The sequence below is a fragment of the Telopea speciosissima genome, chromosome 2 (assembly GCF_018873765.1).
Source record: "Telopea speciosissima isolate NSW1024214 ecotype Mountain lineage chromosome 2, Tspe_v1, whole genome shotgun sequence".
NCBI lineage: Eukaryota > Viridiplantae > Streptophyta > Magnoliopsida > Proteales > Proteaceae > Telopea > Telopea speciosissima.
The window spans coordinates 75,871,651-76,015,191 of NC_057917.1; the positions used below are offsets into that span (position 1 = coordinate 75,871,651).

A 143,541-nucleotide genomic window follows, 5' to 3' on the forward strand; every position below is an offset into this window, starting at 1 on the left:
ATGCTGATACCTTGTTGGTATCAAATTGATTTTGTAGGTAATCGATACCCGATTTTGATACCATGCACTACAACCATGGTGGGCCCATGCTCTTTCTAAATTTCCGTCCTTCTGTAGGTTTGAAAAAATCAGACAGAATCAGCCATGGTTCTAAGTATCGGTATCGTATCGCCCGTATCGGGCAATACATACCCATTTTTCTAGTCATCGATACCGATACCGTACCGATACAATATCGGTAGCACGGTAAGGACAAGGGGTAAAATGCTTAGAAAACTCATTTTTGAAGGAAATTCAAGGGTACTTTTGTTCAATACGACCGATCCAAATCGATATCATATCGGTATTGTATCGGTTTTAAGTGTTGCTAATACCCGTTCCAATACCATGCACTAAAACCATGGTATCAGCCGAGCCAATCCAGACCGGAAGCCAATCCCAATTTTGATTGATCTAAATCAAATCGATCTTATACAAAAATGAAGGTTAAAGTTTTTTTTTTGGTTTATTTGTCACATATTGTAGTCCGATTCTGATATGAGTCGGTCGAAAGCAATCCGAATCCCGATTAATTAAATCCTGCCTTTCTCCGTTATCAACATGGAAGGTGGGAGGAACTAGGAAGTAGGAAGCTAGGAAGGGTCACTTTCCTTCAAACCCTCGCTCCACTTCTTAATTTGACACTTCACTCGTGCCGATCTAGAATCTATCAGTGTGGAAGTCATTTTCACACGTTAACCACGTGGATACACCTACGCCATAAAGGCACGAGCTAATTTTTTATACTTTCCAATAGTTTTGCTGATTTCCCAACAAGGAGGGTTTTGTTCGTTAGTACTCCTTTCATCTTCTAATTTTTATCGCGAAGAAGAGTCACAGAATGCTTGCTCATCTGTAAGGGTTGGCAACTATGAGTGAGTTGTAATCTAATCATAAGGAGGCCGGGTGTTTTTGCTAAAGGTCAGTAAGATTTTAAATTAAGATATATAAAAAAAAAAATACAAACGTTTTACGACGAGGCGTACCCATAAGAATACAAAGGATATAGATACACAACCTCTACAAAAACCCTTGTAAAGAAGGGGTGGTTATGGTACTCTAGGTCGTGATCACTTTCGCAGGGTACCTTCCACTCTTGGGTGCCTCCTCTTTGTGATTGGATTGCCATTAATTGTGATGGTTCGGTGTGACAAGGAAGGGGTGGTTATGGTACTCTAGGTCGTGATCACTTGAGGAGGCCTTTGTTTGCAGTTGCGGGTGGAGCTAATGATGTGAGTGGTGCGCATGGAGTTGCAGGCCATCAAGTGTGGTCTTGCCAGGGCACGGTTACTCAACCTTCCTCAGGTGCAGGTGAGATTTGACTCTATGGTCGCAATTCAGATGATTGTTGGGACATTTCAGATTTCATGGGATGTTAGGTGGCTTGTAGAGGAAATTTGGGAGTTACGTGATTCGTTCACAAGTTGTGTATTCGCCCACCATGTTCGAGAAATCAATAGTTGTGTAGGTTTCTTGGCGAATTTGTTGCATTCCTCCTAGGAGGTCTCTCTTTGTATAGAATCTATCCCCACAACACTCTCTTTTAATGCAGAATGATGCTATGGGGAAGAAATACTTACGACTGTAATTACATTATGGTAATCTATAATATATAAGCTCCCTTTTTAACCAAAAAACAAAAAAATAAAATACACACTAATTGAATCGATATCTTCACCCACCCCATAAAATCATCCAATAATGCCTCCTTAACATACTGGGGGAAACTACAAACCATTGTTTTAATAGATCACATGTTAAATTTCCAGTCGCCAAACCAATCATGTTACATGCTCATCACATATTTTAAACCTTTAAACTTGTTTGCACTTTTTCATTCTTATTTTGATTTCTTAGAGCTTTGGTTAAGAATCTATATATTTGTATTGAAATTTTGCACATGGACAGAGAGAGGTTAGTGGATCCTACTAATTGATACAGAAATTTAAGCACCAAATATGCTGAAATCGGCAATTATTAATTAGCATGCCCTGTATTGTCTGCTCTTGGCCTCTTGCAGAACGAGCATTAATTTTGTCACACAATCTTTTTGCTAGGGCTCGCTCCCAAGCAACATGGGCTGCTCTAATTTAATTAGCCATGCATGCATGTGAATTGTCCATGTGGCTTAAATTAACTGTTCATTTGATAGATCAATTACCTACATATCTACTGTTTTTTCAACTAATAGAAAGATTATAGAAATAATTAAGAGAGAATTTTAAGAAGATGCATGGAAGAAGTTAGAGGACAAAATCTGTTCGAAACTTGGAATTTGCTCCTTCAAGTTTTAACAGAAAAATGGAATGAGATTGTGGTAGCTCCGCAATCCCTATTTAGATTTAGACTTGGTCCTCCAGGCCTCTTTTTGTTTTATTTTTTTGGTAAATAACCTAGAAGGGTTTTCCTTTTCCCCATCTTCTTATCCAGATGAAGGTTCTTCATGCCTTCCTCGTCATTAATTATTAACCTCCAAAGACCTCCATCAATACTAATATGGGCAAATCTGAGAAAGCCACTCTGCCCTAACTCTACATAGGACCCATCAGTTAAATGCCGTTATCAATCTAACTGACCTTACCATTTATTGAATATAGACTCCCTAACAATGTTTGTTCATTTAATTTGGTGGCTTAGTCCCTTTCACCCTTCTCTATATATAAAGGTATCACAGGCATGCATTTCTCACAGAACCCCATCTCTTTCTCTCTCAGCATCTCTTCAACATTGAAACCCTTATCCTCATTCTCACCCAAAATTTCAAAAAAAAAAAAAAACCAATAATTGAGGTACTCATCCTCCTCATTGATACAAATAATGGTAAGAGAATCCGGAGTTTTGCAGCCATGGATGGAAGTTGCACCACCCATCTTCATCTCTCCCCAGAAATCATCTAATTCTCCCAAGCTAGAGACGATCACCGAGGAAGACATACCAGATGAGAAAAGAAGATTCTTAAAACCCACTGTTTCCTACTCTTCTTTTGTTACGTCTTTTCTTTTCATCTCTGTTCTTTGCGTTTACATTAAAATCAGTTTGGTGTAAAAGTTTTCAATTGAGGGTAGCCCTTGCACCTTAGTCCCATTCACCCTCTCCCTATATATAAAGACATCATTACATGCATGCATTCTCAGAGGCCCCCGTATCTCTCATCATCTCCCCAGACTATCATTGAGATGGACATACGGATGAAAGAAGAAGATTTACAAGGGGCACTACTTTATTCAGACGATAACTCGAGAGCAAGTTCTTTCACAAGTGGGATGGACTGATGTGGAGATCTCGATCTGAAGAATTTCTGGATCGATTGTACCGATATAAGTCCACCTGATTAGGTCCGGAAGTACTAATTTGCCATTGCAACTTCTTGGAGTCGTAACTTTTGACTCGGGTGGAGTTACGTGAACCATAATACCTTTTTGAAATCGTCAACCAGTGCTCTACAAGTGGTCCAATGAATAACCAAAGGTTTTGGGGTCAAATTCCATCATTTAAGGGGTCTACTGTTTTGTTTAGGTTTCCTTTTCCCTTTGTAATTCGACCTTATATAAGGGAATTGTTTTAGAAGAAATAAAATATCTTCAAATTTGTGAACGAAATTGTTTTGTGAGCTTTTCCTTCCCGTTGAAATTAGGATTTTCTTTACCTTAAGGATTCGAGGGTTGTGAGTGTTAGAACGAAATCTAGCCTTTGCATGTCTCAATCAATAATTCAAGTTAGACTTCCATAATCCATCTTCTCTTCGGAGAATCCACTTCAACTATTTGTATCAAATAAAGTGTGGAGTTGAAGGAAATTATCCTTAAATATACATAAATTATTATTTTCAATAATCCATATTAGTAACAAATATTGAACAAACGGGATGATCCATTTATTTACGATACTTAGTTGACATTCATAAAATGGTTGATATTCTCTATGTCGCAGTGCAGCCTGCGCCCAGACATTTGGGCCAGACACTTAGTAACAACTTATTCTCCTTTTATCACCCCCTGTTGTAAACATTTTTTTTTTTTTTAATATTCCACGCAAAAAGAAATCAGGAGCAGCAGAAGAAACACAACGAAAACACAGAGCACAAACTAACAGGGGAACAGCACAACAAAATCAAAAGGAAAATACAGAACAAACACACCTATGCTCCTGCACCAATGCATGTCGATTCAACTTATAGATCAGCACCAAAGTAGCAAGAATAACGGAAATTACGGCTAAGGAAAAAACAGACAGAGAGAACGGAGAGTGGGGCGATGATACTTGATGAAGAACCCAGGGAACCTTTCCCTTAATGGCCAAAGACACCCTCATCGCAAATCCGAACTGTCTTCTTTTTAACTGAGGTGGGATGAGAGTCAATCTCTGTAGTCATCTCGCATACCATGGCATGCATCCAATCAGAACCAACCTTGGGGTCACGAGCATAAGCAAACAACTCCCATGATTGAAGAACTCAGCTGAAACTGGCAATTTTGACTGGGGAATCTCGATTTCACAAGAAAGCGAGACAAAACCAAGGGTCGAAACCCGGCCTCTGCCGTAAACCTGTAACAGCGAACAAACAAACAAGCAAACAAAAACACTCAACTTCCACAGCAAAGGACTTCTCCCTTCGACTCTCATTTCCATCCAATTACTTGACCCCAAACCAGATAGCCTCTTCAATTTTCACTGAAAATCACCCCACCCATTTGATTTTTTTTTAAAGAAAAAAAACCACTGTCGATTCCCAACAAAAACGCCCATCACCCTTTTTTTTTCCTCGAAAACTTCGATTAACCCCTTCTATGCTGCGACCCATAAAAAAAAGAGCAAAGAGCAAGAGAGCAAGAGAGCAAGAGAGCAAGAGATAAAACCAAGAGAAAGATACGGAAGAAGAAGAACAATCAGACATCGCCTTGCAGTTCTCCTCGTCAGCCTTCTCCTTCAAAGTCCAAACGATAGATGAGCTAATCCAGACAAAAAAATAGTTGCAGAGAACGAAACAAAGGAAGAAGGAAGTTGTTTCGGTTTTTTTTTTTTTTTTTTTTTTAATTATTGTATTTTTTAACACTAATTTTAGTAACGGTCAGATTAAAGGGATTTGATTTTGAGAGAAGGGATTGGAGGGGTAAAATTGAAATTAAAATAACTTAAGGGTAATTTGGGGTTTTAGATAAATTAGACCTATCCACGTCATCAGTTAATGGTCGTTTTTAACGATTAGGGTACCATTGATATAATCTTTATAAAGTAGGGAAGGGGGTAGATATTTTTCAAAACTTGGGTACTGGATTGATATTAGGCAAACTTAGAGGGGAGGGGGATGATATTTTCCCTTTTTTTTTTTTGGGGTAAAGAGAAATTTCATTGATTGAAAGAGTCAATACAACCAATGGCTTTAGCTTCACACAGACTTAGAAGCCAAGGAGAGTCGAGAAGCCAAATTTTCGGGGACTCAACTGAAAGGGCCGACCTGGCCAAGGAATCAGCCACAAAATTGGCAGACCTTGGAACAAAGGAGAAAGAAAAATGTTTTATATTTGGGGGAGGGTTTTCTGTGGAGGAGCACTGGGGCCACACGCACACACAACAGCCAATGAAAGTGCATGCACTAGTGTCTTAGGGGCGGGATTTTCACTTTTCATGGGGGTAGGGTGATCATTTGATTCTTTATTGTGTCTGAGCATAGTATGCAGCCCCCTCCCCCCTTAGAGAACATTTTCCCTTTATATTTTTAGTAAGAATTTGGATGAGTTATACAGTGAATTTACCCTACCAAAACTCTCATGGATTGGATTGAACACTTCATGTCCTATTTTGAACAATTGATCTCGCTTTGATCATATCCTATTTCATAGCCAACGGATTCCAACGAAATTGATGTTAAAACATCACATTGACAACGTCCAATGGTATCCAAAATACCTTCACATGGCTAAAACTGTAGTATTCTTGCAACAAATGATAGGCAAATAAGCTCACTTTCAACAAAATATTTAATAATAAAACTTACCCAATCATAAAGTTTAGACTTATTTTAAAATCTTACGACCCAACTTAATTTGATCCGGTCAACCTTTTAGCGGTATTTTGGTTATTTTACAAGCTTACTTCTTTCAACCATTTTAAGATATCACAAACATTAATCGGGAGTTACACAAGATCGACTTCTAAAGTCATAAAAAAGACTTTGCACTATTCAAGGACATCAAATCATCATCTCTGTGCACCCCTTGAAGTGACAAAGTGAGAAATTCCTAAATTTTAGACCCTCATCTAAGTGGTGATTAATTCACAAAAAAAAAAAAATAAATAAATAAAAATTTGATGACTCATCATTGCTTCTAGTATGAGTAGATGACCCAATGGTACCTCTCTCTCTCTCTCTCTTTCTTAGAAAAGACCACAGCGTAAATCCCCCAAAACCCCTGCCTTTGTACTTCTATCAAGGTGTGCTAGGAAAGTTCCTACAATGGGGGTGTGTAGGAACTCTTTTTCTTAGTGATGATTTCACCTTTTAATAATATTGGCAAAAGGTTTATGCACGGTTGTATATATACACAGTTGCACCACCTGGCTTCATCTCTCCCCAAAAATCATCTAATTCTCCCAAGCTACAGACGATCACCGAGGAAGACATACCAGATGAGAGAAGAAGAAGATTCACAAGATCCAGTTTATCCTACTCTTATTTTGTTTCTTTTTATCTCTGTACTTTGCGTTTACATTAAAACCAGTTTGGTGTAATTAAAACTTTTCAATTGAGGGTATCCCGTGCATCTAATTAGCCCCATTCACCCTCTCCCTGTACATAAAGGCATCTCATCAACATTGAAACCCTTCTTCTCACTCTCATCCCAAGTTCAATACCAACTCTGAGTTAGAAAGGAGTGGAAATTGCAATTCTATGTTCTGTAATGAGTCTCTTTTCTTCTTTATTGCCAGCATTGATTTCACGGACAAATTCTTAAACGTCATGAAAATAAATGCCTTGCTCCATGGGATTTCTGCCTTTTCATGGGGATAAGGCGGACATTTTCAAGGTGGTTACTATGTCTAGGCGTTGGAGCCACACCTAGACCGCAACCGGTTAGTGTTCTTAAACCCTTAATTATCTCATCTCAATAGCTCATAGATGTAGGCAATTTCCCCAAAGATATAAAATAGAGTTGCATAGAAATAATAAAATGGAAAAGTTATGAAATATTTAAACAGGTTATTGTGTCACTAATGAAATGCAAATCAACCACACCACGCACCTGGAAAGGAGAACAATGGTAGGCAGAGATGAATGGTAAGCATTGTCAGGAGTCAAGACTACTAGCAATTATTGAACTAGCAATTCCAGAATCGTAAGAGGGTCCCGCTGCATCGGTACCATCGTTATGAACACTACCGGCCAGTTAATGAACCATTGGTACTCCCAGAATGGAAAGTGAGTCCTGTTGCATCACCAGGGTAGTGAAACGAATCTTCTTCATAGCTCAAGCACCTGTGTTCCTTGGTTGTACATTGGACCAATAGATGATGTTCCTCAAAGCTTCTTCTTAATCCTTCAAGAGCTGCAGCCACCTCTTTCATGGCTGGTCTTTTCTTTCCATTTACTTTCAGACATTTCTTTGCAATTTTTGAGATTGCCAAAAGCTGATCTCTGTTTCCTTCATTTATGATTCGGGTCTCCAGAACTTCAAATAAACGATTTTCCTTTAGTGATGATATGAAATGCATAGCGAGACCTTTTTCTTCTTGGAAATCATTAAAGAAGACAGCCTTTTGTCCAGTCAAAAGCTCCACAAGAACTACTCCAAAGCTATAAACATCACTTTTCTCTGTAAATTGGCTTGAATGGAAATACTCTGGGTCCAAGTAGCCAAAGGTCCCCTGCACCAGTGTGGTTAAGTGAGTTCTGTCGATGGGTACAGTTCTTGAAATTCCAAAGTCTGCTACTATAGCTTTATAATTTGCATCCAAGAGAATATTGCTAGACTTGATGTCTCGATGAAAGATTGGGTTGGTTGCAGCAGAGTGTAAGTATGCAACTGCTCCAGCAATTTCAGTAGCAATTCTTAAGCGCTTTTCCCATGACAGTGATGACACTTGACCCTCTCCATGGAGAAGGTAGGAGAGGGTTCCATTTAAGACAAACTCATAAACTAATAAGGGTACTTGGGTCTCTAGGCAACAACCTAACAATTTCACTATGTTTCTATGGTTAATTTGTGCAAGAATGACAACTTCATTAATGAATTGGCCAATTTGGCTTTCATCCACTGTTTTGGACTTTTTAATGGCTACTGTTCTCCCATCTGATAGGATTCCTTTGTAAACTGCTCCAGATCCACCATTACCAAGGATTCGACTTCCATTGAAGTTATCTGTTGCCTTTTCTAGTTCTTCAATAGCAAAGATTTTGATCTTTTCAACACTATGGTCTTGAGAAGAGACTTGCTGCTGTAATAGCAAACCACCATTTTTCTTGAAAAACTTTTTCTTTAGTTTGATTTGCTGTCTTTTGACATATCGGAAATTCAACCAGAGACCGACAGCGATTAGAATTATCAAAGCCATTGCTATTCCAATACCTGCAATATGAGTCACAAAGTTTAAGTAAATACAACATCCAGCAAGCACTGACTTGTTTTAGATTCAACAAGACTGAAAAAGGATTTTTGAATTGAGAGGTGTAGGTGGCCAAGTTAATAAGCCTAATTTGTGGCTGCACTAGGCATCATAAGATTGCATCTGGTTCATATATTTCACAGTAGCAATATATGTTGTATATGATTGTATATGCTTAATGAGTAAAATCCAGATCTTCTGCTACATCAAACTGATAAATTACTTAAAAATGATCACAGAAAAATGAAACTCATTTGCAGCTTAAAAGAATGGATTACCTCCAGCGGGAACAAATGATGGAGTTGGAGACACTGGTGGTGGTGGTGGTGGTGGAGGAAGTTCATTTATTTTCATTGTAGGCTCGGTTTTAAGCGGAACTAAAATGGGTGTAAAGGGATATAAAAGACTATTAAAGGACAAATTGTTCGCATTGTTTATGCTCTGTTGGTCGACACCAAATGTCTCACCAATTGAAGAAACAGAATCACCCCGGTTAACCAGGTAAGTCAGCAAGAATCTCACACCACTACCAGTCTGGTTCGTAGTAGGGCAAGCACATCTTAATGGGGCTAACAGTTGTGATCCCACCATCAGATTCTGACTTTCATACGGATTCTGTTGCATCAGAGCTGTGCAAGTGGTGAGGCCCTGGTAAATGTCCTTGGCAACTGTAAAATATGTGTCGCTGGCTTTGAAGGTGTAGGAGGACGTGATATGCTGATAGAAGTTTCCAAAACATGAACAATTTACAGGAACTATGACTAGGGCACCTGTGGGGATCCTGTCTGTCTCAAAAATGTTGTTGCCTTGGGCAATCTGGGAAGCTTCGGACGCCAAGAGGGAGCTGATACTGACCGGAGTATCGTAAGGATTTGTTGATCGGAAGGTGAGATAGGAGCTGCAAGATGTTTGAGGCCCATTGCAGAGATACCCATAATTTGCAGAGTTGTTACTGGTGCAATCCGACTGCTGGATACCAGGGTAACTCTGTTGAGCTCCAGAGAAAAGAAACAGGGATAAAAATGACAAGAAGAGGAGGTAGAGGTGCAAGAAAGAAGACGGTGACGGGAACTCCATGGAATTGGAACTAGAGCCTCTCTGGACTTGGACAAGACGATCGAATACTCTGTTCATCAAATTCAAACCAGATTTCCAGAAATTGTTGTGAATCATGCATGATGTTGGCCAGTGGGCTATTGAACATGGAGGGATTCAAAGCTTCTCAGTTTTTATCGAAAAAATAAAAAAATCAAGGCGTCTCTGTAAGCTGCCTGGTAAACGTTTGACCCAAATGAATGCGTTTGAAAGCCTCCTTCACTCTGTTTTCTTTTTTCTATTTTTGGTTTTTTTTGTTTTTTGAGAAATTAACAGCGCCACTAACGTCTCTTTCTCCGTTTGGCTATATTTTAAAGCACACCGACTAGCTAACTATCATAATATCATAAGCATCCCTTGTTTTACCAAACTAATTGCATACAGACCTCCTATCACTAGTTAAGAGCTGTTAAGTGGTGATGTCAGCAGTTTAATATTTTTTTAAATGTAATTTTACCCTTCTTAGTGGGCGAAGTACCTAATTTATCTTTTCAATTAAAACACCCACAAACCCTTCTTCTTCCTCACACTCAGCTGACTACCTTGGAGAACATCCACTGCAACCTATGATCTTCTGAAGAAGAGACCTACTCTGGTGATCATAGCAGCCCGGCATCAATCGACGAAGCTCTATAAGGCACCGGCGACCATCTTCCTCACTTTGGCAAGTACAATAGACGTCCCCAATCAAGTGCATGTATCTCGAGAAAACCATTAGTAGAAGAACCAAACCATCTAATCACCGTACTCAAGTCCACCTTCTCAATGGTGCTCACCCACTTAGGGAGAGGGTGATCTCCATGTTCTAAAACAAAGGAATGTGGGAAAACTGGCATCACTAAATATCTTACCTGATTTTGAAGCTGATAAGCTCATATTGGATCCTATCAACGGAGCAGCTCTAAAGTTGTATGTAACTCCACCGGCAGAAGGTGCATAAAATATATTAAGCTATAGGATGGTGGTATAGATGATACATGGTATTCCTCAGTTACAGTTTTATTTCTGGCCTTCTTATGAGAAATAGATGAAGGCTGAAGATTAAAGGCTTCATTTTTCATCTGAACCTATTCTCAAAACCTTAAGCACATTTCTTGATTTTCAGAGACCACTCTTTGTTCCTCATTCCATTAATCTTTAATCGATCTCCAATATATTGATCTTCCAAATCTTATTTCCTTCAAATGACTAAATACTTTCAATTCTCGTGTTGTCCTGTTCAAAACATTAAATTCGACACCAAATAATTTTTTAAACTGGTTCAGTTGAATCCTTGGAGTTGTCTTGAACTTCATGGGAATCACAGAATAATTAAATTTTATCCTGTAAAGTCTAGTCTAGTGCCTTACGATCACAAGGGGTGGGGGTGAGTGTGTGTTCAGGTGTAGGGAAAATAATCCTTTCCAATTCCCTAAATGTGTGCAGTGTGACAGTGCTAGATGCAGATGTCGACATCTGGCAGCTCGGACATCCAACGGTCTGAGCTCATTGAGTTCCGTTAAGCACGGATCGTTGGATGTCCAAGTTGCCAGGTGTCGACATCTTCACTTAGCACTGACGCACTGCACACTTTTAAGAATTAGAGAGGATTACCGTCCCAGGTGTAGGGGCAGAGCAAGGGTGGAGGTATGAGTGTGTGTGTGTATAGCCACAAATTGGTCATTCTACCCTATCATGGGCAGAATGGTCTAACCATGTTAAAAAATACCAGAAGTTAGAACATAACGTCCCAGACTAATGGAGAGGACTAGAGTGTTACATAGTTTAGAAAGTAAGGGTGCATTTGAAATTAATGAAAGTTCAGGAGGCATTTGTATGTTTGGACAATTTGAGGGGGGCATTTGAAAAAAAACCCTAATAATAATAATAAGTTAAAAAGAACGCTAGTCAATTCTGCATTGATCAATTCGTGCGAGACTGTGAGGCACAACATCGGTTAGCAACTTAGCATTCTTTCATTTTATTTAACTCAAGGAGTGTCGTGGACGAAATGGTTTGTGTGAAACGTTCCCATTGATTTGGACTTCATTATATACGAGTGTTTCTACCCAAAAAAAATTAGATATGACAGATCAGAGTCATCAGATCCATATATCTATTACCTTGTCAATGTTCTTTTTAGTTTCACCACTTTGAAGAGACAAAATTCTCATCCATTAATTTAAGCTTGAGCAAGACATTTTGTCCTACTGGTTATAACTTGGTATTCGGCCTTGGTTAATTCTGACTCTATTACCGGGTGCAATGGGTGGTACCCAAGTCACACACGTCTCCCATATTTTTTTCCTTCTGTTTCTCTAAAGTTTCTTTATACGATTGTATCTCCTACTTTCCTTGTTCATGTATATTTCTTCTTCTCACGATCCCTATGTCAATGGGTTTTGTGCTTTGTAGGAAAAATATTCATCTTCTGAAATACAATCAATACACTGGAATTTATTCCTCACGTATGACTTTTACAGACTCCATTGCTTGTGAATGATAAACATCAAAATACTGATTAAGATTGAGCCAACACTGATGGAACTTATATTCCACAATCCCAAGGGCTTTTTTTTTTTTTTAATATATTTTTTAAAATCAACGCCACCCCCTGTGATGTGCTTTAATATTTATGCAACCACACTAAGAATGCAAACCTTAACCCAGATTCTAATGGGTTAAGTTTGTGAAATGCAATTGACTAAAATACCCACTACATTAAAACATAAATGATAAATTACAACTGAGGTGCCCATTATTTAAGGTACCTTATGAACTATTTTTCTACAAATATTCTATTTTACCCTCTCCATCTCATCCTCTACCTCTACCTTCACTTCAACTTCCGTCCTGACCTCATTTTCAGTCACTGAGGCCCTGCCGCGCAACCTTAGATTGAAAATGGTGTCTGTGATCGGTTTTTAGGGTAGTTTGTAAGTACCACCCATTCAAAGATGTTTGTTCGTTGGGTTTTTAAAACCTCCCTATTATTTTTTCGTAACTCAATGGCGAAATCTTAATGGACTTTCGTATTCGACACCGAAACTTGGCTTTCTTATTGCACATTTTGTTACAACAACAATAGCCCACCCTATATACAATGAAACTTTTATATGATGATGCGTTCAAGCTAGGGATGTAAACGGATCGGATTTGGATCAGATACGGATCAAATGTGATCGGAGTCGGATATTTCCTGGCTGAATACGAATACCTCTAAACGGATTCAGAAGCAGATTGGATTCGGATTTTTGACCACATCTCTGCCTTGTGTAACCTGGACCTTCCTCCCCCTAGCGCCCCCTAGCGAATACAATTCACTCTCAGTCCATATCTCTTAAATCATGATTCTCTTTTCATCATATTCTAGAACCTCTTGAATCTTCAAAAACCCTCAAAATCATTATTTACTTAATTTTTTATTATTAAGTATTCAGATTTTTTTTTGAATGGATTTAATTGAAGTATTTGGATTATTTTCTGGATATCTTTACATGAATACGGATACCCCTAAACAAATACGGATGCGAATTCAAATTCGGATTCGAATTTCAGTTATCCATTTATATCCCTAGTTCAAATTAGTGATGGTTCACAAGACTATTACGACAAAAACGGAAACAGATTCAGAGAGTTCTCTTGGAGAAACTAATCTCCTCCTCTCATTTCCATTTTGAACGTCACTATAGACAAGGACTTCAAAGTTTTTTAAACTTTTTTTTAAAAAAATTCAAATGGCTATTTTCCATTGCACTTCTTTTAAAAAATTTTATTGTCTTATGTGTTTTCTTTAAATAATTATTTATTTTTACCATTACAGATTTATTAATTATTTATTGTTACCATTAATATCTAATTATTGTCATTATATATTATTAATATTTGTTTCCATTTAAATGGTTTATCATCGATTTAAACTCTTTAATTAAATGGTTACAATTTTAAAACTGAAATCAAACCATTTATTAAACGGTTTCATAGTTTCAATGTAAACGACTTGATTCGATTTCAATAAATGGTTTCGATTTGATTTTGACACCCTTATGTGAGGCACAGGAGGTAGGGGTGCAAGTTTGACCTTGATGGCCCGAGCTCACCTTGAGCCTTAACCAGGCCTCAATTGAGATACCTTGGCCCTGAGGACGAGTTAGGATTGGAATTTTCGGCCCTGGGTCAGGGCCGGACCAGATCAGAGTTGAAGTCTCTGGCTGAGCCCGACTTGGCCCAACCCAACCCTATCTTCTTCTTTTACTTGTTTTTTTCTTCTTCCTCTTCTTTCTTTCTTTTTTCTACTTTTTCTTTTATCTTTCCTTCTTTCTACTTGTTTTACTTCTTCTTCCCAGACATCTCCCTTCCCCATGGTCAGGGTCAATCAGGATCAGTCCAGGCCGAACGTAAGAACGGGTCAGGGTCAGATTTATCTGGCCCTGAGCCAGGCCGAACCGTGCAACTTGAAGACAGTGTTTGGTATGCATTTCCGAGCTTCCTGAGAACCACCTGCAACTCTAGGGCCGAGAAGAAGCTGTCGCCGACAAGTCAGATCTGCCTCCTCCTGCGAGACGATGACCCAGGGCTACTGGAGCGTCACTGCGAATGCAATTTGATGATTGATTAGCGGATTTCGTCGAATTACTGTGGCTGTAGTGCTTCTTCTTTGTCCTACCGTTCTTCTCCCCTTTTTAATCTCAAATCATCTCCACCTTCTGTTAATCAGGGGATTCAAGCTTTTTCAAATGGGGCCTTCGATGTTCGTCGTCCAAGATTTGAAAGCTCCCAAAGTCAAGCACGTAATGCTTGAATTCAAGACGGTAAAGAAGAAAATGTGGACGTTTTACCATTGATATTACTCCCCACTAGAAGGTATGAGAAGCATAACATGGGGACTTCTTTTGGCTTACTCCTACGAATCGTCTACCTGGTTCTGTGTTGTTTGCATTCATGTGATGCTTCTGCCACTTATTTTTTTGAGATTATTTGATCAGTTATAGTGGTGATGGATATGAAGGACGGTACGAACAGAGATGCAGAGGTGGTGGTCACCGTAATGGTGGTGGTGCAGATATGCAGCAGGGGCAGCGAGGTGCACAATAGTGAAGCTCACGGACTACTAGATGTTTCTCTGCTTCCACAGAGGTACGTCTTTTTTCTTTCAGCTACCTGAAGTTCCATTGTAGGGTGGAGAGCAAGCGAAAGTTCAATAAATTTGTGAACATTGATTTCTCACATTACATGTTCGATATTTGTCCTCTTTAAGGCATTATACTTTTCAGTGATTTTTTTCACTGTACCTCTTGAAAATAAACATGGGAAAATTCTCACTTTTCACATGTAAAATTTTACACTGAAACAAACAGAACCTTAAGGGAAAAGTACTACAAAATCCAACAAAGTATGAAGTTCAAAGCCACAAAAATTATTAACCAAAATGATCAGTTGGTGAGCCAGATCAGAAAGAGAGGAAGAGAGGAGGAGATGCAGGGCCTTAGTACGTGCTTTTACAATTATGTTTGAAAACCTTGACTGTTCTTGCTACCAGTAACATTAAAAGATAAGCCAACTACACAATTGTAGATCACACCCAATGAACTACTCTCTTCCAATTCTCATGACCGCTACCCTTCTGTTTCTACACTTCTCTCCACTTTATGGGTATGATGCCCTCTGTGTGTGAAAAGGATGCAAAATGCTAGACAAGACCTAGGATACAGAGAATCCCTGCTTGCTGGAGTTGCAGATCTTGTAGATCTATGGATGGTTCAGCTACAGTGTTTTGCAGATTTGTAGATCAATTGCCAAGCGATCTAGTTCTACCAGAGATTGTCAGCAGGGGATGCCCCAACATACATGTTTCACTGATCGAAAGCCTACCAAGTCTCTTCTGCGGCAAGCTCTCATCTTCAGACTTGAAAGGGAAAACGATGGTTTCCATGGGAAGTTCGGAACAAAAGAGTCGAAATTGAATGGTCAAGCAAGAATGAGAATGTGGAATGGGTCAGATAGCCCATTCCAGAATGGGCCACGCTCTTTATTGCATTCCAAGGCCCAATAAAGAGAATGCATACCAAACACTGTTTTTATCATTTCAGAATGCATTTATAGACTTGAGTCGGGGGTTTCAAGACTATGTCTTGGTGTGCCTGTGATGCCATGAGCAATCCCCAGATGGATACATTAGCTTGAGTCTTCTTTAACTGCTTTATTACTTCATTCTCTGGCTCTGGTGGTGAACTACTTCTGACACCTTGGTCTTGACCGCTCCTCCAGCCCTTCATGCCACCTATCGTTCGTCATTCAGCCTAGAATGCATACCAACACAGCCTTCAGTATTTCTTTGTAGTTGCGGAGAAGGACAAGCTGAGACAAAGTATGTAACAAAACTGAATGAGTTACTATATAGAGTTGCATAGAAATAATAAGTTCAAGTTATGAAATATTTCATCAAGTTATCGTGTCAGTAATGAATTGCAAATCAACCACACCACGCACCTGGAAAGGAGAAGAGTGATAGGTAGAGAAGAATGATAAGGAATGTCATGAGTAATGACTACTAGCAATTATTGAACTAGCACTTCCAAAATCATAAGAGGGTCCTGTTGCATCGGTACTATCGTTGTGAACACTACCAGTTATTGGACTCTTGGTACTCCAGAATCGAAAGTGAGTCCTGTTGCATCACCAGAGTAGTGAAACGAATCTTCTTCGTAGCTCAAGCACCTGTGTTCGTTGGTTGTACATGGGACCAATGGATGATGTTCCTCATAGCTTCTTAATCATTCAAGAGCTGCAGCTACCTCTTTCACGGGTGGCCTTTTCTTTCCATTCACTTTCAGACATTTCTTTGCAAGTTTTGATATTGCCAAAAGCTGATCTCTGTTTCCTTCATTTATGACTCGGGTCTCCAGAACTTCAAATAAACGATTCTCCTTTAGTGATGATATGAAATGCATAACTAGACCTTTCTGTTCTTGGAAATCATTAAAAAAGACGGTCTTTTGTCCAGTCAAAAGCTCCACCAGAACTACTCCAAAGCTATAAACATCACTTTTCTCTGTAAATTTGCTTGACTGGAAATACTCTGGGTCCAAGTAGCCAAAGGTCCCCTGCACCAGTGTGGTTAAGTGAGTTTGCTGAATGGGTACTGTTCTTGAAATTCCAAAGTCTGCTACTTTAGCTTTATAATTTTCATCCAAGAGAATATTGCTAGACTTGATGTCTCAATGAAAGATTGGGTTGGTTGCAGCAGAGTGTAAGTAGGCAACCGCTCCAGCAATTTCTGTAGCAATTCTTAAGCGATTTTTCCATGACAGTGATGACACTTGACCCTCTCCATGGAGAAGGTAGGGGAGGGTTCCGTTTAAGACAAACTCATAAACTAATAAGGGTACTTGGGCCTCTAGGCAACAACCTAACAATTTCACTATGTTTCTATGGTTAATTTGTGCAAGAATGACAACTTCATATAAATGAAGTGGCCAATTTGGCTTTCATCCACTGTTTTGGACTTTTTAATGGCTACTATTCTCCCATCTGATAGCATTCCTTTGTAAACTGTTCCAGATCCACCATTACCAAGGATTCTACTTCCATTGAAGTTATCTGTTGCATTCTCTAGTTCAATAGAAAAGGTTTTGATCTTCTCAGCACTATGGTCTTGAGACGAGATTTGCAGCTGTAATAGCAAACCACCATTTTTCTTGAAAAACTTCTGCTTTAGTTTGATTTGTTGTCTTTTGACATATTAGGATACAACCAGAGACTGACAGAGGCTAGAATTATCAAAGCCATTGCTATTCCAATACCTGCAACAAGAATCACAAAATCAAGTGAAAACTACTGCTGCAAGACACTAAAGGAACAGTTAAAAGTTGAAACTTTAATTGCGTCTCTTGTGGTTGACAACACATGGTAAAATTAGAGGACTGAATTGTTTTAGATTCAACAAGACTGAAAAAGGATTGTGAACCTATCAAAAAAAAAAAAGGATTGTGAATTGAGAGGTGTAGTTGGCCAGTTAATAAGCCTAATTTGTGGCCACACTGGGCATCAGAAGGTTACACATCTGGTTCATATTTCACAGTAGCAATACACGTATATGATCGTATATACTTAACAGGTAAAATCCAGATCCTAGTTAATTGGATTCATTCAGGAGAGGTGGATGGGCTCGAGTAGGAGAACAATTATGGCATTGGTTTGGACTTCCAACTCAAATCCTCTCACTGAACAGGCAAGGTAGATTAAATCACCCAATTTTTATAGAAGCCAGTGTGTGTGTGTGTTCTTTGTATCAGCAAAACCTTCTGAAGCTTACAATGGATACTTACGCAAATGTTTAAAATTGTAGAAGTATCAGCACAATCTTCTGATGCCTACAATGGATACCTATGCAAATGTTTTAAAATTGTAGAATCCATACCTAGAGAGACTATCACAACCATAGGAGTTCTTGCTTTACTTCCTTCTCCTCTGCATCCAGAAGGCAATTATGGATTCCCTTGAACGCCTTCCGAGCAACTACAGCGGTATCCGGGGCCATTATCAGAGTCAATGCAGTGATTATTCTTGCCACAAGCATAACCTTGCACGCTACTTACTTTGCGAGCTTCTTCGCATATGCTGTTCACTATCACTCAATCCAGCACTACCGGAATACGGTAGTTAGTAGAATTGAGTTCATTCTTAATACTGGAGAGATCAAACTGCTTGTACTCTGAAAAATTTCTATCCGTTAGAAAGGCTACGCCGCAGGAATTGGATGCCCCAGACAAACAAGTTATAGACCTTCACAGTAAACAACTGAACATTGCTTGGAATGGGTGTTTTGCAGCAACCATTACCTGAACAAGAAGAAATGATAGAGCTTATGGTAGGCATGGTATTGTTGGTACCAACTGACATACACCCCGTTTGCAACTTTTCCACCATTGACACGAGTGAAGGCGACAGAAATATCACATCCAATGGCAGTGAAATTGTTGTGGGTAACAGAGAAGGTGAAGGGGAAATCTATGGCTTCTGATAACTCTGTGTTACTTCTCTGGTGACAGGTTGAAGCAACCGAAGTATAGACCACATACACAGTATAATCCGGCAAGAATTCTAGAACTTCTACATCTAGGTTTTGCAGGAAGGGCACCGAAGGATTAGAATTGGAGTCATTGCAAAGGATCTCAAACCATTTGTTGAAGTAGCATTCGTTCCCAATGCCAAATGGGTATGGAATGCTGATGTTCCCACATTTCTCCTTGCAACCATCCTTTGCCATTGGTGTTCCTGCTACATCAAACTGATAAATTAATTAAAAATGATCACAGAAAAATGAAATTTATTTACAGCTTAAAAGGTTGAATTACCTCCAGCAGGAACAAATGATGGAGTTGGAGACACTGGTGGTGGTGGAGGAATTTCATTTTTTCTCATTGTAGGCTTGGTTTTAAGCGGAACTAAAATGGGTGTAAATGGATATATAACACTATCAAAGGACAAATCGTTCACATTGTTTATGCTCTGTTCATCGACACCAAATATCTCACCAATTGAAGATACAGAATCACCCCATGTAACCAGGTAAGTCAGCAAGAATCGCACACCACTACCAGTCTGGTTCCTAGTACTGCAAGCACATCTTAATGGGGCCAACAGTTGTGATCCCACCAACAGATTCTGATTCATCAGGGCTTTGCAAGTGGTGAGACCCTGGTAAGTGTTGTTGGCAACTGTAAAATATGTGTCGCCGGCTTTCAAGGTGTAGAAGGTGTTGTGCTGATAGAATTTTTCAAAACATGAACAATTTACCGGAACTGATCAGGGTGCCTGTGGGGAACCTGTCTATCTCAGAAATGTTGTTGACTTGGGCAATCTGGGAAGCTTCAGATGCCAAGAGGTAGCTGATACTGAGCGGTGGGAAGGTGAGATAGGAGCTGCAAGATCTTTGAGGCCCATTGCAGAGATACCCAGAAGTTACAGAGTTGTTACTGTAACAATCCAACTGGTGGATGCCAGGGTAACTCTGTTGAGCTCCAGAGAGAAGAAACAGGGACAAAAATGAGAAGAGGAGGTAAAGGTGCAAGAAAGAAGACGGTGAAGGTTAACTCCATGGAATTGGAATTAGAGCCTCTGGACATGGAAAAGACGATCACGTAGCCTTGTTCATCAAATTCAAACAAGATTTCCAGATGTTTGTTTTTGAATCAAGATGTTAGGCAGTCGGCCATTTGACTATGTCCGAGGATGGTTCTTGGATTGCTTAGGGTTCAAGATGTCTCTGTATGCTGACTATATATGAGTTTGAAATTTCATCCCCTACCGTTGGTTGGTATCCTCACAAAATTAAAGAAAGGGACCCACATTATCATAAAAAAGAGTTAGGCAGTGAAGAAAGTTTGACTCTCTCACTTCATCTTTAATTTGTACACTCATGGACTTGGAGTTATAGTGTCCAATAAACTTTCACGGTCCTAAAAGTCGATTAACCTTTTGGGATTGGTGTGTGGTTTGTGTGATTATACTTTCATCAAAAAAACAAAAAAAAAAAAATATCCAATAAACTAAACCCGATCTAGTCTTTAATCTTGCAAATTCACATTCCAAATAGAAGGAAGTCATCTATTCCTCAATTGTCCATACTCTTCTCAGTTTTGGACCCAAGTGGGATTATCAGCCACTCCTCAGATGGAGAGTATTACCTCGGTTATACTTTCATTTCTTTCATCCTATTCCCAAAATCATGAAGCGCTGGAAAGGGGAACATTGACTGCCAGTGTCTTGTGGCATATCTGGGTTAGCTATATGGATCGTATATACATGCACCTTCATGTTAACTCAATAACTCTGCTCCGACTGGCAAGGCGATTTGCTCAAGATTATCAAAAGAATTTTCAAAGTTCTATGGTTCAGAATGGCACTATCAACATTAAATGGATCCCTCCTCCATACCAATTGGTATGGTAAAAATCAATGTGAGTGGTACTAGTTTGGGCAATCCTGGTTGTGCAGGCATTGGGGGTGTTTGTAGAGATCATCAGAGGCATGTCATGTTTGGTTTTGCTGCTCAGGATGTGGATTGAATAATTCATCAGTAGCAGAAGCCTTGGCAGTTAGAAAAGCCTTAATGTAAACACAGGAATATGCATTTCAATGCATTTACATTGAAAGTGATAATCTTATGGTGATCAATATCTTACAAGGAAATGAACATGCTGTTCCCTGGAGACTGAAGGCACATTATTGATGATTGTCTCTCACTTAGTCGCTCTTTTCGGTCAATCCAATTTATCCACTTGTTTCGAGAAGCAAACTTCGTCTCTGACTCCCTGTCCTCTGTTGCGGCTCATCAACAGCAATGCCTTTTCTGGCCTTCTACCCCTCCCCACTTTCTTAGTTTCATGGGCCGGAGATATCTCTAGAAGAGAGAGAGAGAGAGAGAGAGAGAGAGAGAGATGAATCTCTGCTACAGGTTCTTGATGATATAGAAGAAGACGAGCTGAATCAAAACATTGAGACTTTGGATAAGGTTGTAACACTAGTCTGGTTGCACCTTGATTCCGGGAATTTCATAACTGGACGTCAATTGCAAAGCTAGCCAAACTACAAGTTTTTCTCCTTTCAATGCTCTCTAAAAGTGTTCACATGCAGTCTCTTAGAAGGGCAAACAAAATTGAGAGCTGGGTTGGGATTCTTGCGCCTAATAATTGTGGGTTTGGGCCTCTACCACTGGCTCGTATTTATCAAATCAACTAATGGCTGCTGCATCATATTTTTGCAAGTTTTGGGGGAAGAAAGAAATGGATGTATGCATGCATACTTAAGGATTTAATTAGTATAAAAATAGGGTTCATAAGCTTGAGGAAGGAATTGGCAAATGAAGAAGAGATATAAATTCTTGGAATTTAATATCTTCACAGGAAGGGTACGTGTAGCTCGATCAGTTGGCAAGCACCAACACCTCACAATTAAAATGTCAAAAGACCAACTCCTCAAATAAGAGGTCATGAGTTCAAACCACCTTGGGGCCTATCCCCATCCCCTAATTCCCCCCCCCCCCACCCTATTATACAAGCTCTTAATCCAAAAAATAAATAAATAAATAAAATGTCAAAAGAAATGCTTATATTTTCAAATAACTTTCCTGATATTTCGCCGTTACCAAACTCATCGCTTGGTGGTTTGGGCTTTTTCTGCCGTGACTCAAATGGTTCTCCCCTAAGTGCTGTCTCCATCCCATCTTCTTTTTCAGAGATCGCAACTAGGGAGGTCTTAGCTATTCGATCATCTTTGTTGGAGGCTATTTCCGAAGGTTATGAGAAGATAGTTCTTGAGTCGGGCAATAGAAAGGTTATGTCTTTTTTACAGAAAGGGATTTCTTCTTCACCCCTTGTTTTGAGGGTTGTCTTGGAGGATATTCTACAGCTCTCAAGCTACTTGGTGTCTTGTTCTTTTAACTTTGTGCCAAAGAAGATTAACAACGTAGCTGACTCCTTAGCAAGAAGGGCCCTATCGGTGTCGTATACGATGGTATGACCCATTTCTGTTCCATGGCTTTGTGATCTTTGTATTCTTGAGCTATGAGCTCTCACGTAAATCTATAATATACTCTACTTACCAAAAGAAGAAAAAAAAGTTGTTGAAAAAAAGTTTTTGGCTCCACCAAGACATATTGGCCTTATGTGTTAAAGTTTCCCAATCTACTTTCAACTATTAAATCAACCTGTCCGACTCTTAAACCATATTCAAAACTTTATACCACACTTAGCAACAAGTTAGTGAATTTTGTTGGGTGTGGGGATTTCAGATTTTAAAAACCCTACGATTTGCAAAAGCTCTCTAATTGTAAGAGAGAGAGAGAGAGAGAGAGAGAGAGAGGCATGCTTCACAACACTGTTTTATAGCGCAATCTTAGGCGTCACGATTAGATCAGCACCCTTGACACCCTAAAATATTTGGATTGTATGTTTCATACACTGATCTAAAGCAATGTTCTTGTCACAAGAGTATGGCTTCAAGCTTTGGTTTTCTTTATTTATTGATTTGATTTGTTTGATATAGCACTCTAATTATACTACAACTTTTTTCTAAGTTTTGTGTTTTGATTTCATACATTTCAATTACCATCTCTGTCCTTTTAACCTTAACTTTGGAAACTGAATGGAATTGGGTTCAATTAAGATCAGTTTTGAGTTTTTTTTTTTTTTTTTAAATTTATCTTTACTGATAATTAAAAGGAGATATGATTGAATCACATCAAACAAACCCAAGCGCCCCCGTAAGGTTTGGCCTTAATCTGGTTTTAGTATTATCTTCGAGGTCTCTCCAATTTCTTTTATTTTCTTTTTGACTTTTTTTTTTTTGTTATTATTACATAAATTTGTAAATTTTTAATATATTATATAATTATATTTTAGTAGAAAAGGCAAAAACTTGTGAGGCTTAAGCTATACACATTGTGTCATGTTGTAGCATTTGAGAGCATTGTTTGACACATAAATTAGAGTGACCAAAAAGCATATACGAATATACCATTAATGTGTCAAAAATCTAAGACATTAGGAGAAAAAAAAATTAGTTGAACCCCAAACTCTGCACTAGGGGCTACCTTGCAATAAACACGACTGTCAAATATGATCTGATTATGGCATATTCAGATTTATTATTACTTAGATATATTTAAGCTCCATGAGGAGGACGTATATCGGTACAATGGTAAGATTGTTTAATTGCAACGTAGTGGCAGCGGGTTCAAATTGGAAATCCGATCTGGTGGACTTCTGTCAATCCAACTGATCCAAGAATTCTTTAGAAACCTTCTCTACATAAGAAACAACCTCTCCGTGATACAAGAGTAAAATAGTGTACATTATGACTCTCCACAGACCCTGTGATGGTGGGAGCCTCGTGCACTAGGTACACCAATTTTTATATTATACATTTAAGCTCCACTTCTTTCCTAAAAAAACATATATAGAACATATTTCAAGTAAAATTCTATTTTTTTCCTAATATTATCAAAGGATTTTTCTTTCACATTATTTTTACTGCGATATCCAATGAATTACCTGACTAGCAAGGAATTTTGTTTAATTTTGGGAGATACTCCCAGCAGGATGTTATAGTTTTTGTTGAATATTACACATTGGAATAGAAATATGGCTTAATTTAGGAATTAGAAGTTAGTCATAAAAGAATCATATAAGCAAATGGATTTCGCATACGGATCTAGGTAGACCCACCACTACGTATCTTATTCTGACCCGCCCACAACCCTACCCTTCTAGAGCTCATCCTTCGAGAACATTTTTAAGATATTTGGGAAATCTTTGAGAATGTCACTCTTTTGGCCTCTTCCCAGTATCCACCGCTAAAATACGAAACAACGGCGTGTGCAGCTTTCAGGTAGCTTGGGGTGGCTTGGCCTTTCTCTTTCTGCTTCTACTTTAAATAAAAAAAAAATTACCACCACTAATAATATGGGCCAAATAGTTCAGGGCCCACAATCCAAATTATTGATTTCCTAAAGTCCAATCAATTGAGAAAAGCCGTTTTCCATGTCGCCTATGTGGATTTATCTCACACCGTGAATTGGTCTTGAGTGTCACACTTGACTACCCAACAACCTTGTGAGTCATGAGATATTTTTTCCCCTTTGCGTAACACTCTTTCTCTTCTCGGTTCTGAATTCCTATAAATGGTCCATCTCCTCAGCTTACCTATTTCTCGTCCAGTTCTGAAATCTGTGACCCTTCAAGCTTGCTTTAGCAGCAAACCCATATCTCCTCCATTCTCTTTTGGAGTTAGGAGAAAATGGAAGCAATCATGGTGAGAAGTGAAGAAGAAATCAGCAGGATGGTACCGCCATGCGTGGAGGTTGCACCAGCTCCTTTCATCTCTCGACAGAAATCTTCTCTTTTTCCAAAGTTGGAGACCATCGCCGAGGAGGATCAGGTGCCTGATGATAATGAAGAAGATGCACAGTACTAAATGGGTATTTCCAGTTCCTTCTTGATCTCAATATTATTTATAGAGATTAAGAGATATGGTTTGTGTGAAACGTTCCCATTGAGGATGGCCTGCCTTGTTCTTCTTGATCGATAATAATGGAGATGGAAAAAAAAAAAATCATATAATATGTAATTCATAAGTACAATTAAATCATAATTGATTTTTCTTTTTAGGTTTTTAATATCTCTCTCTCTCTCTCCCCGTGTGTGTGTGTTTGTCAGTCCAATGCCTCAGGTCTTGAAGGACCCGAAAAATAACCTATGAGGACTTGGCTCTCCTCCAGCGGTGGCGGGAGCTGGAGGATCCAGTGGAAAATTATTTTCTCCAGTTCTCTATTCGGTCCAGTTTCCCAGCACCTCTAATAAGGGTGGGGGAGTGGACCCCACTCAGGCAGGGGCAGGGTGGTCATTATGTCTCCCCCTTGTTAGAGGCACTGGGAAAGTGACCCGGGCAGAGACCTAGAGGGGATAAAGATTTGGATTTAGCCCAACAAAAACAAGGGGTTTTTGGTCATTTCATAGGAGGGATCTGCTTGTGAAATGACCAAAAACCCCCCTGTTTTTGCTGGGCTGGATCCCCAAGCTCCCGCCGTGGCTGGAGGAGAGCCAAATACAAACAAAAAAGGCAAACATGTACACTGCATCGAGCTACAATTCTTTAATTTCAAGAGGAGTTATTGCATTGAGACTTTATGGAACTTCATACTACCGTAGGTTCACAATTTTCGGTGGTGAATAGATAATTGGGAGAGGGTTGGGCTTGCCCTTGGGCCTCAGGTTTCGAAAAGTTAGTCGCTTACATCAATCACAAGACTAGACACAAGAGGGCATGAGAGTGTTTTAAAAAAGGAGAGGAGAGAGCATGACACATGCTATGCATCTTGGCAGTGTGCTCAAGCCTTTTCCCAAAATAAATATATTCAACGAATCACAATAAACAAGGAATCCACCCAATAGGGAAAAAAGAAAAGGAAAGAAATGACCCACCACCAACTAAGATAATCCAATACGTAAAAGGCCCAAATGAAGGAATGATTTTTTGTTTTTTTTGGTAAATCGAAATTCATTCATTCGAACAAGGAGAATGCATAGTTGTAAGGCCATCTGAGTCTTCCCATCATGGAGTGGAATTTAGTCATATTGTCTTCCATATGGCCTTCTTAACATTTGTTAAGGAGTTAGCAATATAATTGACCTCCATGGGAATACAATGAAGAGACCATGCTTTAAAATACGATGACAAATGTAAAAATCTTTCACAATTGGTTGGGCCACTAAAGGAATGTTTGATGATGCTCTTAAAAGGTACTGAACGAGCTAACGAAAATCCTATTCCACTAGAAGTTCCTCAATACACTTAGAAATTATTGCTAATAAGCCACTTCTGACTGCCATTGCTTCTCCCACTAGAATGGAGCTGAATATATGTTGTCTTCTCAGACTTTGCAAGACAAACTAGACCATGAGTGTTTTGAATACATCTCGGACACTCGCTACGCTACAATGATCATTTCCCTAAGAGACATCTGTGTTGAATTACAAAATGAGGAAGGAGGAGGTTCTTTCTCCCACATTTGATTGAGCGGATGGAAGTTCTCTTGAACGCTGCTGGCCGGGAATGGAGGAAGAAGGTTGTTCCAAGGTTGAACAATGAACCTGTTTCTACTAGCACTAGTACTAGGGACAGTAGTAGGACAGTAGATGTTTGATGTTGTCCAAAATAGATCTCAAATATGGAGGGGAAACAACAACTCCATTCTGCGGGTAAATAACCACACCCTTGCTATCCGATTCAAGAACCACCATTTCATAATCTCCCATGCCCTCCTTTTAATCCTTCTTAAAAGGAGTTAAGTTTTACCGAAAATAAGGAGTTAATTTGCTAGCCTTGACGCCCATGTGGTGGGGTCATAATATATTAGTTAATTAGAAATCGGTGTATTTTGGTTATAAGTCGTTAAGGAAAGGGTGTTCGTAACTTAAGAGAAATGTTCTCTTTGGGAAAGTGTATCTCCTACGTCCAGACATATGGGGATAAAATGATCGCCCCAACCCCATTAAAGGTGGTAATGATCGCCCTATGGTTGCTAAGATTGAAAACTTAGAATCAGGCATGAGATCATGGATCAAGTTTCCCTCCACCTACAGTGAATGAGACCCATTCACTATGGGATGGGAGAGGGCGGGAGGGTAGTGGAAGAGTATTTTGAAACACAATAAAACCCTACGATGGCTGATGAACCGTCCTCCACGGTTGGAAGGAAATTTAATCCTTAAAATTTAAATTGGCCGACTTGGTCTAAGTCCGATGGAGCACGTCTTTAAGAATCGGGGTTATTTGGTTTTGGGGTAGAACGATTCCAATTCGAACCCGCTCACTTGGAAATTCTGCCAAGTCGATACAATATTTAAGACATTGCTAGATTTAAACAGTGTGTGTGATATATCATGTACCCATCCATAATGGTATTATCACTAGCCCAAGCCCAGCCACCGAACCGCCTCCCAACAAAAAAGCAAAATTGTGCATAACATACCAAATGTTTCAATTCTTAAAGATGGGCCCATCCTTGGGTAGGTCTCGATCGATGTTTTTTTTCATTAACATCAAGAATACATTTCAAGAATGCAAAATCAAACTAGAATACATTTCAAGAATAATGTATATCAAATATAGTCTAAAAAGTAAAAAGAACGCTGCCTAATCGTGTGGCCCTTGTGGCCAAACTTCGTACTTCTCCACCCCAAACTGACTGCCCTGCCTCCCTACGAAATAAAAAATCTCTTTTAATTGATTTCCCTGCATATGTTCGCTCATTGGTCCCATGCTGATGCAAGGGTCACATGGCCAGGCAACGTTCTTCTTCCTATTTTTAAAATAAGATTTTTTCTTTTAAAAAGAAAAAATTTAAGGTGTGAAGAGAAGGGGTTGTCATTTGTCAACCCTGTTTAATACAAAAGGAATGTCAAATAAATGTAATTGAATTTCAGTACTATAGAATTGTATGCATGACTTGTCGGTCCAATGCTGATAATTTCTTAGAAATCCAAAATTAGTATGTGATAAATCCAAATTTCAGTACTATAGAATTGTATGGATGACTTGTCGGTCCAATGCTGATAATTTCTTAGAAATCCAAAATTAGTATATGATAAATCCAAGTGTGCTTAATAAATTCAACAACTCCCATTTTGAATTCTCTATCATTTCCCAAATTTTGATGTCCATCTTTTTTTATTTTTTTTTCCATCAAATATGATGGAATCATTACACTAAAAGACAACTTAGCAATAAATAAAAGAAGTTGGACATCATCTTTGCTATCTATTGAGCGGATTTGGAGCACCAATACTTTTGAGATTAGAAATAAAATCCAACACAATCGTGCATTATGCCCAAAATCTAACAGATATAGGCATCTTATCCTTTCTTAGAATCTCCCTTTTATTTCTCCTCTTAGTTTTGATGTATCATCTTTGTTCTTTGTTCTTCCCTCCCCTCCCTTATTTGTTTTATTGTATCCCCTCTTTTCGATGTCCCCCCTACCCCTCCCCCTCCCCCCGGATTTTGCTGTATCCCTTTTTTATTTATGTTTGTTTTCAGGATAATTTATTAAGGTCTCCTTCCTTGGATAGCCATTGTGGCTTGTGATTTGCTTTCATTTATTTTCTTAATGTATTGTCTATATTGACCAAAAAAATAAAAAATTTCCTTACCAAACAATAAAAAATACACCTCAACAATCGAAAATTTTAATTAACTAAATTCAAATTTCTATTACTGATTATTTTTATAAGAAGGAACATAATAAAACTAATTAAAATAATACACTATTACAATTAATATATCACTGGAGTTGAATCCAAATCCCCTCACTAGGTATATCTTGATGAACCAGAAATAAAAGATAATACCCAGAAGGTGCCAGGAAATTTGAATTTGGAATCGTCACTGCCACGGTATACAATAAGTTCCTCAAGGCAATCACATTATTGCTATCCAACACCAACAACCTCTGACTCATAGAGAACGAGTGTGTCGTAAAAGATGGAGCCACCATTGTCACCTCTATCATGCTTTCGTTCACCTGATTCGTCACCGAGAACTGTAGCAGAAATTGTTGCCCATATGTTACGCGAGTATATGACAACGGGGTGATGATCGTTGGCCGTAATCCCAAAAATTCCGAACCTAAATAAGCAGGTGAGAATGCCTCTAAGCTTAATTCCGTCGGATAAAGAACGCCGGTGAAGTTGTAATACTGATGGGGATTGCTTCCTCCCACTAGAACTCGACCGTCACATAGTAAGATTGCAGTTGAATGGTACATACGTGGAATGGTAGTTGGGTTTAGTACTTGGAACCGAGACCCGTTTTGGTTATCGGGTTGGTACAGAACCGGATAGAAGACCGGATCTCTACCATATTCCCACCCGGCAAGCCCCCTTGCAGCACCGTTGATGATCAAGACTTGGCCATTGGGGAGTAAGGTCATATCTCCCATCACTCTAGCAAGCGGCATTGTCTCCATGGTCCATGTCGGATTCGGGTCAGTAATTCGGATTCTCGCACATGTGTTTAAGGCATCGGTGAAGTTCCCTGAAGCGGCTTGGCTGGCTGACTCCCATGGAGCTCCACCACAGATGAGGACCTCAGCTTCCACTGAAGATTGTTGTAAGTTTCTCAATGGGAGAAGAACTGAGGAACCCGTGAATGGATAGGTCCGAGACTGATAATCTGGAATTGCTGGAAAAGTTTTGACGACAGTGTTGCTGGTGTAGTTGAACAAGATTGCTACATTGTAGCCCAAGATGAATAAGTTGCCATCGACATTGAGGTGAACAAATGGGTAGAGATTACTAGATTGTTCTAGAAATGTCAAGTTGAATACAGTATCCGTGGACGTCGATTTGGGATAGAACTCGTAATTGTTCTCTTGGCCACCAATCACGATGACTCGTCCATCTGGTAGAATTTGATTGGTGGCATACCAACGTCGTTGAATGAGTCCATTTGTAATCTCTTGCCAATCACAAGTACTACACGGCTGGAAAGTTCTGACAACACGGTCACCGTCATTGAATCCACCGGTTTGGATGAGGGTTCCGTTGGGGGTGACGGCACCGGAAGAACACCAAGTATCGGTCAGGATGGTAAGGGCCCGTATAGAATTATTACTTACATCATATTCTGCGGAATGAGCAGTGCAGTCATGTTGGAGAACATAGTCGTTGGTGTCATTCCGGCACTTGCCAGCAGGCAAGGAGAGATTGGAACGGCCGAAGTCGGTGCGGTCGAAGATAATGACGCGATCGTTATAGAGTAACTGCATGTGCATTGCTGATATGCCGATACTTTTTTGGAGGAGTTCCCATTCACCAAGTGAAGTTGCTGCTGAGGATGGAACGGAATTGAAAATGAGAAAGAAGAAGGAGAAACAAAGAATGGAAGATAGAGCCATTAGTGCTACTTTGTGTTGGTGTGCAGGTGCAACTTGCAAGGAGAAGAAGAAGGATGGAGGGTTGATGAGGTGTGGATACATGGGTTGCCCCTTTTAAATACATTTAAGGCCTCAGGGGAGGGGGGGGGGGGGGGGGGAAAGAAAAACGAGGTTTGAAAATTTTTCTTTTCTTATTTATAAATGAAAAAACAAGTTTGGGAGTTGGAAGCTGTCGATTAATGATTATTGGGATCATTCCACTCTCTTTCTCGTTTGAAGAAAAACAGTTTTATTATGACACCCAACGAACTTATCCTCTAAAAAAATATATATCTTGTTCTTGTTGCATCTCGGGCTCTCATTAGCACCTAGCTCGAAGATCAAAACTGGAATGAGTTTGATGCATGGTTCAAGATATTGACATTGTATCGGCAGTATCAGCTGATATGTAATAGTTGAATATTTATACCAATACTAATGGGTTGTATCGGGCAAAAAGTGGTTCAATTTTAAATTATTTCCGATACAATTTGATATAGTTTGATTCATATCAGTATAGGCTAAGACCAATACAGACACCTATAACCATGGTTTGGTGTTGACAATAAATTGTGCATCTTATTGTCACCAAAAGGATTAAATAAGAAGTTGAAAGTTACAACATTCTTTTGATTGCCTCAATTATTCTATTCCATGGTTGGTGTATAGCCGCGTTTTTGACCGTTTGCTAAATTATTTAATATAAGGATAGAAAAAGTTTCAAAATAATTAGAAAATAATATATCATTATTAAAAGATGCATATATTTTTCGAATAAATATATAAAGTAACAAGAATCTACCTTCTTCTTTTTTTTTTTTTTTTTTGATAGGACAGGAATCTACCTTGTTCGAAAGCAAAAAAATGTATGACAAATCATTAAGATTATCGGATATCTGACACACCAAACAAAAGTGAGTAAAGTTATGATTTTTTTCACAAACTTTCATTACAGTTGGACTTTGCCTTTAACTGGTACAAATTTATTTCCTTCATTTTTATATAAAAAAGAAAAAATTATGGTGAAATGTTTTCTATGGTGGAGTATATTCTAACATTACATGGGGTGAAATGATCGCCCCGCCCCCATGAAATTCATAATGATCCCTGTAGATGGTTTTGCATGTGCTCCTATTGGTCTCCATGTAGACGTACGAGTTGCACTGCTAGTCAGAGTACACTTCTCCTAAAATTATTTGGCCGAAATATCCCTCCTAAGAATCTCAACTATTCTTATTTTTTACTTTGACGACTAGAGAATCTCAATCCAAAGTATTTTGGGTTAAATACACATACCCCTAAAATGGACCTAATATTCTGCATGCACCCATAAGGTTCTGACATTGAAAAATGTAATGTACAGTTATACCCTTGCTATGACATAATTATCAAAATACCCTTATGAGTAGATGTTCCCGGACCAGGATTTTTTTCCTCTAAGGTTCCCTCATCCATACGGTTGTGAGGTGAAATACACTTCACGGTGGTTCCTAAACAACGAGTGACTCTCTCTCTTTCTCTCTCCTCTCTCCACTCTTTCATCAAAACCACTCTCTTCTCTCTCCTCTCTCCACTCTCCACTCTATCCTCAAAACCACTTTTGTACATCTTTAATAAAGTACCCAAAAGTAAATCGTAAAACCAGAAACGAAAAATGGAAAACTCATTTTAGGGTTTCAACAACTCCACTGCCGCATCTTGCGACAGCCAAACCAGAGGGCCGACGAACTCATTCCCTGCCTAAGAAGCCACCGTCACATTAAGGGGAAGGTTGGGGTCGGATATGGCCACGGTAAGTGGAAGGGACACGGCAGCGGCGATGGCAGAGGCCAAAGTGTAAGTGGGATGGGATAGTTCATTGAATGTATCATACAAGTTTCTACTTCCTACTTTCTAGTGCTTTCTTTCTATGTATTAAGATAATGAGAGAGAGAGAGAGAGAGAGAGAGAGGAACTCAGAATCAGGGTTGATGAAGAGTGCAACAAGAATATTGAGATTCCATACATCTAACGTTTTAGAGATAAGGAGCAGAATAGTAAATACATGATGATGTATGTTATCCAGGATCTTTGGGCCTGGAGATTCAACCTTTCTGATCTGAAAACAAAGATTAAATCATTTTAAGCCAATCAAAAGAAAAGATGGAGATAATTTTGAAAATCTTTTTGATCTTCTTTTTCAAGTCGGTCTCAAAGCAAAAAAAAGAAAATGCTTAGAACGCAGAGTTGCATGGACAGTTGCAATATTTACTATCCCATCCCACTTACACTTGAACTATTCCCTTCTCTACACCTACGCCACCGCCTACCATGGTTTCGCCGCCTCCCTCGACACTGACCAAGCCAAATCCATTCGCCTATCCTATTCTGTTCTTGGTGTGTGCGAGGACCAAAATACCAGGATTCAAGAGTGTTGCTGCAGATTGATGTGTATAACAACGGCAGCCATGGTCATGGTTCACAGATTCTTCATAGAGGAGACGTGAGAGTTGCAGTTTCATTGAGAAACTGCAAACGTGGAGAGAGGAGAGAGAAGAGAGTGGTTTTGAGGATAGAGTGGAGAGAGGAGAGAGAAGGGGGTGGTTTTGAGGAAAGAGTGGAGAGAGGAGAGAGAGAGAGTCACTCGTTGTTTGGGAACCACCATCGTAAAGTGTATTTCATCTCACAACCGTTGGATTTCTCTCTGACACGTGTCGAACATCTATAAAGAGAACCTCACAACCATATGGGTGAGGGAACCATAGCAGAAAAAAATCCGGTGGTGATGGTGGTGGTATTGGGTATCTACATTTGTAAAAGAAGAAAATGATTTGGGGAAGATGAGAGTTGGGCAAAAGGTCTTTTCAATTTACAAGGTGATTAGAAGAAAGGGTAAATGATTTGGGGAAGATGAGGGTTGGGCAAAAAGGTCTTTTCAAATTACAGGGTGATTAGAAGAAAGGGTAGTCTAACCAATAAAGAAAATTTCTTAACCTCTGACGCCTGATATTAACGGCGACGGCGTAGACTTAAATGGCTTTGAGTTGAAAAGTAAAAGATGTACATGGAATTTTCAAGAGGTGGTGTAGAATTGTTAATACTTTAGGGGTGCATGAGGAATATTGGGTCTCTTTTTTTTTTTTTGGGAGGGTGTATTTAATCCAATTATATTTTACAAACGGTTATAATTCACTTCACTGTTTTTTTTTTTTTTTTGGTAAATTAGTATGAATTTATTAGGATAAAACATGCAAGCTCATGGCGGGGAGAATGAACACATCTCGTGCAACCATGGAGTGAAAATGGACCAATCAGTCGTGCATGTTAACGACAGTACCGTCCTAGCCAAGGAGTCAGCTATGCTGTTAATCTCCCGTAGAATACAAGTAAAGCTACAAGATATAGAGAAAGAAGATAAATGTATGATATCTTCAACAATCACTTGAATGTGTAAGGGAGAAATTCCACCACCACTTGTAACATACGTAACCAGATTCGGATTCACTTCACCAACAACCCAAATTATTACCAACATTTATGCTTCTCCAACGATTTAAAAAAGATAAGACTTTGCCCTATGGGGTTGGCCTCCTTCCAAGCAAGGCATTTTAATAACCACATTTATCAATCATTGGGACTACGAATTTCAATGATGAAATTCATCATGGGTTGCGTCTTGAAAGAGTTTACACAAAATATATATTAATAGATATTGATTAATACACGATTATCTTCCATGTTAATTTAATGATGTACTTTGATCTTTTCTTTTCCTTTTTTTTATTATTTCCTGGATCATATGGATATGATATTATGATTGGTTGGAATTAGTATAATTTTGAGCTTCTGTTGACTTCATTGGTATGTTCGCACTTATGATCCTTATTAATCATTTAAATTATAGGCTAAATTCCTGGTCTACCGTGTATAGGAAGAATTCCTGTTCTGGCATATTGTGCCACGAGGATAAGTGGTGTATCGATTTTTTCACTTGGTTTGATGTATAATTCCTATTTCTTTTGTGTAGTCAATAAAAAGATGATTGATATATTCAGTGTCATTATCAGTTCGGAGAACTTTTACATGAGCACTAAATTGGTTAAGGATCATACTGGTAAATTCCTTAAAAATGGTCAAGGTTTCAGATTTATGTTTTAACAAATAAATTCAGGTAGCATGAGATTTATCATCTATGAAGGTAATAAAGTATTTAAATTCATTTCGTGATTCTATAGGGATGGATCCCTATAAGTCAGAATGCACTAGATCAAACTAGACATCCGATTTATGAGAGGATTGAGTAAAAGAGAGTTTGGTTTGTTTAGCAAACCGGCAAATGTTACAACTATGACAATTAAAACTATTTAAAAGAAATAAAAAGTTCAAAATTTTATCTAAAGGATGTCCAATTAGAAGATGCCAAAGCTTGCAATCTTTTTGCTCTTTTGATTTAGCGTGAAGTGCATGAGTGGGTTGTTCCAAGAGGTATAAGTCATGTTGAATGTATCATCCACCAATCTTCCTCCACGTGATCCGGTCCTGAAAAATGACCTTATTTGGAGAGAAAATAACATTGCAATTCAAGGAGTTAGTAAGTTTACTAACGGATAACAAATTTGAAAAAAGATGGTAGAAATAAAGCTTCTGTGTTAGAGGGAAAAATTTGAGTGTGCCCTTTTCGAGATAATAGATCCATTAGCCACAGTCACAGATTGTTTTGAGGCGATTTTTCAAGTGGTGAAATGCAATTAGGAGTGCCCGTCATGTGGTCTATGGCTCTTGAATCAACAACCCATGAATTAGAATTATTTGAAGTAAAATGAGCATAAGATTTACCATTCTCGCGAGCCAAGGAGGAATGAGAGGCTATGGAGGGGACATTGGTGGGAGTGCTAGCCGATGGCTGGGTAAGCTGCAGTAGTAGTTGAGTTAGAAATTCAACCAAATTTGGGATGTTACATGCTGCAGTTTGAGCCATATTTTTTTCTCCATTGATTCGCGCAGGTCAAAGATGTGGATGCAAGATCCAACATCTGTCTTAGGCATGCCCCGCTCCTTTGCAATGCTCACATTTGAAGGGAGTCAGTTCCCACGATCTCTTGAATTATTGAGATTTCTCCTCTCATCTCCTTGTTTGTGTTCGGTTACCCCAGTATTGGCAACTAGAGCACTTTTTTCATGAGTAATATCAGAGATACCAGAAGGGAGATTCATAACTTGTTTCCGAATTTCTCATTGTTGAATAATAGCACAAACATTTTCAAGAGTGGGAACCTCAGTACTCATAAGAATTTGACTGCGAAGTTGTTCATATTCTGGTTTAAGACAGGCAAGCAATTGAAAGATTTTAACCTGCTCCTCTTGAGTCTATAAAACTAAGAATATCTTTAGCGTGAGTGATCATGTTACGTGCAAGATAATCTAAAAATAAAATAAAATAAAAAGAGAGATAATAGGGAGAGAGAGAGAGAGAGAGAGAGAGAGAGAGAGAGAGAGAGATAAGAGAGAGATAAATTTGGGGTTTTACAGACGAAGCCACCGGATGTCCTGGCACAATTGTGAGGCTACCAATCCTCTTCTTAAGATAACACTTAAGAGATAATTTAGGGGATAATAATCTGCTCCTCTTTTCTATTCACAAGTACTATTAAATAGGGCTACATAGCTGTTACATAACTTATCAGTCATGACTCCTTCCACATCTAAACAACTAACCCACTAAGACAATAGTTATCATAACTAACTCACACTCAGTATTAACTCACGCACGTATAACACAATATAATAATTAATAATTGATACATATAAAATAATAACTAATACATGTAAATAATCAAATAAATACGTATGTAACAGATAAATTTTGCTGTTATACACTTCTTCAGTGGTAGATACACAACTCAACAAGGAAATCCAGCGATTTGAAGTTAACCACTCTAATAACATATAGAAATGGATCGATATAACAAAGCCAAGAGACAATAACGACTTAACGTGGTTCGATAAAACACCTACATCCACGGAAAGAACATTGGAATTTCATTCATACCTCAAAACTCACACACCCATACACTTATATACACAACTTCCCAACGGTCATACTTCCTCTCAAGGAGAAGACCCCACGGATATACCCTGGCATACAGCATTCAATAGATAATGACTGCCCTATGGATGCCAAGGTTGCAAACTTAGAATCAGGCATTAGATCATGGATCAAATTTCCCTACACCTACGGTGAATGGGTTCCATTCCCATTCCCATTCCCATTCACCGCGGGGTGGGAGAGGGTGGGAAAGGGTTTTGGGAGGATATTTTGGAACATACAAAAACTCTAGGAGAAGTTTGTGAACCCTAGGATGACGGGTAAACCATCCTCAATGGGTGGGGGAAGATTTAATCCTTAGATCATTCTTCATTGATTCAGATTTAAATGGGCAGAAATTGGTCAAACTTGGTCTAACTCGGTTAGAGAATGTCTTTAAGAATCGGGGTTATTTGGTATTGGGGTCCAACGGTTCCAATTCGAACTCGCTAATTAGGAAATTCTGCCAAGTCGATACAATATTTAAGGATCACATGGCCGGACAATGTTCCTCTTCTTATTTTTAAAATATGATTTTTTTTTTAAAAAAAAAAAAATTAAGACGTGAAGAAAAGGGGCTGTCAACCCTGTTTAATAAAAAAGGAATATAAAATAAATGGAAGGATATGTAATTGAATTTTAGTTCTGTAGAATTTTAGACATGACTTAACGGTCCAATCCTGACCATTTTTTTAGAAATCCCAAAATTAGAATATGAAAAAACCAAGTATTTTGAATAATAAACTGCTTAATAAATTCAACACCTCCCATCCAATAGTTGCTCCCTATTGGGCCATTTTGAATTCTATATCATTGTTTGTTAAGTTGGTTTTTAGTGTAATGATTCATCATATTTGGTGAAAAGAAATATAAGAAGATGAACATCATCTTGGCAATCTATTGAGCGGAGATGGGGCATCGTCACTTTTGAGATTAGGAATAAAATCCTACACAACTGTGCATTATGCCCAAACTTTAACCGAAAAGAAATTAAATAGGCATCTTTGTTCTCCCCTCCCCTATTTGTTTTATTGTATCGCCCGTTTTGGATGTCTCCTCCCTTGGATAGCCATTAATTGTGGCTTGTGATTTGTTTGCATTTATTTTCTTAATGTATTGTCTATATTGACCAAAAAAAAAAATAAAAAATTTCATTATCAAACAATCACAAATACACCTCCACAACCGAAAAAATTAATTAACTAAATACAAATTTCTATGGCTGATTATGTTTAATTATAAGCAGGTAGGAACATAATGAAACCAAATTAATTAAATAAAAATAATAAAACAATGTTATAATATATCACTGGAGGTGAACCCATATCCCCTCACTAGGTATATTTTGATGAACCACGAATAAAAGATAATACCCAGGAGGTGCCTGGAAAGCTGATTTTGGAGTCGTCACCGCCATGGCATACAATGAATTCTTCATTGCAATTCCATTTCTGACACCCAACACCAACACTCTCTGATTCATGGAGAAGGAGTGCGTTGAGAAAGATGGAGCCACCATTGTCACCCCTACGCTGTTCTTCATCATCGGACCGGACACCGAGAACCGTAACACAAATCGTTGCCCATAACTTAGCTTAGTATATGACACCGGGGTGTTGATCGTTGGCCGTAATTTCAAAAATTTCGAATTCAAATAAGGTGGTGAGAATGCCTCTAACCTTAACTCCGTCGGGTAAAGAACGCCGGTGAAGTTGTAGTACTGATGGGGATTGCTTCCTGCCACTAGAACTCGACCGTCACGTAGTAAGATTGCTGTCGAATGGTACATACGTGGAATGGTAGTTGGGTTTAGTACTTGGAACCGAGACCCGTTTTGGATATCGGGTTGATACAGAACCGGATAGAAAACTGGATCTCTACCCATTTCCCACCCGGCAAGCCCCCTTGCAGCACCATTGATGATCAAGACTTGGCCATTGGGGAGTAAGGTCATGTCTCCCATCACTCTAGCAAGGGGCATTGTCTCCATGGTCCATGTCGGATTCGGGTCAGTAATTCGGATCCTCCCGCATGTGTTTAACGCTCCGGTGAAGTTCCCTGAAGTGGCTTGCTCGTATGAATCCCATGGAGCTCCACCACAGATGAGGACCTCAGCTTCCACTGAAGACTGTTGTAAGTTCCTTAGTGGGAGAAGAACTGAGGAACCCGTGAATGGGTAGGTCCGAGGCTGATAATCTGGAATTGTCGGAAAAGTTTTGACGACAGAGTTGCTGGTGTAGTTGAACAAGATTGCTTCATTGTAGGCGAAAATGAATAAGTTTCCATCCACATTGAGGTGAACAAAAGGGTAGAGATTACTAGATTGTTCTAGAAACGTTAAATTGAATACAGTATCCGTGGACGTCGATTTGGGATAGAACTCGTAATTGTTCTCTTGGCCACCGATCACAATGACTCGTCCATCTGGTAGAATTTGATTGGTGGGATACCAACGTCGTTGAATGAGTCCATTTGTAATCTCTTTCCAGTCACAAGTACTACACGGCTGGAAAGTTCTGACAACACGGGCACCGTCATTGAATCCACCGGTTTGGATGAGCGTTCCGTCGGGGGTGACGGCACCGGAAGAACACCAAGTATCGGTTAAGATGGTAAGGGCCCGTATAGAATTATTACTTACATCATATTCTGCAGAATGAGCAGTGCAGTCATGTTGGAGAACATAGTCGTTGGTGTCATTCCGGCACTTGCCAGCAGGCAAAGAGAGATTGGAACGGCCGAAGTCGGTGCGGTCGAAGATAATGACGCGATCGTTATAGAGTAACTGCATGTGCATAGATGATATGCCGATACTTTTTTGGAGGAGTTTCCATTGACCAAGTGAAGTTTTTGCTGATGATGGAACGGAATTGAGAATGAGAAAGATGAAGGAGAAACAAAGAATGGAAGATAGAGCCATTAGGATTGGCCACTTTTTGTTGGCCTGCAGGTGCAAGGAGGAGACGAAGGATGGAGGATTGATGAGGTGTGGGATACATGCATGGGTTGGCCCTTTTAAATACTGTTAAGCCCTAAAGGAAGAAAGAAAAACGGGGTTTGAAAATTTTTTATTTTCCTTATATTTAATGAAAAAATAAGGTTGGGAGTAGGAAGCTGTCGATTTGAATCCTTGTTTGGTTCCTACTTTAATGATTATTTCATTCCCCTCTTTTTCTCGTTAGAAGAAGAAACAGTCTTATTATGACACCCAACGATCTTACCCTCCAACCAAAAAAAAACACAAAACAGAGAACATGTTCTTATTGCAGCTCGTGCTCTTCATTAGGGATCTTTATACCCATTTTCTCAAATTCTTCTCATAGGAAGGTGAAAATGATCACCTTACTCCTGTCTGGGAGGAAATTGGGGAAATGGTCCAGGCAGAGAATTGCATGAGATAATTTTTCTTTCATTAGGACCTATGAATATTTAAATGTCCAGACGTACTCTAAGCCAGAGTAACCAATCCCAATCGTTGAATGCCCAGCCTCAACAATCAACTCGACTCTAGTGAGAAAAAATTTTGTTACTGCACTTGTAACAGGAATGTTCTTGCTACAAGACTGGCAGCCAAGGAATGGAATAATTCACTTCCCCTTTGGTGTTCATAATAAATTAATGGTGTGTCTTGTTGTCACCAAAATAATGAAATAAGAAGTGGTGCAACATGTTCTTGTCACATCACCTTCTTTTGATTGCCCTTTTTTCGTATTCTTAAATGTTATTTGGGAAGGATTGTCATGCAGGGCTGCATAAAAGGGTGAGGGTTATGATGCACCAAATAGGGGTCGTTTGGTCATTTTGGCTCCTCTATTATTCCATTCCATGGTTGGTGCATGGTGTATAGGCACGCATCTAACCTTTTGCCAAATTCTTTAATATAAGGATAAAAAAAATTTCAAAATTATTTGAAAATAACATGTCATTATTAAAAGATGCATATATTTTTTCGAGTTAAATCTATAAAATAACAGAATTTACCTCGTTTGAAAATGAAAAATTTGTGACAAAAATATTAGATTATCGGGATATCTGACACACACACACACACACACACACACAAAAAAAAAAAAAAGGAGAGTAAATCTATGTTTTTTCCAACTATATTCATTACAATTGGATTTGCTTTCAAGGGATACAACTTTATTTTCCTTCATTTTTTATAAACAAAAATGAACGATAAGTTACTTTTAAGCAGTGTAAAATTATGGAGAAATGTTTTTTTTGTAAGAAAGTGTATCCCCAGACACATGGGGTGAAATGACAATACCACCCCCATAAAATGTAAGTTGACCCTGTATCGATGCTTCTGCAGGCGTCGCCTATTAGCCCCCCACCGAAGAATCTCAAATGTTCTATTTTTAAACTCTGCCGACCAGAGATTCTCAACCTAAAATATATAGTACAAACAGTTATGCTTCATCAACGACCAAAAATATTAATTACCAACATTTATGCTTCTCCAACGATTCAAAAAAGGATACGACTTTGTCCTATGAAGTTGGCCTCCTTCCAAACAAGGCATTTTAATAACCATATTCATTAATCATTGGGACCACGAATGGGTTGTCTCTTCAAAGAGCTGACACAAAATCTATACTAATAGATATTGATTAATATACGATTATCTTCTATGTTAATTTAATGATGTACTTAGATCTTTGTTTTTTTGTTTTTTTCCTAGATCATATGGATATGATATTATGATTGGCTGGTATTAGTATTTGTTTTTTTTTTTGGTAGAAGGCTGGTATTAGTATAATTTTCTGCTTCTGTTGACTTCATTGATATGTTCGCACGTATGACCCATATTTATCAATTAAATTAAATGTTAAAGGTTTCCGCGTCTCCCGTGTATAAGAAGATCGAATTCCTGGTCTGGCATATTATGCTACGTGGATAAATGATATGGCAATTTTTATAATTGGATAACTAGGATATGATGTGGATGGCTTACTTGCCAACCTTATACTAAAATTCAGCTGTAGACCTTATCATATATTGGTGTTCTTCCGTTAAATTCTCAACTGTCAATTTCTTTTGATGAAGTTATATATCTCAACAAAATTTTTAATTCTTTTGTTTTGCAATGCAGGCTGCTCTATTTAGATTGAAACTTGACACATGAACAAGAAACTTTGGTATCAATTTGTTAATAAAATTCAGCCCAACCAACCTGCAAAATGGCAGATATAAGTATCAGACCAAGAATTTTCTGCATGTTTCTTCTACACTAGGAATTTCACAATCCACACCGTTTTTTTTTTTTTGGTTAAAAGAGAATCATTTATTGATATAGGCTGTGAAACAAGTTTAATACAAGGTTATTTCCACACATAAATAATAGGATTTGTAGCCTCTATATCAGTTACAAGGGAAAAATGGATCCAGATCTTCTATGGTGCGGGCTGCCCCAACGAATGTGCTGCGTAAACACAAGGCAGTGCGCAATGACAGCCTTACCCTTACTCCGGCAGAACACTCGAGAAGGGGTAAGGCAATCATTACCCCGCTCCATAGAGGATCTGGATTGGAAAAGAATTACATAAAAGAAAGTAGGGTACGTTAATCTTGATGTACATGCTTGGTTACAACACTAGGGTGAAAAAAAGTCAAACTTTATGACTTCCCCTTTGTTTCCGTGTTCAATTTCAATAGTACATCTGCATGTCAATTTAGGGCCTCTTAAGCCAGAAGATTGCTCCCAAGTCCCAAACTGTGTGGCCTTGCATCAGCGCCAGCCACCAGGCCAATGAGAACATGCGCAGGGTCATTAACATAGAAGAGAATTTTTATTTTAGAGGGGTGCAAATTGGTGGCTTCTAGTCGCTATAACAACCTTTCACTTCTGTCTACTTTTGTAGAGGGATTGGGATCCTCTCTCAAGCGGCACTGTGTGCAGCGCACATCGTGGGGCTAGGAAGGCCTCAATTGACACACCAAAACGTCAAGGTGTGCGTTGCCGTGTGGATCGGAGCTCCCAACATATGATGTGCGTTGCACGCCATGCGGCGCACAAGTGCACTGGAGAGCTGGATACAGAGTGGACGGGAGGATTCCAAGTTCGAACATCGTGATCCTTGGCATTTTTGGGCACAGTAGATCCAATTGGGATGATGGGCCAAAAGGAAAAATGAATAAAAACCTGATTTACGTTCACTTGAGTCAACAATCTACAACTCTCTTCAGTGGGAGTACTGACACTTTGTTCTGCAAATCGATCCAAGATACCTTGGCTTGATGAACCACTCTTTTACCATGTCTCTCCTCCATCAAGAAAATTTTTCAAATTACAAAACAAACAACGGAAAATCCAATTTTACCGAGAAATTTGTTTTACTGATGCCCATCAGTAAAAATTTCAGTTGTAAAATCCAATTTTTCTTGAACATTTTTACTTCAAAAAATTTCAGTTGTAAAATCATAATTGTTGAATAGTATTTCAATGTTTTTTTTTTTTTTACGAAAACAAACATTATAAAGTTTTTTTCAATACATAAAATTATACATTTACAAAATAAAATTTACCGCAGAAAAATTTTGAGGTAAAATTTTACACACAAACAATTGGAGCCAAAAGATGCCAAGGATTTTCGTGCTCTGGCAAAAAGTGTCTAATTCAGACCTAACTGTTTGTCTGAAAAGGAATCACGTCTTTCAACATTTTGCTCATAAGACAGTCTACTGATTTAAGTGTCTTTTTTGCTCTTTTGGTAAGATGCTGATTTAAGTTGAGTCCCCTCGATAAAGAAGAAAATTTTACTCGTAACTTACTGGGTTAGTAATCGTATAAGACAGTCTACTAGGTGAAGCAGAACATAAAAGAAGGTTTAGTATAACTACTCAGTTGAGTAGTCAGAGATATGCACGGTTCGTAATCTTGGTATCGTTGTATCGGATCTTTTTCCGTATCGTCCAGAGTTTGATTTGGTCTCAGCCGATACCGATTATCTGGCCAATGTTGGCCTATCCAATTCAAGATTATGAACTCTCTGACTCAGAGATCAATCCATTAATTAATGTCTCATACAGCGATAAAGTTTTAGGACCAGAATTCGACCTACCAGACTAGAATTATTCCTAGTTACGAGACCATTCAACCTCAGTCCTCCTTCTATTGACCCTGATTGCCCTAATAGGTAGAGTATGCATCCATGAATAATACTAAGTTCTGCCAATTAGAACGATAAACAATGTTCAATCCAATGTAGAAGACAGAAAAGAATTTTCCCGCTTTCACGTGAAATAAAAAATCCCCACCCCTGTCGGATGTTCTTGTGCGTGTTTTCATTGACCTCGGCACTGATGTAGAAGACCATGCAACGATCCCCTTCCCAATAATAAAATTTAATTAATAGAATAATGGAAGAGACAAACAAGATATAGAATTCTCTATAAGTAAAATTTGTGTCTTAGACTGGTTGAGTTCTCTGTCTAGATTGGTGAAAGTTTTCCCCTTTTCTCCTTTGTAAGAAGTTGGAAATATCTATAATAATATTTTCCAACCACCTGAACCCACGGAATTAAGAGATTCTCTCTTCACCTTGGGTGAAAAAAACTTGATACGTTCGAATCAGAAATGTTCAATTGGCTATTCACACATGACTTCCCATTTAATTTAGACACACTGAGCCACTTAGATGATGTCTTTATGAAAGAGACATAAATTTTCACACATGTCCAGTCCAACAATGAACCCACGGGCCAGATATTAAGCCCACAATTTTTTAGGTTTTTTAAAATCATGTTTTGATAAAACCAAGTATTTTGAATCATAAACTGCTTTATAAATCAATCACCTCCCATCTAATAGTTGATGCTCCATCTCCATGGAATTAATAGCAATGAAAATGCAAGGAATATAATACATGTAGAAAAAATTAATTAACTAAACACAACTTTTAATGGCTGCTAAATTCTTATTAGGAACATAATAAATGTAGATTAATTAAGTTGAAAACTACGATATATGATATATTACTGGAGTTGAACCCAAATCCCCTGACTAGGTATATCTTGATGAAGCAGGAATAAAAGATAATACCCAGGAGGTGCCAAGAAAGCCGAATTTGGAGTGGTCACTGCCATGGCATACAAGGAGGAGTTCGTCACTGCAACCACATTTCTACCACCCAATACCAATACTCTCTGATTCATGGAGAACGAGTGCGTTGAGAAAGATGGAGCCACCACTGTCACCCCTATCCTATTCTTCATCACTGGACTCGACACCGAGAACCGTAACACAAATCGTTGTCCATATCTTAGCTTAGTATAAGATGCCGGCGCAATGATCGTAGGCCGTAATGCCGAAAATTCTGAATCCAAATAAGCAGGTGAGAATGCCTCTAATCTTAATTCGGTTGGAAAAAGAATGCCGGTGAAGTTGTAGTACTGATGGGGATTGCTTCCTCCCACGAGAACCCGACCATCACGTAGTAAGATTGCAGTCGAATGGTACAAACGTGGAATGGTAGTTGGGTTTAGTACTTGGAACCGAGACCCGTTTTGGTTACCGGGTTGATACAGAACTGGATAGAAAACTGGATCCCTACCGAATTCCCACCCGGCAAGCCCCCTTGCGGCACCGTTGATGATCAAGACTTGGCCATTGGGGAGTAAGATCATATCTCCCATCACTCTAGCAAGCGGCATTGTCTCCATGGTCCATGTCGGATTCGTGTCTGTAATTCGGATCCTCCCACATGTATTTAAGGTTTCAATGAAGTTCCCTGAACTGGCCTCCTGGTATGAACCCCATGGAGCTCCACCACAGATGAAGACCTCAGCTTCCACCGAAGACTTTTGTAAATTCCTTAATGGGAGCAGAACTGAGGAGCCCGTGTAGGGGTAGGTCCGAGGCTGAGCATCTGGAATTACTGGGAAAGTTTTCACGACCGAGTTAGTGGTGTAGTTGAACAAGATTCCTTGGTTGTTGGCGAAGATGAATAAGTTTCCATCCACATTGAGGTGAACAAATGGGTAGAGATTACTGGATTGTTCTAGAAACGTTAAGTTGAATACAGTATTCGTCGATGCAGATTTAGGATAGAACTCGTAATTGTTCTGTTGGCCGCCGATCACGATGATTCGTCCATCCGGTAGTATATGATTGGTAGCATACCAACGTGGTTGATTGAGTCCATTTGGAAACTCTTGCCAGTCACAAGTACTACACGGCTTGAAAATCCTGACAACACGGTCACCGTCATTGAATCCACCGGTCTGGATGAGACTGCCATCGTGGGAGACAGCACCGGAAGAGCACCAAGTGTCGGTTTGGAGCATAAGGGGACGTATAGAATTGTTACGTACATTATATTCTGCGGAGTGAGCAGTGCAGTCACGTTGGAAGGCGAAGTCGTTTGGGTCATTGCGGCATATGCCAGCAGGCAAGGAGATATTAGAATAGCCGAAGTCGGTGCGATCGAAGATAACGACACGATCGTTGTTGAGCAATTGCATGTGCATGCCTGATATGCCAATACTTTGCTGGAGGAGGTCCCATTGACCAAGTGAATCCGCCAGTACTGCTGATGTAAGGGAATTGAGAATGAGAAAGAAGAAGAAGAAGAAGAAGAAGAAGAAACAAAGAATGGGAGAAAGAGACATCGAGGTTAGGTTAGGTCTGTGTTTGGTTTGCAGGCCAAAGTAGGAGAAGAATGAAGGGTTGATGAAGGGGGATGTGTGTACTTGCCTATATGGGGTTGGTTTGGCTTCGCATTTTAAATACTGTTAACGGGGAAGAAGAACAAGGTTGGGAGTTGGAAGCTGTCAATTTGAATCCTTGCTGGGTTTCTCGTGTATATTGATTAATGATTATTATTTCGTCCTCCCTCTTTCCCCAAAGTTCCAAGAAATCCAGTTTCATACTTTTATTAAGATACCCAACAAACTTATGTTTTTACACGACCCGGTCCCCAACAACAAAAAATGTTCTGGTTACATCTCTTGCTCTCATTAGTTTCTGCTTATATTTTTTTAAGTAGAATAAAATTAGGGGAAAGGTTTTGTACACGGTCGTGTAAACCGTGAATGAAACTTTTCCCCCCTTTACTGTTTTTTTTTTTTTTTTTTTTTTTTTATGAATACCCCCCCTCCTCTTTCTTCTCCGTTTCCTTCTACCATTCTTCTCCGTCACCGGCTCCCATCCCCCTCCTCCTCCGGCTCCAGCTCCCTCTTCCCTTCCCTCCCTCTCTCTCTCTCTCTCTCTTTCACATACGGTTCCTACCCTCCCGCCCCCTCATCTTCCACAACCCTCCATGCCTGGATTAGATATACGGAGCTCTGTTAACATTGGACAGAATGTAGAGGGTTCATGTTTTGCACTCGGCAAGCTCAATTGTCAATTTGAGAATCAAACAAGTGAAGCAACTATATTTGGACACCTAGATCATGTTTCCAAAGTTAGTTTGTCAGATGATATTGGCATTCAAGCAAAGAAGGATGATGCAAATATTTCTGAAAAGAATCAAACTGAGAGATTTGAGTATGAATTTGGCAAGCTTCTTCTATCCTTGCATAAACTGCATGAAAATTCATCTAGCACTGGTGGAGGAGCTTCATCTGTTCAAAAGATGAAATTAAAGGATGTTTCTGAATATGTGATCACTGCGGCACAAGACCCAGAATTTGCCCAGAAACTTCATGTTGTCTTTCTGGAGAGCGGTGCATCTCCTCTAGCAGATTTATTTTCTGATCTAACTCCCCAGTTCCTGAAAGGACGTACCTTGCTTGGTCAAAGCCAGTCTGTGGATTTGAACAAGATTGACAATGGGGAAGAATTTTGTCATGATAAGTTTTGCTTCAGCATGGACCCAGTAACTCAAGATAGACAACAAACTTCAATAGGGGAGATGATAGGAAAAAAGAAAGAGAATGCATCTGATTCAGCTAATTTTAAAGATGAGAAACCAATTCTGAATTCAATCACAGATAAACTAGGTTTTACTTTTGCCAGCTCAGATCTTCATAATGTTGTTGGCAAAACCACTATCAGCCATGGTGTTTGTTCACCTCCCATGGCTTGAGATGAGGGGTTTATGTTGGTTAATGATGAAGGTAATGACATGGCCCAGGATGGTTCCACAGTTGTAGGCTTGCTTCCTGTTCTTGTTTCATCTTTGGTTAGAACTGCATGTGAAGAAAAAATTCAGAAGTTTCCAGCACCATGTGCAGTTGGCTCTTATCCAAAGCAACTTGAAAATGTTTTTTCTAGGGGTGAGATGAGTTATCAAGGAAATGCAGGAGTCGGAAATAATGTGGAAACTGGACGAATCAATTAAGTGCCAAAGAATTAAATGAATCAACCAATGACAACCCACTTTTCATCAGTGGTTTTCAGAGAGAGAAAATTAATCCAATACTTGATGAAGTAGCAGAGATTCCATGGGAGGATCTTCAAATTGGTGAACAAATTGGTCTTGGTTAGTAAGAAGCAGTAATTTACTGGCATGGAGGGTTGTGGAAGATGAGGGGACGGGAGGGTAGGAGCCGTATGTGGAAGAGAGAGAGAGAGAGAGAGGGAGGGAAGGGAAGAGGGAGCTGGAGCCGGAGGAGGAGGGGGATGGGAGCCGGTGAAGGAGAAGAATGGTAGAAGGAAACAGAGAGGAAAGAGGGGGGTTTTCATAAAAAAAAAAGTAAAAGGAGCGGGGAAATTCGTACACGGTTGACACAACCGTGTACAAAACCTTTCCCCATAAAATTATTTGGAAAAAAATTTCTTGCTTGGGGAATAGAGGTGGTGCGGTGGGTTTAAGTTCAAGTACAAGAACGCTGCAAGCCATCCAGGTGGAATCCACTATTCCTCTGGATTCTACCTAGATGGCTTGCAAACGTACAAGAACATTCTCGTATGTGAACCTACGCCAAGTCCCAGAGGTGGTTGGTAATAATAACCACAAGTAAACTTGAGTTTGGTTCCTCTGTACGTACCAACAGGTGAACATACATGTGAGAGCAAACCACCTGTCTATTATTTGCCATTTACAAGGGGAGGAGGGATTTTTATGGAAACAAAATTAACATGTGATTGACTCTGAGATGTATGTTCACCTATTGGTTCGTGCAGATGATCCATTCTTGTATTTACTACCTCTAAAGCTTAAAAAAACAAGCTATCATATCCTTTAACAGCGGACTTTTTCTTAGTTGGAAATCCATCGTGAATTGTGAATTGTGCTAGTTGTATTAGTTACCATGCGTGTATGTTGATTTAGCAACAATAATTTTATGGCAATTAAAAAACCGTTGTTAAATGAGTTTTTTTTTTTTTTTTTTTTTTCAAAATCAAGCTACCCCAAAGGCCCAAACACGTCACCCCTAAACTTATGTTCCCAGCCTCATCTGTAGCTCTACAAGTCCCCAACCCTACCCTTGCGACTCCCCATCCACCCCCACCACTACCTTATCCCCCAAACCCGCTCGCCCCCATCCCTTGTTGCATCCAGATCCTCTACGGTGCAGCTGCCCGTCTGGCCTGTACTGCGTAGACACAGGGCCATGTGCAAAGACCGCCATACCCCCACTAGGGCAAGGGTAAGGCGGTCTTTGCGTGCAACCCTGTGTCTGCACAACACGGGCAGGATGGTCAATCACGTCGTAGAGGATCCAAATTGTCCCTTGTCGTGCACTCCCTTTCAGCTCAACCCAATTCTCCCCACTTCATCTCTCGTTCCACTACCCCCACCCCAATGCTACTCCCCTCCCCTCCCCTACTCACCCCACCCCTACTCCTACTCCTTGATATGGGTGTCAAAACCAAACCGAAACCATTTACCGAAATCGAACCAAACCGTTTAAATCGAAACCGACAGACCGTTTAGTTAAATGGTCCGGTTATGGCTTTATAAATGACACCGGTTATTTAATCGATTTGGTTATGTTTAGACCGATTAATCCAACTATTTCAAACTGTATAATCCAATTAAAATCGATTATAACCAAACTGTCTAACCGTTAAAAACCTAACCACTTTTTTTTGTTGATAAACAACAAATAAAACCTAGCAAGTAGAAACTACTAAGTAGTCACGTTTCTTCATGAATGATTTCCTTTAAAAAAAAAAAAAAAAAACTAATAACTTAGTAAATAATAAGTAATAACTATTAACTAATAACTAGTATTAGGTAATAGAGTAGTAAATGTGTATAGAACCGTCTAATCAAAACCGTGTAAAACCGTATAGAACCATTTAACCGAAACCATTTAAAAACCGTTTAACTGAAGCCGTTTATTAAATGGTCCAGGTTTTGATTATGAGACTGTTGGTTACGGTTTCTACCCTCAAGCAGTCAAAACCGAACTGAACCAAACCGTTTATCCGAAATCGAACCGTTTAACACCCTTACTCCCTGACACTCCTACCCCATCACCACTCCTTAAAATGCCCCCACCCCTCTTCACCCCCCTCCCCTCCACCACCACCTCTACACCTCCCCTCTCCTACCTACCCTGCCCCCATCACCACTTCCCACCGTCTCCCCTAACCTCCCACACCACCCTCTTTGCTACCCCTACCCTACCCGCCCCCCCCCCCCCTCCACCTTTCTGTATAACCTCTACCCCATCCCCCTTTTCTCTGGTGGCCCCACCACCTTTCCATACAACCCTAGCTCATCCCCACCTCACCACCGTACGACACCACAACTCATGCCCTGTTATACCCGCACCCCGGGAGTATAATTAATTATTAATTCTTTCCTGTGACGTGTAGTTATCACTGCCACGTATGTCGGTGAGCTGTTCACGGTGGTGGTCAAACCAAGCTACAAGATTGTTGACTTCGACACGGGTTTGCCAGTCGAAAAAAGATTCCTCAACCGGGAGTGGGGGAAATTCGTCGACGGTGACTTTGTCGACTACCCTCCAAGTACCAATCCCAAGAGTGAGGAGTATCAGACGGCACACCCCGTATTGCCCTACTTAGACACTTCACTTGGTGACGAACTTAGCGTCGCGGTGGGAAAGCTCTTCGGGATCACGGAGGTTGCACCTTGACGTGTTAAGGGTAAGTAGTTGATCAAATTTTGTTGTGTGCTTACTGCCCTCTCAAAGCCCTCGAAGTGTGGTCCAAAGGCCCTGACCTCTTATGGTGGGAACCACCTTCCTACTCACATCGGATGCAAGGTTACTGGCTACCTCTGACCCTGCATCCAATGCTGCTGACAAGGACTCTTGTGGGTGAGACCCTGTGGCTAAGGTGCTATTGGTGTCCTGCCATGTTTGACCCTACCCTTACCCCTTTTTATTAACTTGACCTTGTGTGGGCCTTGGGGCCCAAGTGAGGATTTTTAAAGCTTGTGTAGGGTTGGATGGTTGTTTGACCCTATCCAAACAGATCCTAGGTTACACTTATGAGGCCTTATCCAAATAGGCCAATAAAGGTGATTTTCTTTATGAGAGAGATGGGTAGGACTATTCCTAGTCTTTCTCTTTTTCTTTCCTAACCTAATCAAGAAAGGAGAGGAGAGCTTTGAAGAGAGGAGCCACCAAGGAGGAGAAGAAGGAGAAGAAGGTGGGATCGGCTACTTGAGCTTGGATCTACAAAGAGGACCTCCTGTGTACCTCAAATCAGGTAGGCAAAGAACCCTCTTGCCTCTCTCCCTTCTCTTTTCTCTTTTCGGTTGAGCTTGGAAGGCCCTCCATGTCCTTCTTTTTTAGCTTAGATGGCTCACCTAATTTCAATCTTGAGTTTGGGTTTCCTCTTGGAACCAAATGGTTTACCCTAAGCTATGTTTTTGGGACTACATTAATGTATTACAGTCCTATAAAGACCTCTATTTGACCTCTTGCTGAATCTATTTGATTCTAAAGCTTCAACCACCAAAGGAAACCCCAAATCTGGATTTTTGAGCTTTTGATCCTTTAAAGCCCCTTAAATCTTTGGATGTTGGGTGTTTCTAAGACCCAAATAGACTCTAAGACACCCCCTCCCTAGTCCCTTGAGGCTTAGAGAACCAAATGGGATAACCCAGGGCTTTTTAAAGACCTTGAAATCGCACCTAGGTTGCATCGGAGGCAGAGTCTGCGTGAGTCCGATGTTGCCTCCAATGTGGCCTGAGCCTGCAGGGAAGGTCGGACTCAAGGTCAGAGGCAAGCCTGCTGAGTCCGACGTTGCCTCCGATGTGGCCTGAGCCTGCAGGGAAGGTCGGACTCAAGGTCGGAGGCAAGCCTGCTGAGTCTGATGTTGCCTCCGATGTGGCCAGAGCCTGCAGTGAAGGTCGGACTCAAGGTCGGAGGCAAGCCTGCTGAGTCCGATGTTGCCTCCGATGTGGCCAGAGCCTACAGTGAAGGTCAGACTCAAGGTCGGAGGCAAGCCTGCTGAGTCTGACGTTGCCTCCGATGTGGCCAGAGCCTACAGTGAAGGTCGGACTCAAGGTCAGAGGCAGATCTCTGCTGAGTCCGACGTTGCCTCCGACGCAGTTTTTAAGGCTTATAACTTATCTAAACTGTGGGGTTTCTCTATGAGGCCTCCCCTACACTCTCTCACACTCTTATTCACTTCCATAGGCGCCAACATATATGCAATGGAGTGATTTTGAGCTGGAATCGTTGCGCTTATACAAATTCTATTTGAAGTAATTGGTGAGTGGATTTGGGTGACTGTTTGAGCTTATTTACTATTACTTATTCATGCATTTATGAATTATATTGTGACATTATCATTCAAGCATGATTGCATATTTGCATTTATTCTTATTCGATGATGATGATGATTGATTAGGATGATATGGATTTGTGTTGGGTTACGGTGCCAGGAAGTACTGGCACCGGAACCCCCGAATTACGTGAAATTGTATATTGCATCTCATTCTTGCCTGTATGCACCGTGTTGTGCTGGTACCCGGGTGTTAGATGGAATGGGACGTTGACACACCCGGATGTACCTCTCAACACGATAGGATTCATGTAGTATATCTATGGTTAGGCTTAGTTTCCTATGCTACGACCCTTACCAACAGGGGTTTAGGTGTTGGGTAGCCAGAGCACCTGCTGCCTGTGGAGAGTTAGAGAGGCCAGGCTAGGGGTAGTAATGGTTATCAGGGTCTGCCTCTGGGTGGTGATGACTACGACCGGCGCGGGCTCCATAGTAATAATTGAGGTTGCATTGTGGTGAGAATGGAAGGATCCACAGTGTCTTCCTGAGTTATTGCAGTAGCATATACCCATTGACTTAGCATTGTGTGTCAGGTGGTAAATGAATTAATAATGGCATGCACCATGGACTATTTGTGATTGTGTGATTGTGCATCCCCTTTTCTCTCTCACTAGCTCGGTGGAGCTAACCCCCGTGTACACATTCTTTTTAGATTTTGATGCAGATGATTACTATGGAGCCAGAGACCGTGACTGAGGATCATGGCGATGGTTGCCCATGATGATTGTGCCTACGGGCTGTACTGTTACTTGGGATCGTTCCCGTTTTGTTATTTTTGAGAGCCTTGTGCTTTGTATAAAACTTTTATGTTTTACCTTTTTGGTAGCTACTTGATGGTCATAGGAATTTTTATAACTATGTTACTTATTATCATTAGCCAATGAACATCTTATAATTATTTCATTTACGCTTCCGCAAACTCTGACCTATCTTGGAATGTAATATTCCTTTATCTTTCGCACTCTGATATTATTGTATTTTAATATTGGTTAATGACTGTGAGTTGGCCACTGCATCGAGATCCTGGCGGTGAGGTGGGATGACGCGTGTCACCCCAATCATACCCTGATATTGTACTTTATTTCTTGTCGGGATAGGGGTGTGACATGCCCCCTCCCGGCCACACCCATCTCCCCTCCCACCACCACACCTTCTAACCCCCATCCAGTCACAACACCCCCTGCAAACCCACCCTGGCCAACCACTACTCCCCCCCCCCCTCCTCCTCTCCCCAACCATAGCCCCACCTCTACAACCACTACACATACCATCAAAAACGGGATAAACCCATAGATGAAGTGAGCAACTTGGCGGGCTTCATCCCCCTTATGGTGGTGAATAAAGCAATAGTCAATAAGAGAGAATAGAGAGATAGATTTTTGAAGGAGAAGAATGAAATAGAAAAAATAAGGAAGGATTGAAGGTGAAATAGAGAACAAAATTTTCAAAATTTTAGATAGAGATTTAGTGACAATAATTTGTACGGCTGAGAAAATATACTTTTGGTGGTAGTAAACATCCAACCACCACTAAATATCAGGATTTTAGTATTCTTTCCAAAAAAAAAAGGATTTTAAAGAGGATATAATACATCACCAGGATTTTTTTTTAATTATAGCTATATGTTTAGTTTTTATAATTTGCCTTATTTTTAGATTAGAAAATTTTGTTAATGATGGCAATTTCAATAAATCTCTGGTATATAGGGGATCTGGCTCTCCTCCAGCCATGGCGGGAGTTGGAGAGTCTAACCCTACAAAAACACCAAAAACAGGGGTATGGTCATTTTATAGGGGGGTCTACTGGGACCCCACCTGTGAAATAACCAAAACCACGTACTCTTGTTTTGCTGGGTTGGACCCTCCAGCTCCCATCACGACTGGAGGAGAGCCAAATTGGTATATAAGATTATATATACCAGGCGACGATTTGTAATGTACTGTACTGAAATGTTGTTTTTAAATTATAAAAAATATTTGATTAAAGGGAGTGAAATATTTTCACTTTAAAATGAATATGCTTGGTGGAGATAATTCGTTATTACCACTAAGGATAAAAATTTAATAGTGGTTGGTTTTTGCCACCACTGACTGTTCTTTTTTTTTCTACCAAAAAAAAAATTGTTCTCGTACTATGTACTTAGAGGTTATTCACTTATTCAGTGGTGATAATATTTTACGGCCATAAAAACTTACTTCTATTAGTGGTAAAAAAGGGAAAAATTTCACATATCTCCCGTGAGATATGACTTATGTACACTTTTACCTCTGAGGTCTGGAAAATTTCACATACCTCTTTGGCTTTCAAATTAAGTAACAAAAACACCCAATCCGTTAACTATACACAGTTAAACGTTAAAAGTGTTTTAATTGATCAAAATGCCCAAAAAAAAAAAAAATTTAGAGCACTACAACATATGACTGTGATTTCCATTTTCAGTCTTCAGCTCCCCTTATACTTCAGTTCTACACAGGAAAACAGTAAACAGAACCGGCACTTGCAGTAGTAGGTCACTATTTAGAGAAGAAATTCGAACCTGCCATTATTACTTTTAATCTTGATCCCATGAAGGAGCGAGGTGGTTTTACCAGTAAACATTGGGCAGACGATAACACGTATCTTGCCATATGAAAATCGAGGTTTCTCAATTCGGGAGCCTGGCCCCTCGACGGAGGTTGAAATTGAGGAAATGAAAGCAGAGGAGAAGGGACTTTAATCCGCTCTTGTAACTGCAGTGCTGCTGTACTCATCATGCGGTGTTGCAGGTGTCATGTGTGTATAGCAGGCCCCACATGACACACATGGCACCTGCAGCGCCGCACGATGAGTACAGCAGCAGATAAAAATCTGAGGAGAAGGGACTTCAATCCGCTGCTATAACTGCAGTGCTGTTGTACTCATCGTGCAGTGTTGCAGGTGCCATGTGTGTACAGCAGGTCCCACATGACACACATGGCACCTGTAGCGCTGCACGATGAGTACAGCAGCGGATAAAAATCCGAGGAGAAGGGACTTTAATCCTTTGCTGTAACTGCAATGCTGTTGTAACTCATCGTGCGGCGTTGCAGGTGCCATGTGTATACATCAAGCCCCACATGACACACATGGCACCTGCAGCGCCGCACGATGAGTACAGCAGCGCTGCAATTATAGCAGCGGATAAAAATCCGAGGAGAAGGGATTCAGGCGGAAAAGTAAAGAAAATATGGCATAAACCAAACGAAAAGTAAAGAAAAAGGGAAAATTACTTAAACAAAAACCCTCAGAACTGCATAATGAGACGAATTGGGTAACGAGTAACTATTTTATACCTGAATTAGAGACAAGTTCATTTTATAGAACTGTTGTACGTTCTCATTCCCAGTCTTGCAGTCTGCAGGTTAGCAAGACTTTGGCAAATCCAATTCTTGGTGTTGTTAACCCTCTTCTGCAACCAATTCGAATAGTCTCCCAAACCTTGCTATCCATCAGAAAATGAGGGTTTAGCTCCAGAAAAAGCCCTACGTTGAACCATTGAAGAACGGGAGAAAATGAGGGCTGAGATTAACCTTTTGGGGGAAAATATGGGTCATTGATCAAAGGGAATGTCGGAATAAGACGTCTAGTGAGGGAGAAAATGAGGATTTAACTCCAAGTATGCAGGGACAAGTGCCGTTTCCCATCTTTTCATTTCTTCCATGTTGAAATAGAGAAAGAGTCTATGAATTGTTGGAGTTGGAGAATAAAAAATAAGCAAAATCCCCAACTCAAGTTGCAGGAATTTAGCGAGGAAATGGGCATGAAAAAGAGTGGTGAGGGAGGAAGGAGAGGAGACGGTTCGTGGGATACGTTTGAATTTTTATTTTATTTTTTCTAAAATACTAAATGATTTGGTGAAGATAAAGGCATTTTGGTCAATTAAAATATAATTTTAACGTTTAATGTGTATAGTGAATAGACTGGGTGTTTTTGTTACTTAATTTAAAAATTAGGAAATTAATTTTTCCAGGGGACGTACGTGAAATTTTCCCGACGCCACTAAAGGTTCCACCCTACACAGACGTGTAGTATGTGCATCATTTGTATATCCACCATAATTAGAGTTTTTTGGTTATGGTTGATATGTCCACCTAGTTAGAGGCATTGTATTGAGTTACCAAAAGCTCAAATTAAAATCTCTTTTATAAGGAACGGTGGTACAATAATGAGTTCTCTAAAACGTGTAAAGGTTAATTGTGAACCTTAGAAAACAACAGATGATTCCCAACCTGCTTGGGACCACGAATGTCTCTGTCTCTGATGAAATTCAACACGGTTTGCTTAGTCATCGAATCCGGATCAGCTACCCACATGGGGACGGGTGGGGACTGATCTGACCCCTCCATGGAGCATGGGTTCCACACCCTAGAGGTGGGTCCCGCACCCCATGGAGGGTTCAGATCTGTCCCCACCCGTCCCATGCATGTGGGTAGCAGATCTGAACTCTCGTCAGAAAGCTTACAACATATATACATGAGTATCTTCTATGTTAATTTAAGGATGTTCTTTCTCTTTCTTTTTTTTTCTTTTTTTTTTTTGTCATACTATGGATATGGTATATATAATGATTGATTGGTATTGGTATTCCTGTTGATTTCATTGTAGCTTCACAATTTATGACAAATATATGTATCATATATCATATGGATGAACCAACACTATCTGCTCGTGTGTGGTTCTTGTGCCCAGACACAGGATCATGTGAAATGAATATTGTACCTTTATAGAAAGGTGGAAATTCTTGAGGATGCAGCGATCAATTCGTGCGATCTAGTATCTAGGCGCAAGGACCGCACACTACACGCGACCAGCTAGCATTATATTTCGCATATCATATAAGTTATAAGCTAAAAGTTTCCCAATCTACCAAGTATTGGAAGAGTTCCTGGTCTTGCACCCCTTTCCATGTATTGGCGTTTCCCCTTTTATTTTCAATGCTTTGTTTTGACATTTTAGCTATTCTATTTAGATTGAAACTTGATATATGAGCCAGGAACCTTAAGGTCAACTCGTCAACAAATGATGTTGCTATGGTTGAAAGACTTTTCTTGATATCGGCAATTAATCTTTAGTCACTTAAATTTTGATGGCTTATAGTTGCTGAGTAAGAAAGGAGTGGTGCATAGACTTCCTTCCATTAATAACCCGAATCAAATTCAGATTACATTATTAAACAACTAATACACCTTAAGACCAGAAAAATTAACTAAACGTATACACACAGCCGTTTTTTTGGCTGGTTATTCCCATTAATATAATAGTAAATATCACTGGAGGTGAACCCAAATCCCCTCACTAGGTATATCTTGATGAACCACGAATAAAAGATAATACCCAGGAGGTGCCTGGAAAGTTGATTTTGGAGTCGTCACTGCCATGGAATACAATGAATTCGACATTCCAATCACATTTCTGCCATCCAGCACCAACATTCTCTGATTCATGGAGAAGGAGTGCGTTGAGAAAGATGGAGCCACCATTGTCACCCCTACGCTGTTCGTCTTCACCGGACTCGACACCGAGAACTGTAACATAAATCGTTGCCCATAACTTAACTTAGTGTATGATAATGGGGCGTTGATCGTAGGCCTTAATGCCGAAAATTTTGAATCCAAATAAGCAGGCGAGAATGCCTCTAAGCTTAATTCCGTCGGATAAAGAACGCCGGTGAAGTTGTAGTACTGATGGGGATTGCTTCCTCCCACTAGAACTCGACCGTCACGTAGTAAGATTGCTGTCGAATGGTACATACGTGGAATGGTAGTTGGGTTTAGTACTTGGAACCGAGATCCGATCAGGTTTTCGGGTTGATATAGAACCGGGTAGAACACTGGATCTCTACCAGATTCCCACCCGGAAAGCCCCCTTGCAGCGCCATTAATGATCAAGATTTGGCCGTTGGGAAGTAAGATCATGTCTCCCATCACTCTAGCGAGTGGCATAGTCTCCATGGTCCATGTCGGATTCGGGTCAGTAATTCGGATCCTCCCACATGTATCCAAGGCTCCGATGAAATTCCCCGAATTTGTTGACCCCAATGGAGCTCCACCACAGATGAGGACCTCAGCTTCCACTGAAGACCCTTGTAAGTTCTTTAGTGGAAGGAGAACTGAGGAACCCGTGTAGGGGTAGGTCCGACGACCACCTGGAATTACTGGGAAAGTTTTCACGATAGAGTTGGTGGTGTAGTCGAACAAGATAGCTTGAGTGTTGGCGAAGATGAATAAGTTGCCATCCACATTGAGGTGAACAAATGGGTAGAGATTGCTCGTTTGTTCCAGAAAAGGTAACGAGAATACAGTTGTGGATTTGGGATAGAACTCGTAATTGTTCTCTTGGCCGCCGATCACGATGACTCGTCCATCTGGTAGTATATGATTGGTGGCATACCAACGTCGTTGATTAAGTCCAGTTGGAAACTCTTGCCAGTCACAAGTACTACACGGTTTGAAAATTCTGACGGCATGGTCACCGTCATGGGATCCGCCGGTCTGGATGAAGTTGCCGTCAATAGAGACAGCACCGGAAGAGCACCAAGTATCGGTTTGGACCATAAGGGGACGGACAGAATTTTTGCTTACGTCATACTCAGCAGAGTGAGCAGTACAGTCATGACGGAGTGCGTAGTCGTTTGGGTCATTCCGGCATATACCAGCAGGTAAGGAGAGATTGGAACGGCCGAAGTCGGTGCGGTCGAAGATAACGACGCGATCGTTGTTGAGTAATTGCATGTGCATGGCTGATATGCCAATACTTTGCTGGAGGAGTTCCCATTGACCTTGTGAAGCCACTGGTTTAATGGAATTGAGAATGAGAAAGAAGAAGAAGAAGAAGGAGAAACAAAGAATGGGATATAAAGCCATCATGGTTAGCTCTGTGTCTTTGGTCTGCAAGCCCAAGCCCAAGGAGGAGAAGAATTAATGAAGGCTTGAAGAGGGTCTGTCATGTGGAGTAGTACTTGGGTTGGGTTGGGTTGGGTTGGCCCTTTTAAATCGACAAAAGGGTGAAGGAAGAAAAACGAGATTGGATTTTCTTTTAAAATGATAAAAAAAAAAAAAAAAAAAAATGAGGTTGGGAGTTGGAAGCTGTCAATTTAAATCCTTGCTGGGTTCCTTCTGTAAATTGATTAAAATTATTGGTTCCTTCTCTTTCATTAACGTTACAAGAAAGTGAGAAACCCAGTTTTCTTAAACCCAACAAACTTAGGTTCTAACAACTCCCTCTCTCTCTCCCTCGGCGGGAATTAAAATAAAATAAAAATAAAAAAACAAAGATCATATTGCATCTCGTCCTCTCATTAGCACCTCCAAGGTCAAAACTGGGGTACTAATCTAATAAATTGAGCAAAGGTAGCTACAAGCAAGCAAGCAAGCGTCAAAGTCTCCTCCTTCCAAGAATCTCAGTTTATCCAAATTTTTTTCCTCTGCTTACTAGAGAATCTTAACCCAAACTATTAACTAGAACCAACATTTTTGCCTTTCTAACGACTGAAACCTTTGAGGCTCGCCTCCTTGGAGTCTTCTTCCAAGCAAAGAGGAAAGTTTTTTTTTTTTTTGGTAAGAAGCAAAAGAGAAAGTTCATTAACCATATTCATCTTTCATGGACCACGAATTTCTATTATGAAATTCAATACCGGTTGCTTATTCAGAAGGGTTTACAAAATATATACAACTAGATGATGATCATTACACGAATATATTCTAGCTAGATAGTAATTTAATGAGGGAGGATTCCCTACAAGGACAATGTAAGACGGAATTTGCATGCTGCATCAATGAAGATTTAGAAAATGGTATCATTGATACATAATCGACCACATGGTAGAATGGAAAAAAGAGTCAATTTGAGCCCCACCGCTTTTTTTTGTAAGAAGGGTATAAAGAAATCTATATAAGGGCATCCTAGCAATCTTTTTCCTAATTTAATGATGTTTTTTTTTTTCTTTTTTGCTTTCATAGTGCTATGGATATATTTTTTAATAGGTCCTATTTTATCCTATTCTATGCGGAAGGGGAGGTGTGAAGCATGAGGTTTTAAACCCAACACCTAGTAGCAATGGGCTTCCACGCACCATATGCTACCAAGTGAGCTAGGCACTTGTTCACATAGTCCTATGATATGATATAATGATTGGTTGGTATAGGTAGAATTTTGTAGTTCGGTTGACTTCATCGGTGTGTTTACACTTATGGATCAGGCTCCTCTCCTACAAGTCCAACGCCCAAGAAGTGTCGAGTGAAGCATCCAATGGTGCTGGGCTGCTGGGCACGTCAGGATGTGCATCGGATCGCACGCAAAGTTTCACAAACATACATCCACATGCACCCAGCAGCCCAGCCCCGTTTCATACCTCATCGGACACTCCTTGGGGTTGGGCTCCTAGGAGAGGAGCTGAATCAACACTTATGGCGATCAAACCATAGGATAATTTTGGTGCTTTGTTTTTGCAGGTTAATTTATCCGATTCAGATCCTTTACGGCGTAGCTGCCCTAGCGGCCATAGCGGTATAGATATAGCCGCATGAGCAATAAACGCCTTACCCTTGCCCGAGTGGGGGTAAGGCGATCATTGCGCATGATTGTGTCTGCACCGCTAAAGCCACTAGGACAGCTGCGCCATAGATCTGGATCCTACTTTATTTGAGCTAAAACTTGATATATGAGCAAGGAGCATTGGGGTCAACAAGTCGACAAACGAACCTGCAACATGGTAGATACAAATGCATGGCCAAGAATTTTAGGAACTCCAAACCCTAAAGATGACTTACTTTTTGTCATGGGCTGTGAAACAAGTCTGTAACACAAGGTTAGGTCGATATGCAAATAATAGGTTTTGTATTCCTGATATCAGGTACAAGGAAAACACTATGCCATGGTAATATGGTCATTTTGTATCTTCAATGGAACCGAGAGATGCATCAGGTACATCAAGAAACACTACTTAATGAACCAAGATGATCTTTATCAAAATCTCCATCTGCCCCTCATATTGTAGATGGACCCATTGATGCATGTGATATGTTTTTTTAATGGGGAAATCCAATTTATTGCCCAAAGAAAAAAAATAGAAAAAATTATACAAACCATCAAGGGTACCCTACATCATGAATAAATCCACTTTATATTAATATAAAGTTGGCATCTCTGTTTTTTTTATCTTGTAATGTCACTAAATGGACATGATTTGCTGGATTTTTAGGGTTACACGTACGCATGGAGTTCTTTTCGTTATCCTTAATTTATTTGAATCTCTTTCGTGTGACAAAATCTAATTTATTTAAAAACTACAAACCCAAATCCCCTCACTCCTTCACTAGGTATTCGTCACCGTCATACCATACGATGAGTTCGTAAGTGCAGTCACGTTACTGGCATCCAACACCAACAACCTTTGATTCATCCCTATCATGCGCTCGTTCATCGGAGTACTCCACACTCAAATTGGAATAATTTCCTTTCTTTTTGAGTTCACAAATATCCCATTAGGTTTTAGTATTTTCCAAAATATCCTAAAAGGGATATCAAATCCCCAAGGGCAGAAAGTACATGACTGCAACTCGGGGTACAGCCAAACTTTTTCCAGTCAATTTGAATCCTTGTTCAGTTCTTTTTGTGTGTTGATAAATGATTAATTTATTTCCCTTTTTCTCTAAATTTTCAAAAAAAAAAAAAAACAAAATACATTTCAAATAATATAAAAAGTACGAGAGAGTAATCAACATGCTAATCTCTTATATTAATATCATACACATTTAAAGGAGGAGAGATGTTTCAGCGAATGCCGATTTATATACAGATGAACTTATGTCAGTAAAGGAAGACAGATGAGAGAGAAAGTCTATGAGGGGACATGTACACTGTTTGATCGTGTGACCGCACATGTATGCTTTTCTAATTAATGATTCAAAAAGATAAAACTCATAAATGAAAATAGATGATTTTTAGCAAAGGTGGAGGATCTGTGAATGATTTTCATGTGTGAGGCCGGCCTCCTTCCAAGCAAGGTTTCATTAGGACCACGAATTTCTATTAGTGAAATTCAACATGGTTTGCTTATTCAGAAGAGGTTACGAAATATATACAAATGATGGTCATTACACGAGTATCTTCTTTTTTAATTTAATAATTAATGATGGACTATTTTCCTTTCCCTTTTTTGGGTTTTTCTGAGTTCCATAAATGGTATGATATAATGGTCCCTTGCTATATTGCTAAACTTTTGTATTTCTGTTAACTTCATTGGTAGGTTTACATTTGTGACCCATACATATATATATATGATAGGTTTCCCTGTCTAACGGATATAAAAAGGATTCGATGTAGAACATTTTATAGAGATTCCTGTCTATTGAAAATATCTAAGAAATGGTGCGGATTGGTCAATTCAACTATACATCTTAAATTTTGAAATTATAAAAAAAAAAATTAATACAATAAAATAAAACAAAAAAAACTCAAAATAAAAAATTCAAGGCCCATATATAGAACCCAACAATGGTCCAAAACAAATTATTACAAGGCCCAATTGACCCAATTGAAAAACCTTAACCGCATCAACACTTATAGCTAACCAACTTACAACATGGCAGAAATATTAACGTTGGCATTTCTTGTTTAGTGGGTTTTCAAGCATCCTAGATTGGCTAGAATGAAACTCTATGAGCGTTTGAAGCTTATTAGTTTGGCAAGGGTTGTTTTGGATTTTCCGTAAAGGGGAAAGGAAAGGACCTAAATGGAAAATTCTACTATGAAACTCAACCTTTTCATCTTCTTTTTGGATGAGCGCTACATATTAGCTCGTCCTAGACTCCCAGGGATTTCGTTCTAAGAGATCTTGGCTCCCGAACCTGTTTGATGCCTATTTACCTAACCCTAGTGCATTCGCAGAAATACAAACATCATATGAATCAGGTAAGATTTGAGTAAGTTGTAGCCAATACTGAGACAGCATCCATGCAGGCTCAAGAATGGTTTAACATCTTTTTAGGTTTATCCAAAATATTAAATTCTTGCACTAAGGGTTTTTTCGTAAGCCCCAATAGAGGCAAGGTTCGTAGATTGGGTCCCACAATGTAGTGAGTTGGGGAACATGGGTGAGATTTTTATTTTTCCCACGAAGAGTATCCAATATCCTTTATTATTTGTGGGACTTTGGCTAGCACAGAGATGAGATTTTCAAGTGTCATGTCAGTAGACAAAGCATTTAACGTTGTTCTTTGGGTTTTTGTAAGTTCACCATCTTAGGTTAAACAAACAAGACAAGATTGGAGTGGGATTTTGAAGTGTCAAATCAGTACTTTCTGACTCCAATTCTCTCATCCCATCTAAGTCCCAGTCAAACAAACAAGGCCTTAGTGTCTTAGGATGCTTTTGGCAAGCCTCCACCAGAGCAGCGATGTCATCTGGGCCTGCATCAGGTTTTCAAACCCTAATTCACCAAAGCACACCAAAGGAGAGGGAGCCAAAAAGGTGAATGTCTCCTCTCCCTTTGCTTGCTTTTATAAAAACCCATAAAGGGTTGCCTTATTTGAGTGAAATTAGGATTCCCCAATCCAACTTGCCTTACGTGTAAGCAATGATAGTTTACTCAATTGGCCAACGCCGAACCGCAGCTCGGGCTCGACGATTTTCAACCCGAGGGCGGGTTTGGGTTAGTATAGTACTTATTAATTATAGTATATAATATTACATATATATATAATATAGGAAGAGAGGATCACGACTGATTGTTATTTAAAAGGGGTACATGGGAGATCCTATTTACAAAACATAGTCTAATGAGACATGTGCGGTGTCTCTCTCTCTCTCTTCCCCTTTATAATGAACCTTGTTCCTCTTACATGATACCTCATCCTATACCCCCATTGGTGTCGTCTGCTAGTTTACCGCACACAGGTAGGAATGTAAATGAATAGCCAAAATCCATTTTCATATCCGTGTCCGTATCCGTTTAACACTATCCGAATCCGTCAAAAAGCTAAACGGATGCGGATATGGATAGGCTATAGCTATCCGAAAAGCTATATTTACATGTAAACGGATAAAATATCTCATCTGTATCTGTGTCCATATCCGTTTAGCACTATCCGAATCCATCCAAAAGCTAATCGGATGCGAATGCGGATGCTGATATAGCACTATCTGAGCCGAATCCGATCCGTTTACATCCCTGCACATAGGCAATATGCCTATACCATTACCTTATCCCTACTTTAATCCAATTAAAGTTATGTAAAGATAATTCTTATAGCTAAATAATTCAACTCATTAATTTTTCCTAAATTAGTTAATGCAATTAAACTCCTTTATTGCAAAATTTCCCTTCTACCAAACAATATCACATAGTAAACTATGGGCATGTAAATAAAATACTGTCAAATCCTAATTCATTTTACATGTCCATTTTCAAAGATTATGTGAATGATCGGACAAAAATACATTTTGAAACAACTTTCAAATATTAGTATAGATAAATTCATATCATATAAAATATCTTTGTAAACTATTTACAAAACAAAACACTGGATCCAAATTTTCTCCTCCATATTTACCCAAAATGACAATGCATTCCATGTTGAACATCTCTTTTATTCACAACATGTTACCATGAATCCAGTACACCGATATGTCTAAAAGACATCAACCATTGGTTTACCAAAACCTGTGATGCAATGTCGCAATGACAAGATCTCTTAGGTTAAAGGATCAACTATAATGTTATTAATTACAATCTCGTTCCTCTACATCCGATAGTATCACATGTGAGATTCTCACGTGATTCAGTAAAATATAGATATTGTTTGTGTACTCACATCTGTGCCCTAGAATTTACATTCATAGTAACACATAATGCAACGACCATTTGAATAGGGTGTTGTCTTATCCCTAATCGAGAACATTTTAGGTGAAAATCTAAGTACAATCTTATTAGCCCGTTATGACATATCATGCATAAAAATAAACAAATTAATTCAACTAATTAAAATTCAGGTTTTATGGACACATAATTCCAACACAATATCCCCTCATTTTGCATATAGATTGATAAAACTAGTTTTCCAAGAAGATACCAGGTTTATAGCCAATGCTAGTCATGTGAGAATGTACTTGAATCCCCTCATGCAGAGCACTATTAGATACCAGAGACGAGAATTGTAGAAAAAAAAATCAAGTTTTCTGGAAGAATTGTTGAACAAATTTGTAGCTGGCATCATGGAGAGCCTCAAGTTGGTTGGCCACGTGAAAAGTTTCAGTCATGAGTTTGGTGTGAGGAATCTTGGTCTTAACAACGTCCTCATGGCCTCAACTCGATAATGTGCGGGCTTGCTAACGTGGCTTTGAGCTTGAGTCTCTGTCATCCGTCTATTAGCTAGAGAGTTGATCTTATAGGTATCAAGTCCCTACCACATGGTGTCCATCTATTGAAGAGCTGATCTAATATGTATCAATTGTGCAAATTTTTTTTTATAAATAATAAAAAATATCAAACAAAAAAAAGTAATAGTTCTACAGAAAAGCTAGCTTTTTCTAAGAAGACAAACCAAACCAACAAAAGAGAAACAAAACAAGGAACTATAGAAATTCCGATAAGACAAGATTCTAAGAACACCTAATATGACTATTGAATAGCCCTTACTACAAAACCAAGACCGTCAATTAAGGAACACGTACAAGGCCAAAAATGGTTCTCATATTGAAAATCTCTACACTTGTCTTTTGTCTTAGACTGGATGCTTGTCTTTTTGTGGGAGAAGAATTGTCATTTAAATTTTTTTAGTGGGATTTGTTTTTTTTTTTTTTTTTCCTTGTTTATTTTAACAATGAATTACTTAACGGTTTACATAAACGGTATAACATGTGTTTAAACGGTGTGATTCGATTTAAATCATTTAACTAAACAGTCTTAAATTTAAAATCAAAAGCTAACCATTTATTAAATGATTTTACGGTTTTAGTTCATTCGTTTCGGTAAATTGTTTCGATTGGTTTTGACATCCTTAACTACATGGAAATGCTTGAACTGATGTTACATCATTAGAGCTAGCATTGTACAAAGTGTTAAAAAATAAGAATAGGGCTGATGTTCTTTGCTGCGTTCAGACACATGGGGAACAGCATTTCTGCTATCATTTTTGGGTGGGGCATTCATTTCACCCACTTCTCATGTGTCTAGACACAACCTGCGCCCCCTGAAAACATTTGGCCATAAGAATATCTTGTATCCTTCTTGGTTATAAAGAGACCCAATTGTTCTTTAAAATATAACAATTTTTCATAATAAAATGAAATGACAAACAAAAGAGGAATATTTTTTTATGGGTAATAAAAAAATCAAACTGAAAAAGGATTAATAGTCCTACAGAAAAGCTAGTTTTGTCTTGGAAGACTAACTGAGATAAGCCTAATGATAAGATTCTATAGACACCTAATATTGCTATTAAATAATCTTACTATAAGAGCATTGTCTCATATTTGCAATGAGGACTATATTCTTCACCACTCACTTTGCGTACTATTTTGGAGGATGATAGACATCTATTTTCTTGTTTTGAAAGTTGTATATTTTGTTTTGTTCGATCCAAGGGAGATTAATAGTTGTGCTGACTCCCTGACAATGAAGACACTATCTATGACGTGCACGATAGTATGACTTATTTTCGATCCATGGTTATTGAATTTATGTATCCTACAACCATGAGTTTCACCAAAAAAAAAATAATCGTACTACAAATCCAAGACAGTCCATAAAGAAACACAAGGCCAAAGATGGTTCTCATTTTGAAAAACTCTACATGTCCATGTCCTAATACGTTGGCTGTTAATATAAGTCTTCCCGTTTAAACACAAAATGGATGGAAGAGGCATAACTTTCAACACATGTCCATTCCAAAAACTACACCTCATGAGCAGAAAATTTAAATAATTAAATAATTAATTACACTATTCTAATTTCTGTTTATGGCTGGTTCTTCCTACTAAGTACATAATAAATGTAAATTAATTAAATTTTAAAAAAAAAAAAAATACAAAAATAAATCACTGGAGTTGAACCCAAATCCCCTGACTAGGTATATCTTGATGCACCACAAATAAAAGATAATACCCAGGAGGTGCCAGGAAAGCTGAATTTGGAATCGTCACCGCCATGGAATACGATGAGTTCGTCAATGCAGTCACATTACTGGCATCCAACACCAATAACCTTTGACTCATGGAAAACGAGTGGGTCGTGAAAGAGGGAGCCACCATTGTCACCCCTATCATGCTCTCGTTCACCGGAGTACTCCATACCGAAAACTGTAACACCATTTGTTGCCCATAACTTATATTACTATATGACCCCGGAGTGATGATCGTCGGCCGTAATCCCGAAAATTCCGAATCCAAATAAGCAGGTGAGAATGCCTCTAAGCTTAATTCCGTTGGATATAGAACGTCGGTGAAATTGTAGTACTGATGTGGATTGCTTCCACCCACTAGAACTCGACCGTCACGTAGTAAGATTGCTGTCGAATGGTACATACGTGGAATGGTAGATGGGTTTAGTACTTGGAATCGAGACCCGATCTGGTTCTCGGGTTGATACAGCACCGGGTAGAACACTGGATCTCTCCCAGAATCCCACCCCGCAAGCCCCCTTGCGGCACCGTTGATGATCAAAACATCGCCGTTGGGGAGTATGGTCATGTCTCCCATCACTCTAGCGAAGGGCATCGTCTCCATAGTCCATGTCGGATTCGGGTCAGTAATTCGGATCCTCCCACATGTGTTTAATGCTTCGGTGAAATTCCCTGAAGTGGATTGCTGGTATGAATCCCATGAAGCTCCACCACAGATGAGAACCTCAGCTTGCACTGAAGATTGTTGTAAGTTCCTTAGTGGGAGGAGAACTGAGGAGCCCGTGAATGGGTAGGTCCGAGGTTGATAATCTGGAATTGTCGGAAAAGTTTTGACGACAGAGTTGGTGGAGTAGTTGAACAAGATTGCTTGATTGTAGGCGGAGATGAATAAGTTTCCATCCACATTGAGGTGAACAAATGGGTAGAGATTACTAGTTTGTTCTAGAAACGTTGAATTGAATACAGTATCGGTGGTGGATGTAGAAGATTTGGGATAGAACTCGTAATTGTTCTGTTGGCCGCCGATCACGATGACCCGCCCATCCGGTAGTATATGATTGGTGGGATACCAACGGCCTTGATTGAGTCCATTTGGAATCTCTTGCCAATCACAAATAGTGCAGGGTTTGAAAATCCTGACGGCTCTCTCACCGTCATTGAATCCACCGGTCTGGATGAGGAAACCATCGGGGTTGACGGCACCGGAAGAGCACCAGGTATCGGTTTGGACCATAAGGGGACGTACAGAGTTAGTAGTTACATCATATTCTGCGGAGTGAGCAGTGCAGTCATGTTGGAGGGCAAAGTCATTGTAGTCGTTCCGGCAAATTCCATCAGGCAAGGAGAGATTGGAAATGCCGAAGTCGGTGCGGTCGAAGATGACGACGCGATCGTTGTTGAGAAGTTGCATGTGCATAGCTGATATGCCAATGCTTTGCTGGAGGATGTTCCATTGACCTAATGAAGCCGCTGATGTAACAGAATTCAGAATGAGAAAGAAGAAGAAGAAGAAGAAGAAACAAAGAATGGGAGATGGAGTCATCAAGGCCAGCTAGCTGCGTGCTTTGGTCTGCAGGTTCAATTTAGGGGGTTTAGCGTGGGAAGCAAAGTGCTGCACGCACGCAACACATGGATTGATGGTTTAAATATAGTTAAAGGGGGGAAGAAAACGAGGTGCCGAGGTGGAGATTTTATTGTATTTTATTTTATTTTTAAATGAGGAAACGAGGTAGGTTGATTGGTTGGTTGGTAGTGGAAGAAGCTGTCTGATTTGTATCCTTGCTGTCCTAGGGTATGGTTTTTTGTTGTTAGGAGGGGAGGGGTTCTTTGATCCTTCTCTTTATTTTTGTTCTTACGAGGGGAGGGGTTTCCTTGATCCTTCTGTATCCCTATTCCCTAATGCTGCAACTTGTAAGGAAAACACGTTTTGTTATGATACCCAACAAATTGACTTGTGATGTACTTAATTCTTATACCCTCACACAGTCACAACCCCCCACCGGCCACCACCTCCACCACGCCACTCCACCCCAGCAAAAAAGAAAATATATTTATTGTTCATGTTTTTGCATGTTTTGCACTTTTGATCTCTAACTACTGGGATATGAGTTTGGAGCCCATTTAATAAAGGGAGTGTTGTGTGACACCGTATTTTGGACTTTACAGATTCTTCTAATTGCCTCTTCTTTTATTTTCACAATTTCTTTAAGAATGAACATGAAGGTGTAAAATTATATTTTAAGTAACATATAATTATGGAGGAGGGTCCGTTACGATGCTAGGGTGCAGTTTTGCATCAATGAGGAGTTAGGTGATCGATGAATCACATCTAATAGGGGGGTATTTACTATTTAGTGATGAGAGAGAGCATAGGGTTCTTTGGTGAAATGTGAGAGGTGCATATGCACGAATCTTCACACTGGCACCATGACGATTCTTTTCTATAAAATTATTTAGTACCAACCATTATATTTATTAAACGATTAAAAAATACGTACCATAAATTTCTATGATGAAATTCAACATGGTTTGCCTATTAAAAAGGAACATGAATCATCTGCACGTACGTGTAGCTGAATGTACATCTCAGAGCTAATCACATGTTTATTTTATTTTCATAAATACCCCTCTTTCCTTTATAAATTATAAAAATAAGACAAGTGGTGACCTCTCACATGTACGAGTACCTGCATGTATCTACAAAGGAACCAAACTCATTAAGAAGAGCTTATAAAATAGATACAAATATATAAATGACAATACAAGCATCTTGTATATTAAGAAAAAGAGATCATTATCTAGTCGTGTAGCGCTTACACCAATGCAGGGACCAATAAGAATATGTGCTAGAGCATTTGACTAACTAAGATTGTTTAGTTCACTAGGGCTGCATGGTAATTTCATGTGATCATTTGTTTGGATATGATATATATATATATAATGATTGGTTGGTATTGATAGAATTTTTTACTTCTTCGGTTGACTTCATTGCTAGGTTCACACTTATGACCGTTATATATTTAAAAAAATATATTATAGACTAAAGAGACCAATCTCTTGTTAGGGCTTTTCTTGAAGATGGAGTTATATCACATGAATGAGAGGATTCACACTCAGATTTGTAAAGTCACTGCAACAATTGGAAAAATAAAGCAGAAATGTATGGTCGGGCAGTTGATTTTACCAGATCACTTCAATTTTTTAAGAGCTGAATATTTGGTCTTATTCGATTGCCGCTACATCCCTGACAGAAAAGTTAAAAACGGAAATTGGTCTCTGCACCTATAGCACACTTGAAAGCGATAAACGCGGAGAATCTCTTCACTGTCAGTTAAGGGAAACTCAGTTTTATATTTAGGGGGAAAAGGGTGGTCACACCCCTTGTATACTGCAAGCTTGCATCCCTTGTCTCTCCCTTCTTTTTTTTTGAAATTACTTTACTCCCCCTTTTGTATGATGTCCCATGTCACATCCCCATTGGTGTCACCGCATGTGGGGGCAATGTGCCTATCCCTCTCTCAATTATTTAATATTTTTTGATCGAACACTCAAACTTGGGCCTCTGTGGATGGTATTAGAGAGGACTACGCCGGCTTGATTGTTTTCCAAGATAAATTTCAGTATAGCTCTACTCATTTCAACCAAAAAAGGAAAAAAAAATGTACAGCCCTACCCATTTGTGCATATTGCTTTTATGGTATGAAGGTTAATCTGACATATGATATATAACGGGGTAAGAGATACATTCAGCCTTTGCACCAGTACAAAGTCCAATGAGAGCGCAAAGGGGTATCAATATAAATAAAGTTTTTTATTTTTCAAAAAATAGGGTGAATTTTGCGTGTTCTTGTAATTAGATGTGGGAGTCAGGCAACCAAACAACTTTCTTTTTCCCATAATAACCAAGTGTCATACACACTAATGCCCCCAACCCAAAAAGCAAAAGAGCTTGACAACTCAATGTTTGGGTGCCTGTGGACAAATATGCCAATCTAGAGAATAGTTATTTAATTTATCCAATTATTTCGATTGAACTGAATTTTTCAAATAATTTGGACGAATCCGAATAACATTAAAAGAGTCGCAATTGTTTTTGCGAACATTTTTAAATATCATGGAAAATTTAGTGGAATCGAATTCTATACGAATAATTTGGCCTTATAACCAAAAACATTAAAAACTCGAAATTAAAATAAAAAAACTATAATAAAGCACTTGGAAACATAAAATTAGATGTGTTTGGAAGTTCACTTTAGGTCTTATATAAACACCAGAAAAAAAATAAAAGGCTCAATTAAAAACTATAGTAAAGCACTTGGAAACATAAATAAATAAATATGTTTGGAACTTCACTTGGAAACATAAAAGACTCAATAAAGATTCAATTTAAAAAAAAAAGCACTTCCTTCTCTAAGGAGCAAGGTTTTTAATCCCGGGATCGGATCGGGTTCGGTCTACGCCCAAACCGATCCAGATCGGTCAAAATCGTTCTAAATTGATCTAAAGTAGAAAATATCTCGGTTTTATTGGATAGGTCCTGGAATCAGTTAAAATCGATCAAAAAAAATATATAAAAAATCTAAAAAAACGGTAATCACAGGGTTTGTGCGGGATTAACCTTATCCACTACCATCATTATCGCCAACTTATACCCTAATCCCTATTTTTTTTGTTTAACTTATCTTGGTTTGCTTCCTCAACCTCACCCATTGCCACCATTATCGCCACCTTATCCCTATTTAAGGTATGTTTTTATGGAATTAAATCCTACTTTAATCGATTACCCAATTTAAAAAGGTAATATCCCCATTTTTTTTCCTGGATTTGAGACTCCCAAATCTTCAAATTGCAAATCTGGGTTTCAAAAACCTTAGCCACCTAATGTAATGAAATCTCCAAGGGATGAAATCAATGTTTACTTTGAATAAATTTTTCCTTAATCGATTCCCCAGTAAAAAAATAGTAAGATCCCCCTATTCTTCCGTGGATTTGAAGCTTCCAAATCTGAGAATATTTGTTTAAAGATTCGGGATGAAGATCAAGGAAACATGTTTGACCATTTTAGTCATATGTATCGGATTGGATCGGCGGATCCCAGTGAGTTTCCTGATCCAACCACCGTTCCATGAAACCTGAAAAGGATCGACCATATCTCAGGATTGTTCATGACCGATACCGATCCAAACCGACCGATCCGATCCAAGATTACGAACCATGCTAAGGAGTGATACCAAATAATTGGATATATATGTTTGAGGCATGTTGTAAGGTTGTTAGAAGATAAGAAACAAACACTTGAACAATTAGATATCATATAAGGATGAATTGAGAGATGGAGAGAATTTTTGGTACGTACCTTCAATTATATTCCCATGATCAACCAGTTCCCTTCCACTAAACTAATCACTCCACACATCTATTAAAGTCCCATTTGGGCTGCATGGCAGACCTCCATTTGGCGGACATAGCTTTTTTTCACCTGCGATGAGAACTGGAGGACCCAGCCCAACTAAAACAGGAGGGTTTGGTCATTTCATAGGGGGGCCACCTGTGAAATGACCCAAATACAGGTGACCCATTTGGCATGAAGGAATTCAAGGTGGGCCTTTTGGGCTGCGTGGCAGACCTCCATTGGGGACCAGTTCTTGCAGTTGCAAAGAAGATCACTGAGAAAATCTCATTCTAAAAGCCTCCCCAAATAAAAAATATCTGATCTTGGAAAAAAGATTGAGCTGAATCTTCATGATGGCCAGAATATTTGATTGGTGGAAGTACGAGTTCAAAGTCTCCAGATTCCAAGTCCTATTGGGATGGTCAATGAGGTTCGATACTTAGTGAAAATGGCAATCTGGAGGCTTTTGGTGTTGAGTTTTAAATTCAGCAAGAGTTATAACAAACCTATCTTCCCAAATCTTAATGGATATGATTATCCATTATTTTCAACCTTCCATAAGAACCCAGATGATAAGACTTCCCTCCAACTCTAAAATGTTGCGCTGATGCCTTTGAGTAGCTTGCAAGAAATTGGAGTTTAGAAAGTAGATGGCCTTAATCAACTTGTTGGCCCATTGGGAATCCGGTTGACTCCAAACTCGCCACACTACTTTGGCAAGGAAGGTATACTTGTGAAAGAGCATAATCTCTGAAGTCCAGTCCACTTATTTTTTAGGTTTGAGCGACAAAGTTGAGACCATGATATCCAATGACTCTTAGAATCATGTTTAAATTGGCCCCAAAAAAATTGGCTGATATTTGTCGGAGTTCGATCATGGTGAGACATTGGGAGCTTGAAGTGAGTTTGCAACCGAATTGAGCATGACCTCCCTGCCTGCATAGGAAAGCAACTGTTGTTTCTAGATCTGAAATCATTGGGAGATTTTGTCTCTCGATCTAACATACCGAAAGGTCTGGGTTTTTGAGATACCAAACTCCGTAGGAAGGCCGAGGTATTTGGATCAGAGTTTTAGTAATTGGTATCGGTCTTAGTCAATACCGATAAGATACCGAACAAGATCTGGCTGTATCGATCCTGATCAGACAGTTTTACCTCTAAATTTTAATTTTTTTTAAAAATAATTTTATTTGCAATTTTACCCTTGGTCATCATCATCCTTAGATCGGTATTATATCGGTCAGAAATCAATACCGGTCTCTATCGATACCGATACAAATCGGTCGATACTGTCAATCCGATACCAATTCCTTGAACCATGATTTAGAGAGACCATCTCCATATAGAATATTCAAGATTCTGGAAAACCAACATTAAAATCTGGTAGAAGTATGGGAGCCGAAGGTAAAGCTGGACTTTTTAAGATTTATAGCATGATCACTGCTAGCTCTACAATAGAGGTCCAAGCAGGACTTAAGATGACAAACTTCATGAAGTTTCAAATCTAAAAGTAGAAGGCAATTGTCCGCAAACAATAAATGACAAATTGGCAGAGGTCTGTTGCAGATCTTATATATACCTTTATGATCGAAGTTATGATCTTTAGTCTGGGATAGAAAGGAACTTAATACCTAAGAGCAGAGAATGAAAATTCCAAGTGAGAGGAGATCTCCTTGATGGATACCATGAGACAGAGAAATGGATTCACAAATCACCCCATTAATAAGCAGTTTATAGTTCACTGATGTAATGTATTCCATGACCATAGACACTCATCGAAGATGAAACTCTAGCTTAGTATCTGTTCATTGAAAGGCCATTCCAATCGGTCGTACGCATATCTAATTTCAATGCAACAAATCTCTTGCAATTTTATTTTATTTTTTAATATAATGAAATAGCTCATGAGCCATGATAATGTTATCTGAAATCAGACGCATGAGAATGAAGGCCAGTTGAGTTGGGGTAAATGATTTGATTGAGGGCTCCTTGCAATCAATATCTGACTGTGTTTACTATTAGTCTAATAGCAAACATAGTCAAATCTATAAGAAGGAAGCACCTCTTGGTGTGGTGGTGGCTGCCTGCCAGTTGCAGTAGAATGTTAGCCTAAGTTCAAGGGAGAGATCGATTGTTTAACTCTCCCTTCCATCAAATGCTTGATATACTATTTTTTTTTTTTTCAAAAAATCATGTTTGGATTGGATAAATTTACCTCTGTTTTCTTTAAAATATTGAATTTTTTTTTAATATATTTTTACCCTTGGTCCGCTCTGATCCACCAATGTGGGATCGATTAGGAATTGGTATCAATCTATATTGATATGAGTTGTCTGATCTGACCAATTTGATTCCAATTCCTCAAACCATGGCTCCATATTCTAAGGAACCAAAGGTAAATTTCCCTTTGGCTCCATCTTGAGTTAACCATACTTAAACAATAAACATTGTCATGTCTGATTAAAAAAGGAAAAACAAAAGACAAGTACCTGCATAAACAAAAGACAAATGGCAGAAAAAATATAAAATTAAGCTTATAAATAGTAATGAAATTTTGTTTTAAAAAAATTACAATGTAACGAGATGTAGCCAAAGGGAAATTTTCCTTCACACGGCAATGTGTAGACAAACTTTTCTTGGTAATATTCCACTTATAATTTCCACATGGAAGGGTGGGACGTGTATATCAACTGGTCAAGTGTGAAATTCCATAGCCAAATTCAATTATACACACCTCACGTATTCAAAATTTTCTTATAATTTCAGCTGTCCATTGTATATTCACCAATTTTTAGTAGAATTTCAAATATTTATTCTCTACATGGCCAACTTCATTTGGAAGAAATTTTCGATGTGAGCAGAGGGACCTTAGGCCCTACCCATGGGCCTCATCTAACTAGCCACATTGCAGAAAGCCCATCAAGCCCTAATGACTAGTTTGATTTTGACTGGATAACTACCTTAGCCCAGTTTCAGGTAAGCCCAAATCGCAGTGATAGGCCCATGACCCAAAGAGTAGTGATACAATATGGTCTTTAGTGGTCAAATACAAAAGGATCGGATCACTAGCCATTTGATAGACATGGGTGGGTATGTCTATGATCGGATCAGCTCCCTATATATCCTTTTTCTTCCACAAATGCCCCTCTAAACATTCATAATGGCAGCATGGAGGGGCATTTGTGAAAACAAAAGAACATGTATCCTCAGGAAATCATATGTGAAGCCTTCACGTACGCGGGAAAAGAAAGCATGCACCGTCCTTGAGCAAATTTCAATATATATTTCTCACATAAAAATAGTGGAGCCCACATTGATACACTATCTCTCATATTAACCATGTGGGCCTCATATAGATGATACCATTTTTTAAGATCAGGATCGTCTCCAGGGAGCCCAGTGCCCAGGATGCTACCAAGGGGCATCCAGCGGCTGAGCTGTGCCACACACATCTCAGCGCACACATAGGGATGTGTGTGGCACAGTCCAACGGTTGGCAGCACCCTGGGCGTGCTGGGCTCCCTGGAGACTAGCTAAATTTCATTTTTCATACCCTCATTGGTGTAGCATGCAGGTTCCTTCTCACATTGGTGTCTAGAGAAACACTTTACATCAGAGAAGAGATTATTGATACCATGCTCAACTATATGATTTCAAAGGAGCTATAGATAGTTCACACGGGTTTGATGTGAGCTATAGTGCCGACTGCCGAGCTTCTTAACAACTAAATTTAACAGTTCTGCAAAGTATTATCAAGCAGGTTGGGGGATCCACGACCTTGCTAAGAGAATCTATGGCGGTCACTTTTGACACTTTTGTGGGCTATAAAAGTGAGGCCCTTTATAAGATTGGACCGGTTAAAAATTCAAATTTCAAACCAACCGTTAAGAGTCTAAACCATAACAGTCGAGTGAAAGAGTGAATCACAAAATGAATGTTTTCCTTTTCCATAACGAAATCAGCGGCACTTCAAAGGAAAGCAAGAAGTTTTCTCTTCTGATCATCCCCTCGTTAGTCATTACCTCCCTCTCTCCCTCCTGAAAGATTCAAAAGCTATACTTTTTAATTTTTCTTTGTTTCAAATCTTACTTTTTTTTTTTTTAACTCATTGAATGCTCCCTTTATCGATGGAAGATGGTCAATGGAAAGGCCCACTTCTCCTCACTGACGTTTCTCAGCAGGAACAGAGTTGTAACTGTAAGACATTTGGGGCTTTCTCTCCAATCTTCATTTGGGTTAGACCAATTTCTCATGATTTCTCATCTGGGATCTTTGGTTGTCTGATTACATTTTCTGCAGACGATTATAGGCAAGAACGGAGCTTTGACACTGCAAACATGGCGGATCCTGATGATTCTCATCCTGACACTATTGATGGTAATGTATTTGGATTTTACTCTTATCCACAACCTTTCTGTATTGCAAATTTTAAAAATTAGGATGGAACATTCCGGGGAAATTTTGGAAAACTGGCTTTGAATGATAAACTTAGGATTTGGGATGGAATAGAAGGCGAAAATTTTTGTTTTTTTCTCTATCCTCTGCTTCAAAAGCTCTGAATTTGATTATCTTCTGTCTGAGTTCGTGGGGATTTGTTTAATTATGGTCCTGTTTTCAGGTCGCTCCATGCTGGGATTTTCACTAACATCCCCGGATTTGGTAATCTGTGCTAGTTCACCTGATATCTCTTGCAATGGATACGAAGACACCCCAGAATATCTAAAGAATAAAAATGAAAGAAACGGTTTCGCATCAGTGGAGCTATCTCTAGAGGAAGGCATCACTGGGCTAGAAACTGGAGAGAACTCTGAATCCCCAACTAGGAAGATATTAGCTTTTTCCCCAGAGGTGCAGACTACTAATATAGATATGGTTCCTGAGGCTTCCCTCGAGCTATTTATGAAGTCAACCACTCAAAACAAGTGTCCAAGGACTTACCTTCCTGTGCTAAGCATAAATGCAGGAGGAGATGCTGTAACTTCTAATGGGTTTGGTTTCCTAGAGGACATGTTTTTCACTGGTGGCAATGTTATCAGAACAGATGCAGTAATTGAAGATGGCAACGAATGTCTAGCACTGTACCAGAGTGCTCGGTGTGGCAATTTCTCATATAAAGTTCAGAACTTTGAGCCTGGAAATTACTTTGTTGATTTGCATCTAGCAGAGATTATATTCACAGATGGCCCTCCAGGGATGAGAGTCTTTGATGTCTTTATACAGGAGGAGAAGGTGAGAATTCATTCTTTTCTTTTTAAATATTTTGTGCTTGATCCTACTGCATTGATAACAAGAATTATACCTCGAGCTCAAGCTCCAGCAGCATGCGCTAGTGGAGTACATGAGAAGTTACTCAGTTTCTAATTTCAGCATCTCACCACAGCTTATTCAGTTCCTTATGTGAATAGGACTAATATCTCTTGTATATCACCTTCCTTATCAGTTCCATTGTAGGGCAACCCTGTTGTTGTTGTAACCAATTGTAGTTTCAGCATAATCATGAAGAAAACAAATCGTTAATGAAGAGCCAATTCTCTTGCAGGTAGTTTCTGAAATTGACATTTATGCTCGGGTGGGCTCAAATAAGGTTCTGCTTTTATCTGATTTAAAAGCTATTGTCCATGGCAAAGAGGGTCTATCCATCAGATTTGAAGGAGTAATAGGAACTCCCATTGTGTGTGGACTTTCCATAAGGAAAGATTGTTTGGCAGGTCAGTTGGAAGTTTTGGAATTCCTTCAGATATTTGAATTCTCTAGAGTGATAGCAGAATAATTTTCCTTTTGTTAAAGCATGATAATCACTTCAGACCAATATCTGACAAACTCAACCTACACTTCTTTTTAGGCTCAGGGGAGATGAAAATTTTTGAAGACAAAGAATCATCTCGAACAGGAGATTATAAAGAATTGGAAGTAATATTTGAAATTAAGATTACCTTTAACAATATTCTTTGCTTGAAATACAATTTAAGAAATCCTGACTTTCTTATATCACATCCCCTACAGGATTGTAATGACTTCAAATGTAACATTAATGAAGATTGGGAGCTGCGGAGAAAATTTGAGTTGCAGTGTAAAGAATTAACAGAAACCAAAAAAACATTGGAAGAGACTAAAAGGGAGAATGAACTGAAAAGCAAAGAATGCCAAGAAGCTTGGATATCTCTTCATGAGCTCCGAAATGAGCTCATGCGCAAGTCCATGCATGTTGGATCTTTAGGTATGAAATTTTTCACAAAATATTCGTTGATTTAGTTTCTTCAAGGCAACATCTTGATGGATCTCTTTTCACAGCTTTTGCCATTGAGGGACAAGTGAAGGAAAAGAGTCGATGTTTCTCATCCCTTAGAGACTTGACTAGGAAACTCAAGGTACTGGAGTCCAATTCCTGCTACTAGAGTCTACTCTCTCTAGATCAAAAGCAGTTTTAAATTGGTTTGGAAAATTGAGCAGATTCTGAAAATGGAGCACATCACGTTGTCAGAAGAAGCATCAGAATATAAGAAATGCCTTACAGATATGACCCAAATCACCAATATCATCCAGTCTAAAAGTAAGTCGATACAAATATTTCAGTAAATCTCAATCCTATATAATTGTTTCTTGCATTTATTTACGTATTTACCTCTTCCTTATTTTTCAACAGTGAATCAGCATGTGGTCACAGAAAAAGAGTTGAACGAGGTCAAGCTTAAATTCATTGAAGGTGCGAAGGAACGGAAAGAGCTTTATAACAAAGTCCAAGAACTGAAAGGTCTGAAAAAATGGTGGATAGGACTGCAGAACTTGACAAGGGAACGTGAAGGACTATTAATGCTGTTCCCTTTTTCTTTTTGGCAGGGAACATAAGAGTTTTTTGCAGGTGTAGACCTCTGAACAATGAAGAAATTGCTGGAGGAGCTACAATGGCTATTGATTTTGAATCTGCCAAAGATGGAGAGCTTACAGTCAAAGGGAATGGAGCATCCAAGAAGGTTTTCAAGTTTGATTCTATCTTTACGCCACAAGCAAACCAAGGTAATCAATTGATTGAAAGAAATTTCTTTCTTAGTATATAACAAACAAAATCCATTAGGCTGATGGGATGTTTCATATCTTGATACATCTGAATGCCTATTGGGAAATCTCGTTGCATTTGCTATATACTACTATGTTAGTAGTTTTTGTGTCAATTAAGTCATTCTCATTTTATTAATTATTTCTTTTTTTCTCTAAGTGGCCTACACTTGCTTTATCTTTGTGGTTCTTGAATAGCTGAAGTGTTTGAGGAAACAGCCCCCTTGGCAACGTCAGTTTTAGATGGGTACAATGTCTGTATATTTGCATATGGGCAGACAGGAAGTGGCAAGACATTCACAATGGAGGGGACAGAAGAATCACGGGGAGTCAACTACAGAACCCTTGAAGAGCTGTTTCGTATTATCAAGGATCGACAAGGACTTTTCCAATATGAAATTTCTGTTAGTGTCTTAGAAGTCTATAATGAGCAGATAAGAGATTTGTTGGTGCCAGGGTCTCAAGCAGGTGTCACCGTAAAGAGGTAATTTGAAAAAGCTATCTATTTTTTTTCAAGAGATATATATATATATATATATATACATGAAAACTAACTAATTGCAGCTCTTTTTTCTGCTTGTATACTATTATTGTAGGCTTGAAATAAGGCAAGTTGCAGAAGGAATCCATCATGTTCCAGGAGTTGTTGAATCCCATGTAAACAACATGAATGAGGTCTGGGAAGTTCTACAGACGGGCAGCAGTGCTAGGGCTGTTGGCTCAACTAATGCAAATGAACACAGTAGCCGATCCCACTGGTTCGTCTTCCTCCTTTCTGTCACAGAAATGTTAAACTCATTCCTTGTGATTAAGGCACTGAAACTGTTTATTTGTCGAACATAGATATGAGATAGAGGACAAAGAGAGAAAAAATTAAGAATCTCTTTATTATAAGGTATCACAAGATTGCTTGCAAAGACAAATGTTCACTATATCACTCCTGAATTCCCCCATTAAAGAAAAATATCTGTATTCCTTTACACCCACCCGCCCCCCACCCCCCTCCCCCCCCACCAAAAAAAATGTTGCTGTCTGTTTGCAAATTTCTCCATTCCTTAGTTAATTTACTAGGTTATCCATATGCATATCAGGTGACTGATCCAAGACTATTTGTTAATATTTCATCTAGAAGTGGTGACTGATATGAACTACATGTACATAGACATCTTTTTGCCTATATGAATGTCCTTGTTTTTTCCTCTCCTCCTTTAATGGTTTAGTTGTGTAACTGTAACTAAGTGGAGATTTTCAATAATTAAGGTAAGAAGAAAAATAATTAGGGTATAGAAAGAGCAAAGGCTCTTTGAACAAGATGGTTAGACTACTATATATCTTAATTATCTATGGGTTTGAAACTGAAAAATGTAGTGCTCTTATTATTTATGATGCAACCATTTGAGGTATGATATTGACAAGTATGGTGATCCCTGTACAGCATTCACTGTGTGATGGTGAAGGGGGAAAACTTGATAAATGGGGAATGCACAAGAAGCAAATTATGGCTCGTTGACCTAGCTGGAAGTGAGAGAATAGCGAAGACAGATGTTCAAGGAGAGCGCCTAAAGGAAACACAAAACATTAACAGATCTCTTTCTGCACTTGGCGATGTTATATCTGCCCTTGCAACCAAAAGTTCTCATATTCCATTCAGGTTCTGAAACCACCTTTTGGTCTAGATGGTAATTCTTAGTGTTGAAATTGCTTTATTGATCACTCACTATTGACATTTTGAATTGTTCTTCAAAACTTTGTGTAGGAATTCCAAGCTCACACACTTGCTTCAAGATTCGTTAGGTACTTTCTCCATTATATCTTGCAGAGTATTGGGTTGAGGGTGGGAAACTGGGAAGAACTACCTTCATAAACCAGGGTGACATTTGACTTATCATTTAGTTTATACACCAAGGAGATTTCCCATTTTGTTTAAAAACTTGATTAGATGATTATCATCATCAAAATCATCGCATCATTGACAGTCAATTAAACTATAGAAGGAAGTGTTAGAAAAAGCCCATGGTTTGGTTGGTTATGTCCATTAGATCAGGCTGATCAAGTGTACATTTACAAAAAGGACATCTCCCCCCCCCCCCCCAAATATATATATATGTATTGCCACTTGGTTATTTCTTTTTCTTCCATCTGCTCTCCGTAGCTAGAAGAAAAGTGGAATACCATTATAGAACCATCTCAAACATATCTGATTTCTGAGATTATATCCACAGGTGGGGATTCAAAGACACTGATGTTTGTACAGATCAGCCCCAAGGAGAATGACCTGAGTGAGACTTTATGCTCACTGAACTTTGCAAGCAGAGTGAGAGGAATAGAGCTTGGTCCAGCCAAGAAACAATTAGACAGCACTGAGCTTGTGAAATACAAACAGATGGTACAAATGTCTATTTTAAGTCACTCTCTTAGTATAAGGAGTCACTATAGATTACATACTGGTCAATCGTTTTTATTCATTTGTTTCTGTCTTCAACGTTCATTACCTTCTTTTAGGTTGAGAAGGCCAAGCAAGATATAAAGAGCAAAGAAGTGTTAATAAAGAAAATGGAAGAGACAGTTCATGGTCTAGACATGAAGGTGAAGGCAAGAGATCTCAATAATAAGAACCTACAAGACAAGGTATCACCAAAGATCTTTTTCTTACAAGCTGGCTGGCTAATTAGAGACATTCTAAGTAATAGGATCTTATTTCTTAGAGTGATGCAAATTACAATCGTTATTTAATGAGCAGTTTGAAGTTGGTTCTACATATTAATAAGGGAGAGGGTTAACAGGGCGGGGGCCAATGGGAGCATGTGCGGAAGCATCAACAGGGGTGGGATTTCTGCCTTTCATGGGGTTTGGGTGGTCATTTCGTGCCCCCCTGTGTCTGGGCACTGGGGCCATGCAGGATTTTTTTTCCCTATTAATAATTAAAACTCTAATTTGTCATACCTATACTTGGTGATTATAAGAGCTTCTCACTACCTTACATTTAGATAATGTGAAAATTTGGAATTTGATTATTTATTAAACCTTGTTTTTTTAATACATTATTTGATTTATGTTGCTTGAAAATATGAAAAGTCAAAAAAGTGTTTCGTGTTCTATTTTCCTTTATGCTATCTATTGCTACCTTAAGAATAATCAATGTAGAAAAAAACTTGGTTTTGTCTGTTAGGGAGATGTTCAAAATACTCATATCCCATGCTAATTCTTTCAACAGGTGAAAGAGTTGGAATCACAACTTCTTATAGAAAGAAAACTTGCAAGGCAGCATGTGGACACAAAAATAGCAGAGCAGCATCTGCAGTTGCAACAACTAGAAGAGCAACAAATTGCTTGTATGAAGCCTCCACAGGCAACACGAGTGTTTGGAAACCAGAAGATTGCCAATGAACCAGCTAGTTCATTGGGTAAAGCTGTCATGAATCTTGTCAGACCACTCACTGATAACAACTCCAAACCTACAACGGCCCCTCCTCCAACTGATACCTTTTTCAGGTACAGCAATCCTGCTGAGAAAGAAAACAGACCTGAGATGTCTGAACAATCACCACCACTACAAAAAAGAAGTGGCAGAGCTTCCATTTGCACTACTACACGCCGGATTCCACTGGTACCAGCCCCTAGACGTAATTCACTAATCCCATTACCTTCTACACCAAGCGTGGCCACATTGCCATCACCATTATTACCTATGCTACCATTCCAAGCTGACCCCATCAAAGAAGATACAGAAGAAAGTGAAGATAGCTTGCCAGACCAGACACCACACATTCTCAAGGGACAGAAAAGTGGGGGTACTAAGAAGGTGAGCAGCATATTGAGAAGAAGCCTTCAAAAGAAGATTTACATAAAATCCCCAATGCAGCACCGAAGGGTGGGAGCAAATGGAGGGTTGGAGAAAGTGCGTGTATCGATTGGGAGTAGGGGGAAAATGGCTCAGAGAGGGCTGGTCAGTAATGCCACCAGGGCAGGAAAGGAAGTACAGCAAAAGCAGAGCCAACAGGAAAAGGAGAGGGGTTGGAATATTGGCAGTGGTGGAGCCAAGTTGGGGGTGGGCAGGGGGCATGCTCCCCCTGTAATCTGAACATGTTTATACATGGGTAGTGAGTGGGCTGATTTACCTGATACAAAAGTGTCATCCATTTCTCTTCCACTTGTTTTTCTGAACTCCAAATTGTTAATGTAAATTCTTAATTGTAACTAATCAAGTGGATTTCTCTCTTTTAAAAGAAGAAAAAAAAAGTGTGCATTAAAATCTCCAAACTGTACTTATTCATTCAAAAGGGTGAATTCCTCCCTAATTTCATATGGTGATCCTTCCATCATTTGCTTCCCAAATTTACCTCAAAATATTTCATTTTCTGCTTTCCTAGTTACCTACTTGGTGAATAAAATGCACAGAATCTGATTCACTATTCTAGATCCAATAGACTGTTGCAGATATGAACCATATTCTAGGCCCATTCCAGAATGATTTGAATCAAAATTAATGGAGACAGAACCAGTACCTGATTCTATGTTCTTTAATTTTGCTTCAGAGAGGGCAATGAACAAGTTTTTTCTTGAACATATTAAAAGCAACGGGTTGATATGGTTCAACCAAATTCAATGGTCCAACCCTCTTAGATTCTCTTTCATGAACAAAGCCAGACTTTTCCATTGGACACGTGGACAAAATCATGCATCCACGTAGGAAAAACCGAAAAAGTGTTGGTTCAAATAAGTTTCCTCCCCATCTTTCGCTGGTGCTCTGTACTGGTCAGCTTTGCCTCTGAGCTCAAAGCCAGCGCATCTGCGTATTGGGTATCCTTTCTTATGTCAAATTCAAATTATGCAATGAAGAAGGGAAAAAATAAAAATAGGGAAAGCCGATACAGAGTCTCCGTGTGGTGTCTTCTGTGGAATAACGGAGGATGGATACCATCGATGGTAACGCACAGAATCAGACATAATTAAAAACTTAATCCAGGGGTTGTTCTTCTGCTTTTTTTACTTTCAGAGGTTTCGAAACCTTGGGAAGTTTTGAACTATTCGTTGATGGGTGAAGAAGAACCAAATCTTGCTCCTTCTCCTCGTCGTTCGTCGTTGTCTCAACCAACCACAAAAGGAGAGGATGCTCCTCCTCTTCTTCCACTACCACAACCATGTGTTCGATTCGATCCCAGCCGAAGTAAGTTTCGGGTGCTCTAGATTTTGTTCTCTTTAATCAATCTTTGTTTCAGATTCGTTCCTCTTTTTTTTATGAGAGGGGTGCGGTTAATTTTTGTTTGTATTGATTTAATTCAATCTTCTGCCTGTTCTATGCGTCCAATGTCTTCGCTTAATTGTTTTCTTAAATATCATTCTGTTTACTCTTGGTGAATATGTTCTAATTTTGATTCACTCAGATTTGAAGAATATGGTTTAGCTGGGTCGATTTGACACCACGTTTAATCTTGTATTACATGAAGTCTTTCGTTTGATGAATTCTAGGTTGTCTGCTTTCGTCCAGGGTTTTACTGATTGCATCAGTAGTTTTGTTATTCTTTTAACTTTCTTTCTTGTTCTTTTCTGAATAAGTTTCAAGGAATATTCGGTGAAGGAATTGTGTTATTCGTTGAGGGGCTTTGAAGGGTATAAGGGGATGCAAGCTAGATTTTGTCAATGATTCAATTGGAGTCATTATGGGAGGAATTGGGCGAGGCTCCATTGAGTACCATTTTGAATGATGCATTTTGTTTAAGTTTCCCCAGTATAACCATGAACACCCGAGTATTATCTATATGAGGTAACATTGACAATGTAAAAAAATTTATGTTGAGTTTGATGGACCTTTACAATCGTTGGATGGATAAAATCCATCTGGCACATAAACTTAATAGCACTAATGAATTAGGTTCTCGGGCCCTTTATTATATGGGTGCAACATGAATGGTTTTATCTTTTTGCGTGGGCTCTGAATGCTCTTTTTTCCCCCAATACTTACTTCCTTTTGTTCATTTGAAGTGATTGGCATTATCAAAAGGAAGGCCCTGATTAAAGATTTAGCCGCTGTATACCATGCGGAGTGTCTTTCCTACTGTCAACAACTTTTGGAGCTCCAAAGGAAATGGGAAGAGGTTAGATATGGATATTCTTATCACTAAATTCCTGCGTTCTTTATGTTCTAAATTTGACTGCCTATTCTTTATGGATTTGTTTCGTAGTTTTGCCATTATTGCGAAAATGCAAATTCCATGCTACAACTTAATTTATTGTAAGGTGTTGGATTGGCTTGGACATAGAAATTAGAGTCTGCTGTTCGTATTCGATGTATTAGGATGTTTTATTGCACAGTAAACATTGATTTTGGGAAATATTCACGGCACCTCAGGGGGTGTCAAAAGGCAGTGTAACTTTGTTATAGCCTCCTTCTTCCTCGATCAGTCCTTCGATTTCCCTTTCTCTGCAAGCTGTGCAATCCCAATGAAGACCGCAGAAAACAACGACAAAGACAATGTCGGAATGGGCACATCAATATTAGCCTGGTGGAATCAATGGCAGTGATTTACAGTCACCTAGAACGGTTATTGATTGCTGCTGCAAAAACTTCCAGCATGGCAGCGATTTGAATTTTTCTCTCTTCTACAACTCCTTGAAAGTATTTACTGCAAATTTATTGCTGGATTCTGGGTGATTCTTTTTCTTCATAACTGAGCTTTATGTCTAGTTATATGTTTCATGATGATTTCAAATTGCTCCCAACTTAGGTTCAGATGACAGTTTCTAAGAAAATAAAATTCCATGATCCACCCTCGAAAACTCTGCAGATGGGGAGACTATGATAGAGATAAGGAGAGGGCGGAGAGAGAGGAAGTAACTCCTGATTGTGTAACACATATGCCTACATCAAATCACTTTCCAATTTTAGCCCAACTTTATCTACAATGGAAGAACAGGACAAGGGTACTTCAGTTCAATGAAATATTGTGTCAAGGCCTAATGACACCAACAGAGGTGCTGATCAGCTTGACATTAATTTTTTTACTCTTTTTGACAAATATGGTTAGCTTTGAGGGGATGGGAAGACCCCACATATTGAGGTGAACCTCACACTGGTTCAGATATGTTTTCGTGATACTGTCTCACTTGTAAATTGTAATTATTAAATGGATGGGAAGATTGGTAAATAAGGGTAAGAAGTCGTTTTATTTAATGCAATGGCAAGGGGCATTTTAATAAATTTACCATGCCTTGATTTCTACTATGAACATACACTAAGGATTGGTGAAAATACATATGGGAATGCTAAAGGACCACCTCCTGACATGTGGGATCAACTGTAGGTCCCCATCCATACATGAGTGGGACCCACTGTTTCGGTGGCTGGGATCCCTTGCATCAGGGGACAGTCCTTAAAGGAACATTAGGCCAGCATTTTCCCAAAACAAAAAAAGCATTTTTTGTGGGACAGAGAGAGCAATATATATTCTAAGGTCCTAGGATCTTAAAATATTTCATAGCTGGCTGTATCAGTACCTAAATGCAGAAAATTATGTTTTTAAATTTATTCTGCTTTTTTATTTATTATCTGCAGCTATGAGTTTAGGGATAATGAACAGAACCAGATAATGAACTACAGGAGTATCATAAGAAATTTGTGAGGGGGGGGGGGGGGGGATAGAAGAGCTGCCATTCATGTATGCCACAATTTCCATATAAACTCAACATGACTAATCCATTACTACCCTATGCCTTGATCCTCTTCTCTTTTTTTCAAAGGTTATCTTCCCATGTGAGGAGATCAGGGCATCCAATCAGGATTGCCAACTTTATAGCTCTTTGATCATTCGTCCAAGACACCAAGCAACTGAAAAGGCACAAAAGCCAACCTAGTGAAGTTTAATTACCATTGTTCAGCCGAACCATTGAACATTACTTCCCATGTTGTTTCTTCCTCAGCAAACTGTAAGGCAGAGATGGGGAATCATAGTGCAACACCCTCTCTCTAGTGAAATTAACTCACTTGAGAAAGTAAAGTTCATATGAAGTCTTCTTTGGCTCTGAAGCTCTTTGTTATTCAATATGATTGTATGTGCTGTTCATCATGGTTTAATGTTTCCCAGTCACTTAGATCTAGGTAGAGGTTGACTTCTCCAGTGGCCTTAAAGACGCCTTAGCCATAGCTTAGTTTGTGTGTGTTACTTTTTTTTTTTTTTTTTTTTTTTTTGGGGGGGGCGGGGTGGGAAAGGGGGGGGGGAGGAGGTTGCATTAATGCATTTCAAGCTTTGGGGGTATAGAGTAATGAACATTGCCATGTACAAAACCTTTTTCCTGCTCAAGTTTGGGTTGCAAGTAGTTCTTTATTGATTAGCTCATAAAGTAGTAAGGCATTTTACTCATCAAGAAAAGGAAAAAAGTTTAGTAAGGCAGCATGGATGAGAAGGATAACAGGCTTTTAAGGATGAGAGGATTTGCATGGAATTAAGGAGTTCTGTTTCTGAGGGTGGAAGTGTCTTGTTCACTAATTTCAGAGCAGTCCCTATAGAAGGATAGAAATGAGTTCTATTTTTGGAGTTTGATGGGAATATGTTGCAGAAACTTAGACTCAAGCATAAGGAGACCAGAGGGATGGGATTGAGTAGGGGATTTTGAATCTTCTGAGGGAAGACTATGGTAGAATCATGTAGTCTTGCATTGCTTGGTTACAGCGATTGTTTGCTCTTTATTAGCCTTTATGACATTCATTGAAGTAAAAGATTGTTAAGAAATTCATTGTTTAAATGTGTTGACTACTTGTGCACTTTTGTGAATTTATCCAACTCTTTTTGTATCATTCCAAATCATGTTTTTTTGACATGAGTGACACATGTTGACTTGCAAGTCCTAGATAAAATAGAGTATACATACTGAAGTTGTTGTAACTATGAAAACACAAGGTGAAATCCTTACAAGCTTAATGTCGCGTTAGGTTATACAACACGTGTGTCGTAGAACTTTTGCCAGTTTATGGATTTGACAATTTCAACCGTTTCTGACTTTCAAATATTTGCAGCCAGTCGTGGACAACAAAGCTTTTGGGGAGGTGAAGAAGGAGACAATAAGGCCACCCAAACGAGTGAAGAAGACCCGTGAGGGAAGATAGGCAACCCTGAAGGACAGAAATATATATACTGTACTTTTTGAAAGGTTGTTATTAGAAGTATATATATGACTGCTGTATTTTTGTTGAATACGGTTTTTTCTGCAAGGGAAAACTCTGGCCTAATAAAGGCCCTTGCCTTGCGTTTTTGTGACTGCAGTTGTAATTTTGGGATTTATATACTTTATTAGGTGTAATATATTTCCTATTAGATGTTATGGTATGATATTTCTTTGTACAAGCTGTTCCTTTTTTTTTAAAAGGGATGGGGTTGGGAGCTTTGAAGCTGGGTTTGATTCAGTCCCACAGCTATTTATAATTTAAGAGTTTATGGGCACCCAGGATTCTTCTATGTACGTTATCAGTTGAATAATGCTTAAATACTAAGCTAAAAAATTTCTATATTATCCATGAGCCATGGGTCTGCACTGAGACTCTCTTCAAACAAAATGTAGGCCCTCACTAATTGAAACTGTCTCCCGCTGTCTCATTGATGCTTAAAAGTAAGTTGAACTTCGCTTCGTTGTTTGCTTTAATTTTACTCCTATTCTGACCAAACAGGGCCCAAAGATGAAGGTTTTTTTTTTTTTTTTTTTTTTTTAATAACAAGGGATCGCTATCTGGTTGTGTAGTGTTTGCACCAACGCAGGAACCAATAAGAGCACGTGCAGGAGTATTTTGACTGAGATTTTTTATTACTAGACTCATGAACCATGCGACCGATTTGCGTTCTCTTTCCCTTTTTTTTTTTATTTTAATGAAACCAAGTGTTCAAGTGTTGAACACATGTAGACAGAGTTACTGAAACGACTATTTTCTAAGCATCTACCCAATGATGAACCTGAATACAACCTGGTTCATACTTGTACAAATCTATGCCCCAACAACTATAATAACATTGTTGTTCGATTGATCAACAAATAGCAAAATTGCCAATTGATAGCCTACCAGTAATGGGCAATACCATTTGACTTTCTGATCAGATTGGACCATAATTTTGGACCAAGCTGCATTCCTTACACTATGATTTCAATTGATGTTCCCAAACTTTCAACAGCTGACATGAACATGACATAGTTTGCATTCTATTTGTATATTTTTGGTATAATTTTGATGTATCCGACATGATTCCAAGGTACTTAAAAGTTCGAACCCAAACAGATTGAAATGCTTGTATTTTACATTTTTCCTTTTATTACTAATCTATAATCTAATTCCGCCAAAAGGATGTTCCAAAGCAGAGCAGCAGTTTTCATCGCTTACTGTTCCTCAAATGGATGCCCTCAGCTTACATGGATCGCCCCTACCCCTATCCTCCAAAATTGTTACAAAGGCCATTAAACACTGTTTCTTGACCTGCACCCAGTGCCATGAGAAACCAACAGCAGAGTTAATAGTTGTGTAATTGTTTACATTTCTAACAAATTTGAATAATCTGGAACACAGATTAGCTCTAGGGGCTCAATCATGAGGTTATCAGAGGTTATCAGAGGTTATTTTGTCAACAGATCCAGGTAAACCCTTGTTTCTACAGGGGTGTATTGAACAAATCATTTCATATGCTTTTCTAGTCATGTGAGTGCCTATGGATGACCTGGATATGCTGTCTCTTCACAATAATCTGAATTAAATTCCAAATAGGATAATGAATGCACCTACCATGTCCTGACTACAAAATCTCGCATTGTTTGGAGTACACTACTTTGGGCAGCAGGCATTGAAACTTGTCCCTCCATGATCTTTTCGATAGTGGGTCCCATCATTTTGACAGATTCTGATAGTCGATTGAGGAGGTTTACCAGGGCAATCACTTCATTCCGCTGCAGCTGCAGCTGAAAAGCCAACCAGCAATACACAGATTAAGAAATTGGATAAAAAAGAACAAAACTGAACTTTGAAGTGAGTATTGAGAAAAAGGCAACTTACAGGTTGATTTGTTTGGTTTTCACCATCAACAGAAAAGAGGATCTTCAATGCAGTACCTAAGCCAAGAACTTGAAGCTTTCCCCACAATCGGCACTTTTCGCAACCTACACAATCCATCAATGCACTGCAATACACTTACATTGGGTCAAATTCTCTTGTTTTCCCCTCACTACTAGAAGGAACTCCAATTGCATAAAATCGGGTAGAAATGCACAAAACATGAGGAAGATAAAGTGGTGGTCGCAAATAGTTTCTCTCCACAGGTGAAAGAAATTATATCACGGGGTGTTCTCAGAAAAAGTGGAAACATCCGCATGCTGCCCATGTCCCCCATATTTTGGCTTCAAGATTATGCTTTTAAGCCCCCAGTAAGGATATGTACAACTGCTCATTGAAAAAGAATTAATTTTCTATTTTATATACAGCCTACGTTACATAGGATTCAGTAAAGGTGTGTCGACGAGTAATCTACTTGTCCCCAAAACTTAGTGTATGAGACTCAGTTAATATGGGTAATGGGTATGAGACTCAGTTATGTTCCAAAATATGGGTAATGGGTATGAAACCCAGTTAATGTTCCAAAAAGGACAGTGAATGCGTTAACAAAGGGTGTTAACGTGCCAAAAAGAGGGGGGATTATTCTTCTCCACAGCAGTGTCAAAGTGTCCAACCAGTGGGTTTGTCGGACACATATCCCATGTCCGTACCCATGTGATGTCAACAATGGGTACTCTAGGGGTACATGAAGTGTCCTGGCAAGAAAAATCAAGCATTTAAAGAAATATCATAAGCACTCAGATGAGTTTTGAGAACATGGGTTCAATGAAGATGTGTTTTAGTTGACAAATCATTTTATTTTAAATTCCAATAGCATTTGAGCACATAATATTATCCCTAAATGTGGACTCACTTGAGCCATATCGAAGTGTCCAACCAGTGGGTTTGTCGGACACATATCCCATGTCCGTACCCATGTGATGTCGACAATGGGTACTCTAGGGGTACATGAAGTGTCCTGGCAAGAAAAATCAAGCATTTAAAGAATATCATAAGCACTCAGATGAGTTTTGAGAACATGGGTTCAATGAAGATGTGTTTTAGTTGACAAATCATTTTATTTTAAATTCCAATAGCATTTGAGCACATAATATTATCCCTAAATGTGGACTCACTTGAGCCATACTAGTTTATTAAATATGAAGAGCTACAAGACCCATTTTCTAGTTTTCTAAAGATGAAACAGTTCCATATTTTTTTTTATTCATGTCTCCGAATGGAGTTAAGTCCATTTTTAGTGTAGAACTATGTATTTGGGTGCTGTGGCAACCTATGCAAGACAATCTGAATAAGGTCAAAACAGTCCATGAAATTTTGAAACATTGGTCAAATACAGTAAAGTACTTAGAAAAACAAAAAATTGCTTTAGTGTGCTACTAATCAAAATAACTATCAGTTGAGTGAAGCCTCAGATATAAACCTGATGTTTCTGAATTGTTTCTGAATCTGCTGCTTCAGCTCTGGTCCACTTTGACCTTGCCATAGCTTGGCTTCATCAAATGGAAGTGGGCATGCAGCTCGTAACTTTGGATTATAGAGTAGCTGCTTCATCAGGGACTGTGTTTTCAGGTCCTCAGATGGGTTGCCAGTGTCATACTCAGCCTGTTCCAAATAATCTGCTGCCTGGAATGCATTCAAGAAATAGATGCCATGAACAAAACGATCCTAGTGTGTATGTGCAGATCAATAACTACAGACAAAACATCAATAAAGCATGGTTGACACTCACTTTTGTCACAGCTCGGAGAACAAAAAGAAAAGTGAAGTACAGGTTCTTAACACGATCTGGGTATTTTAACACCCGATCATTCATAATCTCGAGATTTTTATCCCACTGAAATCAAAGAATAAAACAGAAATTGAGTTTCATTTTGCTATCATACAAATTGAACAAAATATTCAGGAGTATAATAAATATCCATTATGAGGGAAATATTTGTGTCCACCCCATACAGAACACATCCCACCTATAAATCATTTTTGTACAGTTCAATCTTAGTATTGACCAAAAATTAATATTAATCAAAATTCCTGTCTTCAGTAAGAAGGTAATGGACCTGAAAGTTAATGACTAGGAATTTTCATACTTGGTCAGTATGAATTTATGGATTCAGCCAATTGAAGAGATACTGTACAGTGGGAAAGTGATAAACTGTATCATATGGATAAACTACGCAATTTTGCAATCATAAGAAACATTCTTATCTTAAAGTAGAGAATAACCAGGGGTGAGCTAGAATGACAACCAAGTTGTTAGCTTCGTCAAGGAGATAATCAGAAGCTATGTGGATAGAAATGGAGGAGTGGAGTCCAGATATCAACTTGTACAACACTTTCTTCTCTTGGCAAAACTCTCCAGATGGATCTGCACATCAGGTTGAATCTCAACATTAAGTTCTAGTGATAAGCTGATTTCAAACTCATCAAAGTCTAGTCCTAGAAAAATCATACTAGAGAAAAAATTTAATAGAAAATTAACTATTTGTCAATAGATAAGGATATGGTTAAGGACACTGGACCTAATGGTCACCATTAATATTCAACTCTAGATTATTATTTACGACTCCAAAATGGAGAGTCACCATTGACTTTCATGAAAGAATTTGAAAAGCAAGAAAGTTTTTTTTTTGGGGGTTGACGGGGGCGCTGTTTGGGGAATGGGAGGTAAGTGGATAGATTGATATAGAGGTCTTAGTAAAGATTTTGATATGGAATGTTCATTCTGCTGCTTCTTCCATTTTCCTTCCATCTTTTTGGAATCATGCGTCCTCAAGTACACTGACATTTTTTTTTTTTGCTTCCATCTTTTTGAAGTCCCATAGATTGCTTGTAGAAAGCTTGTAGCAAAACAATCTAAGCTGCTTGACTGAGGCTTTGATTCACCAGGGGAAAGCTCAAATTTTATGAAAGACATCACCAGTCATACTAATAGGAGGATATAGAAGTACTTTAAAATCAAATATTAAAGAACAGGCATTGATGAAGCAAATCTGGTTTTCAAATGTTCTTCATTTAATCTCTGCACTTACAGAGTATCTATTGGTAGGGACAGATCTAGATTTTGCTGAATCTGCAGAAAGGGAAGCCCCCAACCAAATGATATGGGATTTTCTGACTCTTACAAGGACTTTTCTGAAAAAGACTGCAATCCTCAAGCAAATTATAATCACATGGGATAGGAATTGGGGTGTCAACAGGTGCGGTCCAGGCCAAAACACTAATATACCCTTTAGTTCCAGGCTGTTGCAGGTCTAGCTCCAGGGATGCTACACTCCGTTTCAGATCGAACTATTTCAGGCACCCAATTTGAGTTCGATAAATGATAATCGCATACCAGGATTTACAACAAACCCTTAAAACTAACCTGGGAAGCCAAACATCATTTACCATGTTCAAAAGGATTAGAATCTATCATAGAAGAGTTTCCACCTCAAAGATTCCCCAGAAGAAAATGAGATTGATTATTGTTTCCTGGTTGGTTGTTGGTTAGTATTGGTGGTGTTTGACACGGGAGTTGATGGATTGGAAGGTCAATATTCAAAAAGTATGCAACAGATTTTAAAGCTATTACCAAACTTCAGCTACTCCATTCATTTTGTTACTTCACAACAACTTGTTAAAACCTTTCTTTATCTAATAGTAAATAGGCACCTGATACCTACCAGGTCAATTAAATGGGTCTTGCAAATACGGACATCAGGTAATTAGGAAAATAGGAAGCAGGAACTTCCCCTTGACACCCTGGATGGGAGAATAACTTATGCAACTTGTGCTGGCTAATCAAAGGAGCAACCCATTCCAAGTTCCAATCATGTTAAAGTGGAAAATACAAGCACGTAGAAATGCAAAGGAAGACAGAAAAGTGGTGTAATATGTTCTATGAACTATTGAGTATAAGAAATTCACAGGACAAATTGGATGATATATGTTTCATAAATGAGGAGGTCCCAAGGCTGCATCTAATTTGTGAGAAAGCCCCATTGTTTACACTAGTTTGAGCAGTGATCACAAAAATAAAATACAATATTACTGGGTTAACTGGACTAATTACTATAACCTAAGAAACTTGGAGGACATGCTTCTGGCTATTTTAGGAGTCAGCATTTTCTCTGTCACTTTCCAAGAATCAATCTCCACAGATCCACCAAACATGTGATTACAAAAGGTTTCACTTGGAGATGTTACTAACCCAACACAATACAATATATAAGCATTAGATAAAACATATTTGTCAAAAAGCAACATTGTTCTAATCAGAAAGAAATAGTTTTCTCATATGCATTTTCATAAAAAAGACCAGTCAATGAAGTGCGGAATTTTATGAAGCTTAAAGCATATCAAGTTATCTATTGGTACTGCACACAAAGAAAAACTCACATTTTGGACAGTTCTCTGTGTAAATAGCATCCCATATCCTTCTAGCTGATGGACCAGTATAGCCAGTGAAACGTTCAGGGTTCAGTTGGAGATTTACATATGTCATCTCAGCTGGAAACAAAATGAGCACATAGTGCTCTCAGTTTTGTCAATATGAATCATGATGCACAACTACAACGGCAACATTCTATTCTAGAACAATAAATCATAAAACATGGAATGCTAACTATGGCTACTGTCAGCATTTGTGAATCTCACATTCCCATGAACCTCAGGGGTAGTCACAAAGATTCTCATTTTTAACCAAAAGAAACAAAATCTCATTTAATTCATGCATGTGAAAAAGGTTTCAGCATCTATGACTTGTGAAGACAAGCTGGTTTCAGCATTGTCGTGGTAGTGCTGAGGTTTTCTCAAACAAAATAACCAAAAAATTTACATTGCAGGTGTGCACTACAGAAGCAGTAAGGCTTACAGTTATCAGTCTCATCATCATTTGTCCATGGATTGTCTGTTTCTATCCATCCTCTAAACGCTTTAGTATCTAGAGTGCGGTCAATAATAGCTTGTGGCTTTTCCTCTTGGCACACCAGATTTTCCGATAAAAATCCTCGATTGAGGGGCTTCTTAAATGTTTCTGGAATCTCATTTTCTGGACATTCACAAACACTACAATCCCGGAGACGGCACATACCATCATCAGGCCAAAAAGGGCAATCACACCACAGTTTAACCTATTGCAGGAAAACAGCCAGTCAATGAAAGCTCAGATAAAGCCAACCAATATTTCTAAGCACAATAAGAAATTAAAATACATGAACGAAAAAACGAGAATTAAAAGTTGTTCATAGTTTTGACACCAGTGATTACAACATTTTCTTATCCTTTAATCTGTTCACTTCCTAGAGTTGATATTAGATTCTTTCGTTTAATCAACTATAAGAATACAAAAGTGAAATTTCTGAAGGTGCTTTAGAAACGTCCTGTTTATATGAAAATTAATGCATAAATACATGTTTTGACAATGCAAATGAACAGCTGTAAAAAATTGCATCTCTAATAAAAGCAACTTGAAATATTTTTGGATTGCTTTGATAACCTTAAACAGAGGGGAAGGAGAAGGAATATACTTCTGGTCAAGGGTGACTACAAACTGCTTTTTCAATAGGGATTCACCCAGAAAATGACAATTGCTTGCTTGACAATTCCTAAAAATGTTGATGAATGTAATAAGGAATTCAACAGCATGATACATGAACCACAAAATCATACTAAGGAATCCTATTGATAGCCTCCCTTTCCGTTAACAGTCAGTTGCTTCTTTCTTTAGGGAAACCCCAAATACTGCACTAACAAAAAGATCCTCTAAAGAATCTCACTGCTACTAGGAAAAGAACATCCTCTTGCAATGCTACCCTACTTTATAGTGCCAAATGAGTGTTCAGGTGTTCATCTATCTAATAACAAGCTTATATTGATGTTAATAAAGTTATATGATCACAAGATTATAAATGATAATTTTCTTATGACCTACACAATATAAAGATGCCAACCATTTCAGTTAATAAAGTATAAATTGCTTTATAGATTGTGGCTGTTTCTATGTTAGGTAGAACCACCATGCAACATCTTTTGTACTTTCATGAAGGAAAATCTACTCCATCTAGAGAACAAACAGACACATTAGAATCCCTCGACTTTGAAAATGATAAAACAAAAATGAAAAAGTTAAACAACCCATATCCAAAACTAAAACATTCTCCAAACTACGCACCTGCTTCTAACCCAAATAAAATCAGTACCATACCTTGAAATATCGGAAAAATGGGATTTTAACGAGCTCTTGGAGCAGCGGATGCAACACTTCCTTATTAAGACTGTCAACAGTCTCATAATCACAACAACAATCCTCCACAATGCCACTAAACTTGCGTAAATCCTGCAAAGATTTCCAGGAGGCAAAAGGATAAGAATATCAAAATCAAACAAAAACTTTTGTGGGTAATGTTCAGCGATTCAGTCAAGGGCTCAATAGTGCACCAAGATTCACAACTTGGGGTGATAAAAAATTACTGCATTGACCTCAATGAACTACTACATCAACTTGAATCATATCCTCATTCTAATTGTAGTATCAACAAATAAGAACAAAATCAAAATAACAAAACAACAATAGTAATTCAGCAGTCCATCGACCATGAAACGAATCAATGGAGGTGGAAAAAAAAAATCCCATTAAGACCAGATTCTTCAATTGAGCTCAACGAAGACAGAAAATATATACATATAGGAGGAAGGAAAAATTCGTCCGTACCCAACAATCCACAAGCTGAACAGCATAAAATTGAATAAAGAAATCAATATCAAGAGTTATTCAATGAAAAGAAGCTCCAGGGTCGCCGCCCAGAAAAGAATGTATCTGAAACATTGCGAAACAAAACAGGAACGGGTGGTTTTTGAGAAAATGTAGACAATACCTCACACTGGCAGGGCTTTTGATCACTGCGACCGAAATGATAGATCTTCGGAGCTGCAATTGCGAGAAATACTGTGAGGACAGCTCCAGGAAGCCATACCCATCTCCAACTGGGCTTCTTCTTCTTCTTCTCTGCCATCTCCGGTTTCACCATTACGTCAATCAGAACAAATCCTAGGGAGAAAAGATTGTCTTTTGCTATTAAAATTTCTTAGAAGAGGAGGGAAGAATATAAAACAAAAGATTTGAGGCGTCTATGATCTTTCTTGCGGATTCTTCTCAGGCATGCAAGAATTATTTCTTGCCATTCTTGCCAACTAGCCCCTCGTTTCGTTTCTTTGGTCAGTTGTTTTAAGGGGCAATTACTATCACTATCCTACACTTAGCCTATATTTATTAAAACTATTCTACTTTAAATTTTTTTTTCTGAAACCACCCTGCTTTTAAACTTTTACATCTCCTTTTACCCTCTAATTTTTAAATACCTAGATTGCCCTTCCTTTTCACCTACTAATCTATTTAACCTACCATTCTTCTTCTAATTTTTACTATTTTTGTCATTAAAATAATAAAAAATGAAAGCACCCACCCGCTTATTCTCTCTCCTATTTTTATTCTATTCGATTTTTTTTGTTTTTTCTTCAAATTTTCTATTTCATTCATTTTTTATTGATAAAAAGGCAAAGACAATTCGATGATTGATCTTGTGTCGTTCTATCCCATGGCTGTGAGGTTGAGGAGAGATGAAGATAGTCGTTTAGAGATCAATTGTAATGAAGAGGGAGGATTGTCTTTTGCTTCTGCGAATATGAAGAGGGAGAAGAAGAATTACAATTTAAGAATAGCATTGTAGGTTAATAAAAAATACTAAAAGGTAAATTGAATAAAGAAGAGTTGATCTATTCCATGTAAGGGTATCAAGCGGTTCAATTTCGTTTTGGTTCCATGACTTGAGGGTGTGACCCGAAACCGAATCGAAAATCGAGTCGGTTCTGGGACCACCAACCAAATCCAAACCAGCTCGGTTTGGTTCTATTACGGTTCTAGTTTGATTTCCAAATACAGTTCCAATTCGGGTCTAATTCGGTTTCGGGTTACGATTCTAATTCGGTTGCACACTTGAAGAATTGAAAAGGGAAATTGAGAAAGGGAAACAAAGAAAACCTCAAAAGTGGAATATGAAAAATCATTAGGTTAGATGGTCACAAAAAATACAAAGAAAATTCATAGAGTTTTTTATTTTCCCTTATGAAAAGTAGCATATCAATTTCATTGCGTTGAATAGTTACAAAAAAAACAATGAAAACATAGAAAAGTGGAATATTTAAAATCATTTTTGGTTAGATATGGTTACCAAAAAATTTAAAAGATATATCGCTTTGGATTAAGTGGTTTATTCAGTTCGATTTTGGTCGGGTCTTGCCATGAAACCGAACCGAACCAAATTAGAATATCATATACCAGAACCGAAACCAAATCAAATTCATTTGGTTTGGCTCTGTTTCGCATTCAATTTTCACTTTCGATTTGGTTTTGACACCCTTAGTTCCCTGGTTTTAGTACACAGTATCAGAAATGGGTCTCGGTAACTTACAAAATCGATATGATACCAATATGGTATCGACCTAGATCGGCTATATTAGATAAAAGTACCCCTGAATCTCCATAAAATTTGAACTTTCTTACCATTTTACCCCTTGTCTGTACCATACTACCGATACAATATCGGTGACTAGCAAAACTGGTATGTATCCCCCGATACGGGTGATACGATATCGATACTTAGAACCATGATCTGTTTGAAGAAGAACGATAAGGGTGAAATGATGAATAAAAAAATTAATTAAATACAAAAGTTGAAGAAAAAACAAAAAAAAAAAAACCAAATGGAGGAAAAAACATGAGAGAGAAGTGGGTGGGTGCTTTCATTTTTTACTTTAATGACAAAAATAGTAAAACATTAGAACAAGAATGGTAGGTTAAATTAATTAGCAGGTGTTAATAGGTGAAAAAGAAGGGTAATCTGGGTATTTAAAATTATGAGGGTAGAAGGAGATGTAAAAGCCTAAAAGCAGGGTAACATTAGAAAAGAAGTTTAAAATATGGTACTTTTAGTAAATATAGACTAAGTATAGGATAGTGATAGCAATTGCCCCTTGTTTTAATTTGTTTGTCGGTTGGAAAATTAAGAATTAAAGAATGACGTCGATACTATTTACGTCAGTTCACCAATAGAAAACTGACCAGTGGACATGGTACAAGAGCTAATTCTTCAGTCAACAGCATTGCATCAACTACCGGAATTAAGTTTCAAATTTTAAAAAGGGTAATGATGCTGTGCAACTTTGTATAGGATAAAAAGATAAATTAAGTTGAACGGTCAACTAACATGGCCCTTATCTTCATGGTTCTAAGTATCCGTATCGTATGGTCCGTATCGGTTTTACCAGTCACTAATACCGATACTGTGCCGATACCATATCAATAGCACGGTACGGATAAGAGGTAAAGTGATCAGAAAACTTATTTTTTAAGGAATTTCATAAGTAATTTTGTCCGATACCGTACTAGTATCATATCGATTTTACGTGTTATCGATACCCGTTATGATATCGTGCACTAAAACCATGCTTATCTTGCCTAAACCTACACTATTGAAGAGAGACGAAGGATGCCTACCTACCACAAAAGGAACAGAAACAAAGAATTAATAAGGCAAACTATAACTTTTTTTTTTTAAAACAAAGAAGCTTCATCTCAAGAAAAAATCGAGTTTATAACCACTAGAATGACTAGAACGGTCTGCTTACCACTTGATCTGCAATCAACAGGACTCGAGGAAGTCAGAGAGGCCATCCACATCAGCCCAGGGTAACAGGAGAATCATTCCAGATGAAGTTTGGAGGAGCATTTGGGCCTGCAATGTTCAACCCAAAGTCAGAAATTTCCTATGGCGTACTTGCTCTAATGGTTTGGCATTGGCGAAGGGCCTTACTAGAAGGGGTGTGGATGTGGACCCTTGCTGCTGCCACTGTGGAGAGCTGGAAACTCCTGATCATATCCTCCTCAATTGTGTATTTGCTCGAGCGGTCTGGTTTGCTTCTCGGCTCTCCTTTCAGTCCCCCTCATGTTGATCCCCAAATCCATAAAGCCATCCAAGGCTGGAGCTCCCTGATTTCCAAGGACAAAATCATCAGAAGAGAGACATTTGGCCTCGCGGCACATATTTGTTGGTCTTTATGGAAAGCCCGCAATGATGCTCTTCTTGGGGGTAAGCAGCTGAGTCCGATCGACGTGAGCAAGCAAGCTGAATTCGAGTTTGAGGAATTCCTCTCCATCTCTAAATCCTCCTCCAACCCTCCTCATGCCAGATCCGATCCTTCTTTTAAGCATCCTTGGAAACCGCCAGCATCCCATGCCCTTAAGCTGAATGTCGATGCATCTATAACAGATAACAAAGGCGGTCTAGGTTACGTGCTTAGGGACTCCTCTGGGCAGGTTGTGTCTGCTTGTTCTGAGCCTATCACTAAGTATTCTGTGATTCTGAGTGAGGCCCTTGCTGTTCGAGCTGGTATGCAACACTGCATCTCGATGGGAATCAACCACCTGGAGGTTGAGAACGACAATCAGGAGCTGATGCGTTGCCTCTCTAACCAGCATCTCTCTCCTCCCCTGGAGATCTTCACTATTGTTCAGGATATCATGGCTTTATCTTCTTCCTTTTCCTCATGTATTTTTTGTTTCATTCCCAGGGAGAATAACAGCATGGCTGACTCCTTGGCCCGGAGAGCGTTGTCCGTTGCGTGCCGGACATCATGGCTCATTTCCACTCCTTGGATTTCGGAATTATGTAATTCGGATTCCTTGTGTTAGTCACGCTTTAATATATAGTCCTCCCTTTACCAAAAAAAAAAAGAAAAAGAATGACTAGACCTTAAGAAATATGACTAAAAAGAACCGTCGAAACTTCAAAACATAGAGATAGAATATCATCAACGATACAATCAATAGTCCAATCAAGTCCAGTCAAGGGCACACGCTAATCTGCGAATAACAACAAAGCAATCATTAAATATAATCACACCGTTCAAACGGCACCTTGGCCTCCTGCCACACTAGACGTGGTGCAGTTCGGGGCCTGGAAAAATTATCGCCCCGAGTACTGGGGGCGGTCCAGTGCGCATCGTGTGACACATCACCATCCATGTGTGCACAGTGGGCCCCATCGTGCACACATGGATTGTGCTGCGCCGCACGATGCACACAGGACGCCCCCAGTACTGGGGGCGATAAAAATCCTCGGGGCCTGAGGGTGCACTGTAGAGGAGCCGAATCCATGGCTGATTAATTGTTAGATAGGTTGTAGTGTGGAATCTGGATGCCATACATTAACTTCATTTATTTTTTTTATTAAATTCAATAAATACCCTCCGATGCATAACTACGCATCCTCATGGAAAATTATCGCCCCCATGCACACATGGGTGGTGTTGCACCGCACGACGCGCACAGTACCCCAGTAGTACTGGGGGCGATAAAGGTCCAATGTGGCAGTGCTAGGTGGAGATGTCGAAACCTAGCAGGTCGAACATTCAATGGCCTGGGCTCAACATAAGTCAATCAGCTCGGACCGTTGGATGTCCGATCTATCACGTGTCGACATCATCTCCACCTAGCACTGCAGCACTGCACAACTTTAGGAAATTGGAGAAGATTATTTTCCCAACTTTGCAACCTCCCGTAGCTTCGTTTTTCAATACTTAATTTTTGCATAAGCCACATTCCAATGATTGATCGGGAAAAATAAAAGTTGACATTTGAATACAGGACTTAAGGATCTACCTCTTCATAAAATATGAGTCTCATTTGATATGCAACATGATCATTATTGGACGTGGGAATGCATTCTTATCATGAGCAAATAGAAAATGATCCCCAAGTTTTTTTTTTTTCCGGATTTTTTCCCCGTCATTATGTTTAATGAAGTAGAACGCTTTACTAATTGCCACATGGCAATACATAGGTTAGTCCAAGTGATCGTGTACCCGCATACATCTCAATGGCCAAATTTTATAAAATTACTAAAATGTCATCAAATGGAAATGAATATAAAATACAAAATGGCATCTTTTGTACTTTTAGCTACTTCCTTTGTTTGTATGTCGTCCGTCAGATGGAGTAACCCATGTTCTGTCATATGACAATTAATAAAGCGTTATACATCACTTGGCATAGTGACTCCTAGAAGGATACCTTATCATTTAAAAAAGAAAAAAATATTTATATTTTTACACCCCTCTGAATCCCTCTCTCAGTCCAGCCCCTCTTACTCAGCTGAGTGTGGGATTCATTCAAGCTAAGGCCTAAGATTTGATGTATGATAGATTAATTAAGGCTCAAATTTATGTATGAGTGAGCGTATTAGTAGTCTAACCTTTTCTTTTTTTGGTAAGCAACTTAAAAGTACTCTAACCACTTGTTATCTTTAATACAATTACAATTTGTCATGCCGGGATATAGAACATTGAAGATCCATTGAAAATTCAAAAAAAAATTTTAATTATCAAAGGATGGTTGAGCAATTCACATAGAGTCCTTCTTTTGTAACAACTTCTAACTTCATTTTGATGACAATAAGATATATGCATCCTTTTTTAAATATGTCCTCTCACAATGCTTTTTCCATAACCATTATGGGGGCTCATTAATGATCCATTTTGCCACAATACCATTGATGTGGTGTAGGAGATTCCTCCCACCCTGGCAGCGTGAGGAACCTGTCCCCTTCAAATATATCCGTAGGAAAGTAGACAGGTTGGAATATTAGGTGAAGGAAATAAGCAATAAGACAACTACACTATAAAGAAAAAAAATAATTCGACAGTCCTATAATTTATTTTTATATTCCACACCTACTCTTGCTCGCCAGCTCGTGCCTTATGATTTGGGCCTTTCTTTATTTGACACCTTCAACTCTTCAAGGCATGCATGGATTCATCAAAGTTCCCCTACTTCCGTGGGCTATCATAATGGTCTGTAGCTCATCTCTATAAGATATGAGACATAACTCGTAATCCCACTAAGGCTGTAAACTGTCCAGGTAATTAAGCCCCATTTAGTTCAATGAATACAGAAAATTACATAGGGATGGATGCGGATTCCCAATACACAGGCAGGGTGTTGGGATGCATGTTTAAACACTGTAGTTCATTGAATGTGCGCTACATTCTGTATCGTGCAACAGAAGAGCCCAACGCGATGGATGCTCATACTTCTATCCAATGTACATTAATCAAATTGTAAACTACAATTATAGATAAAGCCATGTAATGAGCTTGTATAATAACATGATGGATCATTTCCGTAAAATAATGAGACAATTTCCTAGTAATTGAACATGAAAAATACATGAAAAGAAGAACAGGAGAGAGAGAGATGACAAATATGTTTTTTGCCCCAAACCCGTCAAGGAGGGGGATTTATTGAAGCCTCAAAGCCTCAAAGGGCAAGAATTATTGTACAGGAAGAAGATTAGAAATGAAGACTCCCCAAAACCCTGTTTATGGTAGTTGATAACCCATTTTGAAAGAGAGTGGGCAACAACATTGGCAAATCAATTTACATGACGGAAAAAAAAAAGAAAGAGTCAACAACCAAATGTCTTTAACCCGGGTGACAATTTCTAAAGGCGGCAATAAAGATGGAAAAGAAAGGCACCGGAACTTGACCATCAAACAAAACTGTCACCTTAGAAAAACCAATTCTTTTGATGGAGGTAAAGGTCAAAAGGACTGCAAGCGCCTCACCCACAATAGTAAACATCACAACTAAGTAATCAAAAACAATCAACCGAAGGCAGCGCCTCTGATCTAAGATAAAACATGAGATTCCCATAGCTTTGGGGTAGAACGAGATTACCGCATTCGTGAAGATGGTGAAGGTCCTATTTGGGTGATCATCTGTTGACGAAAAAGGAGTAAGGCCGGGGTCGCTAAACTGGTTCATAGTAAGAAGTGGACCTTGGAATCAAGGAGAAGACTTCATCTACATTCCTGAATTACAATTCCAATATAATCCTAGAGGGGCTTCATCTACATTCCTGAATTAAAGTTTCAATATAATCCTGTCTTATCTTTTTTTTGGTTAAAATCCTTTGTCTTATCCGACCCAGGTCAACAATGAAGGGGCATAAAAAAAAATGTTACAACTTATTGACAGTGAAATTAACCCATATACTTTTGTAAATATTAAAAAATAATAATAATAATAATAATAATAGGGGCAAGCAATCTCAACTTGGTCGCAGGGTCTCTACACCAACGTTTGGGACAATGGGAGAGTGTATCTTGGTATCCATCCAAGGGGTAAGGGCATCATTTCATGGTACCCTATGAGATGGCATAGGGGGTATGACCAAGCAATAATCTTTTTTCTTAATAAAAAATATAAATAGGCAAAGGGGTGCACATGGCGTCCGTCACGCTGGCTTGGTGATTTGGACCAATGGGCAAGTGGCACGGGGAGGGGCAGGGTGCTCCTTTCAAGGGGGTGGTAGAGAGCCAAAAATAGCCTGGTCACCCTGGTGACGTGGTCAAACTTTTCCCATAATAAAAAAATGGTAAATTTTAAGAAAAGTATGTCTAAGATACCTCACATTTTTATTTTTTGGGGTAAGATAAGATACCTCATAATTCGTACCTCATGCCTCATACCTCATACCCATACCTCATACCTCATACCTCATCCCTCACACTAGAAATGTTGTATCTTAGCCTTAGGTGCCTCACGCTTCATAAATTGTTACGTTTGGGTACCTCTCTTTTATTTGAAATTTGACAAAACGCACCCTTTTCCCTCTCCCTCCCCCAGGTAGCGTTCTTTTTCATTTCAAAAATGGCTTATTTGATTTTTTTAATTAAAAAATGAATCACATAGGTAGATCCAAAGACTCTGCATACATCCAACGTCTGAGATTTGACCACATCAACCCTCCTCCGTACAGTAAAATTAACTCATATAGTGTGATTCAGGGTTGACTGTACCTAGATCTCGGTTCTTTTTTCGTTCGTTCTAAGCGTTGACGACACTCTCTAGAGTGGACTGGAGTCTAGTCGTCTCTTTCTCTGCTGCGACAAATTATGGCGATCTCGATAAGCAATATCTCTCCTTTGGCCTTCCAATCTGCGTGTTTCCATGGAAAAAACCACATTCAATTTCCAAGTCCAAACAACACATTTGGATCTCTTCCTCTTCGTTTTCGCTCTTATAGGGTTCGAAACATTTCGATAACTAAGGCTTCGAGTCCTGTTAACGCTTCTTCTTCATTGGAGTTCGATGTTGTGATCATCGGTGCCGGAATAATCGGTCTGACCATCGCTAGACAGTTTCTACATGAATCGGATCTTTCTGTGGCTCTAGTTGATGCAGCTGTGCCTTGCTCTGGTGCCACTGGTGCTGGTAAGCTTCCACTTCTTTCCTTAATATTGGAACTGCTCTGTGTCACTTTGGTTTCTTTCCAATTTGGTGGATTTCGTTTAGTTATTACTGGTAGATTGGTTTTTTTTGGGGGTTGCAAAAATTACCTGTAGTCCAGCTGCAACATGAAAGCAATAGGTGAAAATGCACACTTTTGTCTAGGATGGCTTATTGCTTTGTTTGGAAGTTAATTCTATTCAATTGATGAGAAACAGGAACCACTTCATGAACTGAATGTTCATATCGAATTTCCATGTTTCTCTCTGTATGTCTTTCGTTCTTTTCATAAACCTTTTTTAGCTTTAGGATTTCCTGACTGCACATTTGCTTTTGTGCTGATGCCAGGGCAGGGTTATATATGGATGGCTAACAAAACACCTGGAAGTGATATATGGGAGCTTGCAGTGAGAAGTCAAAAACTGTGGAACATGTTGGCAGAGAGCATACAAAATGAAGGCCTAAGCCCTCTAGAAACATTGGGTTGGAAGAGAACAGGTAATATGACTCTTAATTCTCTAATAATGAATTCTTAAATGTGCTTGATTTTCTTCAGCCTAACATTGAGGGACCACGTAGACCTGAAGAATAATGTGCTGATCTTAACCAATTCTGTAATTAGAGTTCAGTAAAATGGGATGTGTAATCTGTAATTACTTCATGAATTAATATATAGTTCACATTTAGGATTGTCGGACTCGAAACATTTGAATTTGAATGTAATATTGAACAAATTGGATTTTCAATCTCATTTTCTCATTCAGAAAGTTAAACCGACTGTTCTTCATTAGGTTGTGACCAGTGATAACCTACTTATCTTCTTAGGTTACCTGGGTATGGCAATGGTATGACCCAGGTATGCCATTTGTACTTAGAGTGGAGAGTCCAAGACTGGTATGACTCCTGAACTCTCCTGGTAACATAGTTTAACCCATGGAATTTTAAAAAGTTAGATAGTTATGGAATAGATTTGCCTACACAATCATGCTGTCAATCTTGAGACCATAATTAAGGTTTTTAGTTCGTGTTTCCTTCCAAAATTTCTGGAGAGGCTAAGGATAGACCCAACTTTAAGACTACCTAATATTATTTCTGGATACTTATTTTGGCAACTTCAAAAAGGACCTTACTATATATTAAAAATATCAAATTTGGACCATGATTAGTGCAAAATCACAAAAGACAAACCCTTAAGAACCAGGATGGGAAATTAAATTAAACTTAAAACAAGTAAAGATTGAGTAACCAAACTATTGTGCACGCTTTTCCTAAAGGACCTCTTATAGACTACCTGGTTTGGCTGGACCCACCAATGGCATATCTGGTCATCTGGTTATCACATTCTGATCGACCCCAAATTCAAGTTTGGGTCATATGATGCTCTCTCTTTGTGCACGTTGGTTTATCCATATTTTTTATGTTAACCATTAATGAACATGTCTTAATCCTGAATGTTCTATGTGATGGATGATGGAAAATGTCAAGGTAAAGTGTAATCTTCTTGCCGTGAAATTGGATTTTCTATGTCATGAACTTAATAATTCTGATTGATGGAATGGGAGAATACTCAGTACTAAGTGTCTTGGAGACTAGATTCAATGCTTGCCAAAGGAGAAAAACTTGTTCCTCTACATCTTATCCTCTTAATGATCTAACTGAGAGGATTTTCAGGAGGCACTTGAGCTTTTCATGTCGAGACAACTAGATGGGCTACTGCGTTTGACATTTTCACTTGATAAGACATTGTGAAATGTTGGCCTCTTCCAATCTTCTTCTGCTTCAGATACTTCAGGATTGGATCCCCCCACCCCTTTTTCTTTGAGCTCCACTAAGCTCAATGTTGATGGAAGCTCCTTGGAAAAACAGGGCCCTGCTGGGATTGAGGGTTATTTTAGACATCATGACGGCATGGTCCCATTGATATTTTGGATTCCATCGCAGCAGAACTCAAGATGACAATCAGGGGCGGGAAACCATGTTAGATAATGGTTGGCTTCATACTTTTTTGCTCAGTTCCCAACGGCAGTTTCAGACTTGTTGGAAGATGAGATTGGCCATCTCACTAGCTGATGAGCCCGAGCTTTAAGGTGGAGAGGCCCTTGCCAGGGTCATAGCCACTCACTACCGACTGATGTGGGACATCTCCTCATTCCTGGCCATGGAGCTCCATTGGGGGTCGGTGCATGGACCGCCTGCTCTGATGCCATTTGACGGCATCCAACCAGAAGCCCAAGCGTCAAGGTGAAGAGGCATTTCCTAGGGTCATGAGACAACTGCACCCTACCTGACAGATTTGGGACTAAACTTCCCATTCCTGGCCATGGAGCTGCACTCATAACAACAACTCACCCCAGCTTTAGGCCATGGCCCCCCACATTGCCGGTGCACGGATAACCCACTTTAATACCATTTGACAGTGTCCAACCCAAAAGCCCAAGCTTCAGAGTGGAGAGGCCCTTCTCAGGGTCATAAACCCATCATCTGCACACATCCGACCGATGTGGGATTAAAACCCTCCATTCCAGGCCAAGGAGCTTCACTCATTAGGCAGCGTTTCTATACTGTGATGTAGCTGGACCTTTTCTCTCTGGGGTTGGCTCCCCATGTTGTTTTGATGTTGCTGTTGTGCTAATGCCCCATATGATATATTAAAATTTTACTGTTGCCTATAAATATAAAAAATAAGAAGAAAGAAAAAAGATCTATCTGACCAAGTCATGCATTGAGTTTCTCATTGTAGGAAACAGGGTGAAAGTTCTCCGAATTGGAAAAAAAAGGATTCCTTGATTGGCTGCCAAAAAAAAAAATATTAAAACAAATTGTGCCTTTAAGAAACAAACCATGTACTCATGGTACACCACTTCAGGCTTCGTCATTTGGTATAGAATTGTAAAGCAATGAAATTTTACAAAGATGAAGATATTACCAAAGGCCTGGAGTATGAAGATTCGACTTCCTATATATTTTTCATGAGAGTGACGTCTCCATGATATTTACTTCTCCACCCCCCCTCCCCCAATATCAGAGATAACAAAAATTTCATTTCATTTGTAAAAACATGTATCTGATAATTTAGCTTGAGATAAAGCTCCTTAATCCCAACTGAAAAGCTACACCCCATGTATGTTATTCATTATATGATATACAACAAGAGAAATAAAAGTTACGTCAAGCATATAGGAAGGATAACCAGCAGGAATCTTAGGAATTTCTCTACGCCAAGGAACTTTTTTTCTTGCAAAGCCCAATCTATCATAAAATAAGTGTTGGAATATGGGTATTTGGGTATTATGTGTGACATGGGTCGATCCATGATATAAGATCGACCCATGGGGTGTTATTTTTATTTTAGTTATTTTCCCTTTCCTAGTTCTATTCTAGCTCTATTTAACTAGTTAGAATTAGAGTTATATTTGGGCTGTGACACTATTCACGTGAACAGTGTCGTGAACAGTGTTACCCTTTGTAATCTCTTTTATTATTATTATTATAAATAGAGAGCTTGACTGATCTCATTGATCAATCAAGCCATTCACTAATTTCTACAATAAGCAATATCAGCATAAATTCTTGGGTAAACTCTGACGTTGTCTTCAAAGAACCTCTTACTCTTTTCCTTCCATAAACCCTTAATAATAACATATGGAGCAGGATTTACAGGATGTTACTTTTTTCCTCAAAAGGACATATTGGCCACTGATAGAACAAACTTAGTAAAGCCAGCAGGTTATGTCATACTAAACCCAAGCAGTTCAAGAAAGGCCATTTAGCATGTCTCTACTGTGAAAGGTCATCATATAAAAAAAAAAAAAAAAAAAGGGGGGGGGGCATACCCAGTGCACGAGGCTCCCGCCACTGCAGGGTCTGGGAGGGTCATAATGTACGCAGCCTTACCCCTACTTTCACAGAGAGGCTGTTTTCAAACTCAAACCCGTGACCTCATGGTCACAATGGAGCAACCTTACCGGTGCACCAAGGCCCGCCCTCTGAAAGTTTGAGCACACACCCAGCCAAGGAATTTATAAGTAAAAAATAATCAAAAGAAAGAAATAACAATTTATGGTGGTTCTAGAAACCTTCTCTCTGTCCACTTCAAGGAGCTACTCACACTCCTTGCATTTCACTAACTCTATTGCTTTACCTGGCAGCAATAAAACTCTTACAACTTGTACTTTTCCTTTTGGCTCACTACAAAACTTCACAACAGTGATCAAGTGACTCTTCTTTTGTGCTAAGCACAAGGCAACAACACATCAAAAATGAGAGAAAAAACCTCTAGAAAGGTAGAATAGCAAGTAAAAGCACAAAGAATTTCTCAAACTATTTAAAGACCAAAGAGAAAGAATACTCAAATGTAGTGCAATGAATAGTTGTGTTATTCTATCTTTTTGAAGGTCGACAATTCCCTTTAAATAGTCCAAGAGAGCTGAGAGAGAATAAGCACATTTTGACTAAAACAACTCTACACAGACGTCTGCGCTCGAGTACAGATGTCCACTGACATTCAACGGTCAAAAAACTATTCCTTAGACACTGAGATATCATAAAAGAATCATATCTCTGACAAAACCATTTGAGTTTAGAACACAAATCCGAGCTCTGTCTCAAGACCGGATGTCCAACCGGTCGATTTTGACTAAAACAACTCTACGCAGACGTCTGCACTCGAGTACAGATGTCCACTGACATTCAACGGCCAAAAAACTATTTGTTAGACACTGAGATATCATAAAGGAATCATATCTCTGACAAAAAACCAAAATGGGATGGAAGGGAAAGGGATTTGAGGGAGTGGGGAGGGCTACAAATGTTGCTTGTTCTTAGTGTTGCTCAAAATGATGCTTGTTCAACATCTCAAATCCTACTGCAATGTATTTAAAGCTGTTCTATTAGCCACAACTTCTAATGGACCTAATATTTCTCCTTCAATGGTTTTGCTGCCTATTTGAGTATATAAGGAAAGACGAAAACTCTGATTGAAATTTTGATCTTAATTTTTTTTTTTCTCTCCTTAAAACTGTCTGTTTTGTTTATAAGAGATGAAGTATCACCGTGTGATATTCTTATTAATAGGAAGCTTAATGGTTGGTAGAACTTTGGAAGAGTCAGAAATGTTAAGAGACAGGGTAAGGCGCCTTGCTGAAGCTGGCATGGAAGTCGAGTACTTGTCTGGCTATTCATTGGTTTTAAAGGAACCAGCACTTGATGTTGGGAAAGGAGGTGGAGCAGCCTTTTTACCAGATGACAGTCAGTTGGATGCACATCGTGCTGTTGCATTCATTGAGAAGGTGCCTTGAACTTACAATCATGCTTTTAATCGGAAATGGTGAGCTTTATTGCTGCTGATTTTACTTATGTAAATATGTTTGGTGTAGGGTAACAGAAATTTTGCCTTGAAAGGCAGATATGCGGAATTTTATCACAATCCAGTCATCAGTCTAGTAAGGTCCATTTATATATTTACCAAGGGAACTTCTGTTGAAAAAAAAGGGATGATTTGGAAGCCAAAAAAACTCCTATCTGAGAATGATTTGTTATAAATGATGATAAATCCAGATCAGGTAGCACTGGAGAGGTTGAAGGAATTCGGACTTCCAAAAAGACATTGTACAGTAAGAAGGCCATTGTAGTTGCAGCTGGTTCCTGGAGTGGATCTTTGATGGAAGACCTGCTTAGAGGATCAAACGTTGTATTGGATGTTCCTGTAGAACCTCGAAAGGTTTGATTTTGGGATTTGAACTGACAACAACTTCGCTAAATGTGGACCACTTCAACTTATTTTCTGAATATCAAGTATTAATTGAGTGATTGTCACAGTATCCTTCTGTTCTTCAACTTTTGTGTGTGTCTGCATTACTTTTTCATGTTTTGTGTTCCTTACATATATGGAATATGTAAATGGGTTCATATTATTTGATAAGTGAATGATTGGGTGCTTTCTTATGCATGAATCTGTTTCTGTTAAAGGACGATGGATTTTCTTTACCATATCTAATTGCTTGAGAAATTTGTGTAGTTTAACTGAAAGATCGTAGATATCTCTCTCTCTCTCTACACACACATACACACATTGGCAACTACTTGGGAGAAGAACAAAATAAGACTATAGATGGATTATATTTTGGGAAATCTAATTGAAAAACCATAATATCATGTGTGTGTGTGTGTGTGTGGGGAGGGGGGGGAGTCATCTTCAACCTCCCTACCAGCAATGAGGTGGGAACACAGAAGGGACTTTGGTTGATCAAACTCCACCAAATAAGCTCGGATAGGCCTGAAAATCAGAGGTAGGTTGCTAACCCTCTAATCTAGTAACTCCTTCACTCCATCTGCAACATAAAGACCTGCAGTAATCAACTGCAGACATAACTGGCGGAAGATCAAGCCAGATTTCAGTTCTGGTTTAGATCTCATGATAGGGATGGTATGAGGGCATCAAACTCTAGGGTTTTGGTCATCTCTAAGGTGAGCTTCAAACCCCAGAAGTTGAGGTTGAAAGATTGTGATTTGAGAGAGATCAAAAGCTCCGTGAGGTAACCAGTTCACCGTTAGAACAGGATACTGGAGGGATTTCTGAGCTTGAATCAAGGAGGAAAGTAAGAAGATGAAGATTAGGAAACAATAAAACAGAACCAGAGATGGAAGGAACAAGAATGGTACTGATCGCAGAATGGAGGAAGCGTACCTGAAAGAAGGAAGAGGAAGTCATAGACTGGAAGTGACTGGTCGTGGGTACCTCTGGGAGCAGAGAAGGGGAAGAAGGAAGAGGAGAGAGAAGGGCGCACAAGCACAGGCCATGGAGGCACACTCAATGATACTCAACTTTCTATTCCATTATTCAATCTGTTCATAGCAAGTTTACAATTATATTTATAAAAATAAAAACTCATGTGTAATAGAAACTAACTCAAATAAGGAACCTAAAGCAACTAGTTAACTATGTCTTACGTTATCTAACTTTATCTAAAACTCCCATAAAAAGATAATTAAATTACAAAGAATCCCAATTGCGGATCTGGCCTGGTTTGGGTAAAAATTGGTTCAATAAGGAGCCAGGCCCTTTTCCTCTTCTACGATTGGCATCATCTTGGATCACTCTTGCAATTTTGTTTTTTCTCCTATTGTAGGTAGACATTTCTTTTTAGTTTTCCATTAATTGGGGGAAATGGATCATATTTACTGGCTGCATTTTACAGCACCGGTTTCTTGCAAAGTTGTTGATGCAGATTCATTGATTTGTCAAAGTGGACTTTATATTATATCTATTTATTTACATATTTTCTTTATGTATTTATATTTTATAGTTTTGATTTGATTGCAAATGTTTCTATAAGGTTTGCGATTGTTCCATATTTCTGTGGTGTCAAGTGAAAACGAAGGTCAACATTTAAAGGGTCAGTACATGTTGCAGTTTAAATCTTCATGATAGCAAGAGAATCACAATGATGGTGATTAAGAAAACCAATACATATGCTTCATTGTAGCTTCATTAATATGAATGTCATTGACGTGGTTATGTGAAAAAATTGCTAAATGACATTATGAAAAGTCGCCTTCTTGTGAAATTTCATTATTCCATTGCATTGATTGTTAGTGACATGAATGGCTTCGTGTCTTACACTAGCTAAGACCAACCTCTATTGTTCCAATATCCCAGGGTCATCTCATTGTGGTAGAGAACTTCAACTCCTTAAAGCTGAATCATGGTCTGATGGAAGTTGGATATGTTAGCCATCAAAAAGCAGCTCTTCATACGCCGCCTTCTGTGCCTGGAGTCGCTGACCATGAGCAAATCTTGTCCATTTCAATGACAGCCACCATGGACCCAGTGGGGAACCTTGTCCTTGGTAACTGTCGGATACCTACTCTTTGGTTTCTTCAAGCTTGGTGCTTCAATATTTTCAAGTTCATCATCTGGTATTTATTTTAGTTTTCCTGCTTTCGAGAGATAATAATTCATGTTGCTTCTTATACATGTCAACTCTGCAACTTCAAAGCCTGTGGTGCGTCACCTTTTCCTTATGTTTATTATACTATTTTTTGGATTTCCTAGTTTTATACTTTGTCTTAATCATTTATCTTAGTCTTGCAAAAGCTCCAAGAGCATTGTCTAGATTGCCTTTTACATTCAATGATTCAAATTCTACAACCAACTTGCTCTCATTCTGTGCCCTTTGTTTTTATTTTCTACCTGGATCGCCGTTATTCCAGCTTGAATTTCATTTCTAGTTGATAAACTCTTGTTCTGGGCATATTTAAGTTAGCAAAGGAAGACGAGATACCATCTCCCCTGGCTCTTATGCACACTGACAAGTGACAAGGGAATTTAGGACACAGAATTTGATTGTCCATCCAAAGAGAGATTCTGGGTTAAGCGGTGAACTATATACCATTTCTCAACCTGCCTTTATAAATGCGTACTTTTTGCAATGACTAGAATAGTATGATTATTCATTCTAGTCTTTGAAAGCTCTCAAAGTATTAACTGATGCAGGGCATCCTTTTGATCCAGCAGCCGGTCCATCAAAGAAGGCCCAGCCCAGGTTCAAGACCAGTCTAGATCTGTCTAGCCTAGACTGAATTAATTCCAGCCCTCCTGGCCAATTTGTGGACTTCTAGGAGCAGTCAAATTTTGGTCCAAGACTAGTATTTTCTTTTGTGTCTTTTCATTTTCCAAGCCCAAGGCAGCATTAGTGCCTTCTATTATTCAATCTTGTTTCCCATGTCTTGGGAAAAGTTTTCAATATCTTGGGGATTAGTTTCTAGATCTACAAATTGTTTTCTATGTTTGGTTTTAGATGTTAGGTGTTGGCAATTCCATTTAGCCTTGGAATTCCAACAGTCTCATTAATTCAAGTTCATATATCCAAGGGACTACTAAGTCTCCTTCTCCCTCTATATATATAGAATTCATGGGAGGCTGTTTGAAGCAAAAAAAAAAAAAAAAAAAAAAAAAACCTCTCTTGTGAGAATCACTTGTTAGAACATCAAGTGAGCTTAGGTGAGATTCCTATAGCGGGATCAAATTGGGACTCCTTAGACCGTGACCTCTGTGGGACTCTGGGCTGCACCTATCCAACTACTTATCTTCATCTTCAACTATCGCCAACACCATCACTCATTTTCATCACCATCGACATCTTACCATCTGAACTCTCTAACATCTACAAAGTATTTTCAGATCTGTCCATAATTGGGTTCATTATTCTCCACCAGACGGATCCTGGTTGCTTGACATCTAGTCTTGCATCATTAACTAAAATGTTTTATACTTTCTTCTATGAACAACTTGCTCTCATCCTGTACCCCCTCTAGTTTTAGTTTATACCTAGGTCTTATCACTTACGTTACTATGGCTTGAATTTCATTTCTTGATGGATAAACTATTGTTCTTGGTTCTTGATGGATAAAGTTTTATTCTTGGCATGTCAAGTTAGTGAAGTGGAGAGACCATCCTCCCTGGCTCTGAAATGCACTGGCAAAGGGATTTAGGACCTACAATTTGGTTATCCATCCAAAGAGAGATTCTAGGGCAGAAGCTATGATGTACAGATTTCCTAATACTTATTTGCATATCTTTTCGCAATCAGAAAATATTAGGATGGATCTGGTGGGTATAACAACCTAGTAGGGTTGAGTTGTCAAATTTCCCAAGTTCCTTGAAGTGACAACTGACGAGGGCCCAATACTCAATACCAGAAGGGATCACCGCTCACCAGTTGCTTATAGACTTGATTATTTATTTCGACTTAATACTTGTTAATTAAATCAACCATGATACCCTACTGTTCACCTGCTACCCAATGTATTTATCCTATGAACGCAATACATATATTTTGAGTATGGCTTCCTGTCCTAACAGGAATACTCTGGATTTTTTCCCTTCTAAAATATCCTATAACCTCTCTTTTTTTTCTTTTCAGGGAGCAGCCGCCAGTTTTCTGGGTTTAGCACTGTAGTAGATCATTCCATCATTAACCGTATATGGGATCATGCTGGGGAGTTCTTTCCTGCTCTGAGAGAAATATCGTTAAAAGATTTCACAGAGAGCACAAGAGTGCGGGTTGGATTGCGGCCTTATAGTAAGTACAGATTTCTTTTTAACATGTCAAATGGATTATCCATTCAGTTTATTGGACCATATGGATTATGATTCTACTAAAATTGGCTGCAAACCTGTTTTAAAAAAGTCAAAGGACTGATGAATATATCTACTGATCGTAGTGCCTGACGGGAGGCCAATCATTGGGCCTGTTCCTGCTATACCAAAACTGTTAATTGCAACAGGACATGAAGGAGGAGGTCTATCCCTGGTAATCTTCCTATTTCTCTTGTCATCCTTTTGAAAAGTTTTAGAATAAATCTCTGAGGCAGATCCACCCGTGTGCTAGTGGGTTAATTTTCCTGCCCCATTTCAAGCTTGAATTGAGGTTCATGGTGGAGATCCGGGAGGAGAAAGTGGCGGATCTACCATGACCCTCATTATTGTTATCACCTTAAAAGGAATGACTCGTCTGTTCTTACATTTCAGGCTCTTGGTACTGCTGAAATGATTACTGATATGGTATTGGGCAATGCCCTCAAGATTGATTGTGCACCCTTCTTAGTTGGAAATCGATTTTCTAGATAACTGTCTTCTCACATCAGGAAAAGATAGGAGGACATGCTGCAGGGAAAAGCTACTGGTCATCATGAATAAGGTTATAGATCCCAAAATTTGCAGGGTCTACTGATTCAGGGATGTGTTTTTAGGAAACTGCATTGATGGATCCTTGAACATGTAGAAATTGTTCCCAAAGTTCACTCTTTCTCTCTCTAAAAGGATAAATACTTTAAGGCCCAAATGTTGTGTATGAGTGAGCTTGAAAGTACTCTAACCGCTTGTCATGTTTAATGCAATCACAAATTTTCAGTTACCCCAAAAAATCACAATTTGTCAGATCGGAGCATAAAGCATTGAAGTTCCATAAACAAAAGGATGGCTGAAAATATATTTAAGGGAAAGATGCCTATGCATGGAGGTTAAATGATTGATCAGTTTTGTTATTGAAATTTGACATGTGGGAAATTCAGATTATTCTTATCCGGATTGATTGGAATCGATTGGATTCTGTCCCTAACCCTAGAAATGTAATACAGATAAGCCTCTTTGAATTGGTCAGAATCAAGATCGACCTCGATTGATCCAGCCAATCCTATCCCAAGTTTTTAAACCCTCTAGGAAACAGACCCACTGGCCATCACCCGAGAGAAACTGAAACACATCAAGTTAGGTTCTCTGGAGAGGAGCTGGACCCAACTGACGGCAAACCCATCATCGACTAAAGTTAATGTAGGAAAGGGAAAAAAATTTTTTTGCTACAGAGAACATTTGTGGCTAATCTAAAAATTTAATATGTGACTAATCTAAACTGTCTTCTTTATCTAATGGTCAGAATTGTGAATTCACTTCTCCATGACACAATGATAGTGGGCAATGCAGAATACCCTTCCTAGGCGGAAATCAAGAAATTCCTTTTGCCTAAATAAAATTTGTTTACAACCATACATGCCATTAAGCACAATTTTTTTTTTAATATAATCTTCAGCTCAACTATTATGTAGTCTTATCACTGAATTAGCCTTTTTTTTTTTTTGTCCAGCACAAAAAACTCGCAACCCGGGGGAGAATATCTTCAACCTCCTTTCTTGTTTCAATCTCACTGGAGCTATTTTTTTTACCCATGGGGAAAGGGTGGTAATCCGAGTTTAAAAACAAGGAATTGTTATCGGTCCCCAAAAATCGGAGGAAATGGGTAGAAAACTCCCCTAAACCTTAGTTTCCATACAAGATTGGTGTGATTTAGCCAGATCGACTGACCAAATTCATTCCAATTTGCAACGATATTAGTAATATCGTTGGTCCTATTACCATTGGTAGGACCAAATGATCCAACAATAGGATTAAATGACTAATAGCAAAAGGGGAAAAAAATGCTGCCCGGAGCATCCCCTACGCCCTCTTACACGGGACAGTAAAATGATCACCCTGCCCTTCCTTTGGATTCCCTTTCATGTACTACCATTGATCTCCACGATGGCCCTCAACGACCAGATAATACCGGACATATCAGCTTGTCCATATACGTATTGGTAGTGTCCAATCCGAACCACGACCCACTACCCATTGAACATTAATAGATGAATGGAACCCGTAAACCTCACCAGTTATATAGGTGATGATTCCTAGTTTGGTTAATAAAAATAATAATTTAAAAAAAGGAACAGGAAATATGGCAGCATAATAGTCATTATGTTTTTAGTCAAACGCTTGAAAATTTCAACGGAAATAAACATGCCAAAAGGAGTGCGGATTCCGGTTCGGTCACACGTTTCCGATTTAGGTAATGCCCTTCAAGAAATAGATTTTTTTTTTTTTTTTTTTTTTTTTCCCCCTTTAAGTAGGAACCACATAGAGATCACATGGAATCCTTCGAGTGTCAAAACAGATCCGGTTAAAGGAAAAAAATTTTAATCAGAATCTTGGGGATCAGGATCGTTTCCACGGAGGCGTGTGCCCAAGGGACATTCAGCGGTTGAATTGTGTTGCACATATTTTGGTGCATGTTTAAGGATGTATACGATACAGTCCAACGGTTGGCAGCACCCTAGGTACTGGGCTCCCTAGAGACGAGCTAAATTCAAATCTTGGAGGCAAAATTGTTCAATACAGGTTGACATGCACTGTGTACATGAACTAGGTCTACTACCCTTTTAATACATTTGAATCATCAGGTAATTTCACCGTCTGATTGTTACGTTTCATCAATCGATAGTTCTAAAAAACAGGATAAAATTTGAATGGTTCATTGTCTAGTCTTAGTTGGAATCATTATCGTCTATGGTTTCCTGACCAGTGTGATTCTCTAATGCCTCTCACAAGAGGGGGGGTGGGACCCATCCAGGACACTTGACCGAACACTTTGCCCGGGTGGGATCCACCTACCTCTTGTGAGAGGTACTAGGGAACTGCATACGATAAAAATTCGTCTTAGTTGGGGCCGCACTGAATTCTCAACCAAGTTACGGACCAGGTTATCCTTCAAACCCTTGCCTTTTGTTGTCCAACCCGCCTTGAACCGGCATTTAAAATGTTTTCCAGCCGGCCTTGTGGCAGGCTGATCTCAGATTCTTAATTCTCAAGTGCCCCATAAATTCCTTTCGAACTTTTTAATTTTTAATTTTTTTATGAGAATCATTGCAGAATGGAATCAGAGACAACAGATGGTTGAGATCACCCTGGGGCCATCCATCAATTGATGATGGATCCGCATATTCTACATGTAACACGTGTCACCATCTACTCGAATCCAATCCTGCGTTTTCTTCATACGACGGTTGGGGGCATTTCCGTAGGTACGGGATGTAACTCATGCCCTTTTTTTGATCTGTACCTCACAAAACCGTTGAGGATACGGTAGGTGACGTGGAGTCGTTTTAGCTTCCCAAGCATGAACAACCGTCTAGGGTTCTACGTGTCAATTTATTATTTGCTAAAGAAAGTACGCAATCTCTTCGTATCGGATCACCAGTCCGATCCGTCCAGATCGTATCGGCTATTACATCCGACGTAGGTCGTAGGTTGAGACTTTCATGAAGAAAGAACACAATAAGTATACGGTTCTGAGTCTGACGGTGTGACCTCTAATCTTGATAGCGGCATTTCCGTAATTATAACAAAACCACCTCTGGAAACTCCAGAGTCCGTAGAGGCATTCTGCCTTCCCGTTACGTATCGCGAACACTGAAACTCACCGTGAAACGAAAGTACCGTCCGTAAACCTATTTCTCTCGGACGAACATACCCTCGTTCTCACCCGTCGCGTCAATTCTAAATAAATGCACAGAGGGGGGATAATTTAGTCATTTTGAATAACAATGCCGGAAAATCTAAGTTGTACTCTATACAACCATGGACACATGAAGGAAGACAAAAACAGAAAAACAGAGCAACAGAGTAACGTAAAGGGGTTAGAGACATAAACAGAAAAATATTCCGGCGAGGTATGTCAGGAGTGTAAATGTATATAGATAGAAATCTCTGATCAGAGCCACAGAGCACCGGCGTCTTTGAGGAGAGGGACGAGGGTGCCATTGATGTGAGACGACATGACGGTCTGAACACCACCCAAGAACTTGCCCCCGACGAATACAGCAGGCAAAGGCTGTTCTCCGTCGCCGACGAGACCATAAAGTACGGCCTGCATCTCTTTGCCGTTCTTTTCTTCATCCAGCTCCACGATGGTGGGACCCACGCCGAGGCCAAAGAGCAAGCTCTTGACGACGTGGCACATGCAGCAGCTGCTTAGGCTGAACACCACCACTGCGTTGGCTGAAGCCAACTTCCTCATATTCTCGTAGGTCCTCACAAGCTCCATTGACAACCGCCTCACATGGTTGCCATTCCCCTTATTCCCCTGCAACTGGAGTCCCTTTCCGTTCACGTGATGCATCATCTTTTCTTGAAGATACCAAACCGAACAACAACTCAAGAACTGAAGCAGAAGAAGAAGAAGAGTAAGAATGAGAGATGTTGTGTATTGAGGAGTGGTGTTTAAGCTAATGAGATTAATATAAAGGGTTCAAGGGTGGGTGGTTCGGGAATCAGAGGAGAGCTGAAGATCGAGGTCAAATCCAAGATGTACTGGTAGCGTCAAAGTAAAAGATTCTGTGAGAAGGAGGGAGAGAGAAGAGAGAGAGAGAGAGGGATTTCCCAAACAGTCGCTTCGGGTGTCTGAATCAAATGCTTTCTAGTAACAGAAAAAAATAAGGGGGTCTATCAATTTATAGGATTTGTGTGGATTCTTATAAAGAATATTTCATAGTCTTCAGCATACGATAAACAAGAACGACAGAGAGAGAGAGAGAGAGAGGGACAGTGAGCAGAGGCGGAGGATATCAGGTTCAGACTTGCTAGCTAGGGTTTCTGGACCCGGCAAGCTCTGACGGATTGGGCTTCTTCAGTGGTGCTGTTTGTTTCTAATGATCACTCTTTAACGCATGCTGTCTTCTTATAATCTTTACCTCCTCTTCCTCTTGTGTAGACTGTGTGTGTGAGAAAGAGAGAGAAGCAAGTTCATACATAACACACTAATCAAAATGGTTAAAAAGGTATCTAAGGAAATTCCTGAATAAATAAGCATTATTACAAAAATGACCTTTGGTATCTTTGACTACTCATTAAGTAGATCGGGTGACTCACCCGTTAATAAAAAAAAACCAGAAATATAACTGCAAATGAGAGAGCGACACCCGACAAGCAGACACATAATAGTATTATGCGCCGTCGTTTGACTGGGCAATCAGACTGTAGCTTTCAGGTTTCAGGTCTTCTATTACACTCTGATAACGCCGTCAATGTTCCGTTCTGTATAACCCACCCACCTGTGACCTGAGCGCACCTTTGCCATGCGAAAGCGTAACTGAACAGTCATCTCGAAAATGGGGGTTTGGGCCGTACGATTTTGCAAAAGTAGCCACTAGCTTTTGCGGTTTTGCCTTTTTATTATGTTTTTATTTCCGGACTCCAGAAAGAGTTGTGAGGACCCTTCGGTTTGATCAGGGATTTATAGGTCCTAATCCTATACATCAAATTTGACCGCTGGTTCTGATTGGTGTAACCAGTGGGACCACTCATTGTAATGATGCCCTTCCCCCCTGAGAAGTGCTAGAACTCTGATCCCAGGCACTGCAAGACTGCTTCGTTTGTCTTTCAACTTAATAATCTCGATTTGGATTAATAAGATAAAGATAGTCATTTATCCCATGTAATCCAACGCTTCTCCCTCCTAGATAATCAATCCGATGGCTCCTACTGCAGGACCCTGAAATGGACGGCTAAGATATAATATGTGATTGGGTTTAACGCCTTAAGTACTGCTTATGTTGTTTGTTCTTTCTTGTGCCATATAATTGAGCAATGCAACTTTAACTTGGCCTGGTTAGACCCTAAAGGACCTTTTCTCCGCTGCTGTGCCATCGTGCGGTGCAGTGGCCCGCTGCTGCGCCACCGATGGCGCAGCAGCGGATAAAAATTCCTTATGATTTTAACTTACTCCACTTTTGGTTGGGTCTTGGATTCTTGGGTCCAAAAATAAATTCCTGTAGATGAAGCTAAGGTTAAGGTTTACAAACTCGAAATCAGGTATATTGAGAATTGATCGACTTAGCCTGGATTCAGTCTATCTCGATCGTACACAAATGGGAAGAATCAGAATTAATGGGAATCAATCCGATCGTTTCCATGCTCTTCGCCCCTTTTTGGGTTTTCTATCAAAAGTAGTCCCTTTTGGTAGGGTGACCATCAAGTTATAAGAGTTAAGACTGCCATATATTGCTATGAAAAAATTATAGATAAAGAATGGTACTTAATCGCGTGGCTTTTGCATCTAGACATAGCAACACGTTAAAGTATCACCCTGTTTTTCATGAATTAAAAATTGACATAGATTTGATAGACGTTGAGAAAACCTTCAATGCAATTTCCCACTCTTTTAAAAAAAAAAAAGAAGCAATTTTCCACCAATGAGGGATTGGGTGATCAAATTGGTTAATGAGAGAGAGAGAGAGAGAGAGAGAGAGATCAATCTACCTTTGTACAATAATTTACACACTAATTTTGGGCTTCTTTTTCAATTTAAAATATAAAAGGTACCTTTGTCATTGTAAACTTAATTATAACCGAAGGGATAAAGTTTGATCCATCATAAATTATCTTACATTTTTTTGTATTCGCTCTTCTTTCCCCCATTTAAAAAAGAGATTGTCTAAGTAACACCACTATAAGTGTATTTAACATATGTAACCTTCTTTTAATCGTCCGTATCTTATTTTCAAAAGTTTATTAAGTGAAGAGTAACAAAAAAGATTCAAAATAATTTGGAAGTGCACTTATCTGCTTTATGTTATTTTTAAGAGTTGTAAATTGTTAATTTCACATGCTTTTCGAATTTACATATGAAATGACAAGATTTTAGCATCATTATAAAATAATATTTTATACTAAATAAAAAACAAAAAAAAAAAGATTACAAATTATTTGAAAGCGAAAGGACAAATACTTAACTTTTTTATTCGATTGTCGTGAGGATTACTTCAATGTACAGTAACCACAATGTTTTTCAAATTGTCCTAGAATTCATTCTATAACAAGAAGGATTCGATATATCTGTTTTCAATGAATAAGATGAAAACATACAAAAACCAAAAACTTATTAAAAGTGTTATTCGAAATATAGAAAATGGCGTGCCAGCACCTAATATTGCTCAAGTCATTTTCTTTAATTAGATGTTAATGCTTTCTGATTGACTTGAGTGACCTATGCAATGAAACCACCCATATCTCTATAATTTATCGAAATAGCCATTCAAGTTTATGACAAGGAAGTAAAATCAAAGTAACCAAGATACCCAATGAATGATGTCAACCTCATTATTTCAATTTTGTAATAAGAAAGAGGGGTTGAGGGGGGAGAAAAAAATGAAAAATAAAAATTAGTTTACAATTTTGCATTAGAAACCCGATGGGTTGTCTTCAATCGCACGTAATAAGTTGTCTAACACCTATTATGCTATGCTTTGCACCATCTATATTAATATATTATCCTTATACATTTGCCTTCTTCAATCACATTTTGTATTGTTAGGGAAAAAAAATGTTAATCGGTCCCGTGGTTAGTATAGTTTCTCTGTTTCGACACAAATCAATGCTTTTTGTGTGTAAAAAGATCATTTAATCCCTAGTGAAATCAAAAAATCGTATTCAAATCAATGCCTATGTGCTCACTTTCATTGACTATTGTGTTGATGCAGAGGCTATACAACCGATTACCACTCTCTTGCCTATAATGTTATATAAAATTCATCTAGCTCCATTAATAAAGAAGCCATCAATGAATATGGGCTGCTTATTTTCTTTCTTTCCTTTTTTTTTTTTTTTTTTTTTTTTTTTTTGTGGTGGAAAGAAATACGTAAGAATAAGAAGAAATCCAAGTACACAGATCAGCACTTGAAAAAGGTAATATTAGTATCTCTTTCTAATTAAAAACGGAGAAAAATATACATCTGATCACGTTGACAATTTCTATCTTTACAGTAATATTTAAGAGGTTACATGGGACCATGGTTTTACTGCGTGGTATTGGAACGGGTATCGATCAACCTGGAAATCGATCCATTATTGGACTGGCATCCACATGGATTAGCAGTATTAGACAAATTTACCTGTGATTCTCCTTGAAAAATTGATTTTTTAAGCATTTTACCCCTTGTCTGTACCATCACCGATAGGATATCGGCATGATATCAAGATCGACAAGGTGCAAAACTGGTACGTACGGATCACCCGATACATGATCCGATAGATACTTAGAACCATGCATGGGACTCCAATTGGAGTTATCATTTTTTCACTTCGTACTACATTATATGACTTATTTACCACGTAATTTGTACAATCTATAACGTTATAATCCAACACAACCATTATATTTAACACCCTTATTGACTACTTTGTTTTTCTCATGTCTACATTTCCAATCCATTTTTCATGGTTTGGTTTTGGATTTTTATCAAGTTGGCTGATGGGGCTCATATCAATCTATTATTGGGTTTTGATTTTGGGTTTAATTCGGGTTTCAATTTCGATCGAACGAGGCATTTATGTTTTCGCCCATTTTCCAAAAAATAATAAAAAATAAAAAACAAATCGAAGCCAAACTTATCGGCTATGTTTGGTTGGCACGAAATAGATAGAAAAGAATCTTGCAAATCAAACATATCCTTAATTTTTCAAAAAAAAGAAAAAAATGAGACCCTTATGCTGATAATGCATCTTCCACTATATATAGATTTTCTTCTTTACAGAATAAATATGAAATAATTTACATTCTTATTCACAATTTATTCATTGTAAAAGAAAGTTATAAATAAATTTTAAAAAAAAAAAAAAAAAAAAAAAATTTTGCATAAGAAGAGATGAATTTGGTTTTGTACCTTAATTAATTGAGAAGATCCATAATAATATATATGTATATATAACTTCAGAATCTTGTTGGATCTTGTGAATCAATCAAGGAATTATAGTTGAACTGATCCACACAACATGAATTCTGTTAATGAAACAAGTGAAGAGCTGATAGATGGGGGTAGCACAAGCTTGGAATGGAAGTGTAACATAATTATGCCAATAAGAAAGCAAAGCAGTTGTAATGGCTACCCTGAGCTTCCAGAACCTGACTATCCAATTCTGGTTGGGGCTTGTGATTATGGTTGCTGCCGATTGAAGATATGCGGATGCCGCTTGTTTCACCAATTGGTTACGTATGGCAATGTCGAATCCATTGACGTCGAATCCTCCGTTGCCCACATTTCTAGTTGGGGAATTGGGTAAGATGTCTTTCAAGCTTGTGTAGCTGCTGATGAGATCATTATTATTTGATGATCCTCCTCCTCCTCCTCCTCCTCCTCCTCCTATGCTATTATTGCTTCTCTTCACCCTAATATTATTAATCCGCCCATTATTCATAGTTTTCAAGTGTTGCATCTCTGTCTCTGTCTCTGTCTCTCTTTCCATTTCTACTATCCATGAAAATGAAAGAGAGGTGGAAAGTTTGGAGATCAAATAAGAGAAGATTTTGCTGCTTCTTGCTGTGGTCTCTTGATCAAGCTGTAGGAAGAAGTTTTTGAGAGGAAATGAGAATGTCAAAGAAGGAAAGAAGGGAAGGAGAGAAAAGTAGCCTGCATGGGACATCATTATATTCTGCTTAATTAATTGACACTTGTCATTGGTCTGTATACAGGCAATTATATGCCGATTAACAGAAATAACTAAATTTTTTAATATAGGAGGAGTTGTCCACAGGACAAACAGGTTGTTGTAAAACAATAAATTAAGAGTCTTGAATTTGGAAAATACAACCTTTTTGCCCGGTCAACTCCTATATCTAAGTTCAACCCTACAAAATTTAGGGTTAGTTCTGTTCATTGGCATATATATATATATATATATATGCCAATGACAAATGTCTGTTTAGGGTCTTTTGTTCAATACTGCTGACCTTTTATCGGACAAAATTTTGCTACGCTACTACGTTTTCTAACAGGAATGTTCCTGCAACACTACTGGCAGCTAAAGAAATGGACTCTTAAAGGGTATTTTAGAAAATATGGATCAAAGTAAGTGAGTCTATTTCCTTTGCTGCTAGCACTTAGCAGGTAGCAGGAACGTTCCTGCTACAAGTGTAGCAGCAAAAATATTTCCCCCTTTACCCAAGGCAAAGTGTCACTTCAATCTCCATCCCATTGACCCTAAGAACTTGTTCAACAAAATCTTAATTAAAACAAGGGAAAGAGATCGCTGTTCTCTACACACAGGCTGCACAAAATAACTATTGCACCCTTGGAGATTTCCACTTTTCTCTAGGATCGTGACAATCATTTTGTACAACCCTACGTTTGATCGATCATTCCCAGTGTGGGGTCCTAGCCCATCGGTTTTTCGACCGGACCGATTGATCGATTATATGTTCGATCTAAACCAATATTGTTTGAAATTCCCATTTTTTCCTTCAATGTCCATAAACTAAAGATTTCAAGTGCCAAAAATGTATGGCATGTGCAACTATGGTTGCTAATTTGATGCAACCCATCATCATGTTCCGATGCTTGACAAGGGAGAAATACTCTCTCTCAATGGTCGTTAATATTTCATAGATTTGTCTTGGTATTTATTAGAATATCAAACAATTGTACAGTCTTATATTCCATAAAAACCTTAAGATCTGATGATGGGTGGATCTGAATGACATTTCTGGGCCTTATTTTATTGGAAACCCCTTCCAGCCCACTTTAGAGACCAATTTTAGGTCTGCACCATTTACAACCCATTTAAAGACCTTCTAGAGTTAAACAGGCTCATAGACGGCTTAAGGCCCAATTCTAGTAACCTGATTGTAGCTCAAGACCAACCGATCGTATGTAAACCATATATACCATGCCCATCCAAGCTAAACCCGATTAGCTAAACGGGTACGATCATGGTGCAGAGTTTGAAATTGGTTAAACCTATAAAGGAAAGAATTACTTAACGGAAGACTACCAGAATAACAGAATTTAACTCTGTAGGAGGAAGGAGGGACGTGGGGCAGGCTAGGGAGGAGAGAAGGGAGGGATCCTAAAATCTCTACCCACAAAAAGGACATGAGGATAGAAATCAGAAGGCCTTCTTGGCCATCAGCTCACAAACAGGCCCATCCCAACATGTCAAGGGTCTTTCAACAAATATGCTACAGAGAGTGGAAACGGGCTGAAAATTTGGCCCATTTAGTATGTAGCCCGACTACCAACAAATGGTCTAAAAATATGGTATGTTAGGCCCACTTGCTTGGTTCTGGCTAAGCATGTAAATCATCGGGCCGGTCCAGCCCAGACCACATTTAACCTGTCCATATATCTGCTTGATAATACATTACATAAAATAACATATAATACAACGATTCCATTTGGTTGCATGGGAAATGCGGATATTTTCTAGGAAGTGAAATATATTTTAAAGGAGAAGTCATTTTTGGGGATTTGGATCCTCAGTGGTCTGGGGTTGAGCAGTCATCATATTGCGCTCAACTCACAGGCCACCACATTGGATTTCATGCTGATCCAATGGTTGGTAGACGAGCTTCTCGGTTTTTGAATTTTGAATTGAGCTCACTGGATTTCATGCCTAATTTTTATTCAATTAGCAAAAAAGTGACTCAAGTTTCAAAAAGATATAAAATTACCCAATGAAGAACACAGCTAGAAATACAAAATGGTATTTTTGTAAATTTGAATTACTATCTAGTCCTAACTAACTTACTTGAGGGGTGTACTATGTCTACTATTCCTTGAATATTATAATCTCTTTTCTTTTAATATAAGAAAGCATATCTATGCAAACAAATATAGAAAGAGAGTTTAAAAGGAAATAACTTCCATCAACCAAACTAGGAATTCATCTTACCAAAAAAGGTTCTAATCAAACCTAAAAGCTTAAAGGATTTATAAAGTGGGCAAGATTTTCCACATGCAAAAGGGGTGAGCTAAGAAAAAAGAAAAAAAAAAAACTTTTCCCCCTACTTGCCAGCTCAGAAGGAGAGTCCCTTCCAAATACCAAAATTTCTTTCTTTTTTAGATTTCTTTTTTGGATCAAGTTTTTCTTTACCACGTGGGAAAACTTCAGCCACTATCTTAGGAATTTTAAAATATCTCCTTATTCACGAATGGTTGAACACATCCCCCCCCCCCCCCCCTCCCCAATTGTTGCGTGATAACTTCTTCATCCCATCGGAGGTCATGGTCAAGTGATTCCTCTTCACCCCTTTCTTTATAAGGTTCCTAATTTTTCCTATTTAGTGAAACCTCATGACATCAGACATAGCTCTCAAATATTATTTATCTCTTTTTTTTTTTTGGATAGGTAAAAAGAAATCAAAAGATAAATTTGTTAATGTGATCGGTAGTTTCCTAAGCTTCTCCTTCATTCATTTGGAGAATCTTTAAAACAAAAAAGCAGGAATATATGAAAGTTGAAACTGGACGGGAAAGCATCAAACCAGGACCCCAAATTAAGTCATAGAATACAAACATATATAAAAGTAAAGCTTGAAATCCAAACAAGTGTGCTGCCACTTTAGCTACAGAGAATGTATTTTTAGTCCCCTTTAATTATCTGTCCCAAGAACGTGATCTAGAACTCCTTGGAAGTGACTTTAAAACCTAAAATGGTTCCAAAGCTATTCCGACAAAGAGAATATATGGTACAGGTTTCCAACGTATGGTATATGTTGATCACTATATCAAATCGTTGGCCCACTTCTTGGAAATTTCAAGAAGAGAAGAAAATAAAAAAAAGAGGATGGATAAAGCAACATCCTTGACTTAATCTTACCAGATAAATCTAGAGAGAATACCTAATTGTCACTGATATGGTTTACTGGTTCAATTCTTAGTCATTACCATTTTTCATATTCATATATTGAAATCTGTTATATGTGAGTCTTGAATTCTTGTACCTGTTTCAAAGTTTGTCCTGTTTCAATATTTTTTTGGTGGCGATCCAAAGGAGAAAATTTGTAAGGTCTGCTGTGACTGTAGCCATCTAGTCAAGGACTTTGACCAATAGGATTTTCTGGATTGACCGGACTTGGAGGAGTATTTCCTTGTTTTATTGTTTTGTCATGTAAGAAAGAGAGAAGTGGGACTTGGGCATTTTTGTGTTAGGGTTTTCCAAGAAGAGTTCTTGAGAGATCTCCATTGTATTTTTCTTTCATCACATAGTGAATCATCTTCAGCTTCGCCGGTGGATAAAGCACATCTAATTGATGTATGAACCATGTTAAATCTTTGTATCATATTAACTTAAATCTCTTTTGTTTCTTCATGTATCTTGGTGCTTGCGTTAACAAAACCATAGTTTAGAAATACTCATACCTGTTGGCTGCTGAGCCAATTTAACCAGGACAAAAACCAGTTCCATACCTGGGTTTTTTATTTATTTATTTTCTCGGTTCAATATATTCCTGGTTTTTATTAAAATTGGTGATATATAAAAACCTAATTTAGAATCAACTCCCTAATTATGTCTTGTGATGACGATGATGATACTGATTCTGATTATGATGACGATGATGGTGCTTAGCAAAATGAAATACAAACTTTTACCAAATTAATTAAAGAAGAAAACTATCATTGTTAATAGAAATTAAGTGTATTAATCAATCAAACTATGAAAAAGAGAGAGATCTTTAATAAAGGTGATAGCTTGGCTTTAACTCTATGGAAAGATGAGAATGGGAGAGCTAAATTAAGAACCCATCTTTGGACTCAATTCTTGTTGGGCACTTTCACATATATCTCTCTCTTAGCAAGCTTTGGTTTCAATTCTTGTTGGGCACTTTCATCTCTCTCTTGCTGTATTGTGAATACTGTAAATGATTTAAGAATGTTTGGGACCAATTGGGTTTCCTGCCACCTTTTGCTGGTCCTGTACTGTCTGCTTTCATATTGTTTGGAGGGTAAGTCAACTTTACGTTTTGGAAGAATGCTAAGGATGTGGGGTCTATTATCAATAGTGGTGGTGGTCCTTAAACATAATCCTTGTCTAGTAGTAATGGGCTCACAACTGTACTTATTCCCATCTGATATCGATTGAGAGTTGGTATTGTGAACAAAGATTGTCCCTTCCATCTATAAGATATATGCAATTTTGAACATTGATACCATAAATCTACTTGAGGTCCACAGCTTAATTACACTGGAGACCTTCAAACAAAACTTTGGAATCTTTGGTAGTGGGAAGTGGTAGCTAGGGTAGACTACTATTTCTAGGGCAACTCAAAGTTTCTAAAAGGGTTACTTCTTGTAAGAGTACTAAGGAGACCTTTCCTTGCTTCTTGATAAGGATGTAAATATTTCTATCAAAAAAAAAAAAGAAGATAAGAATGTAGATATGTAATCGAAAATTCAAATTCAATTTGAATTCAAATACATTTGGATAATTATCTAAATTGTCCGATTACAACGACAATTTTTTATTAACATTGAATGTTGGCAACCCTTATAAGACTTAGATTATTGTGACACCTTCTCCTGTAAAATATTTAATATATATATATATTTTTTAATGTTTTTCTATAATACCCCTCCTGCAAGGCATGAAACTGCACACTATCCATGTAGCAAACCCTCTCCCTTTCATTTATTATCAATTTTTTTAATATATTTTTGAGTTGAAATTTAATATTCCAATCATAAAATCTTGATAATAGAACAAAATACTTATCAAATATAGAATCAGGATTTGATATTAGAACCACTAAATTGATAGAAATTTTTTTTTTTTTTGTCTACTACCGAAATAGCAAGAATTAGCCTTACATGCAACTCACATTTGTTATGAAGGATCAAAACATTATTTAAATGTAAATTAATAAACAATATGTCACAAGATTATTCAATACTAGCTTAATTAGGTCCTATTGCTATAATGAGGTGTCATTACATATATCTTAGTTCCCAAATCACCTTTTAAGTATTAGGACAAAAAATATCTTTTTATTTTTTGGGGTAATGGACAAAAAACATCTTTAAAATGCTCTGGATATCCTTCTTCCACGCTAGAACTTTGGTCAAATCTCCGGATTTTCCAAACTCGAAAGACACAATCTATTCTCCTTCTCCCTTTCACACCATAAGACAAAATTAATCACTTTGACCACCAGAAAATCCTCTGCCTCACTCTTTCTAGGGTTCCCTTCTATGCTTTCCATTTTTAAACTAGAGTTTGTTCTATAATGAGATATATAAGCATGCCACTAATTAATGCCAATTCATCATCTAATAAGATATATAATCTATCTGTTTTAAAGTGTACGTATACCTGTGGGCAAACAGGTTAGCTTTTGGATTTGCCACTTTATTATAATAGCATATAACAAAAGCAAAACCTAAATTACACTTTTTCTTCTATTCTTTTTAAGTTTCATCTAGGTTAACATTGAGCTCGGATTTCCTATGACCGACCTGGAGTAGAGGAGTTTCCTTTATAGAAATCCATGAAGCCTTTTGTTAATTACTAATAAATTACTTTCCAAACTTTATAGAAATACTAATTAAGATGCTTAATTCATATCCTACACTTCTACATCATATGGGATTAATTAGGACATTAATTTTATGTATGTGTGTGCTTCACGTGTTGTGGAATAAAGGAGTGGAAGCTAGCAGGTCATGTGGGTGGGAAGAATAAGGTACTTCTCTTTGCCTCTTAATAGGCACAATACACAAGCTAGGTCACAAGCTAGGGCTTAGGCCTTATTTCATGAATCACTTTCTTGAAAGTCTCCTTTATATTAACTAGATTCTTACATGATATTAGAAAATGGTCATCTTGGTTTTCCATTTATTTTATGTTTGTTTCTCTTTTCTTTCATTCTTTGGCTCCCTATTTTTCTTTTATCTAGAAGCATATATAGAGTTGAAACACAGAAAAGAAGTGCAGTTTTTAACAAGAATTAGCTAGTCATACATACTCTACTTTTATGGACGTACAGAACCAAACGTAGCTGTCTACTTTTATGGACATACAGAACCAAACCTAGTTGTCTGTAACCAAACAAGAATATCAATCAAGACAATCATGCTAATCACATCAACGATTATAGTTATAACAAGGGTAGCAATCATAGGAATTGGGATCTCAACCAAAAGAATAATCAAGAGAATAATAGCTAAGGTTGTTTTGATTCATATTCTTGTCTAGTTGATTGATTACTTCCCAATCATCTTTAGATGATATGATAATCTCATGCATGGACCAGTTCAACTGGTTACTAGATTATGACTTGGAATCTATATCATTAACAAACATAGTTATGTTCTTGTGCATCTGAAAATAATCTTAATAAACAGATCAGGATGCCAGATCGAGACAAACCCAAATCGAAACAGGTCAAGCAAGTTCATCAGATACTAACCCAAATTGAAATGGGCTAGACCAGATAGAGACCTCATGCAGCCTACACATGACGGAGCATCCAATTGACAAATATGGGCTGGTCCTTATTACATCATTAGTTTTTAACAATGGGATCATGTGACTAATTAGACCCTAATGATCATGTGATTACCTAATTGACAAGAATGGCTAGCTTAGTTGAAGTTTCTTCATTCAACAAGCCATTTTTGAGTTTAAGAAAACTTATTATTTGTTTTGGAAGGTGACAAAGACATTCATAATCATAAAAGATTAGTAAATTGGCCGGATCTCCTACCCAACTGGTCTGTTCTTCCTCAAGTAATTAAACCCCAACTAACATGTTTATATCAGTACTCTTCTATATATATATATATATATATAATGGTCGATTTCAGATCGATTCAAACAAGAAGTCACAAACCTAATCTCTTTGTCCATACTCTACTCCCTAGATTTCATATATTTGAAGATATATAAAAATAATTTTTTGATATTTAAAGTTAATAATAATCTCTAGTGTTAAATTAAATATTTGAACTAATATAAATTATTATTTAGTTATTTGTTCGTAATGGATTTGTCAACGAGATGGGTTGTCCTCATTAATGCATCATTTAACAAATAGTCTATATAGGGGACGAATCTTACATGTGGCAGATCGAAAGCGTACCACGCAATTTTTTCACAATATATCCATTTCTCATGCAATTTCAATTCAGGCAAGTGTCACGCCACTCTTAACTTCTTAAACAAAGAAATAGCAGATCGAGAAAGAGCTTAACATATGAAAACCTAAATTGGTTAATGTTGCCTAAACTGAGGACTTAACTCCTCTCAGGTTTCTGCCTGATCATGTTCGTAGGTTCCTCTCATGGGGGATCAGAAATGATGATCGTACCTCCTGTTTGAACACACTATCTGGGTGGGGTGAGGTCGTTATTTCTGTCTTTCCTATGAGAGGAACCTAAGAACCTGACCGGATAGGGAACCTGAGAGAAGAAAAATTCCTAAAGTAATTATATATCACCAGATTCGCCACCACTACTAACTACCCTAATCCTTGTATTTATTAGTAAAAAATTTAAACATAACCTTATTTTATTAGTCACCTTGTTCTTCCATGTTTTAATTAAAAATTTCAACAACTTTGATTCTTCAAAATAGATAGAGGATCGTGTAGGAAAGGTAAAGTCTCTCTGTCCTTAATTATCTATATAAGAGAGTCGTCCGGAGAAATATTTCATCAAGTCCATTGTGTATGGACTATGGAGTACGGACAACAATATTTTTTATTCATTCTTAATGACATTATCTTTCTTCACGAGTGGTTTCCTCTTTTCCATCACTTTGGATAATTCAAAAGGCCACTTCATTCACCAAACCATTAATATCGAAAAGTCTCTTTTGCCGTCGCCATTAAATGTTGGAAAGTCTCTTTTGCCTTTTTTGAGAGCTAAAGCATCCGCTATTAATTGGTGGTAGATATTTTTCAATGGTGATATATGAATTTAATTAATTATCGGATCGATCAATCATTGATGATAATCAAGAAATGAAATTTTATTAATAATAGATTTAAATTTTTCTCCAATAACCATGAACATATAGGTTGGTGATAACCTATTACATCATCGACAATCACGGTCAATCGCGGATTCTATTCCACAGGACTCAAATTCGTAAAACATATAGGTTGAAGAAGAAGCTGGAATATTCTTTAATCCACATCATTTTCCGATGCTTTACAATTTAGATATTAAAAAAAATAAAACCTTGTCATTCAATCGTACTTTTTAATGCTTACCATCATGTTTTAGAAACTCTTTTTAATGCTTACCACCATGTCTTAGAAACTCTTTTTAATGCTTTATCATCATGATTTAATGTCAAAAGCAAATATTCTAATTCTTCAATTGCTTTAATTGCTAACGACTGCAATTTAAAACTCTAATCGGAAAGGGGCTGTTGGCGTGTGTTGATAAAATAATAATTACAAAAAAAAAAGGTCCTAAAAGGTCGTTAGGTGGTGACTCGGTAGTGTTTTCGAGTCGATTCGGCCAAGTCACCGCGAGCTAGTAAGGTTTGACCCAGTCCTGCTGCACGTACGCGTTACACTTGTGACCCGGACCAGACCCGAATATGTGACATGTTGATCGGAAAGTGACCCATCAACCTAACGTGATGAAACGAGTCAAATCGGACTGGGTGAACCATGGTTTTGGATCGAACCAACCCGAGTCAAGAGTGATATTATGTACCACCTTTTAGCAGCGCATGAAGGTGCGTGGAGTGCTTGTTTGGACTTCGATTTGGACCATTGTGTCCGTCTTTTTAAGTCCTATAGGATCGTACCCTACATCAGTACTTTTGACATCTTCTGGGATTTGTTTATGATGTTTATGCTACTCTGAACATATTTGGACTATTTTGGGTTGACCACTGTCATTTTTTACGATGAATGTGCATGTCGATACGCATTATGGACATTTAATGTGTTTATTTGCACTTATATTGCGATAAATCAAGTTAAAGAATTATGAGAGAGTAAAATGGTGACCTGAATCCAAAGATTTTCCAATAGTTGGCTCTCTTATTCTCACTCCTGAAAGCCAACAAGATTCCATCGCCAATCGATCAACTCAATGTATGTATGACAATCTCTGATTTCCTTCACTTCTCCCTCACATATTCACACTGAAAACTTGAAGATCTATTATTAGTTTAGCAGGAAATTAATTAGAAGGTAATGCTTTGGAGATTATTGATCGCATAGGTAAATAAATAAGCTCGCTTGGTCATATATAGCTTTCCATTTGATCGATCTGTCAAACTACTAGGTGACTCTCTATCAATGATGCATCTTCTATTTGAAGGAGTTGGTGAAATTGACTATGCAGTTCACTTGATGGATTCAAATCCTCTACTGCCGAGCTGCTCAGCAAGACCCTACTGTCAAGACACAGTAAGGCGGTAAATGATCACCTTACCTCCGCTCGGGCAGGTGTAAGGCGATCATTCCTCGCCTTACTGTGTCTTAGCAGTAGGATCCTACCGGACAACTCGTCAGTAGAGGATCCAAATTGTTCGATTGATACTAGATAGCTTCTAAACTAATCTAAATTCCCTAGCCTTTTCTTTTGGTTGGTTCTCTTCTAATTTTAAAATTTTTAAAAAAAAAAAAAAAAAAAAACCCAACCACCCAACTTATTCTATGTACCCAAATTATTTGCACATTAGTGACAAAGTTTTTTAAGGGGCTAGTGTTTGTAAAGTACTTGCTGCATGCATGTATTTAATACTTCGGTGGGGGTGAGGTTTGTATGCTTTAAATTACTTTGCAAGTAGTTGGTTTGGTTTCTCTCCACCCACAAGCAATGAAGAGATTCAAAAGTCAGAGTTATTCTGGGATGTGAGCAATTAATAATAATAGTCTCGAATGTAAATTAAATATTTGAATTAATATAAATTAAATTGGATAAGACATTTTTACTTGATCACATTATTTCTATATAAGCGTCTAGATCAATAGGTGAGCACGTATACTTGGATATGTATTAAGGGACAAAGGCGTCAAATCACAGTGTCCTCTGAGAAGACTTAAGACACCACCAAATAGAGATATTTTCCCCAAATAATTATTTAGTTATTCGTTTGCAACGGATTTGTCAACATGAGAGGACGGGCTATCGTCATTAATGCATCATTTAGCAAGTAGTAGTGTAGGGGACGAATCGTACATGTGGCTAGATTCATTTTTATATTTTTACCATAAAAAAAAGGTTCACTTTTATAAATATACAATGTGAAACATGTAGTAACTATTGATTCTTTCTAAATAAGCATAAGATTCATGAATTTGTAATTAATAACCCCACACTAAATCACATGCCACCTTACTTTGATCTTGGAGGATTGTGAAAATTATGGGGAGTCACCCTAATCCAGTAATTCTACCAACCCACTCAAAATTTTTCATAATTATATTACCCACCACATATTTGTTACCATCATAAAGCTTGGTTGTTAGATTCATTTTGAGTATTTATCCATGTTCCTGATCTTCCGTTTAGGTCTTCTTATTTATCATAAAAAAAAGGTATTAGGCCTTCTTAACACTCTTTTGTAGCCATCAATCAAAATCAGAATAAGATATTGGAGGTGTTGGAATTCAAAGTTTGGCTTTAACACTTAAATTAAGATTGGCCAATTCAAAACGGTACCCGATTCTGACTTACGGTTAACAAGTTGGAAAAAAGGGTCTCTCCATCCACCTTTACCAAACCTTGCGGGTGGGGAAGGGGGTGGGGGGGAAACGAAACGGGTTAACATGTGATCTGTGGAAATGTGAAAAGCTCTCTCTCCTGTCTCTCACCATATCAAAGACTGAAGTTCTATCAGCTGATTTATATATTTGGTGTTTATCGTTTTGGCGAAAATCTGTCCCGCATTAATCAATAGAAATAAAAACATATAATCAAGATTTACGGAAAAGTAACAAATGTAAAGACACGAGATTTACATGATTCACCATGGTGATCTACGTCCACACGAATCTCACTTTATTAATACAAGAAAAATTACAATACACACCTTTTACTCACAACACTGTATACGAAACCCACCCAACAAAAAAATTCACTCACAATATAACTCTTATAAATTTTTCAAAAAAATTATATATAGAAAATAATAACCAGTGTTACAGAGTATCTTACAAGGAAAACTCAAACCCAAACTCAAGAACATCCTCAAAGCTCTCTGAAAATTCCAATCTTGATTCTCACATAACCGTCTCACTTTTCTCTATTTTCAAACTCAGCCACTGGGGTTGGTGGAAGGCTGCACCCGACCATGGTAGGGGCCCTCCTCTTCTACAATTCCCTCGTTTCTTCTTAATTACAATGGAAAAAAACAATCTGAATTGTCTTCCCATCATTAATGTCAAGAGTGTATCATGGTGAAGTTAGTGCCATTGACCTTTACCCAAAACAAAACAAAAAATGGTTTATGCAATTAACATTCAATGCAGCCGACAGCATTTCTATAGCATTTATCACAATCTTCTTATTATTATTATTATTATTATATTTTTTTAGGTAACGAACAATCTTCTTGTTTATTACTTAGTTACTGTTATAGTTTCTTCTTTATCAGTGGAGCAGCGAAGTAAGAAAATAAAAACGTGGGGACAGGATTGAGGAAACATTATAATCCACTAAAAACAATTGAAAAAGACAAATGGATTTACTTTTTGACTGCAGTCGGCCAGAATCTCAAAGCACATGCATGCTTACTATTTAATCACACTTCCACCTCTTAGAGTCCACACACTATCTATCTCTTCCTTTCTTCTCTCTCATTATCTGCTCTGTCTCTCTCTCCCTCTCTCTGTGTCAGTTTCTTTCTTCATGCCTCCAAAATAAATAGGCCCATTAAGGAGTTCTTGACCAATCTCTTCTGGAAGTAAAGAGGAAGTAAGTACCTTGGTTCTGTGTTTACGCCATGGAAGGAGGAGTACTTCCAGTAACTGATGTTTCGGCTTTCAGAGAATGTTTTTCTTTGGCATGGAAAAACCCTTATGTTCTTCGGCTAGCTTTCTCTGCGGGAATCGGTGGTTTGCTCTTTGGTTATGATACTGGTATACTCCCTTCTTTTTTGTTTTCTATTCATTCATAGTTTGGTGATTTAATAAGTCTTTGTTTGGTGTCCATCAATCCTTCTTGTTTCTGTTCTCTGTTTAATGTGTATCTCTTTGCTAATCATTTTAACCTCAAGTTTTCAATGAGCCCATGAAATTTTTTTTTTTTTTTTTTTGTTGTTGGAATAAGATGGATGTAATAAGAACAATAAGAATTCTGGGTTTTGCAGAATGTTTACTCTCTTTTTTTAATCTTGAACTCTCTGTTTATAAGTTCCTTTTTGTGGGTTCTTGTTTCCTGACTTTTGTTTCTTGATTTTGGGGGCATCAGGAGTTATTTCTGGAGCTCTTCTTTATATTAGAGATGACTTCAAGTCTGTTGATAGGGAGACTGTTCTGCAGGTGAGGAAGTGTGCTTTGCTTTCTTAAATATATTTGTTGGCTTTGAAAAATGAAATTTGGAAAAGATGAATTGTAATTTCTCCTGCAATATGATTGCAGAGACGGTTCGGTTCATTCCTTTGTTGATTTTAAAGTTTTGCCTCATGAAATTTTAAATAAAGGCCAAATGTTCTGTGTGCCCCGGGGGCGCAGGCTGTGCCTAGACACATGGGGGTTAGTGAGATGATCACCCTACCACCGAATGGGAGGCCCATGAGTCTAGGTGCACACTGTGCTGCGGCGCAGAGAACATCAGCCGATATTTTAAAATTAAATTTTATTGTTTATACATTTGAAATGACCCTAGTATCCTCACTGTATGTAGCCTAGCTACCATTAGTATGTATCCCAAGTTACTTAACCTCACATCACAAGATTCAACCCCATCTTCCTTTTCGAATCCCCTTAAAAATTTAACTTGACCTTAATTAGTGACCTTTCATTAATTATGTTCTTTTGTCATATCAACCCCATCTTCCTTTTTGAATCCCCTTAAAACTTTAACTTTACCTTAATTAGTGACCTTTCATAAATTATGTTCTTTTGTCATATCAAAATTGGCTTCACCAGCCAAGTTGGATTCACACAGGCAATGAATGAATTCATTATATGAATTCTAAAAGATTTCAGAACTCTTTCTTTCACTGCGAAATTCACAACAGACAACAAGAGAATTACACAATAAATTGCCATTTGGGTTCTTTTAAGACAGAAAATCTCTACAACCCATCTTAAGAATGTAAATTTCTTCTTCTATTTCAAGAAAAACATCTATTGACCATGGATGGTGATATTCTGTATATAGGAAAGCATTGTCAGTACAGCAGTCGCCGGAGCAATCATAGGTGCGGCAATTGGTGGATGGATAAGTGATCGATTTGGCCGGAGATTCTCGCTAATGTTTGCAGACTTTCTCTTCTTTGTTGGAGCTGTTATCATGGCCTCTGCACCCAACCCAGGTCTACTTATCCTTGGTCGTGTTTTTGTTGGTCTCGGTGTTGGTATGGCGTCCATGACAGCTCCACTATACATATCAGAAGCTTCTCCTCCGAAAGTCCGAGGTGCCCTGGTCAGCACCAATGGTTTCCTTGTAACTGGAGGCCTGTTTCTGTCTTACCTTCTCAACTTAGCATTCACCAAGGTAATTAAGTGACAATCTCAAACAGTAGTAGTGATGATCAGTCTTTTATCTGAGTTTATTTTGTTTATTCATGCTTACAATGCATAAAATTAAGCTTCAGTTTTGGGTTTAGTCGATCTTAACAGATAAGACGCCTTAACTAACCCATCAGGATTGGTATTTCAGGCTCCTGGGACATGGAGGTGGATGCTTGGAGTTGCTGCACTACCAGCTCTACTTCAGTTTATATTAATGTGGTTTCTCCCAGAGTCACCACGCTGGCTTTATAGAAAGGTACATACTTATTCTCAGTCTTCTTGTGTTCTCTTAATGAGATCGACTTTTTCACCATTAGTATTCCTGATCTGGGTAAGTTGAAGCTTGAGCTCCAAACATCGTCAATTGATTTGCAAAACCAGCTTTGATTCTTGTGTTCCCAAAAATGAGATCACCTTTTTCAAACAATTTATACTACTTCCATAATGATCACCGCCATGAGTATCCTCTGGGTTCCCCTTATTCCTGATCTAGATAAGTTTTTTTTTGGGTGAATAAGTGATCTAGATAAGTTGAAGCTTGAGCTCCACCACAATTGATTAACAAAACCAGTTTTGGTTCTTGTGTTTTATAAATCACTATACAGGGAAGGGAAGAAGAAGCCATAAGCATACTAAGACAAATATTCCCTGCAAATGCGGTTGAAATGGAGATACAAGCTCTGAAAGAATCGGTTGATTCAGAGGTCAAGGAAGAAGGATCATCAAATAAGATTAATTTCACAAAGATACTGAAAACCAGGACAGTCAGAAGAGCACTGGTAGCAGGTGTTGGACTACAGATCTTTCAACAATTTGTGGGCATTAACACAGTAATGTATTATAGCCCTACAATTGTTCAGTTGGCTGGTTTTGCATCCAACCAAACAGCTCTCCTACTATCTCTTATCATAGCAGCTCTCAATACCCTCGGCTCCATTGTGAGCATATACTTTGTAGACAAAACAGGCAGGAAAAAACTTCTGCTTCTTAGTCTAACTGGTCTTATTGTCTCACTGGCACTTCTAGCCGCTACGTTCCATGAGTCCACAGCGGAATCTCCACAGGTTAGCAGGCAGGACACAGCCCACTTCTCTGGCTTGACCTGCCCAGATTTCCAGTCCACATCTGCTAGTTGGGACTGTATGACGTGCTTGAAGGTCTATTCTACATCTTGTGGCTTCTGTGCATCTCAAACAGACAAGGTAAGCTTGGGCATGGCATCAGCTTTTAAACAAGAAATCATTGAATTCATGCTTCAACTACCTTGCTTTGTTCTTCTTAGCTTCTTATTTAATAAGTTCTAATTTTTATGTTAATTACTTTTGCAGTTAAAACCTGGGGCATGTTTGATCTCAAATACAACAGTGAAGAATATGTGTCAAGGGGAACATAGGCTATGGTACACAAGGGGTTGCCCTAGCAGATATGGGTGGGTCGCTTTAATTGGATTAGGCCTTTACGTCATATCGTTTTCCCCTGGGATGGGTTCTGTTACATGGATTGTAAACTCTGAGATATACCCTTTGAGGTTCAGAGGTGTCTGTGGGGGTATAGCTGCTACTGCTAACTGGATCTCAAACCTGATCGTGTCTCAGTCCTTCCTCTCCTTGACACAGGCAATTGGGACTGCATGGACTTTCCTCATTTTTGGGGTAGTCTCTGTTGTTGGCGTGTTCTTTGTCTTGGTTTGTGTACCAGAGACCAAGGGGCTACCAATTGAGGAAGTTGAGAAGATGCTTGACCGGAGAGCTCTACACATTAGGTTCTGGAGAAAGGGCTCAGATGATACGAAGAAGTAAGAATTCGAATCAAAGGTTGGTACTTAGTAGTATTACTGAGTGAAAAATACATTTTCCTATAGATTTCCCCTTTGTTTCCATGTAAAAAGGGTGGAAAAGAAGGGAAATTTCCGTGTGAAACATCATGATTTCACAATGTATGTTTTAATGTAAAATGAGAAATAAGGCATGGAAAAATAAAACTAATATTGAGTCTCAACTTTGACATTTCTCTCTCCTATTCTTCTGATTTTGTAGACCACATGTAGGCCCATATGGATGATACCATTTTCAACTCCTCGTTGGTTATAGTGTGCAGATTCTATCTTACACTGCCCTTGTAGAAACCCTCTCCGGACAAGGGAGAAGGCTGGGCAGCTAAAGAACAAGAATTTTTCTTCAAAATATATATTGTCATGCAACAGAAATTAGACTTATATCATTTCAACTGAGAAAATAATATTGCAGGTTCAGATACATTGGAAATATTTTTATAGGTACATGCACAATCACACAATTCTTGGAGAGAAGCCGGATTACCCAAGTGGGTCCCACAGTGTGGATTCCATTTTGACGGCTGTGAGCTGTTCTCGTACGCTCACATACGTGTGGACGTGAGCTGGACTCCATTTACTCCTAACAAAGATTAGATTGATCCAGTCCTTACAACAAAAAAGGCAGCTTTAAGAGTCCAATCAAATATGGCATCACATTGTTCTTTCACAACGCAACATTAAGCCGCTAATAACCAATTCACACCTGTCCGGTCCCCCAAAAAACACCGGAAAGAAAGAAAATGATACCTCAAACAATATGCTCTGCTAGTGAGTGTGAGAATTTTAACATGTTTTTTCTTCCTCAACTCTTGTGGTATAGGCCCAAATACTCGAGTTCGAATTGGCTCTCCTTGCTTGTTGACAAGGACAACTGCGTTGTCATCAAACTTGATCTCACTCCCATCACAACGGCCCCTCTGCATAGCAGCACGCAGTACCACACCATATACAACATCCTAAGGCTGGCTTGATGAATATCAAAGGGTGCATGAGTTAGCTGTCAATAATGCTTCGATTGCAAGCGCTTAAGCAGAGGATATTAATATGTCGGGTCCAGACCTGATCTGATGAGGGAAATAGTTAAATGGCATAAGGTACCAATTTACTATACAAGGAGCCAACACATGTGACCCAACTTATAATAGAAGATTTGCATAATAATGATCATTGTTTTAATATACTTCTTTTCATAATTGATCTATATTGTTCTTGGAAAATTAAACCGCTTATAATTTAGGTGAAAAAAACATACTTGTTCTCTAATAAGTTTGTCTGGTCAAGTGGTTGTATTCTTACATAAGACTTTTTGTATTAGGTAGAGCATAAAACTAGTTTTCCAACAAGTCTAAGATTGCTTAAATCTGATTTATATTGATAGAGTAACATTCTGTTCAAACTTTATTTGGTATGCGCGAATGTTATTAAAGATCTTCCGGAATGAAAATAAATTTTTAGGTATCAAAACAAAAGATTATTTTACTACTCTTTTGGTTTTTTGTGATGTTCTTTCATAATAAGATTTATGAAATTTTAAGATTTGAGGAAATACCCTAGCATTTGAAAGTTGAAAAATCGCCTCAGCCACCTAAGCGACCAAGTCGCCATTCGAGCAAAGGGAGACTGGACGCCTAGGCGATGCCTTGATAACTATGCTTCGAAGCATAGTACTAAAACTCATGAAATTTTGGTCGAGATATCGAATATTTCGAGTATCTCGACCTGTCCGAAACGAAACACAAGTCCAATATGAAAAAATGCAATATTTCGAATATTTCGGTCGGAAATTTCGGTCATCTCGTTTCGGAAATTTCGGAAATCTCGGTCATTTCGGTAATCTCGTTTCGAAAATTTTGAAAATCTCGGTCATTTTTGGCATTTTACACCCACAGAAAGGTACCATATTTCGACCGAGATTTTGGTATCTCGAAAATTTCGGTCAGACCGAAACACCGAAACGAAACGAGATTTAGTACCATGCTTGGAATTGCTTAGAATTTTGTGCTAGAGCTTTGTGTGGAGA

General features: G+C 38.6%; 13 protein-coding genes and 1 pseudogene across 15 annotated transcripts; 4 read left to right on the forward strand and 10 right to left on the reverse strand.

Moving 5' to 3' along the window:
• Positions 1–7,413: 7,413 nt before the first annotated feature.
• Positions 7,414–9,813, reverse strand: LOC122651115 (wall-associated receptor kinase-like 1). Its single transcript, XM_043844443.1, has 2 exons — positions 8,919–9,813; positions 7,414–8,603 (listed from the first exon to the last, which is right to left on the reverse strand). Exons 1-2 carry the CDS (start codon positions 9,811–9,813, stop codon positions 7,414–7,416), a joined length of 2,085 nt encoding a protein of 694 aa, XP_043700378.1.
• Positions 9,814–16,417: 6,604 nt separating this feature from the next.
• LOC122651116 lies at positions 16,418–18,253 on the reverse strand (annotated as a pseudogene).
• On the reverse strand, positions 17,400–19,570 carry LOC122650084. The gene is made up of 3 exons (XM_043843385.1): positions 19,071–19,570; positions 18,134–18,990; positions 17,400–17,516 (listed from the first exon to the last, which is right to left on the reverse strand). The coding sequence occupies exons 1-2, from the start codon at positions 19,387–19,389 to the stop codon at positions 18,551–18,553; spliced, it is 759 nt and encodes a 252-aa protein (XP_043699320.1). The 5' UTR covers positions 19,390–19,570; the 3' UTR covers positions 17,400–17,516; positions 18,134–18,550.
• Positions 19,571–28,521: 8,951 nt separating this feature from the next.
• On the reverse strand, positions 28,522–30,166 carry LOC122653256 (aldehyde oxidase GLOX-like). Its single transcript, XM_043847225.1, has one exon. It carries the CDS (start codon positions 30,047–30,049, stop codon positions 28,559–28,561), a length of 1,491 nt encoding a protein of 496 aa, XP_043703160.1. The 5' UTR covers positions 30,050–30,166; the 3' UTR covers positions 28,522–28,558.
• A 7,363-nt stretch (positions 30,167–37,529) lies between these two features.
• On the reverse strand, positions 37,530–39,168 carry LOC122653254 (aldehyde oxidase GLOX-like). Its single transcript, XM_043847224.1, has one exon. It carries the CDS (start codon positions 39,049–39,051, stop codon positions 37,561–37,563), a length of 1,491 nt encoding a protein of 496 aa, XP_043703159.1. The 5' UTR covers positions 39,052–39,168; the 3' UTR covers positions 37,530–37,560.
• A 5,063-nt stretch (positions 39,169–44,231) lies between these two features.
• LOC122651117 (aldehyde oxidase GLOX-like) lies at positions 44,232–45,773 on the reverse strand. Its single transcript, XM_043844444.1, has one exon. It carries the CDS (start codon positions 45,723–45,725, stop codon positions 44,232–44,234), a length of 1,494 nt encoding a protein of 497 aa, XP_043700379.1. The 5' UTR covers positions 45,726–45,773.
• An 11,411-nt stretch (positions 45,774–57,184) lies between these two features.
• LOC122653253 (aldehyde oxidase GLOX-like) lies at positions 57,185–58,807 on the reverse strand. Its single transcript, XM_043847223.1, has one exon. The coding sequence runs from the start codon at positions 58,794–58,796 to the stop codon at positions 57,198–57,200; it is 1,599 nt and encodes a 532-aa protein (XP_043703158.1). The 5' UTR covers positions 58,797–58,807; the 3' UTR covers positions 57,185–57,197.
• Positions 58,808–66,932: 8,125 nt separating this feature from the next.
• LOC122653252 (aldehyde oxidase GLOX-like) lies at positions 66,933–68,596 on the reverse strand. The gene has a single exon (XM_043847222.1). The coding sequence runs from the start codon at positions 68,590–68,592 to the stop codon at positions 66,967–66,969; it is 1,626 nt and encodes a 541-aa protein (XP_043703157.1). The 5' UTR covers positions 68,593–68,596; the 3' UTR covers positions 66,933–66,966.
• A 7,772-nt stretch (positions 68,597–76,368) lies between these two features.
• Positions 76,369–83,751, forward strand: LOC122651372 (kinesin-like protein KIN-14Q). Of its 2 annotated transcripts, none has more exons than XM_043844741.1 (17): positions 76,369–76,638; positions 76,741–76,818; positions 77,060–77,670; positions 77,981–78,149; positions 78,284–78,351; positions 78,445–78,658; positions 78,733–78,809; positions 78,892–78,991; positions 79,085–79,192; positions 79,279–79,455; positions 79,693–79,978; positions 80,091–80,252; positions 80,930–81,145; positions 81,251–81,288; positions 81,717–81,880; positions 81,997–82,122; positions 82,709–83,751. In XM_043844741.1, exons 1-17 carry the CDS (start codon positions 76,554–76,556, stop codon positions 83,573–83,575), a joined length of 3,546 nt encoding a protein of 1,181 aa, XP_043700676.1. In that variant the 5' UTR covers positions 76,369–76,553; the 3' UTR covers positions 83,576–83,751. The 2 variants fall into 2 exon arrangements, with proteins under 2 accessions (XP_043700676.1, XP_043700677.1); XM_043844742.1 differs by having other exon boundaries at positions 78,290–78,351.
• A 737-nt stretch (positions 83,752–84,488) lies between these two features.
• LOC122651375 lies at positions 84,489–88,694 on the forward strand. The gene is made up of 3 exons (XM_043844746.1): positions 84,489–84,661; positions 85,477–85,589; positions 88,505–88,694. Exons 1-3 carry the CDS (start codon positions 84,529–84,531, stop codon positions 88,592–88,594), a joined length of 336 nt encoding a protein of 111 aa, XP_043700681.1. The 5' UTR covers positions 84,489–84,528; the 3' UTR covers positions 88,595–88,694.
• Positions 88,695–89,834: 1,140 nt separating this feature from the next.
• Positions 89,835–105,875, reverse strand: LOC122651374 (endoplasmic reticulum oxidoreductin-1-like). 2 transcript variants are annotated; one of them, XM_043844745.1, is made up of 11 exons: positions 105,740–105,875; positions 97,429–97,559; positions 96,759–96,890; positions 95,427–95,685; positions 94,952–95,062; positions 92,821–92,939; positions 92,304–92,408; positions 91,995–92,197; positions 90,518–90,641; positions 90,251–90,423; positions 89,835–89,947 (listed from the first exon to the last, which is right to left on the reverse strand). In XM_043844745.1, the coding sequence occupies exons 1-11, from the start codon at positions 105,750–105,752 to the stop codon at positions 89,929–89,931; spliced, it is 1,389 nt and encodes a 462-aa protein (XP_043700680.1). In that variant the 5' UTR covers positions 105,753–105,875; the 3' UTR covers positions 89,835–89,928. The 2 variants fall into 2 exon arrangements, with proteins under 2 accessions (XP_043700680.1, XP_043700679.1); XM_043844744.1 differs by lacking the exon at positions 105,740–105,875 and having other exon boundaries at positions 97,429–97,665.
• On the forward strand, positions 105,526–116,556 carry LOC122651373 (glycine oxidase). Its single transcript, XM_043844743.1, has 9 exons — positions 105,526–105,884; positions 106,248–106,397; positions 110,973–111,187; positions 111,275–111,345; positions 111,456–111,618; positions 113,557–113,746; positions 115,823–115,981; positions 116,124–116,212; positions 116,431–116,556. Exons 1-9 carry the CDS (start codon positions 105,566–105,568, stop codon positions 116,527–116,529), a joined length of 1,455 nt encoding a protein of 484 aa, XP_043700678.1. The 5' UTR covers positions 105,526–105,565; the 3' UTR covers positions 116,530–116,556.
• A 3,279-nt stretch (positions 116,557–119,835) lies between these two features.
• Positions 119,836–120,592, reverse strand: LOC122652762 (glutaredoxin-C9-like). The gene has a single exon (XM_043846606.1). It carries the CDS (start codon positions 120,392–120,394, stop codon positions 119,984–119,986), a length of 411 nt encoding a protein of 136 aa, XP_043702541.1. The 5' UTR covers positions 120,395–120,592; the 3' UTR covers positions 119,836–119,983.
• Positions 120,593–137,817: 17,225 nt separating this feature from the next.
• On the forward strand, positions 137,818–141,512 carry LOC122651816 (probable inositol transporter 2). Its single transcript, XM_043845366.1, has 6 exons — positions 137,818–138,088; positions 138,420–138,490; positions 139,335–139,670; positions 139,836–139,943; positions 140,293–140,889; positions 141,016–141,512. Exons 1-6 carry the CDS (start codon positions 137,953–137,955, stop codon positions 141,484–141,486), a joined length of 1,719 nt encoding a protein of 572 aa, XP_043701301.1. The 5' UTR covers positions 137,818–137,952; the 3' UTR covers positions 141,487–141,512.
• The last annotated feature ends 2,029 nt before the right edge of the window (positions 141,513–143,541 follow it).

Excerpts from the sequence above, each read along its gene's own strand:
- LOC122651115 (XM_043844443.1), bottom strand. The coding sequence starts at position 9,813 with ATGATTCACAACAATTTCTGGAAATCTGGTTTGAATTTGATGAACAGA. Across the intron at positions 8,604-8,918 it reads ATCATTTGTTCCCGCTGGAG|GTATTGGAATAGCAATGGCT; the intron begins GTAATCCATTCT and ends CTCATATTGCAG.
- LOC122650084 (XM_043843385.1), bottom strand. The coding sequence starts at position 19,389 with ATGAATCAGAATCTGTTGGTGGGATCACAACTGTTGGCCCCATTAAGA. Across the intron at positions 18,991-19,070 it reads ATCATTTGTTCCTGCTGGAG|GAACACCAATGGCAAAGGAT; the intron begins GTAATTCAACCT and ends TTGATGTAGCAG.
- LOC122653256 (XM_043847225.1), bottom strand. The coding sequence starts at position 30,049 with ATGCACATGCAGTTACTCTATAACGATCGCGTCATTATCTTCGACCGC.
- LOC122653254 (XM_043847224.1), bottom strand. The coding sequence starts at position 39,051 with ATGCACATGCAGTTACTCTATAACGATCGCGTCATTATCTTCGACCGC.
- LOC122651117 (XM_043844444.1), bottom strand. The coding sequence starts at position 45,725 with ATGCACATGCAATTGCTCAACAACGATCGTGTCGTTATCTTCGATCGC.
- LOC122653253 (XM_043847223.1), bottom strand. The coding sequence starts at position 58,796 with ATGATGGCTTTATATCCCATTCTTTGTTTCTCCTTCTTCTTCTTCTTC.
- LOC122653252 (XM_043847222.1), bottom strand. The coding sequence starts at position 68,592 with ATGACTCCATCTCCCATTCTTTGTTTCTTCTTCTTCTTCTTCTTCTTT.
- LOC122651372 (XM_043844741.1), top strand. The coding sequence starts at position 76,554 with ATGCTCCCTTTATCGATGGAAGATGGTCAATGGAAAGGCCCACTTCTC. Across the intron at positions 78,810-78,891 it reads ACTTGACTAGGAAACTCAAG|ATTCTGAAAATGGAGCACAT; the intron begins GTACTGGAGTCC and ends AAAATTGAGCAG. Across the intron at positions 78,992-79,084 it reads CAATATCATCCAGTCTAAAA|TGAATCAGCATGTGGTCACA; the intron begins GTAAGTCGATAC and ends ATTTTTCAACAG.
- LOC122651375 (XM_043844746.1), top strand. The coding sequence starts at position 84,529 with ATGGGTGAAGAAGAACCAAATCTTGCTCCTTCTCCTCGTCGTTCGTCG. Across the intron at positions 84,662-85,476 it reads TCGATTCGATCCCAGCCGAA|TGATTGGCATTATCAAAAGG; the intron begins GTAAGTTTCGGG and ends GTTCATTTGAAG. Across the intron at positions 85,590-88,504 it reads TCCAAAGGAAATGGGAAGAG|CCAGTCGTGGACAACAAAGC; the intron begins GTTAGATATGGA and ends AAATATTTGCAG.
- LOC122651374 (XM_043844744.1), bottom strand. The coding sequence starts at position 97,581 with ATGGTGAAACCGGAGATGGCAGAGAAGAAGAAGAAGAAGCCCAGTTGG. Across the intron at positions 92,409-92,820 it reads TTGACGAAGCTAACAACTTG|TGGGATAAAAATCTCGAGAT; the intron begins GTTGTCATTCTA and ends CTTTGATTTCAG. Across the intron at positions 90,424-90,517 it reads AAAACCAAACAAATCAACCT|CTGCAGCTGCAGCGGAATGA; the intron begins GTAAGTTGCCTT and ends TTGGCTTTTCAG.
- LOC122651373 (XM_043844743.1), top strand. The coding sequence starts at position 105,566 with ATGGCGATCTCGATAAGCAATATCTCTCCTTTGGCCTTCCAATCTGCG. Across the intron at positions 113,747-115,822 it reads AGTGGGGAACCTTGTCCTTG|GGAGCAGCCGCCAGTTTTCT; the intron begins GTAACTGTCGGA and ends TTTTCTTTTCAG. Across the intron at positions 115,982-116,123 it reads GGTTGGATTGCGGCCTTATA|TGCCTGACGGGAGGCCAATC; the intron begins GTAAGTACAGAT and ends TACTGATCGTAG.
- LOC122652762 (XM_043846606.1), bottom strand. The coding sequence starts at position 120,394 with ATGATGCATCACGTGAACGGAAAGGGACTCCAGTTGCAGGGGAATAAG.
- LOC122651816 (XM_043845366.1), top strand. The coding sequence starts at position 137,953 with ATGGAAGGAGGAGTACTTCCAGTAACTGATGTTTCGGCTTTCAGAGAA. Across the intron at positions 139,944-140,292 it reads CACGCTGGCTTTATAGAAAG|GGAAGGGAAGAAGAAGCCAT; the intron begins GTACATACTTAT and ends ATCACTATACAG. Across the intron at positions 140,890-141,015 it reads GTGCATCTCAAACAGACAAG|TTAAAACCTGGGGCATGTTT; the intron begins GTAAGCTTGGGC and ends TTACTTTTGCAG.